This window comes from Sabethes cyaneus, chromosome 3 (genome assembly GCF_943734655.1).
Source record: "Sabethes cyaneus chromosome 3, idSabCyanKW18_F2, whole genome shotgun sequence".
In the NCBI taxonomy this organism is placed as follows: Eukaryota; Metazoa; Arthropoda; class Insecta; order Diptera; family Culicidae; genus Sabethes; species Sabethes cyaneus.
This window is the reverse complement of record NC_071355.1, coordinates 190,606,444-190,750,622: the sequence shown is the minus strand read 5'-3', so window position 1 is coordinate 190,750,622 and position 144,179 is coordinate 190,606,444. Positions and strand designations below refer to the sequence as shown.

The 144,179-nt window shown below is 39.4% G+C and overlaps 5 protein-coding genes across 5 annotated transcripts; 2 read left to right on the top strand and 3 right to left on the bottom strand.

The window, feature by feature from the left end:
- Positions 1 to 24,479: 24,479 nt before the first annotated feature.
- On the bottom strand, positions 24,480 to 55,439 carry LOC128740525 (uncharacterized). Its single transcript, XM_053836070.1, has 5 exons — positions 55,164 to 55,439; positions 55,018 to 55,103; positions 33,572 to 33,864; positions 24,806 to 24,921; positions 24,480 to 24,734 (listed from the first exon to the last, which is right to left on the bottom strand). The coding sequence occupies exons 1-5, from the start codon at positions 55,437 to 55,439 to the stop codon at positions 24,480 to 24,482; spliced, it is 1,026 nt and encodes a 341-aa protein (XP_053692045.1).
- A 12,183-nt stretch (positions 55,440 to 67,622) lies between these two features.
- On the top strand, positions 67,623 to 70,079 carry LOC128740524 (uncharacterized). Its single transcript, XM_053836069.1, has 5 exons — positions 67,623 to 67,648; positions 68,446 to 68,615; positions 68,743 to 68,844; positions 68,908 to 69,863; positions 69,924 to 70,079. Exons 1-5 carry the CDS (start codon positions 67,623 to 67,625, stop codon positions 70,077 to 70,079), a joined length of 1,410 nt encoding a protein of 469 aa, XP_053692044.1.
- Positions 70,080 to 77,189: 7,110 nt separating this feature from the next.
- LOC128743392 (zinc finger protein weckle-like) lies at positions 77,190 to 79,629 on the bottom strand. The gene is made up of 6 exons (XM_053839956.1): positions 79,491 to 79,629; positions 79,071 to 79,434; positions 78,536 to 79,013; positions 78,287 to 78,482; positions 77,879 to 78,231; positions 77,190 to 77,804 (listed from the first exon to the last, which is right to left on the bottom strand). Exons 1-6 carry the CDS (start codon positions 79,602 to 79,604, stop codon positions 77,447 to 77,449), a joined length of 1,863 nt encoding a protein of 620 aa, XP_053695931.1. The 5' UTR covers positions 79,605 to 79,629; the 3' UTR covers positions 77,190 to 77,446.
- Positions 79,630 to 82,007: 2,378 nt separating this feature from the next.
- On the top strand, positions 82,008 to 83,756 carry LOC128740523 (zinc finger protein weckle-like). Its single transcript, XM_053836068.1, has 5 exons — positions 82,008 to 82,162; positions 82,219 to 82,558; positions 82,621 to 83,065; positions 83,122 to 83,317; positions 83,382 to 83,756. The coding sequence occupies exons 1-5, from the start codon at positions 82,049 to 82,051 to the stop codon at positions 83,754 to 83,756; spliced, it is 1,470 nt and encodes a 489-aa protein (XP_053692043.1). The 5' UTR covers positions 82,008 to 82,048.
- A 4,954-nt stretch (positions 83,757 to 88,710) lies between these two features.
- LOC128742778 (uncharacterized) lies at positions 88,711 to 141,372 on the bottom strand. Its single transcript, XM_053839231.1, has 8 exons — positions 141,355 to 141,372; positions 123,144 to 123,291; positions 92,504 to 92,537; positions 92,072 to 92,307; positions 91,270 to 91,406; positions 90,661 to 91,196; positions 90,344 to 90,603; positions 88,711 to 90,282 (listed from the first exon to the last, which is right to left on the bottom strand). Exons 2-8 carry the CDS (start codon positions 123,222 to 123,224, stop codon positions 90,184 to 90,186), a joined length of 1,383 nt encoding a protein of 460 aa, XP_053695206.1. The 5' UTR covers positions 123,225 to 123,291; positions 141,355 to 141,372; the 3' UTR covers positions 88,711 to 90,183.
- Between the last annotated feature and the right edge of the window lie 2,807 nt (positions 141,373 to 144,179).

The window sequence follows — 144,179 nt, the reverse complement described above, 5'->3', positions numbered from 1 at the left end:
ATTCTGGGAAGATTGCTGCAAAAAGCCCATCGAATGGTCGACCGGAAGAAACCGGAAAATCCTTTTCACATCCTGCGGATCGATGTGCAAAAAAAACGGCAAAATAACCCGCTTACAAAAAATGGCCCAACGTTCGGGTCGTACAGCGAAGGTATTCTAGGGCAGTGTCTAGTTTGATGATGCTGCACACAGAATTTTTATGATGACGACCGTCGTCGTTGCCTGCGATGAATACCAACATACAGTGGCCAGGCGAGAAACCACGTGCAAAAAAGAACAGCAAAAACGACGTTGTGGAACTTGAATAATGTTGCAGTTTACTCTCAATAACAACCGCCACTAATAGTTGTTCGTTCCTCAAAAGAGTAATAAAAGAAGAGCGAGTATACAAGCCATCATCATAAATAGCATACATACTAGTCGATGCTTCCGAATCCTCCAGATTTTATCCGAGACTCGGCGGAGCAAACACATCCGCCGAACGAACCTCGCCTGACTGCTACCTGACGGTTGGTTGTTCGGGTCAACGAGCAATGGACGTGAGCTTTCATGGCGCGCATCCATGCCTAGGCACTGGATAGGCAGCCCGAGACTCTGGAAGTATCACTGCGATCCGGCCAACGTCAACATCATTATCGAGCATACCATCCGTCCATGATGCAGCTCCGCTGAGCACAAACGTGAAATCTATGTACTCGAGAGCGCGGCTGGTCAAACTCCTCATTCACGGCGTGTGTACTTTATGCTTCAATAGTGTATCACCATTTCCCACTGCACTGTATTCATAGAGTACAACCGTTGCGTTATATTACCCGGAATGTTGAACATTTGCTGAAAAAAACCATCCACAGAAAACAAGCAACATAGCAAGGAAGAGCCAGATTACGAAACTGGAAAGTGCAGTGAGAATCGGTAGCGAACTTTGCCCCGATAACTTTTTCCAGGCTATTCATGTTCATTCTCAATACAGCCAATTATAATAATTATAGTACTGTGTAATCTGTTAAGAACCAATTGGTGTATTTTGCATGGTGCCATCATGTACCTACAAGTGCAACCGTAAACACAAATTGTTTTATGACACTGCATACATATGCAAGTATGCTGCTGAAGGCAATCACCGAAGGTGCCCTGAAAGAAAGAACCTTCTTCACTTGGAATGGTGTGTGAAAAGAATAAAGGAATGCATGCTAGCTTGCTGTTATGATTGCGGGAATTTTTTATCATGCATACATATTTACCCTATATACCATGCTGAATAGGCAATGGAGAACTTTAGAGAACAATCATGAAACGAAAATAAACAACAAAAGCGAAAAGCGTTTACGAGCGAACCACGATTTACCGTTGCGTTTTCATGCTGTGGAAGTGCGCACATGCACACCTGCGCTATGCGGCTCGAATGCAATTAGAAAATGTATCATGATATTGGCCGAAGGCGTACCCGCAAGGCATTCGAAACAGAACAATGTAATTATTGTGTTACTTTAATTCAGATATGTTTTTTTTTGGTGCCGAGTGTATGTGCTCCTCGCGTCAAATTCGGCCCCGCTTGAAACGGATTCATTTATTGAAAACACGATGAATCTGTACAAACTCCGGAGGCCCAACCGGAGAGGCCGGATCGACGGGTTGCTCCGTTGAAATATACGGGTTTTTCAATTTCAAATGGATTGATCGATTACCCAAATTTACGAAATTTCCATGCAGTATACATTCAAGGGTGGCATTTTTGAAGATAAAATTGCAAATATTGATAAAAAAGATTATGTTGGCTTTGACATAGTTTAAGTAGCAATTAAAATAACGAGTTTAAGAAAATAGACACCAAGCCAAAGCTGGTTGGAATATAATCAAAGAGGACCAGCAAAGATATGTCAAGGGGACACAATTAGAAAAACAATAGGCAATAATTCCATAACCACTGACGGACTGGGACATGGCATATATAAGAGAATCCTTTTTACAGGATTCTCATACATATTTTACTTTCACACTAATACCCTCTGTTATTCGTATTGCCTATATTTTTAGGAATTTACATTCAACACTTCAAGCAACACATGGAATTAAAGCAAGAGTCTTGTCTGTTTGTCTGTGGCATACGTTTTACTTCTAGCAGTACTCCACTGTACTCGGCTACTCGTCGCCAATTCGTTGAGCATCTCAACATCCACAAGTCAGCTTTGATCAGCCGCTTTAGCTTATTCGGAAAACCGTTGTCGTGCATTATCTGCCACAGCTGTTCACATTCGACTGTATCGTATGCTGTCCTGAAGTCCACGAAAATATGACGCGTAGGCACGTCGTACTCCCGACGTTTTTGGAGAATTTCGGATAAAGAAAATTTAATCTATAGTACCATGGGCCCCCATATAGCCCGTCTGATACTACCCTACGAATTGTCTTGCTATTGACGATAGATGACGCAACAAATCTGAAAAAGCATCTTGAGGGCATTGTTAATCAACATAATGCCATGTTAATTACAGCAATCGAGTCAATTTGTAGATGCAACAAACCACGCCTTGTCCATCCACGCCTACGGAAATTTTTCATCATCCCAAATCATATCTGACTTTGATATCATAACCAGAAACTTTACGGCGGCAAATGCAATCGGCGCCAAACTGAAACCGGAGTCTAGCAGAATTGGGTTAAAAATAAATGCGTCGAAGTTCAGATAAATAAAGGGAAGAAGTTAAAAAAAGGCGTGTCTCCCACGGACGGTAACCGTTAACGGTGATGAACTAGAAGTGGTAGATGAATTCGTGTATTTGGAATCGCTGGTGACCGCGGACAATAACATTAGTAAGGAGATCCAGCAAGCGGGAAATCGGGCCTACTTTGCCCTTCGCAAAACACTACGATCAAGAAGCATACACCACCGTACGAAACTAACAATGTACAAAACCCTTATTAGACCGGTAGTTCTTTATGAACCTGAAGCTATGACACTGCTCACGGAGGACATACGCCCTTGCCGTGTTGAAGCGAAAGGTGCTGCGGACGATATTTTATAATAAGTCCATGTCCAGTCCGCTGTGGTTCAAAGGTTCACCAATATCTGCCAATTTCAGGCCGTGGGAGCAAAGTTGGCATCGATTCCGATTAAAATGGGCTCTTATTAAAGCTTGGCTCAATCCGCGGACCCCCAGCTTAGGCAAAGAGGAATGATCTACGAATCTAGTAAGCGTCGCTTCAACAACACTCCCTTATTTAATTTTTCACTCTTTTCTCTACACGTATTGTCCCAATGATAATAAAGCACAGGTTAGGCAGATCGTACAAGCGTATTGGCACCCAGCCTGTATCATACAGTAAAAGCAATCGAAGCGCTCGGGAACTACGTCATAACGTTCGTTTCGTTGTTATAGATTGCATTGAAATTTTTCAACCACGTGGTCTAGTTGCCATGAGAACATAGTTTGTTGTATTAGTTTTTCTTACTAATATAATCAAACACGTCTTTCCTCCTAACCTGTCTATTTATTATCATTGTTATTGTCCCACTCTGTTTATAGTTCTGTGTGTTACAGTTCTAGGAATCTCCCAGCTGTAAATTCCAGTATTTTGAGATTCATACCAGTGAACAATAAAAACAGCTGATGCAGCTTTGTTTAGTTTACGCTACCTACAACGACCGGCGTGACTGGGAAGGTTTGGTCAACACTTGTTTGAGCATATTTGGAAAATACAGAGTACATTCCTGACCTGCGCGTCGGCCGTTGATTTAAATAGGTTCTGAAGAACAATTTCTGAAAATACAGTCAGTCTTATGATCACTCTTAAAGTCGTTCATCACCCAAAGCGGCTACATGGCGACCGTGACAACGTGAGTGAGAAAAAAATGGGTTAGTTCGCTGCTAGTAAACATATAGTAAACAACCACATAAAGAGCTCACAAACTAAGATGCAAGTAATTCCCAGTACGGCCATATTGATTCCAATGTGAATATTATTATACGGCGCATTGTGCATGTATAACAAACTCACAAGGGCTAAGATTGAATGAATTACGCAAAAGGAAGTCGCACTGAACAATGTTCAAAGTGCTTGAACAAATTACAAGCTAAAACCAAGAACATAAGCTATAAAGTGAGAAAAAAAACTACATGAAATTACAAACGACGAAGCAGGAAATTCCTAAAACTTTTATAATAAGTGTATTTTACGAGGTTGTAAAACAGTTTAAAATACACTCTATCCTGACTTCCCCATAATCCTGACGAAAACAGATGGTTTCAAAGAATGAGACAAACAGCTGCCAGCAATGATAAATGCAAACAGCAAGGCCAACATCCAATTGGAAGCTAATGGATCAACGAGAAACTGGAAAGCAGACAACCAGGCAACCTCACTCCGTTGCACAATGTTAGAAACAAAGAGTTATAAAATAAGAAAATGATTTTTGTTTCATCAAAAATTGTGTCAAATCAAATAAATAAAAATTAGAGTTTTAAATTTACCAGGAGTCTCAGAAATTAATACCATGAGACCTTGCTTTCATTACTTTCTGCTACCGTTCTCGTCGTCTATTGGAGACTACTTATAGAAAAGCAGTTTGTCTTTTTGCTAGTTTGTTATAAAAACCAGGGGTGACATTGCGCATCTCGTTTCGAGTGAGTTTCGTTCGAGACGCCCATTTGTTTAACGTGGTCGAAACGAACCAAAATCACTCGAAACGAGATGCGCAATGTCACCCCAGTTTCTCATCACTTTTTCGTCATCTTTCTTTCGTCTTTTCACGGTCTTTTCTCCGTCTAATCGCCTTCTTTTTATCGTGCATTTGCTGTCTTTTCATTATTCTTATGTCGTCTTTTTGTCGTCTTATTTTTTCTTTTCGATGCTTTCACACCGTCTTTTGGGAACCTCTTTGGTTTCTTTTCTTCATATTCTTCGCCTTTTAGTCGTCTCTCTGTTGTATTTTTGTTATTTTTTCACTTTTTGACGTTTATTTATGACATTTTTTGACTAATTTTTGTCGTTTTTCGTCTTTCGCAGTTGTTTTGGTGTCTTCCCGTCGATATTTTTTGCCTTTTCTTCGTTTTTATCCCGGATTTGTTGAATAGTTCAAAATCATCGTTCTATCCATGTTTTTCTATCTTCCTTTTTTCCATATTTTGTCGCTTTCGGCGCAGGCGCATGAATCATGAAATATACCAAGTATACAAAGATGCGGAAATTGCAAAGCTACTAAATCTCGGTAGGCTACAATGGGCTGACCACGTAGCAAGGATGTCGGATGAGAGACCAGCGAAAACAATATTTTGCGGAGTACCCGGCAGAGGCCGATGACTTCGAGGCAGACCCCGTAACCGTTGGATGAGTGCAAGACCGCGAAATGTGGAGACGGCTCCAGAATTGGGCATGGATTCGATAAGCGGATTGTTGCCGAAAAAGTAAGAAAGTAAGTCGTCTCCTTAAGGGGGACCCTACTTTAGAAAGTCGGAAAACTCGAATTTTATATTTTTGCATTTTCGAGACGCTTATACCTTCAGAAATGTCAAGCCAAAAGGACTTTTTGATATCTGATCTCATTAAAAACTTACGGCAAATATTGTGGAGTCACCTCAAGGAAAGTCCAAAGCTGTAAGAAACTTTGAACGCGTTTTTCCCGAAACCATGTTTCTTTAGCTAGCGATACGTGTATCTCAGAATCTTGTGGACCGATTTGACTGAATTTTTTTTTCAGCATGTAAAAATGAATTATCTAAATTGTTACGTAGCCGTTTTTTGATATCACAATTTTTTAATTTTTTATGAGCTCTTCAAAAATTGAGATTTAAAAACGGCTACGTAGCTCTTTTTTAGAGATTATGGATGAAAAAAAACCTTTCTTTTGGAACAATTGCCATCATTTTGGTAATTTTTCGAATTTTCAAAAACTGCTACGTAACCATTTAGATATTGACCTAAAGCTTCAAAATCATGCTTGAAATCAGTTCTACGATACTTCGTTGGTTCCCAGCGCGCGCCCACCTGCCACCAGCATAATAACAACTATTCTGATATCCAAAAAATACAAAATATATCTTCAAATATAGCTTAATCAACAACCAAAATACCCCAAAACTTAACCATAATTCTGGCATCTAAAAAATTTACAAAAATCTATAATTTTTCGGTCTTCCAAAGTAGGGTCCCCCTTAACGCTTTTTAAACGTCTTTTTGTTGCTTATAGTAGCGTTTTAATTGATTTTTTTTTTGTTATTTTGTTGTCTTTCCGTCGTTAGTATCGTATATACATATTATTTCCGTCGAATTTTTGTCGTCTTTCGGTGCCGTTCGATATTTTTGTGTCAACTTTTCATCGTATTTTTATTATCTTTTTATTGCTTTTTCGTCATCTTTTCATAGTATTTTCTTCGTCTTTATGCCGTTTTTACGCTGTATTTCCTAAAAAGAACTCTACCTGAAAATAATATTTAAACAATCAAGTTATGCCGCCAGAAGGCTCCAGATATTTGTTATTTATATAATTTATATAAGGCAATTGCAAATCATTTTCAAAGTTTTTGTCACCCCCCTTGGAAATTGGCTTGAAAAATCGGGGGGCAAAAAAATAATTTGTAGGAGTTAAATTTTTTTTATAAAATCAATTGTCTGTGGGCTCTACAGCTTGAAAAACTTGAAAAATGAGTGTACTAGTTGAGTTAACGTATCTAGCACGAAATAGAAATAAAAGTTCAAACAGTAGAATTTCCGAAACACGGCCAAAAAATTTTCTTTCGTTTTTGTCTTTTTGTTCGTAGATTTTTGCATGAAAAATAACTACGTATTTATTAATACCAAGAATAGATTTGGTTTTCAGGTTTAAACTTTAAGTAAAAATGCCTAAAATCCATCTTTTTTTTGCTCGATTAAAAAATTCTCTTTGTTTTTTTTTCGCCCCCTCCCCCCCTTCAGTGGCCCAACATCGGAGGGACAAAAACTTTTTTAAATATTTGTAATGGCCTAACAACTTTTATATTAACAACTTATAATAACTAGCTGCACGACTTTTGTCGGATTTTCGGTCAGTCAAACTGAAACTGAAAGCGCACGCACACAAAATAAAATTTACCACCGTTGTCCGTAGAGGCGTACTAATCCTGTCCGTTTAAATAGTGTGCCCTTGATTTCTGTAATCCTCCGAAATTTTCCTATATGCAGGCGTGCCGCTGCTCTCGTCGCGTATCACGCTATATGAGAGGGCTTAAGCTGTGACTCGTTCAAATGTCTCTGAATGGTTTGAGTTGAATCTTTAATTCAGTTTTATGTAGACATTACAATCATTCAGTAAAGCTAAGTGATTAGCGTCCATACCGCCGTATAATTTTTTCACAACGCAAATCTAAGCTACATCAAAACCAATTTTAGTCGCATAGAACATGCAAAAGTGGCAGATCATTGGTTCGCATCGTTGGTCAATATATTTCACTAGAATGTAAGCAAATTGCAGGCGAATACCTATATGAACTGGCATTTACCGGCTAAAGTGCTCTCATCGGTGGAAATTTGCAAAGGCGATGAACGTAAACCACCCCGTGAGCAATTATTCGACTTTGTCTTTGTCTTTCGGTACGTGAGGCTGGAGGACCATCATTCGACCTCCCGTCGTCATCAGGACGAGTTCCACTCGTCGCTGTTTATCGAGCAATGTTGGCTAATTGGATCTGAGAGCATCATTACTGAACTTTGACATAGTCTGTTGTGTTTGCATGTTTGTAACTTCACATCATCATCGTTCAAGACCACAGTGCGTTCTAAATTTACTTACAGGCTAACGACCATAGTTTAACGTTCGACACCAAATCCATTAGAGCCGTGCTCCAACTCCAAGTGGCAGAAACACGTGTTTTCCATGAACTATGATGTTAGCTGACATACGGAGTATTCAACCGTACATTTGATGTGTTGCATTGAGGTGGTAAATTTGACCTATTTAGGTGGAAGTTTCCGCGAATAAAATCACCAGTTGGGCTCTCTCCCCAGGGAAGATCGACACGGAACCAAGCAGCAAAGTATGTGCGCGTCGCTCCCATTAATGAAAATCATATTAGCAGTTCAGATTACAGTGTGCCAGATTTTGCCATGCGAGAAATGAATGAAAATGAATTAAATTTTCGCTTCCTCAACGGCACATAGTCAGCCAACCAACCAACCGCCAGCCAAGTCAGCGAGCCCGCCGGAGCAGGCCGGAGACTGTACAAGTTTGAGTTGTCTCATGAAACCGCTTAATGCCGAATCATAAACCACCGTTTACCGATCAGCCGAGAATTAGGAACCGCCAGTCTGGGCTGGCCAGGTTGGAATTTTCGGCTCGACAGGAAGCGGCACACCGGAACCTGTTTGTTGATTTTTCAATTATGGTTAAATTGTAATTAAAAATGTTCAACTTGGGAAAGTTTTCGCCGTTCGCCGGTGGAGGAGATTGAAAATTGCCTCAGTTAGCACGTTAATTTCGTGCTTGAGTTGGTAATTGAATCAATTTTCGGTGCGCTCATCTTTGGCAAGCGGTTAATTGGTCTAGAAGTTGATGTTCCTAGTTCTATAAGGATTGAAAGAAAATTTGCAATTATGCAGGTGCTTAATTTGGTTTGACAGGAAATCGATCAGATGAATACGAATGCTAGCTTACAGATGAAAAATGTACAAAAGGTAATAAGGTACACATAATGCTAGTAATCACTATGCAAATCAACTGCGTTTTTATAACAAAACTTTATGCAGTTGTTTCTATTCCACCATGCATACCGCTCTTCAGTATGCCTGGTATAATTAACCTCATCAAGTGAGTCCCTCTGGCACAGAAAAGATGTTTCGTTTCCCTAACCGCAATGGGAAAAGCAGGAGGGAGAGGTCATCTGAAGCTGACGAAAGAATTGCTATTCTGCACACAGATTGTGCGCATACCACGGCATTGTTGATGATACTAATCAGGAGTACGTTCCTACTTTATCTAAAGATGTGGTAAAAAGTTCACTTCACTCCTTTCCTATGTTGCTATTTGCTGACGCGGTGATAATCACTATTCAGAGAGGGTCGAGCAGAAAAGTCCCACTCTACCCGGTGGTGGTGGTGCTGTCCGTTGCTAGCTTCGTTGGGTAATTTTTCCCATAAATCTTTCTGCACTTCATTGTGCCCCGATCGAAGCGTCGCAAACACCACTCCTTAGCGTGCTGTCAAGCAAAGCAAGCACTTCGGATTTTAAATTGGAACCTGGTAGTTGCGTTGCTGATCGCGACCGCTTATCATGATTAAAGTTGAACTGGATAATCTCTGGGTAAATAGGTTAGACTTTATATGCCTATAAAATTAAGAAGTAAGTAAAGAGATATTTAGCACAGTTCCCTACACGTTGGTATGATAAGATATAATTAAGAACAGCTATGTTCTCCGATTATAGTTATAGTTTTTTGCAACGATTTCAAGAGAGCATACGATACAGTAGAGCGCGAGCAGCTATAATGTAAATTTTTATTATTGTTTACAGTCTTCTACAGTCTTATATTAATCTACATTAATTATTGCATTTATAAACCTATTTTTGCTAATATTAAAATCTAATGGATGTTTAACTGCTATCGACGGCCCCTGTTAGTAAGTCAAAAATAAACAATCTTCGCGACAATACTGTTAGTATTGTGTACTGAGTCTTATTAACCGGCAACGATTTTCATAAGCAGGAAGGCGTAGCGGGTTCTGCCATGGCAAACGGGACAATGCAAACCGAATGAATGCACGTTGAACGGTTTCGATTTTATTGACGTAAGTAATATTATATGGTGACCACACCGGTGTGGCATATTCCAGAATACTGCGAGCAAGAGAGCAATATAGCGTTTTCAATGCACAAGTGTCTTCAAAATCAGCGGCATTCCGACGGATGAAACCAAGAATGGCGTACGCTTTGGACGAAATCGTGTTAATGTGCTCGTCAACTTTATCTTGTTGTCGATTGTAACCCCTAGATCCTCGATGGAGCTGCAGCGTGTTATGTCGTGTGCGTTTATGCAGTATGTAAATAGTTGTGGCGGCAGTAAGAAATAAAGTTGCATTTCGATACATTCACTTCCATACCATTTACGAGGCTCGAACGGAGCAGATTGTTTATGTCACTATGCACAGCATCGCAATCGACAGAGGAAATAATAGTTCGGAAGAATTTTGGGTCGTCAGTGAATAACAATTTCTCAAAATTGATCCATTCCCAAATATTATTTACAAAAATCACAAAGATTAATGGTCCTAGGATACTGCCTTGTGGCACTCTGGACGGAATAGAAAAGCAATATGATGTCTTAATTTCTTGAACATTCACGGAAGCCGTCCGGCCATACAAATAAGAGTACAACCAGTTACATATCCAATCCGATCCAATCCGAATTTTCTCAACAGCAAGCACGTGTGGAATCTTATTGAAAGCCTTAGCGTATTCAATGTACATTTTTGTATCTACCTGTTGGCATTTCTCTATGCGCTTCGGCGCGTTAGTTCCAAAGCACATGAGGTTAGAGACATTAGAGCGATGTTTTACACACCTGCGTGATATTCAATGATTACGTGGCGAACGGCTGCATATAGCGAGCGATGAACTATTTTCTCAAAGACTTTTGATATGCTCTTTAGGACTGAGATACCTCTGTAGTTTTCGATGTTATTCAAGTTGTCAGATTCATGAATTGAGGTAGGGTTTATTTCTAATTCCCGTCGTAGTAAGGAAAGCCACTCTAATTTTCATCATTTCTCAGGTGGATTGAATGAATACCACAAAAGTTCTTGCGCTGATTTGACTCAAACATATTTACCTTCCGATCCGTGCACTTTGAATTCACTAAAAAGCGATTAGTAAAGTATTTTATTGAAATTACGCAACTGACTTTATTTCTAAAATTCGTCGTACCGTTTTAAAATCCGTCCATCAAAATTTTTCATCGTCCGAACTAAAAGCACAATAATGTTTGCGAAACTTGCGCGCATATATTTGTATAGGACGGCATGACAGATGTTATTCTGCAACATGTGCAGAACATCAATCAAAGACTGTAACTTACTGAAGATCTTGCCGTATTTGAATGAAAGGTACTGCGGATTACTTTTTGCGGAGTACAAAAGGGAACCGGAGAGTAGCATAGGCATATGAACAAGCTTCCGACCACGTCGTAAGAATGCTGGACGACTATACAGTGATATCTATTCTCTTCGTGAACACCAGCGGCATCAGGAGTAGCGAGAGATAACGTGCTAGATGGTTCTATATTGTTGAAGCCTACTTGCAGGTGTCGACGCTCAACGAAATGGCGACGAGCAGGTCCAACAGAAGTACTTGAAGGAAAGGCAAAGGTACGACTTTATGATGCAGTTAGAATGCAAAAAGGTATTCATGCAGTAATAAAAGTGCAGTCACCTTGAAGAGTAGACGTGAACGGATAGAGAAATTGCTCGCCAATAACGCTCAAAAGCACGAAATTTGACAGTCGAAGCTATCTACTGTTGAACAGAAAGGTACCCACAATTTCTTCGATCATAGGAGATTTTTCCCAAACGATTTCGTTGATTCAGAATATGCTGTGTCCAGCTCCATTAATACTGGTTTTCGGTGGCAACATTACAGCATTTATGAAGTTTCACAAAATTATGTCCGTGATAATGGTTGGTAAATGGCTGAATGATGTGTACTGTCGATGCCTTGCACACGTCTAGATATAGTGTAAATCCCATAGTGGTACTCAGCCTCTTATCTAACAACTCCTATCCTATCCATCCGGGATACGAGCAACTTTAATGGAGATCGAGGAATTCAAGGAAGGAAGAATAATCTTCCTCATGTGAATTTGGAACGCTAAACAGTACTGTCACGATGGTCCTCCGACGACCCAGGGAGTGGGCACAGGCCTTACAAGCCAACCGTACAAAATTCTAGTACAGGAAGTAAATAATGTTAATACGGACCGAATAATTACCTTAGACTATTCTGACCACACGTCACGGATTTTGCTTTTGTGCCTCATGCTGTTTCAAGCAATCGTCTCCATTCAACTCGATCTTGGGCTCGTCCCCAATTTTGTAAGCATCTCAGACATCGCAAGTCGCCTTCGACCTGAAAGAGCCATCTTGCACATTGGGCTCCACTGAACCTGGTGCTGCACTATGGTCCAGAAAGCCAAATTAGGTGGAAAAAATTGTTTACTCAGTAGTCGTTGATTTTAGACTGTTTACGTCTTAGCAACAAAATCTTGATTTAGGATGCCGCTTTTTTTGGCATGAGCTATATTAGGGTGACCCTTAAATTAACCAAGATCCAGAAATTATCTTCAAAACGAAACAAGATAGAGCGATATTCACTTCAGAAATTTTATAGCTTGAAATATTTTGAGTAATATTGCAGAAGACGAAATTCTTCTATCTCGAACCGTTTCCATATTAGGGCGATTTTCCTGAGTCAAGTTAGGGTGACTCTGCTATTTTGCGATTTTTCTCCATAACTTTTTTATTTTGCATTTCTCGCAAAACACTTCTTCAGATGACTTTTGAGGTTCAGTAAGACGCAACTTTTGGTGAAAAAAGAAATTGGCTATCTACTTTACTTCTACACTTATATTAAATTTTATGATAAAAATAGACCGTTTTCAAACGTTAGTATCTCAGAAAGGTGCGAGCAGAATTAAAATCGGTTAATTGCGTTTGAAAAATCGTGATTTTTAGTGCATAATATCAAAAAATTGGAGAGCGGATTTTTGTCTATCTCAAATAAATCAACTTTGAATATGTGTGGTTTTAACATATTTAAGTATATAAAAGTAAACGAGTTGCGCCATAACTACGGAACGCCTTGACTGTTCTGCAGCAAACTTGGCATACATGTTTCTTGACATAAGTAAATCAGCACAGGGTGTTGACAAAAGCGGGGTGGTCGCTAAAAAGGGGAGTGGGAGGTACAAATAAGTAAAAGTGGCTGTAATTATCTTGCATTTAAATCGTTATAAGTTGTGTGAGTGGTCCAAATCTAAAAGAGAATGTATAAACTTAACCTCATATTTGTTGATTTAAACTTCATAATGAGGTTAGACATTAAAAACGGTAGACTATCCAATAAACAGAGGGAATGGTAGACAAAGTAATGAAATCATATGTGTTTCATAGTATCATGGAGTGGAACTACCGAATGAGAAGTTTAAATAGTTTTCTACCCGCGACGGGGATTTCCGTGATTCGCACCTCCCCTTTCATCAGAGGCTACCATTTTTTTGTCTTTCAGCCACTTGTACATCTGTTTTCGATAAGATTGTAAATCTCAGGCGAGCGAGTGTGAAAAGCATAGCATCCAAAGCTTACTCCACTGACGCAAGCCTACGCCAAACAACTGCTGGCACTGTGTGCATACATTCTGCTACCTACACACTCGCGAGTGTACGGCCTCATATCAACTTTCTACACATCCCGCCCGCGAATCCAAAGCTCACGAGCTGTCCATAGGTCGTTAGCACGAGCGGCACACTTGGATGTATGGATACGGATTTTACTTTTCTTCTTCATTTTACACCCTCGCTTACACACGCGGGTAAGTGTGCGGGCCGCGAGCGATGCTAGGTATCAACTGCTGGGTTACAATGACGAGCGTAAGCAACGAACGTGGCTGATAACTAAATAGCAAAGCATTGCAAAGCCACATTCCGTTATCGAAACTTGACCTTCTGTTTTTTTTATACGACAGACTTTGCAGCCAGCTGTTAGAGTACAGGACAATTGCAGGGCCAGTTGCTATGATCCTATTGACTCTAACAGCCTCTCCCAGCCGGGATTCGAACATATGACGACTGGCTTATTAGACCAGCATCATACCTCGAGGCCAACTGGGAGGTGATAACTATATACACTGTGGCAAAAACTTGTCGCAGTGTATGAGAATATCAGAAAAGAAATCCGAAAGAAATGCTCATGCATATGTGTTCGTTAGAAGAAAATGGCGAGACAAAATTGGACCACACGAATGCGGGCTTCACAACACTACGTTTCAGTTTGCAAATTCTCATAATACAAAAAACAAAGACCTCATTTAGACATATCTACTCCTCCCCTTGATTAACTCTCCTCGGTCAGCGGCCCTTTTGTCTACAGCACTTGTACGTCTCTCCGAAGATAATGAAAGAGACACAAAGCCTTCCTTATATTGTTCTACTTCCGTAGTTGTGACCCTCCCATCTTTTCACACGCTCTTCATCTTATCTCCCAGCCACTTGTACAACTTCTAACAGACCAAATGCAAGATATTATTATTATTATTATTATTCTATATTTGAGAGGTTTTCAGCCTGTGGCTGGTTCGCCCCTTAATGCAAGATGATCGCAGCCACTTTTACTTATTTGGACCCTTTTTAGCGACCACCCCCTTTTTGTCAACCTCCTGCGCTGATTCACTTGTATCAAGAAACATGTACGCCAAGTTTGCTGCAGAACAGTCAAGGCGTTCCGTAGTTATGGCGCAACTCGTTTACTTTTATATACTTAAATATGTTAAAACCACATATATTCAAAGTTGATTTATTTGAGACAGACAAAAATCCACTCTCCAATTTTTTGATATTATACACAAAAAATCACGATTTTTCAAACGCAATCAACCGATTTTAATTCTGCTTGCACCTTTCTGAGATACTAACGTTTGAAAACGGCCTATTTTTATCATAAAAGTTAATATAAGTGTAGAAGTAAAGTAGATAGTCAATTTCTTTTTTCACCAAAAGTTGCGTCTTATTGAGCCTCAAAAATCATCTGAAGAAGTGTTTTGCGAGAAAGGCAAAATAAAAAAGTTATGGAGAAAAATCGCAAAATAGCAGGGTCACCCTAACTTGACTCAGGAAAATCGCTCTAATATGGAAACGGTTCGAGATAGAAGGATTTCGTCTTCTGCAATATTACTCAAAATACTTCAAGCTATAAAATTGCTGAAGTGAATATCGCTCTATCTTGTTTCGTTTTGAAGATAATTTCTGGATCTTGGTTAATTTAAGGGTCACCCTAATATAACTCATGCCAAAAAAAGCGGCATCCTAAATTAAGATTTTGTTGCTAAGACGTAAATAGTCTAAAATCAACGACTACTGAGTAAACAATTTTTTCCACTTAATTTGGCTTTCTGGACCACAGTGCACAGTGGTTCCATTGCACTATGGTCCAGAAAGCGATTTTAGACGGACAAAAATGATTGCGCCTTAACGGGATATTCTAGCTCAATGAAGCCTTCGGCAACTTTTTGAATGAAAACATGACGCATCTTTTGAAAGGGTCGTCCAATGTTCAGATGATACCGTAACAACAATTCAAGTAATAATTTTTTAAATAAGTTTGTTTTCCATTTTTTAGTTTCAAAACATTAAAGATAGATTAATTTCACGTAACTTTTCTTAACATTCCAAATTTCTAACTCTTACGTATTGTCAGCAGTGGACCTTTGTTTATGGACGACCCGTAAAATCATATTTCCTCTTATAACTCATTTATCTCAACAGATAGCTCAATATGATGTTCTACAAAAATTTGTATACGTAAGAGAAGAATATTTTTGCAGAAGACTATTTTGCTTTATCTTTATGAATTAATAAGTTATAGCCGAATTCAGGTTAAAAACAGACCAATTTTACTAAAGCATAACTCAAAAAGCGGCAAACGGATCTTGATGAAACTTTGGCGATTTAATAAACTTTTGCATAAACTTTTTAGCAAAAAATGGTGAAGGTGTTATTTTTTTAAAAAAAGATAAAATTCTTTGAACTTTATGATTTACTGTAGCTAAAGTTCTCGTTTTATCCATCCCTAACTGCCCAAGCACAGTTTCTTGCTCAGTTTCAAAGCGTTAAAACACAATTTTGTGTAACTATTTTTTTAGAAAATGACTTTAAAACATAATAGCTTATTGCTTTACTATTTATTTTTTATCGAGACAAATACAAACGCTTATATTACGACAATAGCGGTCTTTTCAATCTGTTAGTGAAAAACATTCATGAAGTTTATTTGATACGTTTAGTATCAATGCCTACATGGAGAAAAAAAACTATGATATATACGCTGATCAATTACATGATTAAGAAATCTAAATACTATTTGCACTGTCGGAGGCAAAGGATACCAGCCATAGAGCTATACATATAAATTGTTCTGTGTATTACCGAAACTGTACATATTTAACCTTCTAAAGAGGCAACGATAGATAATGACTATTTTCCAAGAAAGTACACTCAAAAGAAAGTCAAGATTTGATATTCATGCACAAGTAATAATCTGGACTAACAACAGTTAAGGCATAAGTATAAAATCTTTATTTTGGGTTTCATATCCAATCCTTGTTTTTCCCAAATATTACAAAACTCAGTGCGTAGTTCATCACTGAATATTTTTGAGGTCGAACATTTTGTTCTAGATGTCCTATGCTTTAAAAAAGTAAAAATTAACAAAATTCGTGCAATTATTTTCGTCACAATTTTCCTGAATTTTTGATTTTAAAACCACCCCATCGGCAGGCAACCTTGTTTTCGCTGCCAACATCTCGTGTGTGCCAAAATGAGATAGCATGTCAGTACTGCGTTTCACTCAACTGCCAGCAGTCTGATTTGGGCCCGCTGTCAAATTTTGAGCCCAGGACATCCTATCGCTGACGTTCACTGCAGCTCGTTATAGAGATGTCGATGGGGTGTTTAAAACATAAGAACTCTTAAACGCATAGTCAGAATGTTGTAATGCTGATGCCAAAATGTCAATCTATTCTCAGCACAGATATTATGTTATCCAATTAGAATAAATTTCATATATGGCTCTGAGACTCTCAAAGCAAAAACTATCTACAGAAGTCGACCCGTTGAAGAGTTGGTTATATGTTTGCTAATAATTATTAGCATCACGTGCATTCGCTCAAATAAATCAACGTGGTGTCTAGTAATATTCGATAAATGTTGAAATAGACTGAAGTTTTTTGAGCGTTTCAGTGAAATACGAAGATTGAAAATAAAGAAAAAAAAATCCCGATTTATTTCCATTGTTAATTTTATAGTTTTAAATGGATTTAAAAATCAAAATAGAATTTTTCTTGAATTTCAATGGTAAATATAACAATTAGTGGAATTTCCTTCGTAAGTAGTTCGATTACGCGCAAATCATAAGTTTTCCGCAGCCCTGCTTCATCTTCGTCGTTTTTCACATCGCAGTTATTTTTAGTCTATAAAATATTTTCAAAAACATCTTCGTATTGCGAATATACTCGTATAACAGAAAAAGTCCGTGTTAGTATCTGAAGGGATCGTAAAAATCGTTTAATTCAAGATTATTATTAAACATTCTTTTAGCTTTTTCGCTTAAAAAACAAGATTGCGAATGTAACTCTTTGAATGCATTCACTATTTTAGTATCAACCATGGTCATTGCCAGTATATTTGTTGCGTATAGTATTGCATGGTCGCATACTTGATTACTTGAATGTGAATCTATGAAGAAAACGACAATTTTAGCTATAGTAAATCATAAAATTCAAAGAATTTTATCTTTTTTTAAAAAAATAACACCTTCACCATTTTTTGCTAAAAACTTTATGCATATGTGTATATTAAATCGCCAAAGTTTCATCAAGATCCGTTTGCCGCTTTTTGAGTTATGCTTTAGTAAAATTGGTCTGTTTTTAACCTGAATTCGGCTATAACTTATTAACTCATAAAGATAAAGCAAAATAGTCTTCTGCAAAAATATTCTTCTCTTACGTATACAAATTTTTGTAGAACATCATATTGAGCTATCTGTTGAGATAAATGAGTTATAAGAGGAAATATGATTTTACGGGTCGTCCATAAACAAAGGTCCACTGCTGACAATACGTAAGAGTTAGAAATTTGGAATGTTTAGAAAAGTTACGTGAAATTAATCTATCTTTAATGTTTTGAAACTAAAAAATGGAAAACAAACTTATTTAAAAAATTATTACTTGAATTGTTGTTACGGTATCATCTGAACATTGGACGACCCTTTCAAAAGATGCGTCATGTTTTCATTCAAAAAGTTGCCGAAGATTTCATTGAGCTAGAATATCCCGTTAAGGCGCAATCATTTTTGTCCGTCTAAAATCGCTTTCTGGACCATAGTGCATTGGTATCAGAACACGCGTTTTTTTAATTGCGCCGAAATGGTTGATTATACTGGTTAAGTATGTTCAGAGAAATTTCTCAGCGTTAAAAGCTCTTTCATATGGCATGAACGATTATTTGATTAATCCCCCTAAAAGTTAGATAAAAAATTTATTTTTCGAACAGTAAGAGATACAGCAAAACAAAGTTCTACAAAATTTTTGAAAAGATTATTATAAAGAACTTTGCCAAAGAAAGCAACCTTCTAGCTATTATAGTTTTAGAGATAAAGAACAATTTTTATGGAGACGTTACGAAAATCAATTTTTTGACCACAGTTCTTTCTACAGTATTTATACGCATTTGACATGTTTGGCAAAGATTTTCTAACAGTCAAATTACATACTTTTGTGGAATATAGTAACTTGCTATCGTCAATATTTGCGGAGAAAATTAAAGTTTTCGTTTAAAAATTAACCAATTTTCAACAGCAATAACTCCCAAACATGCAAATATATTCAAGCCATTTATTACCCATGTGAAAGTACAAGAAAAATACTACAAAATGCAAAACAAATTAGCTTGACCCTGGCTATCCCTCTACCAAAACACTCGCATTGAAAATTGTTACTCGGTTGAATTTAATATGGCGTAGTGTAAAAACCGTGCTATCCCGATCAAGTAAGTGTGCAAAATAAATAATGAAAATGTGTAATCCAAGTAGTATGGATTATTAAGATTTTCAAAATTCGTTTTCGGATGAAATTTAATTACTGCAATTCGAGGTGTACAAATTTCGAAGTGTATTTGAAGATACATCATCCTCACTATCGCTGTTACTGTGCATATCAGACCTCGTCCAGTATTATCAGCTCGAAAGCTGCATCACTAAACACGTTTTCTGGTGAAGAACTGAAAACAGTAACTTTTTTCGTAAAATACGGTTGCGATGGAAGATGGAACCGCAGATCTTAGCGAGTATTAGCAAACATTCGTTGATGATGATGGCACGAAGTCCAACTCAAGCCTTTGTGTCACATCAATTGTTCCCATGAAAGCAGTAACAAATGGAAAGAATATATTCCTAAATTCACATCCATCTTCGACCAGATATGTTTCTTTGAATTAGCCTAATTAGATCGTCTTCGACCAGGTATTGCCGGCCGTTGCATCTCCAGTTTGCAAAGGAAACGACTGCACTAACGCTGCAAGAAAAAATTAACATAGACCAGCAAATCGCAAAAATTCATCCTACATCCATTGAATGTGAAGGTAGAACGGTAGTGGTTACGAGCTGATGATGACAATGGTGGACAAGGACATACAACAGTTCCGAACTCATCACACAAGGAAGATCTCCAGAATGGCTACAAATATGGATCTTCTGCCGTCTGAATCTTCTGATCCGGTAATTTCTAGCATGAGGGAACTGCCAAATAACAAAAACGCCATGTCCTCTGAAGATGTACCTACTGCAACTGTTGGTCAGTACATATGATATGCACAATAATAGCGATAGTGAGGATGAAGAATCTTCAAATACATTTCGAAATTCGTACACCTCGAACTGCAGTAATCACATTTCATCCGAAAACGAATTTTGAAAATCTTTTTCTCTACAAATAATCCATACTACTTGGAATACACATTTTCATTATTTATTTTGCACACTTACTTGATCGGGATAGCACGGTTTTTACACTACGCCATATTAAATTCAACCGAGTAACAATTTTCAATGCGAGTGTTTTGGTAGAGGGATAACCAGGGTCAAGCTAATTTGTTTTGCATTTTGTAGTATTTTTCTTGTACTTTCACATGGGTAATAAATGGTTTGAATATATTTGCATGTTTGGGAGTTATTGCTGTTGAAAATTGGTTAATTTTTAAACGAAAACTTTAATTTTCTCCGCAAATATTGACGATAGCAAGCTACTATATTCTACAAAAGTATGTAATTTGACTGTTAAAAAATCTTTACCGAACATATCAAATGCGTATAAATACTGTAGAAAGAACTGTGGTCAAAAAATTGATTTTCGTAAAGTCTCCACAAAAATTGTTCTTTATCTCTAAAACTATAGTAGCTAGAAGGTTACTTTCTTTGGCAAAGTTCTTTATAATAATTTTTTCAAAAATTTTGTAGAACTTTGTTTTGCTGTATCTCTTACTGTTCAAAAAATAAATTTTTTATCTAACTTTTAGGGGGATTAATCAAATAATCGTTCATGCCATATGAAAGAGCTTTTAACGCTGAGAAATTTCTCTGAACATACTTAACCAGTATAATCAACCATTTCGGCGCAATTAAAAAAACGCGTGTTCTGATACCAATGGGACCACTGTGCAGTGTGCTGGTGGGATAGTTGTCCGGCGATCATAGCCTACCAACTTTCGCCAGATGTACAATGAGAATATCTTCAAGCAGTGCTGCAACTCATGATTCATAACGTCTTCGTTTGTACTCCGTCAAATATCGTCCGTAGCAACTTCCACTCGAACTCGAACTCAACACACCTTTAACCCTCTAACGGGTAAGACCGTCTGTAGACGGCCTTCGCTTTTGGAGCTCCAGAGCCACATACAACATTTGTTTTTAATTGGTAATATGCAAAATGTGTTCAGAACAGATTTCTTGACATTTTGATACTAATATCATAACATTCCGACCATGCACTCAAAAGTTATCATCTTTTAAAAGAAAAAATTTCGAAAAATTCCGAAAATAATTAGTGCGCGAATATTTCCTTTTTTACTTTTGAAGGAAAAGGATATCTAGAATAACATGACTGACCTAAAAAGTTTTTCTATGAGTAAATTTTATGCATTATTTTAATTTTGTAATATATTTGAATTGAAAAAATATCTGGGCAGAGCGTTAGACATGAAAAAAGAAAAAGAGAAATTGGACTTTTTCTTATCTGGCGCTCCTCCAGATAATTATTTTTGCATGAAAATCAGAATTTATGGTTTTTTTTGTGTGGACTTTCATGATAAAAAAGTTATTAGATTGCTCGCATCGTTTTTACGGTGTTGCCCGTTAGAGGGTTAAGTTCACAAAGAACTCCCGGTCTAATTAAAGTTTTGTACCTAGATTGTGAGCTACGTACGGTAGCGTATGCTTCCTACTCGTAGTGTTTTGGTAATGGTAAAATAGGCCCAATTTCTCGCTTAAATGCGCCGCTAGCTCTCCTTACTAGAATTGTTGTCTGCAGTCACCAGCGATCCCAAATACACGAAGTCATCTACCACTCATAGTTCTTTGTCGTCAACCGTCGTCCATAGGAGACGCGCGTTTGTTTCCTTTGAGTTTCTTCCGTTCATGTACTTGGTCTGGTTAACGGTTCAAGTCTATCGTATAACCTCCGCCGTCCAGCATTCATCTGGAAAAAATCTGGTCACTTTAGCACAGACCAAGTCAACGAAATAGGATTACGATTGAAAGTTAAGAACATGGAACTGTAAGTCTGTCAATTTTCTGGGATGTACCCGCATTCTCTCCGACTTATTGAAGGCCCACAAGTTTGGCATTGTAGCTCTATAAGAGGTATCAGGTATGCTGGACTGGAAGGGGCCTACGCTACGGTATATTCGTATAGAAATGTAGTAACGGCTGGTTTGACGAAGAATTCTAGACACAAGAGTCCCATCAAAACGTGGAAGGATACTGACAGAAACGAAGACGGCAAACCCAGTTTTTCTGGGATAAGAAGCGATTCTGTAAGGAAACGTGTAAATTTAACAAAAACAACTGAACGAATCCCGACTTTGTGCCACAAACCGAAACATGTCGGGATAAAGACGGGGGGATCTTGTCGAATGAACGTGAGGTGATCGAAAGCGTGGAAGCAGCACTTCAAAGTCCACCTGAATGGAGTGGAGACGAAATACCAAGATAGCAGGAGTAATGACCACATCAGTACGGCAAATGATGGTGATGTGGCGACACCCACAATAGGCGAAGTAGCTCAAGAACGAACCTTGAAGAGCTATGAAAATAGAGAACGAAGACGGCACTCCCAAGATTGATTAAGACCACGATGAACGGTGTATATTGCTATGTGAGGATATCGGGTGCGTTATCAAACCCGTTTGAAACATGCAAGGGATTTCAATAAGGTAATGGTATTTCCTGCATCCTATTCAACATCGCGCTAGGTGCTGTTATGAAACGTTCGGATTTTAATATGCGGGGCATGATCTGCAATAAATCCAGCCAAATCATCTGTTTCGCTGATGATGTGGACATTGTCGGAAGGACGCTCCAGGTAGTTACTGAGCACTATACCAAGCTAAAACGTGAAGCAGATGAGGCTGGATTAGTGGTGAATATGTCTAAAATCAATTACCTAATTACTTTACCCACTTATTCCTCACTGCCAGTACTATCCCATACTATAGCCGTCCGAGGCCTTATTCGTTCCTCTGACCAGTACTCTTAACTATAGGAGGGACTTTTGCACTGTCAAGAGTGGGTAAATTTAGAATTCAGCATGAAGGAAAAGGTAAAGAGGTGGGGGGGACCTGAGAATAAACTCATGCTAAAATCACTTGACATCGAATGGCTTGACTACTAAGATTCGAACCCACGACCCACCTAGAAAGTGTGGGATACTCGAGGAACTAAAGACGGGCCCCCATAGGCTGAGCATGTTGGTGGAACATTGCTGTGCAAGTGAATCCATAAGGGACGTCGCACCAGGATAAGTTGGTATGACCGTAATAACGATGCCCGGAAGCCCATCTCTCTGTGTTTCTACAATCTCAACGATTCCTGTGACAGCAGTGGCCACAGCTAATGAAAGTTTGGTTTCATCTGTAGTTACTACTCCAATTGTTTCTACGACGATTATAATTGTTCTTGCTGAAAACACCTGATAAACGTAGTTAAACGTTGCTCTCCAATTTCTTGAATGCCAGGTCTCGTCTTGCTCCTGCCGGGTTTGAAGTCTAGCATTCTTACAACATGCTCTTTGCATCGTATTCATCCAGCTTTAGCCACATTTTAAGAATGTTGCAGACGCTCCAACACTACATACTCCTCCTCCTCCTTCTCCAAACAAGACTTTCTCTCCAGGAAGATTTAGGTTCGCCGCATTTTTTCTGTCTGCATCATTGCATGGTCTAACGAGTAATACTACGGATCATAGATGGCCCGCCGGCCACGTACATGAGGATGTTCTCCGTTAAGCTGTTGATGGTTGTTTTGATGGTGTTGCAAAATGCTGACAGTCTGGATGGTGTTGCAACAGTTCTCGAGAAGGACTAGTCAACTAGTCCGAGTCAACGATGTCTAAGTGCCAGCAGTCAATCAAAACGAGGTAAATCTACGTTTGACTGATTTGATCAACAAATGTGCGCTGAACCGCATATCACCGGTTTGAATTGCTCCTCGCTGACCTGGGCTATGAACTATGAACTCCACCTATGAATTCCACCTGAACTACCCAAAGCTGAATGCTTTTCCGCATCTATAAGGACTACCATTGGCAAGCTACACCAACGCCAAACCAGGCATGATCGTCGGTCTACATCATGTCGTCACTTCCAACCTGGCCCAGCCGTCTTGTACGTTGAGCCTCTCTGTTCCTGGTGCCAGTGGGGTTGTTGAAAAGTATTGTTTTCGACGTGTCCGGCCCACCATAGCCTACTGACCTTCGTCAACCGTAACATGTTTAGGTATCTATTAACTAGTATTCAATGGTATAGAGTGGCCGTCACATCTGTAACGTGTTAATAACAGGGTAGTTTCTTTTGAAGAAGATCTAACAGTGCAATTTTTATCTGTCACTTTTTCATATCAGTTAAGTGTAGGTACGAAAACTATTTAGCTTAAACATTTATTGTTTCGTATTTTTAAACATAAATAAAACATGATTATTGTCGGTATTTCCATGATACTATTTCACTGATTCATTCTAGCGAACATGAGATGGCTAAAATTACGAATGTCGACAGAAAATTGTTTGAGAAAACATAAGCTTACTAAAGATGCCAGCAAAGAATTATCGCGATTAAGTCCAATTTTGCACATATCAGCATAAAAAGTTTAAATGAATTTTAGCCAATCTGAGAGTTCAATATTTGTATTGATAGATTTTCAAATATATCATTTGCGATTGATAATTAATTGAGTTTAAAATCAAACTCAATTTGTGATATTATTGTTTCCTATTGACTATTGGAATTTATTTGGACTCAATTGGGGGTTTAACGAACAGTTCAATTTCAAATCAATTGAATTGAAAATTAGCTCAAGCAGATTGCTATTATTCATACCAGTAAGAATTTAAATGAAACATTCGAAAAACACTTTCGCTATTTACCATCTTCAAACATGTATCAAATGTTTCATAAAAACTTCCATTTTTCTACGAACCAGCCTAATTATTGCGGTACCCGCTCGATTGCATCCATAATGAATCCGAAGGACCGAGTGACCACGTTGAACCACGGTTTATGGAGCAGCCGGTCCCAGGTATCAACTAGAGAGTCACTTCTCCCGCTTGCCGGTCTGCCTCCGGCAAAGGATCTACCGCCGTTCAGATAGTCTATATAGTCGTAATCCGACGTCAGCGGGCTTACCTTTGAGTAATAGATTGCGGCGAAGGTGGAATAAATGATGAGCACTGCTGTTATCACCTGAAAAAAAAGTTGTTTCAATTTTAATTCCACAGACGATGGAAACTGCTAGCAAAAAATCCTTTCTTTACCTGAAAAACCGCCCAAAATTTGTACGATCCCTCGGAGATTATAAAGTCGTAGTAACCGTTCAGAGGATCTCCCTTGATATATCTGCCTTCGACTGCTGCAAGGGCGGTTGAGTTTTCTGTTGGAATAAAAAGATTAACGGCTTTGATTAGAAAACGAGTTTTCTTTCACATCCCGCTCCACTACGTTCACCAGCAGGCAGTTGAGGATTTGTTTCTGATTCGAAGCGAACGAACACTGTAAAACAATTGAATCCCATCGAGCCGGCCAGCCGAGTCGAACCTTTAGCATTTGTTTACAAACGACGAAGTGGCCAATTCACCAAATCGTCTACACCAAAAACATAGAAAAGACACAATGTTTCATGATGACATGAATAATACATAACTTTCCTCTGGTAATTGTAACTTTGTCAATGGTTATAGAATGAAAGTTTTTCAGTTTTCCCGGGAATGACACATTGGTCAATGTTACGTTGATAGTGAGCATACTGTGGCTGTTTTCCATCGCGATCGAGAAAAAATAAGAGCAAATCCAACTTGTGCAGCGTAGTTCAGTCAGAAGTGAAAAACTTTTTCATTTGCCTAACCTCTAGCCGCTCGCTCTGTTCCGTTCGTGACCGGAGCTGACGAAGCCGGAAAGGCGAACTTTTTTGCGAAATCCTCAACTCGGATACTACATTTTCGGACGGTATATATTACAGTGCCAAAGTACCCCGTTGGAGAAACATTCGATGAGCGTGAAGGGAAATTACGAAAACAAAATTTAAATTCCAGTTTGCATCGCTTTTCACGTACTTTACCGGCCCACTCGGAAAGTTGCATGTACCGCCAAAAGGTTCAGCGGAGTGTTTTTTTTTCTATTTCGTTCATGTGTTAAAGTATGGTGGCAGTTGCCACTAAGAGCCGAATTGTGATTTGAAATTAAATCATTTGTTTTTTTTATCGCCAGTTGGAAAAATATTTCAGGTCAAAGTGAAAACTGTTAATGACCTTTCACATTTTTTAGAGTTGACTATTAATGGCTTGCTTTTGGATACGTTTGTAAATTGGTCCAAAGTGAAAAACTTGACCATAAGCGTCTCTAAATGGGAGGTGATGACGTTCCACCGAAGCAAATCGCCTATAGTTTTCGGCTACAAAATTGACGACAAAGTACTGAAAAGGGTGGAACATGTGAAGGATCTTTTTGTGATTCTCGATCCGAACTTACTTCCGATCGTCACCGTACAACGATAATCTCAAAAGTGACTTGCCGGTTGGGATTTATTGCAATTTCAAACGAATGATTACAAGTTCTAGTTTATTATAGCTTAGTTCATTAAGCTTAAGTCTTAATTTAAGACTGATAAGTCAGGTGAATTGTAAAATAAAGAAAAATAAATCAATAAAGCATAAACAAGCATATTTCTTTGCAAAAAAGGGTACTAAAATTCATTAATCGATCAAAGTTACAACGTTATCTGAGTCTCATATGATAATTATGAAGTTGTCAAAATATACTTGCGGCGTCAATCCGGTCGTAACCGGTAGCGTTAAGTGGAACAAGGATATACAAAATGGCTACAAGATCTAGTTTGAAAGTAAACCTGGTGTGATATTATGCATGCTTCAAGATTATTCTTAACTAGCTGTAACCCGCGTGCGTCGCCTCGTGTCTAGTTGAGAGCTTATCGGAGATACGCTATGTAACTTAGTGAGATGCAACTATATTACTTTTGCTTGCCTTGAATGCAATCTGGTATAATTGGTTTTTCCATCCCTAATTCTAAGTGATAAACTTGAAATCCTATAACGTACCTCATGAACCGCGCAAATGAACTGTTTCACAGGAAATAGCACGAAAGGTTCACGACAGTGAACCACAGTTCTTCGCAACTTCCTGAAAGTAACACGAAGTTTGGTTCGTGAATCGTACACTCTTAAATGAGTCTACCTCTGCATGGGTCAGATTTAGCTAAAACATGGTAAAATTGCCATTAAAGTGTACTAACTCAAATTATGAGTAGAAATATTAATCAGTTTTGGCTACTTGCTACCAATAATTGAATTATTCTCTGTGATAAATAACGCACTTTTTAGTTTTTACTGCCAATGTTTTGGTGGGAAAAATATTCAAAATCTGAGTTTGTACACTTTAAGAGCATTTGGAGTAGTTTTATCCAGTTTTAGCTAAAACTAAATAAATTTACTTTGAGTAAGGTTTACCACAATGTCAACGTTGCGAACAAACGAGCCGTAAACCATGAGCCACTCTTTTAAATCAATTTGCAGCAGCAAATGAAAGGTTCAAAGCCACCCGCAAAATAAGAGCCCAACTTTGTTAATTCGTCAAAAGTCAGCGCGATGATTTAAAAACCATACATGTTTGATTGCACCACTTGCGATCAATTCATGCATGAGAAAGCGTTTCACTCTCATAAAATAATTATCATTTAGAAAACAATTGCCAGGGAATTTGATATTTTGAAATAACCTTTAAGAGGGTTTGGAACTGAATCAGAACACTCAAGACTTTTTTTACACGGGGAATACGTGACGCGTGAAATAAAACTGTTAAAAAATCACGTTAAATCGAAAACTGTTGTTAAAAAATCCGCGTTAATTCGAAAAATGTTGTAAAAAACCGCATTGATTCAAAAATCGTCGTAAAAACCAAGTTAAATAAACAATAATCTAAAAAGCTATTTAAAATCTAAAAATTGCCGAAAAACCGTTCAAATTCAAAAATCGTTGAAAAGGCCACGTAATACAAAAAATCATATAAAACACCGCGTTGACTCGAAAATCATGTAAAACAACCGCAATAATAAATCGTATAACAACTTGTAAAAAGAGACTTGAGTGTACCGTAATCCATGAATAACAACACTGAATAGAAAATAGAAAATAGAAAATAGAAAATAGAAAATAGAAAATAGAAAATAGAAAATAGAAAATAGAAAATAGAAAATAGAAAATAGAAAATAGAAAATAGAAAATAGAAAATAGAAAATAGAAAATAGAAAATAGAAAATAGAAAATAGAAAATAGAAAATAGAAAATAGAAAATAGAAAATAGAAAATAGAAAATAGAAAATAGAAAATAGAAAATAGAAAATAGAAAATAGAAAATAGAAAATAGAAAATAGAAAATAGAAAATAGAAAATAGAAAATAGAAAATAGAAAATAGAAAATAGAAAATAGAAAATAGAAAATAGAAAATAGAAAATAGAAAATAGAAAATAGAAAATAGAAAATAGAAAATAGAAAATAGAAAATAGAAAATAGAAAATAGAAAATAGAAAATAGAAAATAGAAAATAGAAAATAGAAAATAGAAAATAGAAAATAGAAAATAGAAAATAGAAAATAGAAAATAGAAAATAGAAAAAAGAAAAAAGAAAATAGAAAGTAGGAAATAGGAAATAGAAAAAAGTAAATAGAAATTCATTTTTGATTATGTGGATGTACCAATAACCAAAAGTTCCATTTTTCTTCTTTAAAATAGTGGGGTCCAAAAAGTTACAGATAATGGTGACCGCTGATCTTTTCCTACTACAGGCATACCTCGATAGTACGTACCTAAAATTGTGATTCGGTAGCACGTACATTTCGGTAATACGTACGCTAAACGAAGCAAAGGTGCACGTACTATCGAGGTATACCTGTACAATTGCTTGTTTTTAATATGGAGGAGCTGGGTTTCAGCAATACGGTACAACATACCACATCGCTCATGGCTTGCCAAATTGTGTTCCTGTCTGTACATTCCTTATAGACTCGGAAACTACTGAGCCGAACACCGTGAAAATTTCTATGCAGGGGCTTTTGGGGCCGGGGAAGGTTCTTGTGTTGGTTTGAGATCCCTCCTCCTCTGGAAAAGAGGGCTCTCATACAAATGAAATTAAATTTGTCTATTGTGGATTGAGACCCCTTTCCCTTGTAAGAGGGAAGCAATCATACAAACGAAACATGAATCTCCTCATAACTCAAGAACTAACCGAACAAATGAAACTAAATTTGGCATGCAGCGATTGTTGGAGACAAGATTTTTTTCTATGGTGGTTTGAGACCCCTCCTCTCTCTAAGAGGAGTTGTTCCCATACAAATGAAAAACAAATTTCCTCAGAACTAATCAAGCAAATGAAACCAAATTTGACATGTGGCGGTTTTTGGAGTCAGGATTTTTTCCTATGGTAGTTTGGGACCCCTTCAGGTAGCGGGGCACCGACCTCCCAAGACATAGTTTTGACCTAAAAAAATCGAGTAATCATATAGTGGCGGATCTATTTTTCGGCAATTAAATTAGTTATCGCAAAGTGACGGCGGGTTAGGTTAAAGACTCAAAACTTCTGTCTGAGTCATATCATAGGAATTTTTTACATTAAATAATATTGAGAACTGAGGTTCGTACCACGACATGGGCTCATTAGCGAACTTTCAATAAGAATTGAAATTGGAGATAAAACTTTACTTTACACTACATTAGAATTGGGCTTGAATTTGAATTCGACATGAAGTTTAATTTGGAATTAGACTTAACATTAGACTTAAAATTTAACTAGAAATAAAACTTGAATTTAAACTTCAAAAAGTTAAAATTCTGAAAGCAAAATCAAAAGATAAAACGAACGTCAAAAACTAAAAGCCAAAATTAATAGTCAAATGTCGAAGGTAAAATTTAAGACAAAAATCAAACGTCAAAATTCTAAAGACAAAAATCAAAAGACAAGAAAACGAAGCCAATAGTCAACACTAAACATTAAAAAACAAACAAAATCTAGTTAAAACCCGGAAAGTAAACCTTAAAAGTCAAAACTCAAAAAGCAGAAGCAGGGTTTTTTCCTAATTCCCGTCGTAATAAGTAATAAGCCATTCTAATTTTCATCATTTGTTGGATGGATTTCATGAATACTCCAAAAGTTCTTGTGCTGATTTGACTAAAACACACTTACCTTCCGATCCGTGAACTTTGAAATCACTGAAAAGCGACTATTAAAGCATATTATTGAAATTACGCAACTGACTTTATTTCTAAAATTCGTCGTACCGTTTTAAAATCCGTCCATCAAAATTTTTCATCGTCCGAACTAAAAATCACAACAATGTTTACGAAGCTAACGCACATGTATTTGTGTAGGACGGCATGACAAATGTTATTCTGCAAAATTTCTGCTGGTCATGCAGGTTTTCCTGGCTGTAGAATAACGACAATGCCTTGCGTGAGTTATTTTCATTTATGAATGACGGAAATTAAAACGATTAGTCGACATTGTCTTCGTAGGAACGTAGGAAATTTGGCTGGTAGGACTTCTTTAATGATAAAAAGCATTTAAATAGATCTCAGCTCACTTTGATCGATCGTGCATGATAGATAACTAACTAAAATATTAGGGAATAACTAGTTTTGCATTGTGTGTCATAAAAATGCTGATATTTTTAATAATTTGTGTTGGATAGGACGGGAATAGGCAATTACCACGATGTAGCAACATACCCCATCTAATTAAAAATCAACAGCTGAAAATCAAACATCAAAATCAACTCGGAGTCTAAATTATAAAGAAACGAACGTGAAAAACACAAATGTCAAAAATCATAAAAAATTTAATCAAAGTCAAAAGTATAGAAAGTCAAAATTCAAATATAGAGTCAAAAGCTAAATGGTGAAAGTGGAAAGTCAAATGTTTAAAAGGTGGAAATCAAAAACTAAGAGTCAAATCTTTGATTTTACTCGAAAGTCAAAAATAAAAACTCAAAAGGTAAAAGTCTAAAGTCGAAAATTAAAAATTAAAAGTTAAAAATTCCGAGTCAACAACTAAAAGTCGAAAATTAAAAGTAAAACTTTCAAAACCAAAAGTCAAAATCAAAACGTCATGTCAAAGCCTCTGACTCAGAGGTCAAATTTCAAAGGGCAACAGTCAAAGTTGAAAAGCCAAAACTCCAAATCAGGGAGGTCCGAAGTTAATAGTTGATATACGAAGGTCAAAAGTAAAGTGTCAAAATTTGTAAGCAAAAAATTGAACTTCAGAATTAAAAAATCAAAACCTAAAATTATTCTAAACTAAACTTTCGATTTACCTTGAAATCGGTCATGAAATTGAACTTGAAATTGGTAGTTGAATTTGTAATTGGACTTGAATTTAGATTAATTTCAGTTAAAAATTTTACTTCAAGTGGAACTAGAAATTGGACTTTAAACCGAATTTCAATTTGAACTGGATCAAGGACTTGAGTTGGGCATAAAATTAATTACAACAGTAGGCTTGAAATTATACATGAAATCGGACTGAAAATAAAATATCAAATTTTATTTCAATCTGTACTTTAAGTTAAGATGTATCGAATGAATAGAGAATTTAATTTGCTTTCGAAAACATACCAATTTTCTGACCATCACTGTATACGTGATTAGCATCATAACGCCTCCGGTTATCTTTCCTATTGTGCTTTCTTTACACGTAGGGTTTTTAATGTCATGCAAATCTCGAAAGAACAGTTTAATGAATATGCCACTGCTGGTACTGCGTTCTCCTGATGGGTGTAAGTACAGAAGCAGGAACCACCTATGTTTAAACATCAAATTGTAAAATTTGTCTTCTACCATCGAGCTTGCAGCCGATCCTGTAGCCGAGCCTGAGTATATAATTTACTTGCATGTGTGTAGTATCCTTCAACACGGGGCGTACCACAAACGATCAGCACGAGCCCACAAGGTGAAACTGGCTGTACCTACGTGATCCTCAACGAGCTCCCAAATGTATGCACTCTTTAGTATTCATTTTCTAAATGAATAATTGAATTCCTAGGGACGTAAATTCAATTTGAATTTGTATGATGATACATTTACCTTTCTCTAAATATGAATAAACATTTCCGGACAGTCCGCCTTATTCTCGACTGGCAATCTATTGGTCTTTTTTTTTTTGAACGGTGCTGATGGGAGAAGAAAAAGAAGAAAAAACATTGGAGTATTCACAACTGCCGTGCAGGGCAAAGTTTCCAGTCGAGGTGCACACGGGTGAAGTCAGCTGAAAGTTTAAGCCAAATGTCAGCAGAGTGTGAAGCTTGCTAATGGGAGTGGCGATGGTACTTCTGGTAGCGGAAATTGAAAAGGAGTTGAAAAGCAATTATTCAAAATGAAGTTTTTTGTTTGCAATCATCATCGATTTCAGACGATGCGGCACTACTGCAGGAAATGCGTTCGAATTCTAGAGGCGAGTTTCTGTCGCAGCTGGAAACAATTATAAAAGCTTAACTTTTTCAGAATTTGAACACAAATAAATGCTTTTTATCAACACAAGAATAAATGCGCGTCACTCGAATCTGTGGCGAGCCATGGGCTAAAGCTTTTGTTGATTATTAATTGGTACATCACAATGACAACAAGCTCGGATTTGCTGCAGCGTTGCTTATTTATGGTAATTAACCTACTTTCCGAATCCTGGTATAATCTGTATTCCTGTTCGAAAATCCGTCGGTGTACACGACCTTTGTATATAGTGCACATTTATTAACTCCGACATAATTCAATTAATTATCTGCTGTAAATCCCTCTAACAATGTTGTGTTCTGCCGCCTCTAGGGCAGGTCTGAACGCAATCACATGGGTAATCGACTGTGCCAGACCAGACAAAAAGTTTTGCACGTCCCAACTAGATAAAAGAGTTAACCCAACATCACTAAAACAAACAACATTCAAATCTGTGGTTGCTCTGGACTTACACACACAGTTGGTGCAGTCGTTCCCAGAATTGGTCGATTCGATTTTTCCTAGAATTACACGGTGTATTTTCCGAACGAATTTCATGTATCGAAAACATACTTTCGAATACACCCACCGTACCGTACCGGTTACTTCTGGTTCAGGTGGCATTCCGTTGCTATACCATCCCTCTCGTTTTCGAAACACATATAATAAGCCTGACCAGATGCTACAACCAATTAGGCGCGGATTCACCCATCCACACCCCGTACAGGGTGAGATAATAAACTTATTCTGCCTTGCATTCGTAGAAAAATTCCAGCTATTATGAGAGTTTTTCTTCTCCTGCAGTCATGTTCATTGTGGACAAAGGGCTTACAGTACCGATTATAATTCGCAGAATGCATATAAGTGCAGAATGCAAATTGTAATATTCTGGATTCTGAATCTGTAAGTGGTATGAACAGATCAAATACTGAAGTGTAAAGCATATAATCATACGATGATTTAAACATATTTTGTTTTCTGCAGGTATTGGCTTCTGTTTTAGAAACCACTCGGTTGAATTAAACTAATAATGTAGAACATTTCTGCTGTACATATATAAAACATTTATTATCTAAAATAAACGACAAACTACAGCATTCGGCAGCATTATAGTTGTGAACCAAAACCGACGAAAAACCGGTGAAATACTAATACACAAAGCTGCATATGAGCCCGGGTTTGTGAAGGGTCGAACTCGCAGAAGAACCGACAAGCCACTGAGTGCGGTGCACCAAATGTCATAACGATATGTGATAGCACATCCGGACTGCTTTCCATTTCCCAAAGGAAATTGCCAACACAACGGACTCAGCACACAATAAAATAAATAAATAAAATCTGCTTGGAGTTGTAAAAGCTTTTTTCGAGATCAAGGGGAAGAAATTGACATTATTTTTAAAGCTAGTACGAACAAAAATGGAATCTGCAACGAAGCAGAACAAAAATCATGGCTCAGCCGAATGTACTCTGCCCAAATTTTCCAAAACTATCACTTTTAAGATAAATACAGACCAAATACATAAGATATTTCATACCTGCCCCGGCGCCCGAGTCGACGTTTTCGCCTGTTGACTCCTTTCCGCTACGGTTTCGCACGCTGTTTCCGACGACGCTTCCTGTGGTGCCCCAGCCGGCAAGCTGAAGAAGCGTTGCCGGATTCAACCCGGCAGCATTCGTCGACCTTCCGTACGATAAAGCACTGTTTATCACATTGAACATCGTCAAAAATGGCTGCACCATACTGTTGTACTGCTGCACGGTTTGCTGCTTCTTTTCCTGCTCGACTCGTGCTGCCGCTTCATCATAGTCCTCCAGACCTTGCTCGTATCTGTAAAAAAAAGAAAAACAAAGAAGCATGAGAAAAGTGATTTGAAACGCACCGGAAAAAGATCATGTACCGTGGTAATGTGGTGTTAAGGATCGGGTTAAATGTTAAATAGCTGCTAAAGACGAGATAGGACTAGAGTTTAAGCACGGGCATGCTTAGGATACGGTACACTGGGGCAAGTGTCTTACTTTTTGTTTAAAGTTTGAAGTCGTACATGATGATTTGCGAATAATATCCCATGATTCATTAGGTTGAGTTTATTTAACGGGAAATTAGCAGTCATTGATTTTTCGTTGGAGAGCCCAGTTTCGGAAGCAGTTATTGGGCCCAAAAACGGAGTTCTGTTTGTAAAAATGTAAATTCTGCATTCTTCTTGTCAATCTGAACACAGCGAATATATTTTCATGAGCAAAATTTTTGTTACAAACAAAAAACTGCCTTTGAAATTGGCAGAATCGATGACGACTAATTTCACCTTGAACTTAAAATATGCTTTTTCAAGCTCTATGAATTGAGAACACTATTATAATTGACGATTTCTAAAACAACATTATTTGCATTTTGCGACCGAAAGACGTAGAAATTAATTAAATTTTGTATATAGTTTGGTTTAGTTTATGAACTTATGAACAAAAAATATTATTTACGGGTATGAAATGTGGAAGGTAACTAGGAAGAAGCGCCCAACATAACTCTAACCATCCCAAGCCCCTACCTAGCGCCTCCACGTGGCCATACCTAGAAATACTTCAATTTATCAAATTGAGTAGCAAAGCTAGGAGGTGCGGGGTCGTGCGGTTTTCAGTTTCTAACCTTACAAATGTAGTTTTAGGCGACCATTAAACCTCACGACTTTATTTTCAAGTATTATATGATTATATATTATACTAATATTTTTGGCAAACTAATCTATTTTCAGAGTGCGTAGTAAGACGTCTAAATGCCATTAGTTCATCGCTGAGGGTCCGCATTATCACTTAACCTTTATTAACAAATCTCTCCCAACGACTAGAAACAAACCATTATCTATATATATGGGAAGCGTTTGGTACGGGAGGTTCACGCTTTCTTCCTTCACCTTGATTTCAAGGAGTTTATTGGAATTAGGTATTTTTTCTGGTTCCACTTGATTCCTTGGAATTCTCTCTGCGGTACATGCTGCGCTGTTGGCCTGGCCGTTGACAAGAAAAATGATTGATTCAAGTAATCGTCATTTTCCAGGATGCCTTCAAGAATTGGCTGCGTTAGTGTGAGATTAGATTAGATTAGATTAGATTATGAACAAAAAATATTATTTACTTGTAGACGTATTTGAAATACGTATTTGACAAAATAACGAGGAATGCCTAGGCACCACGTAATAGATACGAGTCTAAAATTTCTCGAAAAGGAACAAATGCATAAGGTTTGAATAAAATTGGACCTGGAGTTGGACAAATTGAACAACAGCAAAGGTCTTTGAAAAACAATTGATGAGACATCAAGATGAAACCGAAATACAACTCACGAATAAATAGTGCAATTAAAAAGAAAAGGTGCCTCAATTTTGGGACTCTACCAGGCTTGTGGAAGGAACATCGTGCAAATAATGAAACAAAATGACTCGGAGACAACATATAGAACTGATACAGGGGCAGCAAAACTGGCACTCAATGGCACGCAATAACAAGAAAAAACTATACAAACATGATACCAAAATGATACAGAAATTGTGCAAAAAATCATGGTACAAGAAGTAATACAAAAATACACAAGAACAAAGTAAAAAAATAACTAAAAAAATTTAAAGGACCCGAAAACGATATAAAACAAAGGTAAAAAGAAATATAACGAAACAAAATAAAACAAAAATGAGGACGAATTAATACAAATAACGCGATAACACTAAGAAATAATTTAGAAATTATGCAATAGTGGTACAAAACAAATTCAATTGATTTTTTGACTGTTTAGTTTGACTAATTGTTACAAATTTTATGTTTGTTTGAATAACCTCTTATTTAGAATAAATGATTGTAGTTTGATCATTAAAATTTTACAGAAAAATTAAGTGAAATGATGCACCAAAATTAAACAAAGAATAAGAGACAAATCATTAATAACACAAAAACGATACAAAATTAAACAAAAATGACACAAAAATAACTCAAAAAGTAATATAAATAATGATACAAAAATGACATAAAAATATGTGATACATAAAGGTGACTAACAAAATAAAAAAATTGATAGAAAAATGGCACGTTCAATATAAAAACGCTAGCTGACTGCTCGATCTTACTTGGGAACTTATCGTCTCTCAGTCACTTGTACATCTGTTATTGTGACGAAAATCCTCATAATCCAAGAAACAAACCCCTTTTTCTTCATTTAAATCTATCTACTTCCTTTGTCAGCTCCCCTGCTTCTGCTACTTTCGGTAATTCCTATAAATGGAGACGAAACTTTTTTTTACGTTTTTGAACCTCCACCTTGCCAATGGCCACCCTATTTCAGAGATCCCATCTTGTCATCCAGCTACTTTTTCAACTACTATCGTGCTAAATGCAAGAGAAACGCACCTTTTTCCCCATTTGAACCTTCCTCCCCCCTTGTAAGAGACCGCCACCACCCTTTTGTCAACTCCCTTGCGCTGATTCTTTAATGTTAAGGAACATGTTTGTCAAGTTTAGTGAAGAACCGTCCTGACGTTTCGGAGTCCTCATTGCGGAGCGGAATATGCATTCATACTCTCGTTCCTCATCCCCCTCTGTTAATTCCCTCCCAGTCAGCTCTCTCTTCTGTTACGTAGTCAATTATGCATCTATTTGCTTTCTAAAAATCCCTATAATGGAAAAGAAATGAAGCCAATTTCCATATATCCCTCCGCCGCGGATCCTCCCCTTTATTACCCCCCTCCACAACTCGCCCACCTTCTCGTCACCCTGCCACTTGCTCAAATGCAACCTCCCCCGCACTCTTGTTAGGGATCACCCGCCTTTAGCGGGAGGCACCTATTTCCCTTATGCTTCTTCTTCTTCTTCAGCAGCAGCATAGAGCCGGGGTGGCTCGTGCTGTTTCAAGCACTCGTCTCCATTCAACTCGGTCTTGGGCCACTCGTCGCCAATTTCCTAGTCGTCTCAGAAGTCGCAAATCGCTTTCGACCTGGTCGAGCCATAGTGCACGTTGGGCCCCCCTGTTCCTGATGCCGGTGGGGTTGTTGAAGAGGACTATTTTCGTCGCACTATCGTCCGGCATCCTTACGACGTGTCCGGCCCACCGTAACCTGCTAACTTTCGCTAGATGTGCGATGGGACTCTCCCCAAGCAGTGCCTGTAGCTCGTGATTGATACGCCTCCGCCACTCTCCGCTTTCAGTTTGTACTCCGCCAAATATCGTCCGCAGCACTTTCCGCTCGAACACGGCAAGGACGCGTATGTCCTCCGTGAGCAGCGTCACGGCTTCAAGTCCATAAAGAACTACCGGTCTAATAATTCCCTTATGCAGGCTTGTTATTTTCTCACTCATTGTGCACAAAGTGAAAATTCTATCTTCATCACAATGAGCGGAACTGCTGAAACAGTAGTGAAACCCTTCCATAATGATGAAAACTTAAAGAAAAATGTTTTCCTCATTCTCGAACTATGCACATTGAGCTCTTTAAATGAGAAACTTTTGACTTTGTTCTCGCCAAAATAGCTGCAGATTGCAGTTAGGGTAAAAATAAAACAAAAACAGCCGTGTCAAGAAACAAGACCACAGCAGCCGCATGTTGCCATATCCATCATTCGCTAGTGAGAAATGCATCGATGTATTCATATCATAGTATTGACACTTTGTTGCTCCTCAATGAGCAGATTGAACAAAGGGCAGGTTGCTCAAACAGCCGTCTGTAGGGTAATGTCGTTAACACCGGGCCACTGTTATGGTCGGGCCACCACGATTTTTTCAGTTTTAGTAACTCATGATATCTATGTACTGGCATTGTAAAATTTCTTACTGTGACAGCTAACTTTTCACAATATTATGAGTTTCAATCGTGTATTCAAAACAAGCGTACTGAATCCCGTGATAGATTCTTACAAAAAAAGTTATCCAGATGCAGTGAACTTTTCTTTAAGAATTTATTCTTGCATTACAATTATCGAGATAAATATTGAAAATGTATTAAGTGTGTTATGTTCCTTACGGAGACTATAGAAAAATCCTCTCCAGTAAGGTTTTAGGTAGAGAAGACGAAATACTGCAAAAGCACTTGTGTAGTCATGGTTGGGCCATCATTATTTTAAGCGCAGAAGTGCAATACACTCGAGTCGCTTTTAAAATCAAAACCGCATAAATTCCGAACATCGCGTAAAAAAACCGCGTAAATTCCGAAAACCGCGTAAATTCCAAAATTCGCGTAAAAAACCAAAATTTCGCATAAAAAAACTTTGTGGATTTCAACACTACGCGAAAAAAATAGACGTTTTGAGCACATCCGCGTAAATTCCGCAAATCGCGTAAAAAAACCGCATAAATTCCGAAAACCGCGTAAAAAAAACTGCGTAAATTCCGAAACCCGCGTAAAAAACCGCGTAAATTCCGAAAACCGTGTAAAAATAGACGCGTAAAAAAACCGCGTTAAAAGCGACTTCAGTGTATTCGCAAGAGAACATCAGTCACGTGAAATATGTTGCAAAAAAGCAATGAAGACCTGGATTGTAGCCGTATTTTTTTTTTTTTTTTTTTTTTTTTTTTCATTGTAGTAGTACACTTTGGGAAAGGTTATTGTAGTAATATTGATTTTACAAAATCACTAAAATTTCGCGTAAATGTTAATAAAAATAGGATATTTGTACTTGTACAGGCCGTTTTTCCATAAGGCCATTGCAAATCATTTTCAAAGCTTTTGTCACCCCCCCCCCCCCCCCCCTTGAAAATTGGCTTGGAAAATCGGGGGCAAAATAATAATTTGTGGGATATGAGTTAAATTTTTTTTATAAAATCAGTTGTCTGTGGACTCTACAAAACTCTAAAAATGAGTGTACGAGTTGAGTTAACGCTTCTAGCACGAAATAGAAATGGAAGTTCAAACAGTGGAATTTCCGAAACTCGGAAAAAAAAATTTCTTTCGTTTTTGTCTTTTTGTTCGTAGATTTTTGCATGAAAAAAAACAAGGTATTTATTAAAAGAAAGACTAGATTTGGTTTTCACGTTTAAACTTTAAGTAAAAATGCCTAAAATCCTTTTTTTTTTGCTCGATTAAAAAATTCTCTTTGTTTTTTTTCGCCCCCCCCCCCCCCCTTCAGTGGCCCAACGCCGGAGGGACAAAAACTTTTTTAAATATTTGTAATGGCCTAAATTGATTCTTTTCATGTCTCCACATAGAATTTCAAAACGTATCAGTTCAAGATTTTCCAGAAACATACCTTATTCTTAGACATTTGCAACCATGTATTTAGATACTCAAAACTCCTTTTAAAACGAAAGTGATGGGCGAACGCCAAAAGGGTGGCCCAACCACGACGACATTCCCCTAGTAAAAGTGAGCGAAGGCAAAACAAAACGGAGAACAACACATCAGTATTGGAAACTGAGCAAAAGGCGAATATTTCACTTCTCTTTTTTTTCTCTGTGGAGGAATCAGCCCTGCCTTTATGTCAAGATACCCTGTGTTCCAAGTTTGGTGAAGAACGGTCAAGGCGTTCTGGAGTTATGGTGAAAAATATATAAAACATACAAACATATAAACATGCCCACGTTCACTTTTTTCTATTTATTTTTTTCTATTTTTTATCATAAATAAAATACTAATATTCCAAAATGATACAAAGTTAAAAGTTTTATGCTAAACTAGCTGACCCGACAATCTTCGTATTGCCACAAATTAACATGTGTTGTGCATAAACCATGAATCTCGGATGATCTTTGTCACAATCTCGAGTTTTGCAAGTTTCTGTGGAGTTCAACGTTAGATGATTCATTTTGGCAGTTACGTAACTATGAAAGCATCCAAGGTAACCAATAAGCATCACCAATGCTATTCAAATGCAAGCCAATAAGCATTTAAGTCGCCTTAAATGCTACTTAAACGCTATTTTGGCAAAATATACAGCGACTTTACTGATAACCTTCTTATAGTGCTCATTGCATAGCCAGAAAGCGGATAATAATATTCGCCATGATTGTACATTTCGCCTAATATCATTTTGCGAAAAACCTTAAGCGGAATGTACCATTTCACGGAAAACTTTTTCGTGGAAAGCACCATTTCGCGATCCTCTCCTTACTCGCTATCGCTCGTTCCAGGAAACCCAGGAAAACAAATAAACCCAGACAGTAGTAATTTCTGCGGGAAGTTGGGCGGTGCTTCCGACGGCGGGTCTCCGGCAACACTCGCGGCCGTCTCGTCCTGAATGATCTAGTGTTACTATAGATAGTTTTTGTGGTCTTGTTATTGACTAATGTTTATGGAAGAGTCTCGAATTTCGAGTTCGATTAGTTTTTGAGTTTCACAAAAATTTCTGTTTTATTTGTGTGAGAGTCCATATCCCCCTACCACAGGGGTGAGAGGTCTCTAACTACCATAAAATAAATTCAAGACTCCAAAATCTACCACATGCCAAATTTGGTTCCATTTGCTTGATTAGTTCTCAAGTTATAAGGAAATTTGAATTTCATTTGTATGGGAGTCCCCCCTCCTAAACAGGCGTGGAGTATTAATTCATAGAAAAAATTTCTGCCTCCTAAAAGCGCCACATGCCAAATTTGGTTTAATTTGCTTGATTAGCACTCAAGTTATAAGGAAATTTGTATTTCATTTGTATGGGAGCCCCCCCTCTTAAAAGAGAGAGGGGTCGTAATTCACCATGGAAAAAATTTCTGCCAGCTAAAACTCCCACATGCCAAATTTGGTTCCATTTGCTTGATTAGTTCTCGAGATAAGAGGAAATTTGCATTTCATTTGTATGGAAGCCCACCCTCTTTAAAGGTAGATGGGACATAACTCGCTTTCTAAAGAGGATAGGGGTCTCAATTCATCATAGAAAAAAATCTTGAGTCCAAAACCATTTACATGTCAAATTTGGTTCGATTGGATTGATTAATTGTCGAGTTATGAGGAAATTTGTATTTCATTTGTATAGGAGCCCCACCTCCTAAAGTGGGAGGGGTCCTAATTCATCATAGGAAATATTCTTGCCTACAAAAACACCCACATGCTAAATTTGGTTCCATTTGCTTGATTAGTTCTAGAGTTATGAGGAAATTTGTATTTCGTTTGTATAGGAGCCCCCCTCTTAAAGTGGGGAAGGGTTCTAATTCACCCTAGAAAATATTCTTGCCCTCGAAAACTTTCACATGCCAAATTTTGTTCCATTTGCTTGATTAGTTCTCGAGTTACGAGGAAATTTGTATTTCATTTGTATAGGAGCCCCCCCCCCTCCTAAAGTGGGGAGGGGTCGTAATTCATCATAGAAAAAATTCTTGCCTCCAAAAACACCCACATGACAAATTTGGTTCAATTTGCTTGATTAGTTATCGAGTTATGAGGAAATTTGTATTTCATTTGTATGGAAGCCCCCCTCTTAAAGTGGAGAGGAGTCATAATTCCCCTTCTAAAGAGGGGAGGGGTCTCAATTTACCATAGAATAAATTCTTGTCACCAAAAACACCCACATGTCAAATTTTGTTCTATTTGCTTGATTAGTTCTCGAGTTATGCAGAAATTTGTCTGAAGTTTTTGGAGCGTCTTAGTAGAATACGAAACCTAAAAATAAAAAAAAAAGAAAACTTATCCAATTTAATTCTACTATGTGTATTTTATTCACGACAGATACGTATTTCGCCTACGACTTGCAGGCTTCCTCAGTGTCTGTTTTCGAACTCGAAAACAAAAATCCATTTCTATATATAAGATTAAGAGCAGTTTTGGTTGATATAAACTGAATAGAAGCAACTCAAACATTTAACATTAAGCATAAAATTAAGCATATTCAAATTAAATCCAAAATAAACATGTATCAACACAAACTTCCCAATCAGTCTCAAGGTGTGATGCTGGTCTAACAAGTCAGTAATCGTGTATTCGAATCTCGGGCGTTGCTGCTTAGAGTCAAAAGGATTATTATTGCACTAGCCCCGCAATTGTCCTGTACGCTAACAGCCGGCTGTGAAGTCTGTCGATAAAGAAGGGTCAAATCTTAACCGTTATGTGTTCGACAGGGTACCCGGGTACCTTTTCTGCTTTCAAAGTACGAAATTCTAAAGTTTTCTTTAATCAAGGATACTGAAACTCTGTGACATCTAAGAACTAGTTAAATTGCAACTTTTCATAAATTAAGTTTTCATGAAGCACTTAAGGGGGTAGAATGGGGGGGCTTCGAATTTTTTTACCCCTTAAGTGCTCGACAAGGGTACCCACAAATTTAAACGCTTATAACTTTGGAAATTTTTGACCGATTCGGACACTTTTACCACCAAAAGATTCAGGAACTTATCCACTTCCAGTGTGGTTATAACAGAGCCGGAAGTGGTTCATCTGGTTCCCGGAAAACCGGCACTCCGAGAATGTGTTCCGGAATTAAAGCACTTTTTATATTTTTGGATGTAATTATAGTAATATGGGTGTCCAAAGTTCTTCCAATTACTCCGAAAGGCCATTCTTCATTGTTTTAAAACAATACAATGATATATCCTCGGAATGGCCATTCTGCGATAAGTGCCCGTGGGACCTCCTGTGGCCATAAAACTGTTTGGTTTGCAACACTGGCAATATGGGTGTCTAAATTCATGAAATTACTCCAGAAGGTCATTTTTCATTATTTTGATTCTATCTGATGATTTTGCCACGGCATGGCCATTTCGGAACATATTCCCGTGGGCTTCACAGTTGTCCAAAACCAAAAATATGTGCGCATTAGAATTTTGAGTGGGAAAACTTGATTTTAGGTTGATGGAACCTTTGGGAGAGTTTCTTGAAAATAAAAGTTCTATCGTATGGTGAAATTTAAATTTTGAATAATCCCCCTAAAAGTGAAATAAAAAATTTATTTTTCTGCAGCTTCAATATAACACATTGATGAGTTCTGCAAAGTTTTAGACCATATTATTACAAGAAATTTTGCTGAAGACCGTAACCTTCTATCTCTTCAGCGAAGATAGAAAAATCCTGTTTCTTAGATGTGAATCGTCAAAATCAGTTTTTCTATTTTAGCTTTTTTTGTAGTTGTTGTATGACTTTTTCAGGTTGTATAAAGTGGTACAAATAGTAAAAATACACAACTTTGCCGAATGTAGTATACCTCTATCTTTGCTTGTTTAGGAGCTGTAAAACTTTTGTTATAATAAATACCCTAATTCTGACCCCGAATTACTTAACTATGCGCAAACAGATACAAATTACATTACATGAATCTGAAACTAAATAAAAAACTACAAAAAGTCAGGAAGTTTCATTTATATCCGTCTGCGTATAGTCGCGTAATTGGGGATCAAAATTAGGGTATTTTTTATATCAAAAGTTTTACAGTTCCTAAACAAACAAAGGTAGAGGTATACTACATTTGGCAAAGTTGTGTATCTTTGCTATTTGTACCACTTTATACAACCTGAAAAAGTCATACAACAACTACAAAAAAAGCTAAAATAGAAAAACTGATTTTGACGATTCACGTCTAAGAAACAGGATTTTTCTATCTTCGCTGAAGAGATAGAAGGTTACAGTCTTCAGCAAAATTTCTTGTAATAATATGCTCTAAAACTTTGCAGAACTCATCAATGTGTTATATTGAAGCTGCAGAAAAATAAATTTTTTATTTCACTTTTAGGGGAATTATTCAAAATTTTAATTTCACCATACGATAGAACTTTTAATTTCAAGAAACTCTTCCAAAGGTTCCATAAACCTAAAATTTAGTTTTCCCACTCAAAACTCTAATGCGCACATATTTTTGGTTTTGGACAACTGTGAAGCCCCACGGGAATATGTTCCGGAATGGCCATGCCGTGGCAAAATCATCAGATAGAATCAAAATAATGAAAAATTACCGTCTGGAGTAATTTCATGAATTTAGACACCCATATTGCCAGTGTTGCAAACCAAACAGTTTTATGGCCACAGGAGGTCCCACGGGCATTTGTCGCAGAATGGCCATTCCGAGGATATGTCATTGTATTGTTTTAAAACAATGAAGAATGGCCTTTCGGAGTAATTGGAAGAACTTTGAACACCCATATTACTATAATTACATCCAAAAATATAAAAAGTGCTTTAATTCCGGAACACATCCTCGGAGTGCCGGTTTTCCGGGAACCAGATGAACCACTTCTGGCTCTGTTATAACCACACTGGAAGTGGATAAGTTCCTGAATCTTTTGGTGGTAAAAGTGTCCGAATCGGTCAAAAATTGCCAAAGTTACAAGCGTTTCAATTTGTGGGTACCCGGGTACCCTTGTCGAGCACTTAAAGGTGTTTTTTTTTCTCGAACACATAACGGTTAAAGACGTTTAAGTCCACGGCTTTGCTTTGCTTTGCTTTTTGTATTTGTATTCGTATTCTACTAAGACGCTCCAAAAACTTCAGTCAACAAAATTAACCCAACAGGCCTACTGCATTTTACAAACGTTTGGTACCCCACTTTCTACCTAAGTCTGAACACGCCAGCGAGTCTAAGTCCATTGTGATGAAAGATTTACATACACGCACAAAGAATAAATGTGCAAACACTGCTACGAGCTGCAAGCTTTGGCATTTTCTTTTACTAGTACGTAGTGCTTAAATTGAAATCCATTTAGTCCGGAAACGGAAACGGCAAAGGATAAAATCTTATTAAAAGGATCACAATGTACATGCGATGCTACGGTAGGGATGCTGAGATAATACACAACTTCCATTCAAAGCCAGTTGATGCTTCCAAAACTATTTCCGGTAAGGATAACAAAAAACTGCCCTGTTCTTAAGCCGGTTACCTGCTAATCATGGCAATCTCAGTTGCCACAAAACGCTACGGATGGTTACGCAAATTAAATTAAGCCAACCAAAACAAACAACATAGCCGAATCAGTGCACAGTGTGCACATCACTTCCGCTGTTCCGCTGCCGGATTTGCGGCGCTCGACGAAGGCTATGCCTCTGGGACAAGACAAAATGAAAACGAAATTAAGCGCTAATAACAATAAATGAAATTTATTTCTGCACCGCCAATTGTTTTATTAGAAATAATGAATGGATGCTTGTGGTCAACACTCACACACACAATCCCTGACCCAAATCCTGGCCACGCTGTTTATGGCCTCGTATGGGGTGGCTATTTCTCTGTATGTTCTCTCTGCTACGAGATATCGCCATAGTCGTCGCTACAGCCGTTGAAAGTCAGAGGGGATGAAAGTGGGGTTCGTCTGATTCTGGCTATTTGAGTTTCAACTATTATACTAGGTACATAGATTTTTGATTTTTCAACACAATTCATTGGCAAAATTTATCCTTCTAATACTATGAAACCAACCCAAGTTTGGGATGGATTATTTTAAATACGACAAAATATGTTCTCAGTCATAATCTCTTCCAATTCCTATTAATGAACTCTTTTTGTCTTTTTACTTCTGTGAGCCAGAAAATAGATAAGCTCTTTCTAAGAAACCATATATTAATCCCAAGCTTCCTGCACTATTCAGCTTAGGATATAGCTTCGATATCTGACTGAAGCTCACACATCTGGATTTTCGATTCCATTCGAGTGCGCTTGCAGGAGTGATTACAGCAAAAATAAATAAAAGTGAAAAATATCGCACCATAACGTTACAAAAGTCAGTCAGCTTTCAGTAAATCGAAAAATCCATTTTCATTTCTTCCATATCGGTCGTGATAAGCTGCTATTCAATTCCGTTTGTAACTTATTACCAACCGAACAGCATGAGAGTTTCGCCGATGCAATATAGCAGGTGTCATTGAAAGAAGAGATTTGAGGAACTACGTATTGCAACCGTTTCTCAACGGGTGCAGTTATGAAAGGCGATTTCTCATCGAATGCATGATAGAACCAGCTGGAGTTGCGATATTAAAAATACTTTCAATGGCCTTTCAAGTTTTGCCTTTCTTTTAGAATAGTATATTGATCACGGTGAAAGTCTACTTCGTTTAGATTTTTCTGTTGACTAGCTGATTCAGTTTCTAGCTGTCCTTAATAAACATTACTCTGCTTAAATTTGAACTGGCGCTGACTTGTAAAATAAAAATACTTGCAGGCACCAAATATATATTTTTCCATCCTTACTAAAGGCCTATTTAGTTTGACTTTCAATTGAAACTCAAAGCATTTCCATCTAAAACAAAGTTAATTAGTTCATTACTAGCAAAAATTGCTGAAATGCAAACACCCCGCATTTATCATCATAGCATCCAACATAAAACGCAGCACTGGCAGGCAAATTCATTTATCATTTTATACCATTCATTGCATTGCCATTCAGACAGAGGCTGCCGCTGGAGTGTATCCAAAAAAACAAATAAACTGATGAATCTGACGTGCATACATGTTACTACTATTTGCCACCGGCAGCGGCGGTCACAGTAAATAAGAAGCTGCAACAACAAAAAAATCCTCTTTCATTTTCAGTATATCGCTTGGTTTTTAATTAATGTGTACCGTTTCCCAAAGCAAAATGAAGCAAAACGAGAAGGCAGAATGCATTTATTGACTTTAGTTTGCGGCACTCCCATAGTCGAGTGTTCAATATTTTTTGAATTCGATAAAAATGATTGGAAATTGAAATTATCCGTTTTTGTTAGCTTGTACCTACTGCTGTCGACAATTCCTCCCCTCGGCACATTTAAGTGGGATTTTATGTTTTTATATTTCAGCACACGTTTTTCGATATTTATGTTAAATAATTTTCGCTGATCAATTGAACCCCTTCAAAGGGGTAATAGCTTCTAAATGGGACAAAAACAACATCAAGTCAGTACAAACTTTATCTGTGCAAAAAACGACTTGTTTTAATTATTAAAAAAAAATACATAAAATTTCTAATTTGGTGGATAAGACTTGTTACTGTAACTGTGACATGATTGTTAGGAACGTGCTGCTCGCGCCAAATATGCTGATACTGTAATATAACTGCTTAAGAGCTGTGTGAAGATGAATTATGCTAGTGGAGCAAGTATTAATTTCCTCAATTGGCAATTAGTGCTTAAGAACCTATTAACGAGAATGAATTGCAAAATTCCTAGTAGAGTCGATATTTAGAAGGACATAATAAAATATATGAGCATATTAAAATATATAACGCCTGTAAGTATTTTTGAAATGCACTGGAGGAAATCTTTCGAAAAGATGAGAAGATACGAATGATTCGTTGCAGTATGGCCAATTTTACTAGAGCAGTGGAAACTCATGGAACCTCCAGTGAACTGGGAACGAGCTTTGTAGTTTTTTTTGGAAAGGGAGAAGGTGTCTGATGCGACGAATGATTAATTTAATGAACTGGAAAATTCCGATGTATACTAAAAATATATCAGGGCAATGGCAGGTAGGGCTCGCACCAACGCTCTTTCGATTGGTACCCGAATGTTTTACTAACTAAACTACTGCCGCCCGGTTTATTAGGTTAAATTTTGGTTAAATTAGATTAAATTAATTTTGTTTTATTCAACAAATTTTATCACTCTCCGTATACGCGTCACTCTCCGTATAGCCTCCCAGTTGGCTTCGAGGTATGATGCTGGCCTAATAAGCCAGCCGTTGTATGTTCGAATCTCGGCTGGGAGAGGCTGTTAGAGTCAATAGAATCGTAGCAACTGACCCTGCAATTGTCCTGCACTCTAACAGCTAACTGCGAAGTCTGTCGTATAAAAAAAACAGAATGTCAAGTTTCGATAACAGAATGTAGCACCTAGGCTTTGCTTTATATACGCGTCACACATTTCCCCATGCGACGATGTTATTTTTGTATGACTGCTCTTTTTTCTACTGACGAAAATAAAAAGTCCTTTATTTCAATATCTCCAAAATGCTGCTGGGCAACATTCTACTTTTGAATATCAAAAGATAGGTAAATTCCAATGGTGAGTTTTTTGCATACTGCTTGCTTCTGTTTCTAGTAGTTTTTGCCAAATGAAGGTGTTTCTCTCTATTTTTCTTGGAGTACAACTGTGATCAATAACTCTGGAATCTGCTGGGTTAAAACTAATTTTTTTACACCAAAAGAAAATTACTTTTATGTGGATTTCATTGGGGGGTAATTTTGTTAACATCACAAAATTAGGGTGTCATGATTTTTGTTCGGCCAAAACTACAAAAAACAAACAGACGAGACGGTGCAAAAAACGAATGTTACGATTATTGCCTGTAAATCAACGTGATTTTTAACGTAATAATAAATTTTCTTACATGTGTCCCAATTTTGCCTTCACTGAATAATTTTCTGGTCAAAATGATTAAGAAAGTTGATTTACAAAATAAGTTTACATCGAACGTTAGATGCAAATAATCATCCTCTATGGATTTCCTAGCATAAGCGAATAAAATTGGGTTTTTATAACACAAATTGCCGATAAATTCGTAAGTTCAATAATTAGACCAACGTACGACCCTCCTTCCAATTTTATTGTACACCTGTTTTTCTGCATCGCGCATTAGACAGTTCACTTCTCTGCGGTGTTGCTTTTCGTTTATCAACGCAAGCGGTGGGAGCCGTAGTTTTCCGTATCGCGATTTTTCCCAATTTTCACCGTTTATTGCGATGTTTTCAGATCCATAATGGATACTATGTGTATGTAATGTCGAATTTGTTTATTCAATCCGGAGTGGAACTGGATGAACTTTTTGTGTTCATTTGCTCCTATCTGACAGATAAAATTCATCCAGTTTCAACCCGGATTGAAAAACAAACTCGACATAAATGTCTTAAGTGTGTCACAAAAAAACAACTTGGCAATAATGCCAATGAGGAAAATTCAAAACAAAAGCTGTGCAACAATTGGTCGTGAGGTGTGCAATAATAAGATTTGAAGGTCATTTGAACGTGGTGCAGTAATTGGATGCAGAGTTGGTATGTAAAAACGTATTTTACAGGGCTTTTGTAAGGAATTTTAGACAGATAGCTATGGCAACCTATTATATATTAGTCTATCGGCACAGTAAGCGGTTTTGCTAGAAAAAATCGGCTTTCATTTGTTCAAAAGCATCAAGTTACTGTAGACTAGTGCTTAACTGTACAACAATTGGCAATTCACCCTAAGTATTGCCACGAGAGAGTCCAGTTGTCCATGATCCTGAGAAAGAAAAAGCGTAAGAAGGAAGGTAACGGAAGAATTACACCAAGTATTCCGAGCTAATGACAAGCACGAGAAGGTGAATTAATCCTGCAAGGGCTACTCACCGAAACTTGATTTATCGAAATACGCCAAGTCGACAGGTGGAAGCAGTTCTTTGATAAGAACATAAACGGTAACGGCAAAGGAGGCGGAACGATAGGCAACCTTGGAGTGTTCAACTGATAGCGGCACCCCAGGTTCCGATCTTGAGGATTTTCGGCAATGGATCGGACAACTGAAAGTTAATAGAGCCACCGACCAAACAAGCGACACCCGACCGAATTCGTCAAACATAGTAAGAAAGCATTACAAAAGGCTCTCCATGGGATAATTTTTACAATTTGCGAGGAGAAGAAATTGCCAGAGGAATGGATGGAATGCCGGTGCCTGGTTGATGATTGCTATAATTACCACGACATCCACCTACAGGGTGCTCTCCTAGAATTTATTCCCAATAGTAGAACAACTCGTTCACGTTATTGCGAGTCAAATTTTTACTCTCTAATAAATCTCTCAGAAATGTTGAGAGAATAATGACACACAAGTCATGTTTCTGCCGATTTCAAGGCAACATACGATACAGTCGATCGGGAACAGCTATGGCACACAATGCTCAGTACGGATTACCGCATAATACTAAGTCGTTGATTTAAGTTTTGTGACAGTGCAGAAAATCTACACTAGGCTAAAGACAGAGAATAGATGGATTGATCTAAGAATCAATGTGTCAAAAACAAAATATATGATAACAAAAGATACAAGAGGAGACACCGATCGCCTCCCATGGACAGTAACTATTGATGGTGACGATGAACTTGAAATGGAGGAGGTGTTTCCGTATATTTGAAATCTCCTGTCACCGTCGACAACAACACAAGCAAGGAGATTTAACGACGCATTTGAACTGAAAATAAAGCGTTCTATATCCTCCGTATGGCATTTTGATCAAGGAGCATATGCCGCCGCACGAAGCTAACAGTGTACAAAACACTAATTCAACCGGTAGTCTCTTGCGAATTTGAGACTATAACAATACTAATGCAAAACATACGCTAAATTACCGTATTCGAACGAACTATTTTCCGTCCATCATAAGCCTGGCAATAGTTGAGAAGTTTCGGTGGGCTATGTTGCGAGAGTGCCGAACGACGATGTTGCGAAATCGGTGCTCTCCAAGGAGCCCTCCAGCACCAGGAATAGAGAATCCTAACTTGGTAGATACCTGAACCATATCGATGATGAGTTGCGAGCGATACGTCCCTCAACGAATTTTCCCCCAGGCCCTGTGGATTGCAGATGTTGGGAAGCTTTGAACCACAGCGGATTGGATAAAAAGAAGACTCCACATCACCCTTATACACGGATAGAAATTTGATCTATAAAACGAGCAAAATGACTCATGATTCCAGGTTTCTAGCTTTTGATTTATGAAAATACACCATGAATACTAATCATGATATTACGAGCTTCTTGCAGTACAACGCAATGCAAAATCATGAACTATTTTTCATGATTTTGTACTGTCTGATATGGCAGTTCAGTCATGATTTGACAGGAATTCACTTTTCATGATTTCATGATTTCATTCATGGCATCGGAATTAAATTTCTTTCCGTGTAATAGGTTTGACTACAATTTGAGTCTAAAATCAATTCAACCTTCCGGTGCCAAAGTGCGTCGTAGGATTTATAAGGAAGTTGTGGAATCTTCTGATTATTCAGTCCATTTGGCACATGGCTTGGGAGAAAAAGATGAGTTTGAATCCGGTTTATAATTGGCTCCCATTATAGCTTGGTTCGATACGCGGATCTTGCAGCTTGGGTAAAAAGAAACGGTCCACATACTTAATAAGCTTTGCTTCAATAACCCTGTCTTTTTCGCTCTTTTCAATTCACGTCTTGTTTGGATATTATAAATAAATTGGATTGTTCCCAGTCAAAGATTCAGTTATGTTCCCTGTACACTTGAAAGGTGATAAGCGTAATGTTGAAAACTATCGAGGGATTACATCGTTACCCTCCAGTGCTAGAGATAATCGAGAACGATGCTTTGTTCGCTAGCTGTCAATACTACGTTTCTTCAGACCAGTATGTATTTTTTCCAAAACGTTCAGTCTTTACGAAACTTCGAATGTCGTTGATTTTGTCTCGTTCTGCTTGCGCAACATCAATGAAGGTGTGCAAAATGACAACTCCCTAGCCGAACAAGGAGAAACCGCCGCCGCCAATGGTGATATCCGTTTGTTGTACGATATTTCTCGCCGCCTTAGTGGTGCCAGGATGAATTCAAAGATGCCGCTAAAGGACAGAGCTGGTCAGCTATTGACTGACCGTACAGAACAGCTTAAGCGATGGACTGAACATTTTGAACACCTCTTCCGAGTTTCAAATGTCAGAGACCAACAAAACCAGCAGCGTATGACGCCTACAGTTTGTCGAATAAATCGTGTGAACTCGGAGGCGCCATCGCTGGATGAAATTGTAGCAGCCATCAAGAGTATGAAATTTAATAGAGCGCCAGGGATAGATCGTATTTCAGCCGAAATGCTCAAAGCTGACCCATCTTTGTCAGCCCAGATGATGCATCAGCTTTTCAGCAATATTTGGGAAACCGCAACTTTTCCGGTGGACTGGATGCAGGGCATATTGGTCAAAGTCCCTAAGAAAGGAGACCTAACGGAATGCGGTAACTGGCGTGGCATCACGTTGCTCTGTATTACTCTCAAAGTACTCTGTAAGGTAATCCTCAACCGGATCCAGGAGAAGAACGACGCTACTCTCCGGCGGCAGTAAGCTGGATTCCGTGCTGGCCGATCATGTGTAGACCATATCACAACGCTCCGCATTATATTGGAGCAGATCAACGAATTCCAGGACTCTCTACTGCTGGTGTTCGTTGACTTCGAAAAGGCGTTCGACCGACTCAACCGCGAAAATATCTGGGGTGCACTTAGACGTAAAGGAGTTCCAGATATGCTAGTCCATCTCATCGAGGCTCAATACGAGGCGTTCTCGTGCAAGGTTTTGCATGACGGCGTCTTGTCCGACCCCATAAGGGTTACTGCTGGCGTGAGACAGGGCTGCATTTTATCACCGCTTCTGTTTCTCATCGTTATGGATGAGATATTAGTTGGAGCAATTGACAGTAGACCAAATCGAAGATTGCCTTGGAATCCTCTAACGATAGAGCAGCTAAATGACCTCGACCTAGCCGACGACATTGTCTTGCTCGCACAACGCCGAAACGATATGCAGAGCAAGTTAGATGACCTCTCCGAGAGCTCCCAGGCAGCAGGTCTCACAGTCGATGTAGCGAAAACTAAGTCTATGCTGGTGAACACTGACAATTCCACCAACTCCACAGTAGCGGGACAACAAGTTGAGCAGGTAGACGCTTTTCAATACCTTGGTAGCCAAACAACGCCCGATGGTGGTACCAAGACTGATATAGCCACACAGATCAGGAAGGCCAGGGGTGCCTTTGCAGGTCTGTGAAACATTTGGCGCTCGAACCAGATCACTCTACGTACGAAAACCCGAATCTTTAATTCAAACGTTGAATCCGTACTGCTGTATGCCTGCGAAACGTGGTGCGTCTCAGCGGAGACAACGCAAAAACTGCAGGTATTCATTAACCGGTGCCTGCGATACATTTATTCGTGCCTGGTGGCCTGATAATTGGATATCCAATGAGGAACTCCATCGTCGGTGTCATCAACGGCCGATAGCCACAGAAATTCGTGAACGTAGGTGAAAGTGGATCGGACACACCTCGAGGAAAGGAGCGAACAAGGTTTGCAGAGCAGCACTCGACTGGATTCCACAAGGACAACGTAGAAGAGGCAGACCCAGAGGCTCATGGCGACGGAGCTTAGCCAACGACATCCGGGCTATAGACGAGAACCTGTCCTGGCGACAGGTAAAAGCCATGGCGGGTAACCGTCAGCAGTGGAGATCTCTGATTTCATCCCTTTGTTCTGCCGGACCGGCGGACATGGACACATAAGTAAATAAGTAAAGCAAAATGACGCAGTGTACACGGACCTGAAAGCAGCGTCTGATCGGGTCGATCATGGTATCCCCCTTGCAAGACTTAAAAAGCTGGGAGTTTCCGAACCGTTCTGCAAGTGGCTACAATCTTGCCTGACATACCGTAAGCTGTGTGTGAAAATCGGGTCCGAGTTTTCCGACTCGTTGGCCCACTGCTCTTTTCACTTTTTATAAAAAAGCCGATAGAGCTATCCTGCCATCTCGCTGTGGGTCATTTCATGCCGAACTGCCACGCCTAGTGGACAAATTTGAAGATTGGTGCTCGAGTAACATGTTTACCGTCAGGATCTCAAAGTGCTTCATCATCTCCTTTCACCATAAAAACAAACCTAAAGCTTTTAGCTACAGTATGAGAGGAAAAGTGTTACAACGCGCCTATCATATTCGTGACAGATGGCCAGATTTTTCCAACAAAAAACAGAGAATTATATGTGGCGTCCCTGACTATAACACGTACCCCGATCAAATGAAAATATCAAATTTTTAACAGGATGTCTTCTAAATAACAAGTATTTTGTAATAAAATCTTCTTTGTGTTTTGTTATAAATTCGGTCTCGTTAGTAGTTAAAATAACCAAAATTGTAACAAAAGCTGCTCTAAACATATCACAAATATATTAAATTATGATATAATTTAATCTAGTTTATTTCAAGATGAGTTACAAAAATCGGCATTCTGTCCTGTTGTATAACCAAATTGTAACAAAACGTGTTATAAGTAACAGAACGAGATAGAATCATTTTGTAAGTCGCAAGTTTTTCTATCACATTTACAACAAAGTTTGATAGAAATATCAACTTGAGCTACAATTCTGTAACATTTTTGTTAGAATCATCTGATCGGGACACTATAACGACATTATCGCAAAAAAAAGTGGAATTTAAAAAAAAATGAAGAAACGAACCCAACAGCAAACAAACAGAAACAAAGAAACTATGAAGCTCTGTAATATATTGGTACTTGGTTACATCAAGAGTCGTCTTAAAATCTTAAATACTCTCCTAGGTGAAACCGAATCAATAATTTACACTTCATTCTCATTCGCCAGCCAAAAATCGCAACAACAACTGACGTATGTGGCAAATCCGTGTCATTTGTATAGAAAAATGCAAAATGTCACAAATGACAAGAAAAAATGCCGTGACATTTTTCTCATTACGTCATACGACAATTGTTTGAACTATGAACTGTTTGTAGATTTCAAGGCAGCGTACGATGCAGTAAAGCGAAATGTGCTGTGCTAGATGCAGGAACATACTTTTCCAATACACGCTCAGCTTGTGTGCGACATAATTGGGGAACGATTAGTTAGGACTAACAAAACTAGAAAACAATAGTACGTTCGGTGCAGGATCGATAACGGATCATCACTATAAAAGTGAAGCAAGTGAAATTTCAATTCATTGCGAGCGACTTCTACATGTGTTTTCCTCCGTGTACTCCTAAAGCTTCCGGGTTTTCTATTCCCCAGAGCGGTAGATTCGCTGTATGTAATGCCTCAAATGTGTTGTAATATCAATGCAGTTAAAGTGCCATCTAACTGCTTACTAAAAGATTGACCTAAATAAAATCGTTATTACAATTCATAATTGATATTAATATAGACATGAAATTTGGAGACATAAAGATAAGCTCTATGATAAAAATACACATTTTCATAAAAAATACACTATAAGGGCAAATAACATGTGAAGCGCGTTTTGGATCAACTTAATTTAATTAAAAATTCCTTCGTAGGTACCAGTCATAAACCGGCTCATTTTCCTTTTACTCACAGAAAATAGCACGCCAAAGTGTATACTAAATTGATAATCTCTCGGCACTCTTACCTGCTCTGTATCTTCGGTGATTTAGCAATAATACTCGGTGTAGTCGCAACATAATTAACACCACTTGGAGTTGTCACTTGGGCGAGCTTCGATGGGCCAGCTGTGACCCTGTTTTCCTCGTTTTCGCCATCATCCTCATCATCAACATCATCAACATCATCCCCATCGAAATCGCCATGCTCATTATTATTATGATCAGCCTCATCGTCACCGTCCTCGTGCCCTGCCTGCTCTGGGTCCTCATTAGCAACGATGGCAGTTGTTGTCGCTTCATTCTTCATCTTCGCCCTACCGAATGTCATTGCTTTGTGATTGCGTTCCCGAGCATCGCTGCCAGCCACTAGAACGGAATCCAGCAGGACCATCGAAAGGAACACCACGAGCACTATTGAAGCGGTAAGTTTTTTGCTGGTGGCGAACATTTTCGCTACTCTCTGTCTGTCGTCCCACGCGGATAACGATTTCGTTCACGCTTGCCGTCTATCACAGACCCGTCGAAACCGCCCGAAGAACGAGAGGAGAGATTTTATTTCTTATTTTCCTGCCGGGCCGATGATTCTTTCAATACCTCTTGTGTTTTCCTTTTTACCTCTAGGTGGTTCTTTTCAGACGAAATTCGTTTCCTATAGTTGCTACAATCGTATCTACGTTTCGTAAATAAATTTGTTTTTCTTCTTTCTCTTTTTAAGGCGGAAAAAGTAACAATTTTCTCCTAATTTTAGTCCGAATTCACTTGTTACAGACGATGTGTTCTTGTAATATCCAATCAAACCAGCGGTCCTTTTTCAGCTATGGCAACTGCAGTACAATATTTTCATTCTTTCGCACACATTTTTTGCTCGTTTGGCAAACAAGCTCCGAAGAAAAGCACTCTTCCAACCTTCGAATCGAATAAAGAAAAACACGTTTCCGATTTTCTCGCCTCAAACAATTCACCTCCCGTCTGGTCTGATTGGAAGTTGCCAAACAGAAATAACTAACAAAAATTCAAACAATGTCCAACCGTTGGAAAAGCGAAAGAAACCTTCTGGATTTACTTCAACAGTCTTCGATAACGAATAAGACGGCCATATTCTCCTCTGAAACACCGCCGACGAATAACTCGATAAATGTCTATCTCTTATCACGGTTCACAAATGATTGAAATAGATTAGATTACCGGCGGTTGGGAAAAGTCACACAAGTAGACAGCTACTCACCGAATGCTGTGCGGTAGCAACACTGAAGACGAATGTTATCCTGGCTGACCACATGAGTGGTCTAGTTCTTCCAATTGACACGTTCTTGCGGGCGAAGGCAGAAAATCGGAAGTGCCTGGTGACGCAGAGGACGTTTCGCGATGCTTGGAAATGTGGTTTTCTGTCAATTCCATCAGGGTCCGATGGACCATGCAGAAGGTTTTCAATACTGCCGAGGAAACCTAATTTTTGACACCACGTTCCAGCAACCGCACACCGTCCGGGTGGCAGTTGCGGCACCGCTTCAGCTACTAACGGTTAGAAGCCAAAATGTGTGAATTAGCCAGGTCAATTATCACGTTGGAAAACTGTGCCCAATGATGAGTAGCACGACGGAAAACGCCGAGAAGTTATTATTTATTCTTGCACGTCTGCCACGGCTCGGCGAATATAGAGCGAGCGCCTGACTGAATACCTAATACTTTCTCCTGCCTGCGTAAATTCGTTGCTTTCATTTAGAAAAATATGTGTGAAAAAAAATACACAAGCTCGTGATGCCTCTGTTTCGAAATTTTATGACTTGAAATAATTCCACACTCCGATCCGATATTTTGCCCAGCCAAAATAATAATTGTTGTTTATAGTGCTATTTTTACGATTGATGATGATTGATTCATAAAAGAAGATAAATTTAGTTCAACTTAGTCATCAATTGTCGTTACGAAAAAAAACTATGCTATAAAAGATGTCAGAATAGCAACTCTGCTTTCAGCTTTCTTCTTTTATGAAAATTGAACTCTGAACTTATCGATTTCAAACAGTTCAACGAGTAAAACTTCGTCAGGATGTCGACTATTCTGCGAATAAGCACGGAGGACAAGCTGTCTCTATGTACTATGACCTCTCTACACTGTACTCAAATTGTTGGTCCGAAAAGTTCGATGCAATTCATGTAGAGCTACTGATTGACGGCAGCTCTCAGCTGGTGTGTAAACGTTATTGCGCTTTACGATAAAATATGCAATCCTGGGATATGAACCAGCGCAGCACGGTTTCGAGTTGCAATTTGCAGTCTGCCACGGAATGCTTTCCCACCTTCGCCGCCGTGCCATGGGCATCGGATCCTGTATCCGATAGATATTGCAAATTTCTATTTTGGACGGTGATGAGGTTAACTGGTTCTTAATTTGCAGATTATTATACGCCAGTACATACCAAACCAAGCCAAGCCGGTGCAGCAGTGCTGAAAGCATTAGTGAGAGCGAGAACAAAATGCACGCCGCGTGACACGGGTTCGGATGGAATCATTTAGTCGGAATGGGTTTCGGATTTAGCAATTTGTTCGGCCGGAAATTAACGTCTAGACAGGTTCGCTGCTGTCACACACCGACACGCTGGAAATGACTATTCGGATGGTGTTTTCCGGGAGCAATGAAGGATTAAAAATTGAATCAATCGATAGTGAAGGCTAATCATTTGTTTAAAAATTCAATGCGCTTTAGAATAAGACTATTTAAAGTAAATGTCTGCAGTACTACTGTAATGTTTTTATTTCATTTGAACGAAAAGAATTCCTGTCAATTTAAAATCAGGTCTACATGTTTCCTGTTTCAAACAAAGTGAATGCTAATATAAATATTATAATTTTCGTCTTGTATTTGAAATAACAAAATTTGCTGTTCTTTCTCGTATGAAAAGATAAAAGTAAATTCATACCTTGTAGATCCATTTGCGCAAATCTTAGATTAAGATCGAACGACGGTTTCGTTTTTATAATTCTTTTGGTTTTTGCCGGAATTCAGAGATTTTCAACGGTGGTACAAAGGCCATTTTCTGGTATGGTTCGTAATCACATGCAAAAAACAGCAAAACCATTTAACCCAAGGGTTGCTTTTTTGCGTGTGATTACGAAACGTAGAAAATACACGCCCTGGCCTTTGTATCACCGTTAAGCCTTAGCCCTTCTTTATCGACAGACTTCGCAGCACTATTCTACTGACTCTAGCAGCGCCGCGCAGCCGAGATTCAAACATACGACGACATCGTACCACGAAGCTAACTGAACACTCACACGCATTTTATACTTGTCAGCAAAGAACCAAATAGAATGCTGCGTCAACGCATCCGTCAGCGCCAATTTGACAGTTAAACTGTCAGAATAACGCTGACGGACGCATTGACGCAGCACCCAAGTAACCAGTAAGCACTAAACACTAGTCCTTTGACAACATTATATAAGCATACAGAACTATGATTAAAAGCATATTTTTCTTTATATACTTCTATAGAACTCACATAATGCTAAAAAGGCGAAATAGCGGGTTATTAAAATGCTACGCCACAAGCATTCAATAAACATTATTAGTGTTTGTTTGGGGCTTAATCGAAACGTCATTTTGTCTACATTATCGACGTATCGAAAAAGTATCGACGGCATATCGTTTGCTTGCTTGGAAAATAAAAATAGATTCGGTCGGGATTTGAAAAACTAAAAAAGCAAGCGATTTTTTTGCTGCATCACAAGGGGAGCAGGATAAACAGAACCATTTTTTGAAATACTGAATAATGTTACCACCTAGACAGGATTCGAACCGGGAGTTAGTCATGCAACCTCATTCGTTTCCTTGCACCTTTGCTATCTAAACCATAGCGGACGTGATTGAGTGAGTTAAAATTAGTCGTATTTAAATCTTGGTGATATTCCCTCTCATATCATAGCTACTTGTCCTGCATTTCCAATAGGGTAGAAAAAGACGGCATCCGTTAGATGGAAGAGGACACGAATAGTGGTCATAGAATAGCAAAATAAGAAGTCAAGTACAAGCCGTTTATCAACGCTTACGGCTCGTTTTAATGCAATTGACTAAATTCATTATATTGTTACGTTATATGCGCATATATTGCTTTCTTTAATGTTGATTTACGTTAATGTTTCTATGCATCAACAATGTTAATATACGTTTTATAAGCATTAAGATGGCTAATATACAAAAGTTTGGCACTAGAGATGCAGAATTATTTCCAATATACGGTTTTGGATTAATGCTTATGGTTACTTGGGCACTCTGTTTGCCCCTGAACGGTGTACCCTTCCAAAAACTTTGGTCCCTTGCTTGGAACCGAGCTGCAACGAACGCTCCACTATCTTGCGATTCGCTCCTTCCGTCATTGTGGGCTGTACGAATGATGAATAATTTAGCCAAATAGTATTAGCACAAGAAGTGGGATGATATAGTAGAGTAAGCTTTGAAGGAAGGGCAAACCAAAAATCACCCAAGCACACAAAAAAATCAAAAGCATATCTCTCACACAATAGCAATTAAAGCAAAAAGAAATGCAGTGCAGAATGCATCTTGGCGATATCAAAATAGATCTGAATACTGGTTATCGTGAAAAAAACAGCCCACCCAAAATTCTACAGTCATACAGCCCTTAATCCCATCCGTCGCACCCATGATAAGTCAGCTCAGCTTTCCTTTCACCTTTCTGTTATCCATAACTTTTGCCGATTTATTCTATCATACGCGGCTTTGGAATTGATGAACATGCGTGGGAATGCGGAGTTCATGATACTTCTAAGGAATCCAGAACATAGATTTCGTCCGTTGTAGACCGAGCTTGCCTGAGGCCAGTCTAATTTCCCACAAATTTGTTGGCTATTGTCATTCGGCAGTTCTTACAGGGTGCGCGAAGTTACGCATACGGACATTAGACAGTAAGTAGAATGGATGATGGGCATAATGGACGATAAGCATAATGGACAATAGGCATAACTTAAAATCGGTTCTAAACCATCGCTTTCGCTTTCCTATGAACACCCATTTCCTCATTCACCAAGCATCGCAACGTCATTATGCAATGAGAAGGGAACCACGCATATTGTGGCATGATTTGACAAGCAGACACTAAAGCAGAGAAGTACCACAGTGGTATCGAAACAACGGGGTGGCTTTCTTCGAAAAGGATCCAGCCAACTGCCCTCAATTCCACCCAATTTAGAAATATTGGGCAATTGTCAGACAGAAGTTGAAGAAAGGTGGAAAAGTGACTCGGAATGCGACCGAGATGAGGAAATGGTGGAACAAAACGGCCCCTCATATTAATCAACGTAGTGACCAAAATATAATGCATAGGATTGGAAGAAAAGTTCGAGTTTGCAATGAACACGGGGCCTCCTATTCAGTATAAAGTCATTTGGTATATTGCTGTTAGGCGTTATGTCATTTGGCATAAAAAATTGACATTATTATTATTATCATTGGGGGGGCGAAAAAAACAAAGATTTTTTTAATCGAGCAAAAAAAATTTATTTGAGGCATTTTTACTTAAAGTTTAAACGTGAAAACCAAATCTATTCTTGCTTTTAATATATACGTTATTATTTTCCATGCAAAAATCTACGAAAAAAGACAAAAACGAAAGAAAAATTTTTCAGCTGATTTTCGGAAATTCCGTTGTTCGAATTTTCATTTCTATTTCGTGCTAGAGGCATTAACTCAACATTTTTAGAGTTTTTCAGGCTGTAGAACCCACAGACAATTGATTTTATGAAAAAAAATTAACTCATATCCTACAAATTATTTTTTTGTCCCTCGATTTTTCAAGCTAATTTCCAAGGGGGGGGGGGGGTTGACAAAAACTTTTGAAATTATTTGCAATGGCCTTAATCAAATGGAACCAAATTTGGCATGTGGATATTTTTGGAGGCATGATTTTTTTCTATGATGAATTATGACTATGATCTATGATTTTTAGGAGGGGGGACTCCTATACAAATCAAATACAAATTTCCTCATAACTCTAGCACTAATTAATCAATTGGAACCATATTTGGTATGTGGGTGTTTTCGGAGGCAAGAATTTTTTCTATGATGAATTAGGACCCCTTACCTTTTTAAGAGGGGGCCCTATATAAATGAAATACAAATTTCCAGAGTTATGTCCAGAACTAATCAAGCAAATGGAACCAAATTTGGCATGTGGGGGGTTTTGGAGGCAGGAGTTTTTTTATGATGGTGATTCCGAGTTGAATCGTTGAACAGAGCGGATGCGTTTGCAAGTGACCGGCGCGAATAAGTTGCTACGTGATCGGTAGATAAGTGCAGCGATCGAGTTTTGTGAAAATTGCTGATAAAGCTCAGCTAAAGTGATTAAGGAAAAGGTAAAAAGTGCTGGGTAAAGTGCAGAAGCAGTGGTGATACGCTGTCGATTGCAGCGGGGAAGTGTAATTTGCCGATACGTGAAGCGTTTGGGAACGACATCAGGCTGATTAATCGCTGATAGCTGGTTGGTGTTGGGTATAGTGCGGTTGCGAAAGGGAGAATAAAGTGCGGGGATACAAAAGTTGTTTATTTAAATAAATCTGAGTGATAAAATAGAAAAGGGAGTGTAGAAGTGGCTTTGTACTGCATTTCTTTTATAGCGAAATCAATAAAAAGCGCGAAAAAAAAGCGTTGAAGGAAAAAAAGCAAAGCAAATGGTGAAAGTGTAAGTTAGTGGTAGTGAGAAGTAAGACCAAAAGAGCGCGAGAGAGGAAGTGTCTATCGTTTGGCGTCGCAACAGCGGAGCAACGAGCAGAAAGAAAACGGAGCGCGAGAGAACAGATTCCGCACGAGCAACTATACTGACTGGTCGCACATAGAACCCGAACTTGTGTACGGGTATAGGTGCTATGTGAAAAAATTTTCTATTGCAAGTACGTATGTAACGGACGAAAAGAGCGAAGCCAATTTATCTCATTCGCGGAGCGCTGCGGGCATTTTAAGTACGCACACACATGCGCGTGTAAACAATCTCACAGCGCACAGCACTAAATACATACTGCAGGCGACGGTAAGTACAGAATTCACTAGAACCAAGGGGTAATACACAATGATGGAATCGTCACGGGGATAGGAAGTCACCATCGCTGTGCCTTCTCCTGGTTTTCTGGTCTCTTTTGTTTTTCACTTTCTTTTTAGGATCAAGTATGAACAGGTTACAAGCACTCTGAGGAAGTCTACAACGCTAACAGGGCTCAATTGCAACAGAGTTCTTGGTACAAGAAACTAATATTGGATGTAGATGTTGTATCACATAATAAAACAAATGTGTAGGTACAGACTTAAAAAGGTAATGTTACTTATTTTCTTATCTACTTATATTATAAAATACAATTAAATATAATACCTGTATTAAATAAATAAACTAGAATCGGGAAGAGGGAGGGACCATCAGAGCACTTGTTTGAAGCGGTGTGCCTAGGGAGAGTGAAACAGTCAACTTCCTAGGGTTAATCTTGGCCCGATTAACAACACATAGTGGATAATGAGCGGGCTCTTCTCCCCACCTGCTGGAGTCATTCTGCATTAAGACGGCTTATTCAAAGATTGACTCAGGCGACTTAGCTCTTGGAAGGAGATTCTCTAAACCCCTGGTACGTGTAAGTGATGTTGCTTGCCGACCAATTCCCTTTTGGCCCTTCATACAAGAGTTGGGAAGCATGACCCATCGTTGAATATGTACAACTCTTTTTGACATGATAGGCTCATTGCTATGAACGGATGTTCTGCTAAGGAGGTGGTAGTACCATATATTCATATTCATATTCAGGAGTTTTTTTATGATGGTTTGAGACCCCTCACCCCTGGGACCCCTCTCATACAAATAAAACAGGAATTTTGCGTAACTCAAAAACTAATCGAACTCGAGAAATTTTTGACTCTTTCATAAAACATTAGTCAATAACAAGACCACCAAAAACTATCAATAGTAACATTAGGCTACAGGCCGGCGACCTGCCGTCCGAAGCGCCGGCCATTGCCAGGGGACAGCCCCCCACCTAGAGATCTCCTCTACCTAGGTTTATTTATTTTCCTAGATCTACTGACCTCTATTACTTGCCTTCAGTTTGGTCACCCCTGCAAAATGGTACTTTCTACGAAAAGATTTTCCGTGAAATGGTACATCCCGCGTAAGGATTTTCGCGAAATGGTATTCTGCGAAACTCTATATTCCGCGTTATGGTCAACCGAGAATTGATATTCCGCAAAATGGTATTCGGCGAAATGGTTTGTAATGATGGCGAATATTTAAATGCTTTCCGCTTTATTTTATCAGGCTAAGCAATGGGGGGAGTTGTTTTCTATTTTACTGTGAGGCAAATTTGTATATGAAAACACCCATGAACTCCTCAGAAACTAGCAAAACTCAAGATTGTGATAAAGGTCATCCGAGATTCAGGATTTATGTACAACACAGTTTAATTTGTGGCAATACGAAGTTTGTCGGGTCAGCTAGTGTCCATATAAAAAAAACACTGCTAGTTAAAATTATCGTTCAAACTCTTATGACTGAGGTTCTTTACAACAAATTTCTCTATGTGACCGACACAATTCAGCAGCAGATCTATTTAAACAAAAACAAAAACTAGAGCTGTACTTCAATCTCCACCGAAAACTTTGCCATTTTTTCTTTAACTAAAGAACCATGCTATAGTTTCTCTATTTTTCATTATGATTTCTCAATCAACTCAATATCAATCTTTTTTTTTTGTTATTTTGTGTGAGTTATTTCTGCTGAAATTTTTAATTAATGTTTGCTAAAAATGGAGCTAAAATATATCTCACATTTCACTTTTTACTTTTTCTTTCAAATTTGTGGTATTTTCAATTGATTTTATGTTTCAAAATTTTCTTAATTTTTCAGCTTTATTTTATTGTTTTATATTAACAATTCCATAATAAAACGTTCATATCGTTTTTCACACGAAAGATACGTTCCGAATAAAACCCGTATTTCAAAATTGGAAGCACCGGACTAATTCCGTAAATCGCGTAGTTTCGAAAATTTGCGTGAAAAACCGCGTTATTTCTACAATTTGCCTTACAATAGTCACATAAAAGGACCATGAAAAAGCTACTTCAGTGTACTATCGAATTCTAAAAGTACTCTAATTTTATTCAATTTTAAAGTACTAGTACCTTTTCAGAAAGTTTTAACTCCGATTTATATGTTTGGCGCCAGAAGAGGCCACATCTGAGTTATGGTGGAAAGAAAGTTTCTTGCGATGAAGAATATAGAATCTGATTCAGTTTCATTGACGTAAGTCTACTTGTAGTAGTAGTAGTAGTAGTAGTAGTAGTAGTAGTAGTAGTAGTAGTAGTAGTAGTAGTAGTAGTAGTAGTAGTAGTAGTAGTAGTAGTAGTAGTAGTAGTAGTAGTAGTAGTAGTAGTAGTAGTAGTAGTAGTAGTAGTAGTAGTAGTAGTAGTAGTAGTAGTAGTAGTAGTAGTAGTAGTAGTAGTAGTAGTAGTAGTAGTAGTAGTAGTAGTAGTAGTAGTAGTAGTAGTAGTAGTAGTAGTAGTAGTAGTAGTAGTAGTAGTAGTAGTAGTAGTAGTAGTAGTAGTAGTAGTAGTAGTAGTAGTAGTAGTAGTAGTAGTAGTAGTAGTAGTAGTAGTAGTAGTAGTAGTAGTAGTAGTAGTAGTAGTAGTAGTAGTAGTAGTAGTAGTAGTAGTAGTAGTAGTAGTAGTAGTAGTAGTAGTAGTAGTAGTAGTAGTAGTAGTAGTAGTAGTAGTAGTAGTAGTAGTAGTAGTAGTAGTAGTAGTAGTAGTAGTAGTAGTAGTAGTAGTAGTAGTAGTAGTAGTAGTAGTAGTAGTAGTAGTAGTAGTAGTAGTAGTAGTAGTAGTAGTAGTAGTAGTAGTAGTAGTAGTAGTAGTAGTAGTAGTAGTAGTAGTAGTAGTAGTAGTAGTAGTAGTAGTAGTAGTAGTAGTAGTAGTAGTAGTAGTAGTAGTAGTAGTAGTAGTAGTAGTAGTAGTAGTAGTAGTAGTAGTAGTAGTAGTAGTAGTAGTAGTAGTAGTAGTAGTAGTAGTAGTAGTAGTAGTAGTAGTAGTAGTAGTAGTAGTAGTAGTAGTAGTAGTAGTAGTAGTAGTAGTAGTAGTAGTAGTAGTAGTAGTAGTAGTAGTAGTAGTAGTAGTAGTAGTAGTAGTAGTAGTAGTAGTAGTAGTAGTAGTACAGGTATACCTCGATATAAGACAATTTATAATTTCTAAAAGTTGTCTTATATCGAAATTGTCTTATATCGAAACATGGTTTTTAAAAAAAAAAATTTCATTAGCGGTCGCCAGTTTTGCTCTGTTTTATGTGTTTACGGTTTTTGAACTATTTATTATTGTTTGAGCTATTAGTTTTTTACTATTTTTGGGGTTATTTTGAAATAATGAACATCTTCATGGCACCGATTTCAGAATGGAAAACCAGCTCTGGTATCGTTACCAGCTATGTCAAAGGGATTTGTTTCGATATAAGACAAAATTGTCTTATATCGAATTGTCTTATATCGAGGTTGTTTTATAACGAGGCTGTCTTATATCGAGGTATGCCTGTAGTAGTAGTAGTAGTAGTAGTAGTAGTAGTAGTAGTAGTAGTAGTAGTAGTAGTAGTAGTAGTAGTAGTAGTAGTAGTAGTAGTAGTAGTAGTAGTAGTAGTAGTAGTAGTAGTAGTAGTAGTAGTAGTAGTAGTGGTAGTAGTAGTAGTAGTAGTAGTAGTAGTAGTAGTAGTGGTAGTAGTAGTAGTAGAGTAGTAGTAGTAGTAGTAGTAGTAGTAGTAGTAGTAGTAGTAGTAGTAGTAGTAGTAGTAGTAGTAGTAGTAGTAGTAGTAGTAGTAGTAGTAGTAGTAGTAGTAGTAGTAGTAGTAGTAGTAGTAGTAGTAGTAGTAGTAGTAGTAGTAGTAGTAGTAGTAGTAGTAGATCCAAATTTGATTATGAAATGAATTTCACACTAATGCTGTTACAGAAGGGCCAAAAGGGATTGGGCGGTCCTACAAGCAGAGGCGGTTATGCGCATTCCGTGGTTATAAGAGTCGCCTTCCAGCATTAGGATCCTTCTATGTAATAATCAATTTAGCTGTACCAACTTTAACCCACGTGATGATTAATTTGTTTTGAATTGAGAAGTGCCATCAGACCTTAAGGATTCAGGTTGGCAATCCACTCCAGCATCCAGCCTTCCACATTTAGGATATCAGTAATAATACTATTAATAATATGATATTAAGATGAAATGTGGTAAAATAGAACAATCTCACCAGCAGTGCTTCGTATGGAATAGAGTAGCGTCCTTTGAGGTTCTATAAGTGCTTCTAATAATTAATTTAATTTTTCATTCTGGTATCCATGTGCAGTATTAAAACTCGTTTTGGCCAAAGTTTTAACTTTATAGCAGGAGATGCTTCATAACTAAAACGAAAAAAATAATTAAAATAATTTATTAGGCTTACCTATTAGCTAGGCCGTGTGGCTCCGCCGTCTGCCCAAAACCGCGGTTTTAAGACCAGGCAACCGGGAACCACCCAGCATCGCACCTCCTAGCTTGGCTACTCAATACACTCAAGTACTTTTTTTACACGGTTTGTTTTCTCGAATATTGAGAACGGGGCTATTTAGGGACCATTCATTTATTTCTCAATACGTTTGGGAGAGGCCCGACATACGTCACGTATTTTGTAAATGGTCCCTAAATTGCACCGCTCTTGAGTAATCGAAAAAAACAAACCGTGTAAAAAAAGACTCGAGTGTAGAGCATTACCAGGTATGGCCACGTGGAGGCGCCAGGCAGGGGCTTGGGATAGCTAGAGCTATATTGGACGCTCCTCATTTGCCTTCCCCATTTCATACCCTCATTGACATCAGCCTACTTGTAGGCGACAAATATTTCATCGCAGTCGGTACAGATTATGACAAACCTCATATCAGATCATGTTTATTGGTTGATTGCGTTGAAATATTTAAAAGATACAGACGATCGGTTGTATACAGCATCCGCCATCGTAGAAAATTTGAAAAAAAATCCAAATCATATTCTTCCTAATATTTGCTTACATTTTCATAAACAAAAGTTTATTCCACAATACTTGATTCAAGGATTATATTTTTTCAAAACCGAGAAAATCTAAAGTTTTCCCTAAAATATTTAGGAAAATAAGAAACTTCGATTTTTTTTCAAATGTTGTTTTCGTTGATAAGTCCATAAACTATAGGATAAACGCACCATTAGTGGTGGTAGTACCAGTTGTGGTGGAAACTCGAATTATTCCATTATTTTTGCAGATTTTGGTACAAGTTTGATATTTATCAAATAATACTGTTACTGGTGGTTCGATACTTATCAAACTTGTACCAAAATCTGTAAAAACAAAGGAATAATTCAAGTTTCCACCACTACTGGTACTACCACCACTAATGGTGCGTCTACCCTACTCGTGTACAAAATTTTAAAATTTTTTGATAGGTACTATTCGATCCAAATAATTTTATGCATATGTTGCGCGCGCTCTTGTCTTAAGATGACTTTTGATTGATAGTTAACCAGCCGTTATAGCTTGACACATAATTAAAAAAAATCAACGTCCATCACATACAACACCATCCAGATGATAATTGGTACCACAACTATAATGACTAACCACCAAAGGCCCATAAGGTGAGAAACGATATATTCCAATTATGATTGATTGATAAAAAATTTCCATCAACATGACGCCCTAAGGTTTAAAACATCTTGAATGGTTTAGATTAAGTATTAAGCAGCGCGTTGCCAAAAAGCAACCAACCGGGGTGGATTTCTAATTCCGTAAAAGAAAACTGTTCCGAAGCGCACTTTTGGCGAAAGTCAGCAGAAACCGAAATTCTACGATTCACCTCGAGCAATCAGCCTCGAACTGTGTGATACTTGGACAAACAAACATAACCAGCGGACAGCAGTTTACTCTAGCAGTAATAACCGACATGCTAAAGAGCCCTGCCTAAGGAAGCAAACGGTGACGGTCAGACAAGATGATCACGATTTTCTACTGGTGCATAGCACCCTCGGAAGAAGGTGAAATGAAATTTCTCCATTATCTGGATCACCCAGATTCCTCGTCTTTATCGCTGGTATTCTAGCACAAATGATCATTAAATTTGAAGGTGACAAACCACACGGACGTATTTCGGAACTCACAGTGCAACAATAGCGGCCACCGGAAGTGGACGATAACACGCAGCCTTTGTGGTCAGCTTTTCATTGAATATCTGATTCAGTAAAATGAAATCGAAAATAATTTGTGCGTTGCTACTAGGGTTGTGTTTAGTTACGGCTGGAGAAGTAATCGAAATCGAATCGTTTTCAAAAGTTTCAAATAGCAGTAATATTTCGTCCCAAAATGATACAAGGTTAAAAATAGTAACAAAATTAAGATCAAACGAATAAGTGAACTGATTTGGTGACACTCATTTTAGCTCTGCCAGTGTCGAAGAGGGACGAGCCTCCGGCGGAGGACGATATCAGCTTCCATTTAGTGACCTTCTAACGAAACCGGTCAGATATAAAAGTTCTAGTTATCAGGAAAGTTACAAGATGCCAAAATACATCGTATATCCCAGTAACAGCCAGTTAAACGATAATAATGGTCTATCAAACAAAAGTGAGTAGATAAGTAAAATAATTTATTTGATCGTGTCAAGCTCGCACAAAGAGAAAAATCTAATAACCGATTTGTGAAAAAAGTAAGCCATATTTTCATTATTTCATTTCAGATGTTGCAATGGACCGATTTGCACCTGGTGAAGCATATGGTGGGACAATCTACAAAATTTTAAAGCAAAAACAACAGGGATATCAATACAAAAAGCCGGATAGTAATTTAAACTACGTTTAAACACGCATCACGAATATATACTGAACGACTGCTCTAATTTCAGATCCTGCTTTAGACGACTCTTCCAGCCAAGCACCTCCGCCTCCTCCTCCACCTCCACCCACGATGGCTTCACCTCCGAAAGTAACTCCTCCGCCACCACCCATTATCGTAGCACCTACTCCCGTTTCAATGAGTGCCCCACCCAGTATGGGTTCAGCACCAGTTCCACCCTCAGATCTGAATAAATTTCCTCCGAACAGCGACGCCAACTATCCCTCATTCATGAGCAATCCACCAAGCTACGACAGCCCAATAACCAGCTACCTTCCACCGGACTCCAAACCCATGTCGAGCCCTTCATCGAACCAATACATTCCTCCACCGGATTTGTTCAACTTTCCCCCAAACATTAACTCAAACTATCTTCCGCCTCCATCGAACGGACCGCCAAAGTTCAACGGGATTTCCAGCTATTTGCCACCTCCAGCGGGCCAATTATCAGATTCGGGTTCACCACCGTCCGGTCCACCATCGAATGGTGACGACATGGTCGGAACCATCCCGGTTGGTGCCGATAGTCCTCAATATCTGCCACCGAAAGGGCCGTACCTACCGCCTAGCGATATGAGCATGGCAATGCCTCAAATGATGGGCATGCCTATGCCTGGTCCACCTCCCATGGTTCCTGGTCCTCCACCAGACCATTCCTATCCTTTCCACTTCAGTGACTACGATCACCACCACCACCATCCTCACCATCATGATCACTATCCGGAATACATTTACGATGATCATGATCATCATCACTTCCATCATGACGAAATCATGACGACAACTGCAGCGCCTCCACCACCACCACCCCCACCACCGCCGCCACCAGAGCCAGGCACTGCACGTGTTAAAAACTACAGTTACTACTATATCAGTCGAACGCTTTGGTATGTCCCGCTCTACTTTACTCTGTACTTCTGCTTCTATGTCCTGATTTTGATCCTGCGTTCCATCGCGCGACACAAGGTAACACGGTTTACAATACTAGCAATGATTAGTTCCTAAACAAGAGGTTCTTTTTTATAGGTCAATATTCCAAATCAATGGGTTGGAAGGTCTGGTTCAAGAACACTGGACGCCTTGCCACACATGACGAACGCACAGATGATAGAAAAAGTTGACACCTTAACAAACTTTGTCATGGGTCAGATTGACGATTTCAAGACAAAATACATTGGGTGAATCGATTTGGGGTTTCTTTATTAAAGCATTTTCACAGCAAACGAACGCATTACCGACGAGGTAACTACACTACACGATCAATGATTGTATGAGGTACTACATACGATCTAACAGAGCTACGATTACGATTCATATACTGCCAGCAATGTCATGACTGAAGCACACTTCGAGTCAGGTAAAAAAAGGCAACAACAGGAGTTTATCCGAAAACTTAAGTTACCAGTACAAGAAGCAAATGACATGTGGCAACAATTCTACTTCTGTCGACCATTACAATTATCGCAATATTGATGTGACAGTTGTGCACATGACAACACTACGTCTTATTGTATCAATAAAGAACGAAATAAAAGCGAAAACCGATTAATCTTATACTGTCTCAAGGGGCGTAGCCAGACAATATTTTTACTTTTAACTTCTTACTTCTACCAGCAGAAAGCCGGGGTGGATCTTGTCGTATCAAGAACTTCTCTTCACTGTACTCGGTCCTGGGCTACTTGTCGCTAGTTCGTTAAGCGTCTCGACCCATGCAAGTCGGTTTCAACCTGGTCGAGTCATCTAGCACATTGGGCCCCTCTATTCCGTTGCTTTGGCAAACGGCAGCCGAGACTGGGTGCGATGTTGCCATTATCGCGGATCCCAACCGAGTCTTCCGAGGCGACGCTAACGGGGTAACCGACATAGGGTCGGATGGCAGTAATTGCTGTCATGTGTAGATACCCCATCCAGGAAGTGGTTTCGGTCGACCAAGAGGGATTCGTGATTGCTGTGGTAGATGGCGTCTGCATCTGTAGCTGCTACGCTCCACCTAGGTGGCCGCCGGAGCAGTTCGACCGGATGTTAGACGTGCTCACCGACGAGTTCGCGGGTCGTAATCCGGTTGTCATTGGAGGGGACTTTGATTCCTGGGCTGTTGAATGGGGTAGTACGTACACTACCTTTAGGAGACAAAGCTTACTGGAAGCTGTCCAAGCTGGACGTAAGACTGGCAAATGTGGGATCCGTCAGTATCTTTCGTAGGGGGGTACAACCCAAGTAGCACATTTTTGTCACCTTTTGTTTCTGCAACTTATTTATGACTAAAATTGGTGATAAATGGGTTACAAAAACTTAATAAGGTAGCATGTGCTACTTGGGAATAATCGATCATCGATATCATCTTCTGCAACCCAACGCTGCCCATGTTGGGTTGAAGGGCACGCATAGCGACCACCAAGCTATACGGTACACGATTGAACGACGGATGCCACGGTCACGCGGGTTGAAGTCGACTGAGGTGGAAAGTGGAAGACCTTCGATAAAGACCTGTTCGTCGAAGCGCTCAGCGCAGAGAGCAACCGCTTGAACCTGAGGTCCCCCTGAGCTGACCAACGTCCTAATACGGGCATGTGATACCACTATGACCAGGACGGGGCAGCCAACGAACGGTCGTCGCTCGGTATACTGGTGGAGCGAGACCATTGCTCAGCTCCGCTCCAGATGTCACAGAGCGAGAAGGCAAGCGCAGAGGATCCATACCGATGCAGATGTTGAAGCTCGGGGGGTCAAACTTAGAGCGGCAGGCTGGCGCTCAACAAGGAGGTTAGGCGTAGCAAGAAATTCTGTTTTCAGGAGCTATGCCGCTATGCCCCTGGGGTGGTGCATACCAGGTGGTGATGATGACGGGTGCATCCGCTCCGCAGGAACCTGCCCCTAAAAGCTGAAAGTCATCGTGGAAGGGCTCTTCCCGCAACACGCTCCAGTTTGGTGGCCTCCGACCTAGTACGGCCAATCGAATGATGTCCTCATTCCAGTCACGAATGAGGAACTCATCGTAATTGCCAGGGGTTTAAAAACGAAGAAAGCGCCCGGTCCTGACGGGATTTCGAACGAGGCACTCAAAGTGGCGATCCAAGCATATCCCGATATGTTTAGAGAGACGCTTCAGAACTGCCTAAAGGTATGCGAATTCCTAGACAAATGGAAAGTCCAAAGATTGGTACTGCTTCCGAAACCGAGGAAACCACCTGGTGATCCCTCGTCGTACAGGCCAATTTGCCTATTGGACACGTTAGGCAAATTGCTAGAGCGGGTAATCCTAAACAGGCTAACACCCATTGTGAAAAATGATACCGGGTTGGTAAGCACGCAGTTTGGCTTCCGAAAGGGGAAGTCCCCAAGTAGCACACTTTAGATCCATTTAGTTAAAGCAACCGGATTACGACTGAAAATAGTCATATTTCGGTTACTACAACAACTTTATAACAACCGTGCTAGTAGGGTTCACTGTAGACGCTATAAAGTCCGTGGTAGAGAGGGCCGAGGAGCCTATGAGTCGAAAAAGACGAGGCGACAGGTATTGTGCCATAGTCACAATCGATGTTAAAAACGCCTTTAACAGCGCTAACTGGGGTACAATCGCGCTAGCGCAACATAGGATGAAGGTACCGGATCATCTATGCAGGTTGCTTAAAAGTTACTTCGAGAACCGGACGCTAGTGTACGACACGGCGGATGGGGCGAAGAAGTACAAAGTGACAGCGGGTGTTACACAGGTCTCGATTCTCCACAAGCAACAATGTGAGTTTCATTGTACTCTTATGGCGGTTTTCATGACCAATTTTGGTCTTAAATGCCATCGTAGGTGTGTAATAAACTCAAATTGTTACTTGAGTCGGCCCCACGCTCTGGAATGCCATGTACGATAGGGTGCTGAGGCTCGAACTACCCACTTGGGTCGATATCACTGGCTTCGCCGGTGATATCGTCCTTACAGTGGTAGGCGAGTTTCTAGAGGAGGTGGAAATGCTGGCATCGGACGCCATAAGCATAATAGAGGGTTGGATGGCGGGCCTCAATCTACAATTGGCCCATCATAAGACGGAAGCGGTGATGATTAGTAACCGCAAGTCGGCCTTAGAGACCAAAATCATCGTTGGAGGACAAGTGATTGTCTCCAAACGAAGTGTGAAGTACCTGGGTGACAACAGGCTGAACTTTATCAGCCATGTGGATTATGCTTGTGGTAAAGCGTCAACAGCGGTTACTGCGCTGTTCAAGATTATGCCGAACGGCTATGGACCTAGCAGCAATAAGAGACGCCTGATGGCCAGCGTTGCCACGTCGGTGCTACGGTATGGTGCATGGGCCCCGGCTTCGGATAGTAAGCGCTATCAGGCATGTCTGAACAAGGTGTTCAAGCTGTTGGTATTGCACGTTGCGTGATTCCCATATGCATACTTTTAGGTGAGGACATCGAGTGCCATAGACAGAGGAACGTCAGGGGCGCTAGAGATAGCTAGGCTGAACTCTATTAGGCGTTGGCAGACAGAATGGGATCACACTGATCCCGGTAAGTGGACCCATAGGCTGAACCAGAACATCTCGTCTTGGATCGGTAGAAGACATGGTAAGGTAAACATGTTCCTTACCCAGTTTCTGTCGGGACATGGATGCTTTAAGAAGTATCTACATACGCGTGAGCGGGTAGGCTCACCCTTTTGCCCCGTTAGCACGGTAGCCGAGGAAACGGTGGAGCATGTTATGTTTCACTGCCCGCGTTTCGTGGCTATTCAGCGGGTGATGCTTGCGGTCGTTGGAGAAGACACCTACGCCGACAACATCGCGCAGAGAATGTGCGCTGAATAGCGGTTTTCAATGTAAACTGACTGGAAAGTCGAAAATCCGCAATACAATATATGTACCTCAGTCGATCTTAACAGCGTAAAACCTAACGGTTCCGGGAGGGGTTCAGGAAATGGGGAGCAAGAGAGTTTTTAGTAAGAATGCGCATGTTGGCACCTTGCGAAACCTATTCGGCACCGTGAAGGTGCTGTATAGGTGCGGGATAAGGATAAGGTAATCCGTGACATCAAGATATCAAATTTTGTTTTCGATTTGCTCTATAACTTTGCTCGGGCCGGGTTTGACAACAAAAGTATATCAAAATTACTACATATTTTGCTGTTGATATCAACTAGAAATCATGTTTTGTTACCGAATCCAAATCGCACTTATGATGTATCAGATTTTGCTTTCATTTTTATTAACAACATACTGCACCCGAAAACAAAAAAAAAAGTTAATGAAAATGAAAGAAGTAATCAATCTGGATTATTGACAACGACCTTTAGCATGAAAACACGGACACAAATCGGAACATGGAATATATTGGCCCATTTTTTTTCCTTGTTGGGGATCTTGGACCACTGCGATATATTGGCCCATGCCCAGCAGGGCAAACTAGCTCAACTTGCAAGGGAAACTGGCTGTCTGAAGCTTGAAATCCTGGGGCTGAGCGAGGTCCGCTGGTCGGGTACTGGCGAACAATAGACATCATCCGGGCAAGTCTTGTTCTACTCTGGCAAACAAGGTGGAAATGCTGCTCGAGAAAGAGAAGTTGGATTCCTACTGAGTCCAGGGGCATATACGGGTGAAAAGTGGGAACCGATAAACGACTAAGATAGTCCATAGTGCAATCCTTTGTCTTACGTAAAAGAAGGTTTTGTGCCTTTGGGAGAAGAGGGTAAGTAGTTTTACTCCCAGGTATTTTCCTTCGCCTAGTGAATAAATAAAAAAAAACAGACTGTCCGGCAACGATACGCCGAACTGAAGAGAGCTGTTAAAAGAGCTTATTTGTGAGACAAAAGAGCCTGGACTAACTCCCTAGCCGAACAAGGAGAAACCGACATCGCCAATGGTGATATCCATTTGTTGTACGATACTTCATGCCGCTTTGTTGGTGCCAAGATTAATCCAAGGATGCCGCTAAAGGACAGAGCTGGTCAGCTTAAGCGATGGACTGAATATTTTGAACAGGCAGCAGTCAATGTAGCAAAACCTAAGTCTATGGTAGTGAACACTGACAATCACACCAACTTCACAGTAGCGGGACAACAAGTTGAGCAGGTAGACGCCTTTTGATATCTTGGTAACCAGACAACGCCCGATAGTGCCAGGGGTGCCTTTGCAGGTCTACGAAACATTTGGGGCTCAAACCAGATCACTCTACGTACAAAAACCCGAATCTGTAATTCAAACGTTAAATCCATACTGCTGTATGCCTACGAAACGTGGTGCGTCTCAGCGGAGACAACGCAAAAACTGCAGGTATTTATTAATCGGTGCCTGCGGTATATCATTCATGCCTGGTGGCCTGACAATTAGATATCCAATGAGGAGCTTCATCGTCGATGTCATCAACGGCCGATAGCAACAGAAATTCGAAAACGTTGGTGGAAGTGGATCGGTCACACCTTGAGAAAGGAGCAAACGAGATTTGCAGAAAAGCACTCGACTGGAATCCGCAAAGACAGCGTAGAAGAGGCATACTCAGAGGCTCATGGCGATGCAGCTGTACAACGACATCCGGGTTGTAGATGAGAACTTACCTGGAAACCTGGCGACAAGTAAAAGCCATGACGGGTAACCGTCACCAGTGGAGATCTCTGATTTCATCTCTTCGTTCTGCCGGACCGGCCGATATGCACACATAAGTAAGTAAAGTAAGATGGTTCACGGTCTCACAGAACTTGCGCGTCTCATTAGTTATGGAATAATTGTTCCAGCTCTTCACGATCTGTCCTCCTTCCTCCTCGTGGTAATGCTTAGAGAGTTTTTTCAAGCTCCTTTTTCCTCTCCAGCGCATGTTAGCATTACCCGTCCCCATTACCGTTGCAGCCTCGGTAACAGCCGAACTTTGAGGGTCGAACCATCTAGCTCTAAAGAGAAAGGTAGAGCTTCATCCAGTAAGCGCGCGTAGTTCTCGGCAATTCACGGGTTGTCCAATTGTCGAATTTTTGTCGCTTTGTCGCGAAGTATAAACCGTCGATAGTTTTGAACGCACATGTACTGCTACTAGGTATCGGTCCAAGTCGATATCCGCCCCGTAGGAAGCGTACCTTGGTGATGTTCGCGAAAAACCGACCATCGATGAGAATATGGTCGATTTGGTTCAAGATTCGCTGGTCAAGTAATTGTGGATATCTTCGCGGGGAAAACAAGTGCTTCTGATCACCAGGCCTCGGGAAGTTGCAAGTGATACATCGTAGGCCGTAATCGTACGTATTGGTGTGCAGGCGATGGGACTCGATCCTCCTTCTCGTCGTCGAGTCTACCTTCGTATGGACAATGCACCTTTGTTATGGTGTAGTTGAAGAAATTGCTTCAAAGAAAAAGGATAAAATTCAAAATGCACATCCTCTCGTTGATCACTTTCCAGTCCATTGCGCGATCCTCCATTCTGCCCGTCACTACGACGCCCGTTCCCAGCTCGTTGGTCGCTCCACCGCTTTGATAAAATTGGGTTTTGTCAGTATATGACCTTAGTTTCACCCGGGGTTGATACCCGGTCTCCTCTAAGCTTGCTCGTATTCCGGCTGATATCACGAGGAGGTAGGACCATTAGTGGGTCTGTATTATCCAGCCATTCACCAGCCTCCCTAGTATCATTTAACCTTAATTAGCAAACATACTACCAACGACTGCAAATATATAATACCTAAAGAAAGAATTTGGTACGGGAAGTCTACGATTGCTTCCTTCCCCTTGATTGCAAGGAGTTTAATGAAATAATAATGAATTTGTTTATTCAATCTGGGTTAGAACTGGCTGAATTTTTTGTGTTCATTTGCTCCTGACCTGACAGATAGAATTTACCTAGATCGAATAAACAAATTCGCTGTTAGTGATCATTTTTGATTCCACTTGATTCCTTTGAATTCTCTCTGCGGTACATGCTGCGGAGCTGGCCTCGCCGTTGACAAGAAAAATTATAGATTCTACCAATCGTCATTTTCCAGGATGCCTTCAAGAATTGGCTGCATTGGTATGAGATTAGATTAGATTAGATTAGATTAGATTAGATTAGTAATGTATTGCCAATCCATCGACTTTCAATAACTGAATTTAGACTATATAGGTAGTCTTCTATAAGCGAGATTTCAGTAAAGTTCGACAACTATGATAGGGATGTTACGAACGACTAGACAGTAGTTAGACGCATATAGTTTCAAAAGCTATTTTATTTCGTCTTAGCGTAATCATGGAATAAAAATTTAGCGTTATTGCATAAAAACAAGAAACTGCTACTGTGGTTAAACTAAATGTAAAAGGAAAAGATTTTGTGTGGGGAAAAGGAGCAAAAAAAATAAGTAGAAGTTTGTATAACGTTCCTCTTTATCAAGCTATAATAAGAGCCAATTACAACCGGATACAAACCCAGCTTTTTCCAATTTGAAACCATCATAATAGCTTACGTCACAAACGTTTTCTTTCAACATTCCCATCCAGCACATAATATCTTTAACTTAAACGTAAATAACCTAATTGAACTAATTCTTTGCACTAGCCTAGGCGATTGCATTGGTATGAACTCAACAGACACAAGTTCAAAGATTACTGGAAATCAACTGCAATGGAGGTATCGTAACTACATCGGAACCGGCTAGCTGCGGTTGGCCGATTACAGACTTCGAATTTACTCGCTTTGGGACAACCTTTTCCGCTTTCTGCGTTCCACCTTTCACATTGTTTGCTAAGATATTTAACGGAGGTGGTTCACTGTGAGAATGGAAGTAAGCGGTCACTAGCCGTACGTTACGCGTCAGAAGCAAATCCTCGGTGGACAAAGATTCACTAGCAGTTGGAGACTGTTGCTCGGCCACGACGCGAACTGGATTGGATGCAACAATTGTTGAAGCCTGCCGAGTCGCATCTGCTGCCACACTCGCTTGATCTTCTGGTGTCCTGTAAATTATGAATACAATGTATGAATATGAATATGAATTACTAAATCAAATTAAACTATATCAACTTCATACTTTGGTTGCAATTGTCTTAGCTTAGGAATATTAGTAGCCGGCGTTTGGCCTCCCGATGCTTCCAGAGCGGCTAGCTCTTTTGGGTGTGCCTTTTTCTTATGAGTTCTACAGTTAGAACCGTTGGCAAATGTCTTTTCACAGAAAGGACATTGATAGGGTCTCAAACCAGTGTGCAATATCAGGTGGCTTTTCAGTGCTTTCGATCGCTTGTACTCGTTACCACAGTACTGACACTTGAACCTTTTTTGATCCGAATGCACAACCATGTGCATTTTTAGCGTTCGCTTTGTGTTTAGCTGTAGTCCACAGTGGGGACAAACATATAGCGTGTCGTTATGTATATCTTCATGTGTCTGAAAGAAATGAATCATAAACTCGTTAACTCATATCATAAATCATAAATCTTACTTTTAGTCGAGGTAAATTTTTAAATTTTTTCGGACAATAAGAACATTGAAATGGTTTCTCATCGCTGTGAGTTATTTGGTGTTCCTTCAAAGCTCCCTTTGTTCCAAGCGCCTTGCCACATTCTTCACAAATATACGGACGCTCACCTATATGAACAGCTTTAATATGCGCTTGAACATTTACCAATTGACTAAACCTAAAACATAGAAACTATTAAAGCTGTTTGATTCGACTGAACAACTTACTCACTTCTTATCACAGAAATCACACGGGTGTAGCACCTTTTTGTCCTTCGGTAGATGCACATATTCATGCAGTTTGGCTTTTTTCTCCGAAGGAAACCGTTTAGGGCAAAGCGAGCAGCTGAAGGCAAGTTCCCTCGAGTCGGGATGTTTCGATTGCAGATGGTACACGTAGAGTGAACGCGTGCGGAAAGTTTTCTCACACGACTCGCACTGAATTCCAATTTCAGTATTATCTTCTAAATCCTGCCGTACAATTTCAATGCGTTTCGATTTCACTTTACGCTTGTTTTCCTTTTTCGATTCTTTAGGTTTTATTTCCTCGTCAGAATTGCAGCTGTCTTCACTTATTACCACATCTAAAACAGTTTCCTCATCATCATTTTGCGCTGCCGTTTCACTATCATGCTCTTCAATTTGGTCGTCTTCATCCAAGGGACAAACAGCAAATTCGGTTTTTATATCCAAACTTTCAAGCGATTGACCTAAAAAGATTTGATACTTTACAAGTGTCCAATGTCGAGCAAACCTTTAATACTCACTTTTCATCTCACTCGAAGCCGTTTGAACGATCTCTAGTCCGATTAACCCTTGCACCCCAAGATCGCTGGTGTGCAACCCTTGCTCAAGCAATTTAGAAGTTTCCAAATTGGGTTCGGATGTGTCGGTTTGAATGCCATCCTTATCGTCAGTTTCGTCATCAGGTACAACAACTATAGAATCACTAAGAAATCGAAACCGTAAGTCCTGAATATCGCCATCACGCAAGTCCTCGTCATTTGCCGCACACAGTTCCGTGAGTAGCTTACTAGTTTGTGAACATCGCTCCTTGAAGCGATCCAATTTGTTTACAAAATTGTAGCATTCCTCGCATATACTGTTACAAATATCAGCTATTTCTTGTAGCTGAAACGTTTATTGCAGATATTACAAAGCAAACGGTAAATAGCAATATGTTATACCGCAAAATTGAAATGTCTCAGGAGGATCTCGTTCAATTCATCCAGAGATTCCAAGGTGAAGACGGTACACTCATTGGCACACAAGCGGCACCAGCTCTTCCAATTTCCTAACATTCTCTAATTATCACTAAAATCCTTTTACTACTGAATCCGAAAGCAAAACGTGACGAAACGCAGAAATTTTAAAATCTTCGTAAACAGCTCAAGAACATAGTAAAACACTTAGCACTAGCTAATGCAAATAAGAAATTTAGCGTTGAAAATAAACAAAACTGCACGGGCTAAGCTCGACCAACTTCTGTGAATTTGCCGAATTCACCTTACCTACCAAAATGGAATATTTCGCCGTTTGAAATATTTCACAAACTAATTCATCCAGGGGTGTGAAACGAACGTCAAATGCATATGATTGCAGTGTAACCACCCCATCGGCAGGCAACACCCCGCTTAGGCGCGTCCGGCAGAAATCGAACTTTTTCTGCCAGGCATTCTGCCGGATTTCTGGCCGCCGTCACCCGTGAAAACTAGCAGAAATGCAACAACCGATTCTGGAAGAAATTTTGCCTAACGGTTTTGTCTGCCAGATTTCTGTTCGATTTCTGTCAGCCATGTCGAACAGAACCGATACCGAAACCGATTCAACCGGTTTGTGTTTTTTGCGTAACTTTTTGATTAAAGAAAGCTGTCATCATAAATAAATACAATACATACATTTGCGCATTTCACACTACTTTATTGTTCATTCTTACGTTCAGCTTATTTTTGTTAGTTTTCGGTGCATTTCAGAAGCTGAAACCAGATGAGCGGGACCTTTGGTCTGAAAACAAAAAGAATGCACGGAGCACGCACGTTATTGGAATCGACCATTTAAAATGTTTCGTGAGGCGTTAAAAACAGAAACTAAATCCCGCAGAAACATGTTGAATATTATTTTCTTACCTGTAATGCAGAACTGCAACATTAAGCGGGGTACGCTGCTGAAAAGAAAACAGCTCAAGAAAAAATCTTGCTATTTACCGAAGAAATTTTGACAACTCCAATGCAAGCAACAACCTGTCATTTTTTCTTGTGGTTATAATTGCGCCGGATATTATTCCGTACGGAAAAGTGACGTTTTAATTCACCTGCATGTAAAACTGCGCCATCTGAACGAGAAATAATATTTCTTATGAAGTGCGTACTGCTTAAGAAATCGTAAACGAAATCGATTTCTTGAGCATTTCTTGTCCTATCTTTTTACCCATTACTTTTCAGCAGCGTACCCCGCTTTAGGCAGCATTGTGTGAAACACGTATCTCCCGTTTTAAAATGTCATTTTAGACATACAGAAAAGCGAGCGAAAAACGAAGAAGACGAACCGGTTCTGAATGTCAAATTTTGCCGGCGCCATATTGATCCTGTTCGATTTCTGCCGGGCATCCGAATTTTTCCTAAGCGGGCATGTTTTCGCCGCCAACATCTCGTGTGTGCGAAAATGAGACAGCATGTAAGCACTACGTTTCACTGAACTGCCAGCAGTCTGATTTGGGCCCGCTGTCAAATTTTGAGCCCAGGACATGCTGTCGCTGACGTTCGCTGCAGCTCGATATAGAGATGTCGATGGGGTGAGTGTAACCGTCTCTTCTGACGTTTCGGTCCGAGTGACGGCTAACGGTTTATTCAATGGAAATTCTAATTTCTGGCGAACTAGTTGAAGGATTCTCTCTCACTCCTACATGAGAAAGAGATAGCATGATTACATCAAGGGTATGTGGTAGAGATGGTCGGGTATGAAAATTTGAATACCCGAACCCGACCCGTACCCGGTTGAGAAAAAAAATAAAAACCCGTGCCCGACCCGAACCCGCAAGTTTTTTTTTTTTTGATACCCGAACCCGACCGCAACCCGTCGGGCACGGGTACGGGTCCGGGTACCCGACAATTTTTAGTGTTAAATGAGGTCAATGGATACCCGACCCGACCCATACCCGGTTTCAAAACCAAAAATTAAAAACCCGTACCCGACCCGAACCCGCAAATTATTTTTTTTCAATACCCGAACCCGACCCGTATCCGGCGGGTACGGGTACCTGTGCGGGTTTCGGGTAAATTTTCCGCTACCCGACCATCTCTAGTATGTGGATAGTCTTAGTGCCAGTATTAAATACATTAACGGGCGGTACGAATTCTCTATTAGACGAAAGTGATCTTAATCGAAGATAACTGAAGGTTGTGGTAGCATTAGACGTGCGAAAGAGATAGCAACACACCATGCCCTTGGCTGCCAGGCACAATATTTTTATTGCGTGAAACATTTCGCATCAATGTGTCGATTTTTTTCGTGTACTGATAAGAAAAGTAGCTCGAAAAAAGTTGGCATCACTGCCTGAGCGAAGTTAGCTCTGTTTGGCGTTGTTATTATTTTTTTCATTGATTGGAATGTCAAACATCTCAAATGCAGTAAAAAAATATCTCAATAATGTACTGCAAATTTTAAAAATAGTGTTTAGTGTCTAATATATATTATATTAAATGTAGTTGCAAAATACTGTGAAATAAAATTATACAATTTATCGAAAATGGAAACTAGATGGATAAATTGGTGCCGATTGTGTGCCAACGAAGAAACTAGTTGGAACCTAGAATCTCTTGATGAGCTAAATAAGATCATAGTGAGACATTTAAACTTTTCGGTAAGTCTTCATATTAAAATGTTTTATAAATTTTAAGATTAACATTTTTGGAATAGTTACAGGAAATATCCAACGCCGCTAGCAACGTCTGCAATGAATGTTACAGTTTTGTTCATAAACTGGATAGTTTTAGGAAACGGTATCAGCAAACACATAGAATGCTACTAGAATTATACTCCATAAAAGAGAATGACTTTTCCGAGATTAAACTTGATGAAACCCGGTTTCGGTTTTTAGAAGATTCCGCAGAAATTTTGGTTAAAGAAGAAGACATTTTTCCCGAAACGGTTGCCTGGGCTGCGGACGCCTGTCTTAATTCGAATATTCCCGAAGACGATGCCGATTTTGTGCTTTCGGTGAAAGATGAAACAAAATTCGATTCTCGGAGGAAAAAAAGTAGAAGCAGAATCATTTTTGAAATATTTTATTTTTTAATGTCAAACCCTTTATATTTCAAGGAAAATTGAGTAGAGTTTCATGTGATTCTAAGAACGATGATTTATCCGATAGCGTATCATCAGAAGAACGGCATTCACCTGCCGTTTCAGCGAATGAAAACTCAGCGGATGAGACGTCAGATTTCAATCCTGACTTTGAGATCGAAGATGAAAAACCTCCGAAAGCTACAAAGCGAAAACCCCGCGCCAAGTCAAAAAACTCACCGGAGAAAAAAAGGGTTCTCAAGCCGCGACCACGGTGTGAAGCCTGCGACAGTGAATTCCGCCATAGATCCGCCTATTTACAGCATCTCGAGACAAAACATTCGCAATCGGAAGAGCTGCTGTTTCCCTGTGCTTCTTGTCCGAAACGATTCGCTTCGGCTAGACGCCAGAAAGAGCACGCCGAAACGCATTTACCACCCGAGCTGAAAATGATACATCCATGTCGTTTTTGTGATAAAAAGTAACAAAATTGTTACCAAATTTATCTACTTTCTTGACTCATGTTTCCTATTCTAGGTTTAGTAAGATGACAAGTGTCGTAACACACATCAAAGCAATTCATGCCGGCGAACGACCGTACATTTGTGAGGAGTGTGGTAAAGATTTTTCAACTAAAGGATGGTTGAAAGAACATCAGACGTCTCATAGCGATGAACGACATTTTCTCTGTCCACAATGTCCGAAAGCGTTCAAGAATATGCCGGCTTTGAAGGTTAGTTGCACTTTTTCAATACCAGTCGGGTAAGGATTTATTGAAAACATACATTTTCTCAAAGATACACATAGATACTCACTCTGACACGCAATACGTCTGCCCGCAATGTGGACTTCGTTTGAATACGAAACGTACCCTCAGGCGGCACATGGTTGTGCATTCGGATCAGAAGAGATTCAAATGCCAATACTGTGGTAACGAATTTAAACGCTCGAAGACGTTGAAGAACCACTTGATGCTTCACACTGGCTATCGGCCATATAAATGTCCATTTTGTGAAAAATCCTTCGCCAGTGGACCCAACTGTCGTCAGCACAAAAAGAGTGCCCATCCGGAGGAACTGGCTGCGCTAGAAGCATCCGGGCATGAAATTTGGGCTGCAGATGTACCGAAGCTGGAACAGCTGCAGCCGAAAAATCCCCCTGTTATTGAGTAACAGACATTGAATACAATATAAAAAAAAGTATTAGCTCTGAAAAGGTGCTTAAATTGTTCCGAATGTTCCACTATCAATTTCGAATTGATGCATTTGTTGTCCAGTGAATTTTATGTTGACTCTTCGTTCCATGGTAGTGTAGGGAACGAGCCGAGTTAGATTAATCAGCGTAAAACAAATCTAATGAAACTGAATTATTTACTTGAGTGTAACTGAAACCCTCGCTGAAACCCCTTGCATACGAAGAATACCGTCATACGAAAGATAAGAGACAAGGAGAGAAATGAATCGTTCAATATGAGACTTACGCATACTGTGGCATGATATAGCATGCTCTAAAAGTCTAAACAAGATCCAGTTTTTGGACGAACGCAGACTTTGACGGATGTTGTTCCGTGTTCCGGAGAACTCGGTTGAAAATAACCGACGGACACGACAGGTAGGACATGTGATCCACAGTTTTTAGTTATGCTTGGAAGTTTGCAGAGTAAATGCATCTTGGTGTGAAACTCGTATCAGAACCCGAATGGGAGCACGGATCAAGTCTTCTCAATCTGCAGGAAAAAGAGTGTTTGAATTGCCAGTTGAACAGTGTGGTGCAGAAAATCTCAAGTTCAGAAATAGGGACATTTAAATCCACTTGGACGACTTCAACGAGACGATTGACTAAAACAACGTAGCCCTCGAAGGCGTCCAAGGAACAGATAAACAAAAAAGAAGAGGTGTTTATAGAGTTCTATAGTGTGTGCAATTTAAAATTGATATTTTTCGGTGAATATCAATTTTAAATTGCACACATAATTGACCGGTGACTCAAAAATTCAAATAATAGAGTTCTATAGTAATAACAACATGATGATTGGTGGATCGCCCTTTTGCCATCTACTAGCAAATAGGATTACAAGGATTTCCCACGACGTTCCAACAAAAAATCAAAATGACCATATTGGCATTAATCGAAAATGTGAAAGCAGCTTTCTTGAAGCAGAATGCGAGGATATTGCATCCAATCATCACTTGGTCAGTATTAGTTACCTAAAATTAAATAAAAAGAAGAAAACTTATCCAATTTAATTCTACTATGTATATTTTATTCACGACAGATACGTATTTCGCCTACGACTTGCAGGCTGCCTTAGTGTCTGTTTTCGAACTAAATTAACCAAAGCAATTTTACAATACGGTTGCGTATCGCACGTTTCATTACGACATCCGAAGACTGATGAGCTCTTGAGGCCAAAAGAGATCTCGTAGAACAAGTTGAATTATCTTGAAATTGTCACTCGGTGGAACCGTCTAAGAGCACTGGGTCGGAGTCAAGAACGCTTTTATGACGACTACTGATAAAATCTGGAGGATGATCGGCAAGCGAAGAAAGGCGTAAGCCAAAACATTGAGCCAACGTGAAGTAGAACGCTTAAGACAAGTCGTCAATGATAGACTGAACTGAAAACGGTAGTTAAACAATCTTGTGGGAAGGGTAGGGTCGAAGAAGGTAGAGTCCGCCTATTGTAAAACCAACTTCTCAGACTAAATTATCAGACACTAGCATAACGTGTAGCTCTTTACTTAAAGCAGGACTCAAGAGCCAGGGATAGATTGCATATCAACCGTCAGGCTCAAAGCCTGTGTTAAAAGTTGTTAGAATCTGGAGGCATATCAAAAAGCGTTTGACCTACTAAATCTCGAAAACATTAGCGCAAGTTGGTATAAAGGAGTTTCATATGAAAGCTGGTCCATTTCATTGAGGCTAAGTGTGAGACGGCTGGTAAACGTGTGTACCGTTGGTGCCATTCGCTCTGGGCATAAAATAGAGCCTACAATGGTTCATAGCTACCTATTCAACAAATGTTATTTCTATTTCTGCGTGGTACCAGCTGGGATACAAGCTACCTTATTACATGTTTGGTAATAAATCCTGGTGAAAACCATGGTCGAATACTGACAGGGAAGGAGGGCTCTTTCAAGCTACGTTGGTCATCCGTCGATACAGTGAGGTTGGTTGCGGGCCTTGCATGCCCGCATCCATAAAAAACGTACCAACGAACGATATTAGTAGTAACTCAGATGGAACAATCAGCAAAGAACATTCGAAACATGGAACTGCCGGTCTCTAAATTTCCTCGTAAGTACTCATGTGCTTTATGAAGAAGTAAAGAACCGCAAGATCGACATCGCAATGCTGCAGGAGGTATGCTTTTTTATATTTTTATGTAGGTTCGAAAAAATCTTCGAAAGACAACATCTTCACGGTGTCGTGTAGGATTCGCAAGATGCCAACTTGCGCCTACCTACCAAAAACTCTCCTGCTCCGTTTCCTGAACCCCTTCCGGAACTACCATTAGGTTTTACTTCATGAGGGAGGACGTGTATAAGCACTCCATCGTAGCCGTTGTTGATGTTGGTTCAAACAGCACTCCTTGTCACGTCACACCGCCGCACCCATCACCTAGGGCCTGGTCTGCTCACTCAGCCCTTTATCTGACCCTAACTAACCTAGGTCAGGCCCTGTCATTGCAAACGTTCTAGCCGTTGCAACTGCGTCATCACATCCATCACCGAGTCCCGAGCGCCCCTGACATTCCTCTGTCTATGCCAATCGATATCCTCACCTAGAAGTATGCATATGGGAATCATGGCTGCAATAGCCCCGTTCGCATCCAGCGATATGGTACGATACCCGCACGCTACGCGCAACGCTTACGCTGGTTACGCTTTCTACCCAAAGCTGGGGCCCATGCCGGTGCGCCATATGTTAGGACTGACGCTGGCCATCAAACGTCTCTTACTGCTGCTAGGTCCATAGCCGTTTAGCATAATCTTGGATTGCATAGTAACCGCTGTTGACGCTTTATTAGTATAATCCACCTCGCTGATGAAGTTTAGCCTAAAGTCTGCCACCCACCTACTGCACACTACGCTTGGAGACAATCACTTAATTCTCTTCGATAATTTTGGCCTCTGAAGCCGCCTTGCGTAGATCGTAGATTGACCCCAGCTATCCATTCCTCTATTATGCTTATGGCGTCCGACGCCAGCGTCCGGTTCTCGAAGTAACTTTTAAATAGCCTGCATTGATGTCCCGGTACCCCCATCCTAAGCAGCGCTAACACGATCGCAACCCAGCTAGCGTTGTTAAAGGTATTTTTGACATCGTTCCTGACTATGACACAATACCTGTCGCCCCGCCACCTCTGTCTCATAGGTTTCTCGGCCCGACGGACTTGATGTCATCGACGGTGGACTTCCCCTTACGGAATCCAAACTGTGTCCTTGCCAACCCGGTATCACTTTCCACAACAGCCGTAAGCCTGCTTTGGATAATCCGCTCTAGTAACTTACCTAAAGTGTCAAGTAGGCAAATCGGCCAGTACAATGAGGGATCTCCTGGTAGTTTACCCGGTTTCAGTAGCAGCACCAATTTCTTCCATTTGTCTAGAAATTCGCATACTTCTGGGCAATTCTGAAGCGGCTCTCTAAACATATCAGGGTATGCTTAGATCGCCGATTTTGGTACCTCATTCGCTTTCCCGTCAGGGCCAGGCGCTTTTTTCGTTTTTAGACTCCTGGCAACCGCAATGAGCTCCTCATTTATGACCGAAACGAAGATGTCATTGGATTGACCGTACGGGAAAAGCCCTTCCACGATGATTTTCAGCTTATATGGTCAGGTTTCCGGCGGAGTAGATGCATCCGTCATCTTTTTCATCGCCACCTGGTAAGCACCACTCCAGGGGTTTGAGTCCGCACCACGGTATACCTTCCGAAAACAGGATTTCTTGCTACGCCTAACCTCTTTGTTGAGCGTGAATCTGGCCGCACTAAGCTCGACCCTACGCGCTTAGACATCTGCCTCGGTTCGGGTCCTCTGTACTTGCCTTCTAGCTCTGTGGCATATGAAATGGAGGAGACCGATGGTGTCGTTCCACCAGTATAAATCTGAATCTTCAAATGATAAAAGTTAAGTCTGTTTTGCTGTACACCTGCAAAACGCGGAGAAAACGTCAAAACTGCCAGTATTTAATAATCGCTGCCCGGCTGTCCCGCTGTCTTGCGAGGAACTCCATCGTTGGGAGGCTACAGTAGGCCGACTATTTCGCGACGAGAAATTCTTGATATGGGCCGAGCCAGCTTTAGCTTGAAAATACAAGCCTGCCAAAATACCTATCAAGGTATTATAGATATGGGATGAACAGATCTTATTAGATTATGTGATCCTAGAAAGCCACGTACGTCAAATTATGCTTAAAATTTTGCTTTATACTTTTGCATTCTTTAGCAGCATGGAGCCAGGGTGGTTCGTGCTGTATCAAAAGTTTGTCTCCATTGTACTGAATCCTGGACTACTCGTCGCCAATTCGTTGACCGTCTCGATACTCGCTAGTGAGATTAATATGATCAAGTCATCTAGCACGTTAAGCCCCTCTATCCCTGGTGTAGATGGGGTTCTTGAAGAGAACAGATTTCACTCGCAGGCCGGCATCTTGTGGCGTGGCTGATCCACCGTAGCCTCCTGACTGTCACCCAGTCACCAAGGAATGTCTTCAAGTAGTGCCTGTAGCTCGTAGTTTACGGTGTTTCGTTGAGTGTTCGCTCAAATACTGCAAGTCCACATATATCTTGCGTAAGCAAACCTACAATCTCAAGTCCGTAAGGGACTACCGGTCTGAACATCCGATATCCGAGAATTTACACAACTGTTATACCATTAAAGCAGTAAACAATTTGCAATTCTTCCAACGGCATACATTCGGCTAGGGTTATTTTATGTTTGGAAGTGTTCGTATCTTCAATTTTTACTAAACCTATTTAGTAATACTTTAGAGTTCAGAATAGAAATTTTGATTAGTAATGATAGCTTCTACTGGTTCACGATATGAAATTACGTCAGCCTAGTTTGGATAGTGATATTTAATTATTTAAAGGACAATTAACAACGAACCCTGTACTATTTACTAACGTAACTATTTATTTCGTCCATAAAATCACTGTACACTGTACTGTACATGCATCCGATACAGTTCGTTTAGTTAAAATATTCTTACAATCTGTGGCTGGAAAATAAATAAATTTAACTTTAAATGCTTTCTAAAATTATCTGCAGCCGTTTGGCTGTACATATTCACTTTCATGCGTTTTTCGCTTGTATACACTAATGAAAATGCAGTCTGAATCATGTTAGTGCTCTATAAGTGCTTTTCCTACAATACTGAATGCCAGCAGCGGCTTGTAACGTTTACCGGTAAGCCCAGTTTTTAAATGCTTAGACTTAAAAACCGGGCTTAGTTCTCAATATGCTAGTTATACTGACTAAGCTAGTAACCTTACGTTCTAAATATTTGTTTGACCTAGCTTCTTAAATATACAGTTTCTGAAGCTCTTGATCCTGTAAACTTTTTGAATCTTGAGCTCTACATCCAAACTTCAATGTAGGGGAAGGGCGGTAAAGACGGACACCTTAAGGTAAAGACTCAATATCTACTCAAATATAACTGTATTGATCCCAATTTTCGTATAAACTGAACCTTTAAGTCTCTGTCTAATAAAGTTACAACGTGTGCTGCAAAATTTCTTCCAAAATTTATGCATTTTTTAATATTATAAACATCATGTATAAATCAGAGTTTCTGCGCATGGGCGGGAAAGACGGACACTTGATATGGGAAAGACGGACACTCGCAAAAAGGTGTCACGCGTCGTCGAATTATCAGTATTAAGAAAGATTAACATATTTCATAATGTATTTAGGAAAGAATTGGTTTGGGAAACCCCCTTCCCGATCCCCCCTTTGAGCGAGAAAATAGAATGGTTCCCTTCAATATTTTAATTGGTGACGAATTAATCGTTTCTAAAAGTTGGCTCATTCCAACTGTTATATGACTTCTGGTTACTTTTACATATATAATATGGAAGTATTTGCAATGTTAAATCGTTGTTGGGCGTTGTTGTGAACCCATTTTGTTCAAAATCTGTGTGTCCGTCTTTCCCTACCGTTGGGTGTCCGTCTTTCCCGACTTGGATACCATTTTTTCAAACTTCAATAACTTTTTACTGAATATTCAAAAATTCACTAGGTTTCCAATGGATATTCAGTGAAAGATCAAACTAACGCAATGTCATCGGTTTAGCATGAACATGTTGTTTTTAGACGATTTACCAGCTATTTTCTTCACGCACAAAATTACATCGGTTAGCGTATATACGCATTTTTTCTTTGTTTTGCTTAATAATTTGTCAGTTACGCTGCTAAAAATCGGTAGTTTATTTCAAAAGTGTTAATTCAATCTATAGAAACATTTCCCATCATTGATTTGCTTCAAAAAATTATTGTTTATGAAATATGACAAGTGTCCGTCTTTCCCGCAGTGTCCGTCTTTACCGCCCTTCCCCTAATACCGATTCGAACACAAAATTTTTCAGCCTTCATTTATTGGACGATTGCTCGGCCGGAGTACCCTTTCACGTTGAGTTCGTCGATTGACGATTTTTTACCGTTGCCCTGCATCTTGGAAGCTAGGCCACAAGTCTGAAATTAAACAAATTTTTATAGATGGAAGACAGCTACTGGACGTAGTGAATGTACTTACAATGATCGTGGATAACGCTAGCAATCCCGCAAGTAATCCCGATATCATGACGAAATTCTTGCACTGATCCGGTACTTCTTGGTACCTTGTGTCATCAAACTGACCTGGCATCAGTACGGTGTATTCGATGTTTTCGTTAAACTTCGTGTACTCCGTTGTGTTGAGATTTCCGGAGGCTCTCCGGAATCGATCATGACCAACCATAGACAACAAATTACCGTACGCGACCTCTCCCGTAGAACGACGACGCCTTCCTAGACCTAAAATGACGGTCGTATTAGATCTCACCACCTAACAGTAGCTTGAGAATATCTTACCCTTACGCTTTGTTGGCTCGTAGAGATCTAGACAGAAATCAGGCTGGCAGTCCATTGCGTCCATGCAGGCCTTAATCTGGGAGTGGATCCACAGCGTACTGCGTTCCTTCATGGAGCTTAATAAAAATGCCTCAAAATCCAGGAAAACTTCATTAGGCTTGTCCCGATAGCGTGCTGGTTGATGTGGAATGATCGAAGCAAAGTCCCGATTGCGGCAGCCATCTCGGACCAACGAAACCGACCCCGCAGCGCGGGGATCGTCCGGATCTGGTGAAACGGTTACCTCGAGCAGTTTGACATATTTCCACACACTTTGTGCGCTGATTCGAGCTCGCAGCTGCAGCTTGGTTCCGATCGGAACGGCCTGATCGACCGGTACTTCGTTGTTTGTCATCGCCGCCAGCTGGTTCGGTGCCGAATGATTCTTCATTCCGGCAATCCTAGCGATTGGTGGGGCCTCCTTGTACAGGGCGACTTCGTACTCGAGCCGGCCGGGTGTTTCTTCCACCACACCGGAAACACGTGCTCCGTGCGGGCTGCGGTGGAGAAGTTTCGGGGTTAGATAGAATTTGCTTGTTGGGAAAAAATGTAATTTATAATTAAACTCACAAACTTCCGGCGAACCCCGCCGCCTTATTTTGGATAACTGTTGGCTCCGGTGGTTTGCACATTATGATCAGTTCCTGATCGGATTGCATTACTACCGATGGGAACTGAGGGAACCAAATGCGGACGTGAACGAAACCCTAGAAAGTGTAAATTGATGAATTTTAATTCAACAAGCGTTTTGCCTTTTTATTTCGTTCGCTTGATTATTTGCTCGCTGTGAATAATTCCTTTTTATTGATCAAGGATCGTTCGAAAGATAAAATTAGAATGCTAAAATGTGTTGAGGGATATTTTAAATGTTTAAATTTTTTATCGCTCCGCTTAGCCCCCCATCAAAAAGTTTTATTTGCTCCACAATGAGTAATTATTTACCAAAAAAATCTGCAGCATTCCCTTTATATTTCATTACATTCTTTTTATTTAAAGAATTTATAAATTTTTATTTATTTTTTGATGATATTTTTCATTCCAACCATCGAGGTAATAGAAATTCCGAATTATAAGTTGCGCTTTTATCTTTCCGGTGATATTCATTACCTTAAACGGAAAGGGTCAGAGTACTGATCTGCAACGAATCGCTCCACAAATTGCGGAGAAAAATTCTTATTTCAAGCTTCATTGAAATTATTGCTCGAAGTCATTCTAATCTTTTTCATGCTTTCTGAGTTCACCCGTATCTAGGGCGTAAGCATTAAACTACATATTGTCCGCCGCGGAACCTGTTTTATCTAATGACCGACCGTTCTTTCAAAAATAGCCCACAACTGCTGCTGCACAACTGTTACAGTGACCAGGTTCTTACATTTCTCTTCAGCACACCACAGCGTGTGAAATCGGTAATCTTGAGGTCGTAGCTCAGTTCACTAGGGTCTTTCCGGTCCTGCTTGATGGAGCATGCGAAGTCGGCCTCCGGGTTGACGGCACGGTCGTCCGCGAACAGCGGTGCTCCTTTGAAACCGATCGGTTTCTTCAGCTTGGCCGTTATGATGTCACCCAGGTTGGAGCCTTGCGATGCAAACGAGCACTGAATGTCAGTCACTGGAACGGGGCAGCGCAAGAGAAGAAAAAGATTAAAAAATGCATTTTCACTGCTCTGCTAGGAAGCCATAACTATAAACCTTACGGCTAGAAAGCCATTATATAATCTGCAAAAACAGGTTGTAAATTTCACGCGTTATTTTCTTGGGTTATTATAATGCTAAATGCTCAATTATAAACTTCCTATGCGGCTTACCGTCGTAGTCTTGCGCTCTGGTCGATGGAAGTAGCTGCGAAAAGAAAATAAAGTAAACGATCAAACAATGAATAATATTAAGATGAGGTAGAGAGAGAGAGAGAGAACCTAAATTAATTTGTTTATTTAATAACATAATGTTGAAAATTATGGAAAAAAATTGCTCGTCAAAATTGAGCCTGCAAACTGGGTGGTCCACTAGTCCACTTAGTTATGTGAAATTATTACGGGTGGGTTCTTAACCTGTGCCAAATAAGTTGGAAATGAGATCAATATCAAATTACTGTTGCCTTTGTTAGCGATACGCATTTGATTTCCTTTTTCGAATGTGTTATTCGGATGATTCTATTCGCATTCCATAAAATGTTGCGCATATAGAATCGGGATAATTTAGAAAAGCGTTATTGATAGTTTCTAAGTTTATGTCCTGGCAGGTCACTTATTGGTAGGATTATTCGAGGTGACATTGCAAGTATGATCACGGCTAATTTTAATTGAATATAAGCAAATAGTTACGAAAAACAAAGAAGGCAGTCAACAAATATTTCTTTATCAGAATTAAATATTCTGTACTTCGATCGATAGGAATTTCGAACGAAGGTGGACGGGACGAAGTGAAAACGGGGTACGGGAGGTTATTTTCAGCCCATTATGCGGAAACCTAAACAATATTCAAGAATTACGTTTAAACTATATTCATTCGAGACAAAATTTTTATACCAGTTGATAGAATAATATTTACTGAACATCGGCGTTTATTTTGGTCTTAATGAAACGCCACTGAATTTGAGTTATTGTCGCGAGAAATGATTAAGCCTCTGCGGCTAAATTGGGCTCATTTTCTATAGTGGTGTCTGTGTTTTTTAAATCCGACCGGCCGAAATAGCCTACACAGGGATTAAATGCTTTTCAAAAACAGATCAAAAGAGAGACCGATGGATAACGTGTCGGTATTGCCTAGATACCGGTTCATTGAAGATAACTAAAAAAAATTAGTTTTGCAGTGATAACAGCTTGCTGCTGGCGCTAGTGTATCATTGAATCGTACATATACATTAGCACCAGAAGCAAGTGGTTGTCACTCAAATACTAACTATGTCAACATGATAGAAGAGTTTCAGGCGCAAATGCATCACATCTTGATAGTAGTATAAATAAAGCACCATATGCTGAAATTAAAAGCAAAATGCTGCAGATTGCTACTGAATGAAAATTAATTTATATTTTCATATCAGAGGGGAATTTTTGTATTCTTCCGTGATGAAAAGAAGTAGAATAGTTCTGTGACATCATATTCACAGCAGTTTAGTTGCTAGAATAAGTAAACGTGATCATAATTGTGTGTTTTCCAAACCATCATCAAGAGCGGATACGCGTAAGCGATTGCTGCTGGTTTTTTCGGCCTGATTACGTGCCAGTGGAAAAACAGTGGTTTTGATGTTTATTGAATAAAATTTTGCAAATTACTTACATTTTTATGAAAATACGAATACGAAAAATATGAAAAATCAAGGTAAATGAGGTAAATTGAAAGATAAAATTGAGAAAAACACCAAGCAAATTAAAGTAATTTATGCATTAAGCCAAATTTTGTAAGTCGACTCTCGCAAAATTTCGCATTCTAGAAGTCGAATAGGTTTTCTTCACTGTCTTCACTGTCGGCTCAACTGATTGTAAGTTACTCAAAATAATCGTGTCCAGCTCGTCGACTTCTGTGATAATTAAATTGAATCATTCGAGCTAGGTGATACTCAACTCACTGCAACAGGAATACGAAAGTTGTTCCATTAGTGGAGTTACATTTTTGAGTCTCAGACTTATTCAATAAAAAGCCATTGTTATTATGTGTTATAGAAATATTGAAATTAACCAAATATTGAGGTATTTCTAGAGAGTAATTATAAAATATTTGATACTAGCGTAAGTGCGCTCAATTCTACGCACCCCACATTTCAGTCAATACATCCAAGTCCCTGCAAATTTATAACTTAATTAACACATGGAAAATATGGAGGAGGAAAATATGTGTACATGTAGGGTAAAGAACCGGTTTTAAGCAGTCTAAGCGAGTCACTGATTGTTTTACCCTATTACAAGCGATGGGTTGACTAAGTGGGGGATATCAGCATACCAATCTTCTTGATACCTTTAGTTCTTCAAGCTGTTACCATTGGAAGACACTATTGTTGAGCTAAACTTTTGATTTTTCGCTTTAAAAGTTGAAGCAATGGAACTAATTTTGATCACACCGAACATATTTTCACTCTCAAGGTGCTTTTTTAAACAGTCCTGAAATCTGAATTTTTTTACGCCCCCATAAAAAATCCCTTGAAGTTTTCCCCCTATTCAGTAAGTTCGCGTACTGCGACCTACTAATCGGCATCAGCATTAATAGATTTGATATTTTTGATCGGTAGATGCGTAAAATGCCATCTGTCTAAATTGTTTATCGGGGCATACACACACGTTCGGCAAACGATATTCGTCGTCTCTTTTATTCTCTAGTGTTCTTATGGGAAACTGCGAGTTTGATGTCTCACTCGCTGTTCATAAGGACGGTGGGAGAACAAAAGAGGCAAACATAGCAGTGCACACGGTCTGACTACAAAACAGTGTTGTCCAATCAAATAACATTGAAACATATCGTTGCTTCATTAAATCACTGAGAAAATCTTCGAAAATTATTGAAAAAGTTGTCTTTTCTGTTGTTTTTAATAAAGAAAAATTAATTATCAACATACATTTCTCTTGAAGTATTGAACCACGTTTTCACCATTGCATTGGAGGTTTTTGTTAATTTCAAACCTATCATTCTTATTTCCAGATCCGAAACAGTGTCCTGGTAACACGATATTTTATGCGTTACGCTGCAGCTGCTACTACTGCTGAACAGGTTCTGTCAATTCAGAATTTATTTTCAGTTTTGTTATAAAATAATAAAACTTTCGGCTAGTAACAAAGCCTTAGATAATAGAAAAAGGGTAGTGAATAATATGGTATGTGACAATTGAGTGCTTGACTTCTAGAGTGGTTGTAATCAGTGCTGAAAAATGTGATGGATTGGTTAGTAGCGAGGTGGCGATTGCCTTCAGCAGCTGAAAAATGTACGTTTTTGGACAACAATTTTTAATTCATCATATTTCTTGTCAGACACCCAGTAAATTGTGTTTGTGTGAATAAAATCTATGGTTAAGTGATTTGTGAAGATGTTTCTATCAAAAGATTTTGAAAATATGAAGAAAAAAGTGCATTTTCGGCTCATTTATTTTCAACTGATTAAATTAGGTGACACTACTTAACTCGTTCCTTACCCTAACATTTAATTATCAATACGAGAATATTACAATCTTTCATTAAATTATGCGGTGCACAGAATTAGGCGCGCTTACAGTAGTAAATAATTCCAAAATAACCAAAAATAATGACTGTTGAGGGGTTAAGATCTTTTAGCACGAAATTAACATTATTTGCTTTATACCACTCCAGCACGTCCTTTGCGTAATGGCATTATGCCAAATCCGGTTAGAAGACCCGAGGACAATTGTGAGACTTCAAAAGAGGAAGAAGCTTTTGGAGATACTCTTTCAAATATACTTGACCATTCATGATATCTATTGTCACGAAAGGTGCACTCCGCTTTCCGCATGACCATATTACTTGTCAAATCAAGAATTTCTTGGTCAACTTCGACATCTTCTAGTTTTGGAGGTACTCTGGAACATCAAATTTAACCTGGGCAGTGAAATACTGGTTTCCCGGAATCTGGGCTGAAATCCATTTTTACGTAGGTTTCGTCGTTCATAAACAGAAGGGTGGATTTGTCTGCTTTTGATCGTAAGAAGCGTCTTCGGGATAATGTAGAACTCAACATGAAGGAAGGGTGATGAGGGGCCTGAGAATAAACCAATGCTAAAGTCACTTTGACATCGAATGGCCTGATTCTACTAAGATTCGAACCCACGACCATTCGCTTGTCAAAGCAGACTCGGTAACCTTGCGGCTATAGAGCCCCCCCTGGGGTAGCTTTCCTCCGCCGTTGCAAAGTTCCTGGCTATGATCCTGCCTATATCCAAAGTAATCTGCAAAGCCTAGGGGTTGCCTACCCTTGGTAAACATCATGCCTCTTGTTTCGATGCCCGATCCTCAGATCACCCGCTCAAGATCGATGTTGAACAGCATGCAGGATAAGACGTCACCTTACCTTAACCTTCGCTGCGTCTCGAAGGGACTTGAGAGTGTCCCCGAGATGCCCAAGAAACCCATCACTCAATCCAATGTAGCTCTGATCAGTTTATCCGGAAACCGTGATCGTGCATTATCTGCCATAGCTGGTCTCAATCGACTATATTGTATGCTGCTTTAAATTCAATTAAGATGTGATGCATGCAGGGATGGTTCGATCACTTTGACTCAATTTTGATTCATTTGACAGTAGCGTCCTAACCGAGCAAAATTTGACAAATTGATGTATGGGACATTTGTAGATAATAATTAGATCTACAATTTTGCTGAATAAAGTGTTGCTGTATCTTTTATAGTTACGGTGCTACAATGCTAGTACATCATTAGTAACTAAATGAACGTTCATTTAGTTACTAAAAAGGTACTAGCATTGTAGCGCGGTAACTACAAAAGTTACAGCAACATTTCATTTAGCAAAATTGTAGATCTAGTGATTATCTACAAATGTCCCATACATTAATTTGTCAAATTTTGCTCGGCTGAGACGGTAGTGTCAAATGAATCAAAATTGAGTCAAAGTGATCGAACCATCCCTGGATGCATGGGTATGTTTTACTCCCGATATTTCCACAAGATCTGTCGGATGGTAACAATTTGGTCCGTAGTTGCGTGAGCCCCCGTGATGCCCGCCTGGTAATTCCCTACGAAAAACTCCCTACGTAACAGGATAGCAAAGAGTAGGAACAGGATTTCTGTAGATGGGAAACACTCCTCCCAACCATTTCTCCGGTAGCTTCTCCTACTATCAAATCGTGGAAATAACCCAGTGTAGAGCCGTTGCGATCTTGGCCATTTTTATAAATTTCTGCCGGTAGACGGCCCTTACCAGCGGTTTTGTTCGTCTTTAGCAACCCGATTTCTCGTTTGAATTCTTGGTGATCATGTGCTGGGACATTACTATCTTCCATGGGTACTCCTAGGTTAATTTCCGTTCTGCCTCCTTCGCCAAATTCGCCATTGAGGTGTTCCTCGAAGAACGGCTTCCACCTGTCGACCACCTTGCGTTCGTTCGTTTGTAATTTCCACCCTCGTCCCTACACATGTCAGATTTCGTTGTGCGGCCTATGAGTTAGGCACACCTTTTCGTAAAACTTGCGCGTGTCATTAGCTCGAAATAGCTATTCTAGTCCTTCTCGATCTCTGTCCTCTTTTTCGGTTTTTTACTCCTCAGGATGGTAGTCAACTGGTTCCTTGCTCATAAGTATTTGGCCAGGTTTTTCTTAGTGGCAATGCTCAGATAATTTTTTCCAGGCAATTTTTTCTCTCTCCATTGCTTATTGGAGTTCCCCATCAAACCAATCATTTTGTATATTTCGGGGCTTTTTTGCTAGTGCCGCGGCAGCGTCCTCTCAGATAACCGAGCATATTCTGCCCAACCGTCTTCGAGTTTTGAAGCACATAATTCCTCGAAAGAGCGCAGTACCTCATCCAGTATTCGCGCGTAGTTCTCGGCGTGAACGGAGATAGATTTTAATGTCATCAGTGTACACGATTCTGGAAGAAGCATCATACACACATCGCTGTAATACAGCGAAAATAGCAAGGGTCCGACATTGCTGCCCTGAAGTACTTCGGAAGTCGCAAGAATCAGTGTTCCCCAGTTTCCCAGAAAGATAACGGTTTTCAGGGAAGGATTTCAACCACCGGACAAAAGCAGCAGAGGTAAGAATGATGCTTAATTTTGGCTAGCAGTGTAGTGTGGTCAATACGATCGAATGCAGCTTTGATCTCGGTATACACCGTGTTAACTATGTTGTTTATTAATGAGCTGAGCTCCACCAGATTTGTGCTAATCGAGCGACCAAGAAAAAGGCATGCTGATCAGTTGAAATGTATCGCGCAAAACTTCTGTGCAACGAACCAAAAAACCTTATGTAACTCTTTTAAAACATTTATTTTAAATCAACTTTTCAAAAGGGCTTAACTGCAAAATATAAACAAACCGAGTGAGTTTTTTTTTCTGCTGGACTAGCATAGCGTAAGAATCCCTCAGAAGAAGGGCCCTCTGAAAAGTTGGTGCCGAGTTGTTTTATTTTACTTGTGTGTAGCCGCGATGGCCGACCTTAAGGCGATCGCGAAAAATATTAAAATTTTCCTAAAATCCGAAATTTGGAAGCGACCAATACAATGGCATGATATGGAGCACCTACATGCAATAAATATACAGCCTTCCAAGGAAAGTCTGTAATCTACATGATCGTAGCTTTCCGCATCGTTCCGTACGTAGATAATTACGAGGTGGTTCATAATTGAAAATTTTGCACCATTTCTAAATAGCACCAAAATGAGTTTTTGGTCTGCCCTCATACTGCACGCTTGTCTTGTCGGTCGATGGTGCGTGAAACAATTCGCAGCAGCTCTCCCAGCTACGCACACCGGCTTTCTGAAGGCTAAATCTCTTTCGTTTGTTGCGTAGCTGGGCGAAAGTGTGTCAATCGGCAGCGCAGCCTCGGTGCACCGCTTCCTGCTCCGGAAAATAGGAGCAATGTTTTTTTTTCACCTTAATGCAACAACAATCCCTTTCTTCGACCCACTCGCAGCACTTGGCTCGGCCTAACGGGGCGAAGCATACAGCACCTTCCTATCTAGTATAAAAAATCTTGACAAACAATTGAAAAAAAATTACGTCAAGTGGTACACGATGCGAAAGGTGCGAAGCAATCAAAACAAAACGTTCCGATTGGGAGGTTTTTCCCATATGGCCGATGATAGATTTGTAGTCCAAGAAGAAAAGCAGGGGATTCCTCGGGAGTGAAGCCGTTTTTACGTGAAAACTGACCGGGTGTCTGGCGCGTGTAGAAAAAGCACTCGCCAGTCGCCACCGTTGGATGCATACAGAACTTTTGCTTCTTGTTGAAGTAGACTATGTTTTAAATAATGTTACAGTACATTTTTATTCATTTTCATGTTCATAATAACTGATACAAACATGGAGATTTTAACATAAAACAGAATAATGTGACATTCATTCACACACTTCAATTAACGTCTGAAACGGGTTCATCTTTTGGCTAAAGCACCATCACTCGGTATCAGTAAATCTTCGCACTCCATCCGTTCCACACGGTGTTAGTTAATACCCGGCTGGCTAGCGGCCAAACAATGTGTTTCTCTCGCTCATTATCGGTTGTTCCCGATTATGCAATTATAGTCTTACCGATTATTCCGGCGTCGATGGATGGCACGCCAAGTGTATGCATTGTAAGCGAGGTTCGCTTCCGCTAGTTGGGCTTGTTGTCCGGTCTGTTTGACCTTGATCTCCAAGAAGAAGAGGTTACCTACTGCCGGCCGAAAGAAAACACCGATGTTGTGATATGAATCGACAAGCCACCGCACACCGTGCCGTGTGGTGCCGTGCGCCGATAGGCGCGAAAATAGTTTGTTTTGCGTCTGGCCTTTTTTTAGCTGGCCAGACCTGTCTACCTATTTTCAATTTAGTGCAATTGACTAGAAAGGTAGCTTTCGGTACTTCAAAATTAAATTGAAACGCTCTTTAATTTCCAGGTTCAGTATGAGTTGTTCAAAATATTCAGTATATAAACAATAAATCGAAAGCGTGTGAAATTTGAATTCCTGTTGTTGAATCAGACCTTGAATTAACAGCAAGAAAAAACATACATATGTTGTTTAATGTAAAATGTCTTAGCTTAGTCTTCGCCATTTTCGGCTGATGCATATGTGGTCGATTTGGTGAGTTTATGTACTGATCTATGAGGGAAGAGCGATCCACCAATGACCATGTTGTGATTACCGCTGAGTTCTGTAAACAGCTCCCCGTTTTCGTTCAGCTCTCCTAGGCCATGGCGTCCCATGACGCGTTCAAGGTCCGCGTTGTTCGGGCCAATATTCGCATTGAAGTCGCCCAAGTGGATTTGGATTTTCTCAACCCCGCTGTTCAGCTGGCTGTAAAAACTCTCTTTCTCTTGCAGATCAGCAGCATCTGTAGGCGCAAAGCAGTGGATTGCTGTAAGGTTCCTAACCCGTGTTCTGAATCTTGCAACGATTATTCGCTCATTTATCGGTTCCCACTTCATCAGGACCGCATGTGCCCCTAGGCTCAGTAGGAATCCAACTCAACTTTCTCGAGTAGCATTTACACCTCGCATGCCAGAGTAGAGCAAGACTTGCCCGGATGATGTCCTGTGTTCGCCAGTACCCGGCCAGCTGACCTCGCTTATGCCCAGGATTTTAAGCTTCAGGCGGTCAACTTCCCTTGCAAGTTGAGCCAGCTTGCCCTGTTGGGTTAGGGTCAGTATATTCCATGTTCCGATTAGTGTCCGTGTTATCATGCTAAAGGTCGTTGCCAACAATCCAGAGAGATTTCTTCTTTCGTTTTCATTAACTTTTTGTGTTCCGGTACAATAAGCTGATTATTATTATTATTATTATTACGGCAAGATCTTACGTCTTACGGCAAGGTTTGGGATAGGGTGTCATTCCAAACAATCGAAAAATGCGAATGTCAAGAAAAATGAAAGATTTTAAGAGCTAATAGCTTAGCGGTTTCCAAATCGATTTTAAATATTTTTATGCCAATCGATCGGTAAATCTTCTACGCATCCACACTAATAATGAAACCTATTGATTTCAAAGTATGTACTATTGAAAAATTGAAAATAATGAACATTATCCAACTGGAAATCCTTGCTTCGTGATTGGTTGGAAGATTCTTAACGATGATCTAAACCTATACTAATTTGAGATCTGTGCTTGGGAAGCAAGCCAAAACAAGTGACAAAGTTTCTTCATCTCAACAAGATTTCTTGACACCACGTTTAAACTTATACCATTCTCCTGTCCTTGCTTGAGAAGTACGCCAGAAAGTAACAAAGCCCCCTCGTGCCAACAAATTTCTTTCGAATGGTCTTTTGGCCGCACCTGACCTTGCCTTATTATGCCAAATGATAACTGGAGAAGGTGGGCCGGCTGAAGATAAACGTTGTACCGAAGACCGCCAACATTCCGAATGTTTCCCAGCTATGACTGTTAAATAGTTGTAGGGTCAACCACAAACGGAGGACCTATTCCAATAATGACCAAACCAACCTGACCAAAAGGGAGAAGCGGCTGATCGTCAAGGTTACGAAAAAGCTGAAGAACAGTCCACCAAATTTCTGCTTTTTTAGACCCCCCCTCCTCACCCCTCTGTCCGATTGTGTCACAAAACTCAACCTCCCATCTCCCCCCCCCCCTTTGGTCGTCACACAAACCCAAAATAAATAAGAAAAGCGTGTTGAAAACAAAAACCGGTTCATAAAAATAACTTAACCTTTTAAGAGTTAGACTATGATTAAAAAGCCCGATTTAATCCACCTATTGGTGAAAGGAACCTTTGTTATACCATATCATTTGTCATTTGAGATAGAATTCGACACGCCTTCGGAACATAATTAAACTTTATGATAACACTCACTATGGTAGTTATCATCAATACATATGCACGTGTATGCAGTGTTACCAGGTCGATTGCCCATTTTCCCGCTGCCCAGAGCTTGATTTCCCGCTGAAATCCCGCTGGCCAGGATCAATTTCCCGCTAGAAATCCCGCTGAATCAAAAGTCATATTATTCTTTCGTTTCTGGTGCAATATTTCAGTAAGGCTTGCATTTGAAATTAGGATGATCTGCTGAAATTGAGAGGTTGCAATTGAATGAACATTATGCAAATTTACTGCATTCATGTTGACGAAGTTTTGGGATTCAGGAAACAGAAAACGAAATATTCTGTTATCCCTTATATAATGACAGTTTACTGCGAAATTTCACAAGAATTATAAGATTAAGGAGTCTAAGAACACAGGCGAAAATTTCGAAAGAAGCTTTTAGCACAAATTCTTTTTCTGTGTCTAGCTATGATAAAAATCATGCAAAATTTCAGCAACGCTGACAAATGGTTATGGTTTTTGGTGACAAAAGAAGATATGTTTCAATCTTTAGAAGCACCCAAAAATCAAAAATATCTGTAAAGCGCATCGGCTCTTTGTTCTCGCCTTTATTTTGTTTTAGCACCGATTTGTTTTGGTTTTGTTATCATACAAACCAAATTATGGGCCCTATTCTGTAAGTCACGTCGAGTGTCACTTTGCTCCGACTATTCGACTTTTGCTATTATGTAAGTCACACGCGACCCAATTTTGTCGAGTAACACGACTAAGTCCATCGCCAAAAAGCTAGTGACTAAACGGTTAGCAAATGACGCCAGAGTTAGCTTTGTTTTGATCGTGCATTGAGCCGCTATGTTACCCGTTCTTCTTGCACTCGACACACGACAGTGACTGAGTCGAGCCGAGTTGCTCGACGTGACTTACAGAATAGGGCCCTATGATGTATATAGATACATAAGTGTTGTTTTGTTTCCAATTCATGAATCAGTTGGATTTTGCCATCCATTGGCAACGAATTAGTGCAAAACGGATTTGTTTGGTGGTCTTCTTTTTCAGTAAGTTCTAATGAGTATTTGTCAGAACTATCCCATTCTAGGTAAAAACCACGGAATTTTATAATCAACAGAATATACTGAACCATCTGCCAATGCATGAGCAGACATTAGAATGTCACTAAACGAAGTGTTTTGCTGTCAACCTCTCTTTCAGCACTCTTTTTGCCTATCAAATATCGCTAAATCGAGATAAAATCCCGCTAAAATCCCGCTGAGTTATTTAAGAAAACCGCTAGATTCCCGCTAGCCGCTGTTTGGTTATTAAGTCCCGCTGTCCGACTTGAAATCCCGCTAAATCTAGCGGGAAAACCGCTGATCTGGCAACGCTGCGTGTATGTACTGTGTACTGTATGTGTACTGATAAATTTTCATAATATTTGAAAGCAATCAAAAAATGTCTCCCTTTTATTTGTAATTTGTTATTTTGAGATAATAGCGGGGTCGCATTCTGGGGTTTGGTTTAAGTTGGAAATTGGCCGTTTTTCTTGCACATTTTTTACGACTACCAATGGTCTAGTTGTGCAATTTCGAGTACTTGGAGGTGTCGCATGACGGGTTTATTAATTCAAGGTGCTTCTATGTTCAAGTTTCATATATTCCGGAACTTGTTCCGGACATATCTTCGGAACCGTACATCCAATCCAAATTCTGTTCAATAGAATTCTTCTAGGCCACAAAACTTTGCGTTTGGTAGTTATTCAGTCAAATCGGTCAAGGCATTTCCTAAAAGCAGCTGTTTATTATTATATTTTCACTACTGAGACTGTTATGCCGTTTTTTGTAACTTGTGACTGTTAACTGACATAGTTTGATATTTTTTTCAAAATTTTGGGAGCAAATTTAACATTACTGTTTGAAATATTGAAAGCATGAACAATTTAAAGATGATTCCTAGGCTTATCTCAAAAGTGGTGAAATTCACATGGGACTGTTATGCATTTATGGGCAGTAATGGTAGTTATCATCAACACATATGCATGTGTATGTAATATACTGATAAATTTGTAGAATATTTTTTTCTTGGGCAAAATTGATATTTAAGGGGGACCCTTTTATCTTCAGAAATATTGAGCCCAGAGTATTTTTCGGTACGTGGTCTCGTTGAGAATTTACAGTAACACTGAGGGATCGCTTGAAGGGAAGTGCAATGCTGTACCTACAATACTTTAAACGCTCTCCTCGAAACCATATGTTTTCAGCGACGGTGCGTGTATCTCAGTATCTAGAGGACCGATTTGGCTGATTTTTGTTTTGACGTGTAAAAAATAATGATCTAAATTGTGACGTAGCCGCTTTTCGATATCTCAATTTTTCAATTTTCGCAGCATTTTTAAAAAAAATCGTTACTCTTCGCAACCAGTAAGAGGTAGATAGTTACCATGTACAGCAAAGTTGTTTATTTTATTGTGTTCTACAACTTTTGTGGAGACACTGTACTTTTTTGGACGCATTTAAAACACAAAAATTTGTAACACCCTAATAGCTAGATTTACGGTCACCCTAATAGTATAGAAAGTTACGCCATATTTTTTAAATAAACTCTTTCAAAGACACACTACCTGTAAAATTAAGCATTCTCTAGAGCACATGATCACGTGTTTTTCTATTTGGTTGATATCAGTAAAGTTTGCTTAAATAATTTCATCAATGTTTTTCAAATAACTTTTGATTGGTAAAGCCAAGTCTAATAAAATTTGGCAGATATGTTCACAGCGTTAAGGCCTCTCGTTTGATACTAAGATAATTGAAATCTGATTAATTATCTGGTTAAAATCGTTATGAATAATTGTAATTTTTTTTATGCTGTACACGACTGCTCATAACTTTCAAATTAAACGTCCAATCAAAAAACAAATCAATTGTGATCTATGAGGCTATATTACCTACCAAATGAGACTAATGGCGCATAAATCGGTTTGGCCATCTCTGAGAAACGTTCGACTAATTGACACCTTGAAAAAGCACATTTTTAAGCATAACTTTTAAACCGCTTGATTGTTTTCGATAAAACTCTCCCAAAAAATTTGCAGTAGCAAGAGCCTTCATTTGATACTAAAATTGTTGAAATCGGTTGAGCGGTTCCGAAGAAAATCATGTCACGTAATTTTAACATTTTTGCTTATAACTTTTAAACAAAATGTCGGACCGCAAAACCATTCAATAGTGATCTACAAGGTTATAATACCTTTCAAATAAGCGTAATAGCAAACGAATCGGTGCAGCCATCTCCGAGAAACAGACGACTAAAGTCACGCGTGACATGCACACACACACACACACACACACACACACACACACACACACACACACACACACACACACACACACACACACACACACACACACACACACACACACACACACACACACACACACACACACACACACACACACACACACACACACACACACACACACACACACACACACACACACACACACACACACACACACACACACACACACACACACACACACACACACACACACACACACACACACACACACACACACACACACACACACACACACACACACACACACACACACACACACACACACACACACACACACACACACACACACACACACACACACACACACACACACACACACACACACACACACACACACACACACACACACACACACACACACACACACACACACACACACACACACACACACACACACACACACACACACACACACACACACACACACACACACACACACACACACACACACACACACACACACACACACACACACACACACACACAGACATTGCTCAAATCGTCGAACCCTATCGATTGGTATATGTGACACGGTCCTCCGGGCCCCGGATCAACTTTGTGTTTTTCGACCAATTTTTAAACCTTTGTTATAGTATAACAAAGGTAAAAACATGTATGCAGTACCTTTGTTAGCATTCCGTGGTACAGATTGTTCTAAATATACATTCTAACGTTATATGCATATTCATATTTGATTACATGGAGATAATATCATTAAAGCTCAAGTACAAAAATGTTGTCTGTTACTTCAGAAGCTCTTAAAAAGAAATTAAAAGTTATTTAAAATAGAATGCTGAACATTTAGATGCTATAGGACAGCTCAAAATTGCTTACAACAATAAGCATCAAACATTTTTTTTTTACTGTACCAGTTTAATGCTGAATGTCTTTTCCGAATTCCACTTAACATTTGCATTTCTTCTGAACAGCCATAAGATGCATTGATATTAAGGCATTTAGATTAGAGGAATGGATCATAATTTAGACTTGCCCAGTTCTGAAAAATACTCTCCTTGGTAAATTTTAAGAATTCCGTTCATTCACTTACCTATCAGAGAAATATCTAAAAAAATATGAGTTTCTATTTTTAACATTTTTAATTTTTAAAACGTTACGTTACGTGGTTTTAATACGCCAAAAAACAATCAAACTCCTCAAAGAGTGCTTTTTCAAAAAGATCTTTTATTGTCTTGTCAGTATGACTTACTCATTATATGCTTGCTGCTTAATATTTAGGCGGGTTTGTTTGAATTATTAACATTTTTAAAATAGTTAAAAAAGTATTTGTAAAAGTTTTTCAAACCTGATAATAGTTTTTTGAATAATAAAATAAGTTCAATTATAACAAAAGAAATAAACAGATATTTAAATTTAAAATAAAGCGAAAAACCGTTAATTTTTTGGTTGACAAATCTCCATTAAGAACGTATCCTTGAAATCTCTCTATATTGTTGTTTTTGTTGTAAAGAAATAACAACAAATTTGAACGTGTTTTGATGCAAATCATATTTTAATGCACCTAGAATCTCATGATTATCACTGCTTGTATATAAATCTAAAACGATGTCATATAAGATATTTTGCAAAACATAATCCGATGAAAACTGTAATTAAATATGATTACATCTTCATGATAGCCATTGTTGGTAACTAAATCTAAGAAATCGTCATATGCGATGTTCGCTAAGCATAACCCGATTATCTTTCGACGTATTTAAGATTTTTACTATTAATTCGTATATCAATCATCGTGTGCATTACATACGATGAAATTTACACAATGTGCTTACAACATGTGTACATTTATACGAGTCCGATGTGATATCCATTTATATAAGATTAAATCTCGACATGAATATACGATATCTGGTTTGCTGGGTTAAATTTCGAGATTTTTCCGGATAAACTGATCTTAGAGTTATCTTTTTAACGAAGTTACAAAAAGATTCCACGTTTGTTTTGTTAACTTTCTCTACCCGGCGAGTAGACTTTTGCTGCTTTTTTACAGATTTTTTTATCGAATTGCTGACTTGCTTGTATGTAATTTTGTAATTGTAATTGCGCCGTCAGTTGGAACAATTACCAGTTTCAATTGAAAGATTCTGTTCAACCAAGTCGCTTCTTGAGTGAAGCAAAGGTAGGAGAGAATCAGTTTCATTTATTTGTTTCGACGATGTCTGAAGATAAATCGCTTTAGTGATGAATGACTGAAAACAAATTTTTGTAACCTTTTGATGAAAAAAAAAATTTTCTTCGGCGGATGTCACATTAGCCTAGACCCCTCCCCCCGTTTGTTACACCCTGTCACAAAATTGCCACCCCCTCCCCCATAAGCAATGGACGTCATTATTGAATGGTCCCTTACCTAAGTTGCCAGGTAACTGCCGCAAGGCCAGCCGCCCGGGTGTCGAAGTAGTTTGTAGAAGGCTAATAAACGTAGAATTATTCCATTGAATACTATTTTATAGTTTTTTCATTGCGGTGATGGCAGGAGGGGTTCACAGCCACGATCTTTCGGTTGGTACCCGACTGTTTTATTATCAATTTCCCACCCTTTCGTACGCGATGAATTATAACCGTCGCGGGGGAAACCGTCGCCAGAATCATCGCGGTGGCAAATATCATTTATTTTGTCAAGTAAATCAATAGCTTGCGTGCTAGACAAGCATAATATATACTTATAACTTACATGCAGTCAAGCAGATTCTTTCTGCGACGATTTCAAGCTATCAAAAAAGTGAGCAGCGCGTTTTGTTACCAAAGAAACGGGCAATACTAACTAAACTACCGCCGCCCGCTCTATCAGGTAGTCTAATACCTAATTTTGTTTTATTTTTCCAATTCTGTCACTCCCCGTATCACACACTTTGTTATGCGATGATATTATTTGAATGACTGCTCTTTGCTCGGTGTAGAAAAAAGTGGGCGGTTGTAGTTTAGTTAGTAAAACAGTCGGGTACCAACCAAAAGATCGTGGATGCGAACTCCACCTGCCATCACCCCGATATATTTTTGGTCTATATCGAAAGTTTCCAGTTCACCCAATTAATTATTCCTCACATCAGACACTTCCTCACATTCCAAAATAGTTTACGTCATGACCAAGTATGGTATACAAGTATACAAATAAATAAGAAAGAAAAAACTCTCAAAGTACTTTGCAACGTACTCAATCGGATCAAGGAGAAAATCGACTCTCCAGCAAGCTGCATTTCGTACCGGCTTATCATGTGTGGGTTATGTCACAACACTCCATATCATGATAGAGCAGATCAGTGAATTTCAGTGCTCACTTCTGCTGTGCTTCACCTCCTTTGGAACTTTGACTTTGACCGACTTAACCACGAAAATTTCTGGTGCCCACTTAGGTTCAATATGAAACGTTCTAGTGCAAAGTGTTGCACGATGCTGTCTTGGCCGATCCTACAAGGCACAAATTTTCAGCCTTCCGACCCCTGACGGGCTGCTGTTGGTTTGAAACAGGGTTATTATCACTGTTCCTGTTGAAGTTTTTGACAGCACACCCAATCGACGATTGGCCTGGAGTCCTTTAAGGTGAAACGGCACTGAATCCCAACATGGCCGGATCTATGGCGGCCATATCCTCACATGGACGGCATTTTCTCGGCCATGTTGGGATTCAGTATCGTTTCTCCTAAACGATAGAGCAGTTTAATGACATTACATCCTGATAAATTCAAGAAATTTGTTCAAATCTTTCTGCAGAGACTTTCGTATACGGAAATCCTATTCCTATCCTATTCTCTTTAATTAAGAAAATTGTTTAACTCCATTGGTCGTTTCTGTTGATTCTCGCCAATTCATAATTAGAGCATTGTTCTTTGTGACGTGCTTAACTGCCTGTTCCAAAGTAGTTGCTAATTGGATGAAATGATTTACATCGATTTTACCCCGAAGAATAGTTTTCCGTAACAAGCTAAAGTGCCATTCTTGGTACTTCTGCTGACTAACCGATGCTAAGTGCACATAACCTACATATGGACGGATGATCTCCCCCGACATAATCAGCCTTTTAGCAAACTAAATGATGTCACCTGCGATTATGTTTCATCTCTCCATGGGTGGTTATATGTAGGACTGTTCCTTCCTTTGTTACCCTCTTTTGCGCATGCGACCGTGATGGTACACCTAATGACAGCCTTTCAGCACCACGTTGCTTTCTGTATTATTTCCGTTAAGTAAATTGGCAGTGTTTGACAGTCGCACTCTAAGCAAGCAAGCAAGCAACCAACCAACCAACCGACCGACCGACCGACGGCAGTACCAAGAATGTGCATCACGTGCAGTTGCATTCGTATCCGACAGATTTGTCGAGCGGAAATCCGTCGTACATTGCAGAAATTGCCTGCTACTTTCGGGTTGGTTGATCGATTTCAAGACATTCGAAGGGCTTGCGTAACAGTACAGTCATCTAATATATTGCAACATTAGTGGCATTAGCGTGCTCCAGTAGCCAACATTGTATTAAATAAGAGCATTTAGCCTAGTTAGTGAATAAATCACATATCTCTTTCAACTCAACTTATGAAAATTTATTCCCATCAAAGGTTTCCCTGCTTATTCAAATGATCACTGCAATCATGCTATTAAGCGGTAAACATCTAATATCATGGGTAAAAACTACACTAATTAACGGAAACTTCAATGCCATGGTCGTAGCTGGTACAATGAATAGAATGCAACTCCTTATCCAAATGCTTCACCTCACCAGCTGGATGAAACTGATCCATAGGCACGCAAGATAAATAGCACAGAAAATTCACTCTCACTAGTGTTTGGCATGTAGGTGCTATCAGCTTCCATCGTTTCCACCTTTTGGATCTGTTTTTATTTGGCCTCCTTCAGCAGGCCATTTTTCCTTGTGGCTCCAGAGCGCCCACTTGATCCATCGATAAATTTTCATTGCATCCAAAGCGTGTGGTCGAGCAAAGAAAAAAAACTCGAACTTCTCCTGATTTCGAACGAACAGAAGAAGTGTGTTCTCAGCTGAAAATCATACATAATTACAGCTCCTCGAAACGGTTCGGCTGCGAAGCGGGCAAATGAAGTTAAATTTTCTCGAAATTGCCGGAGTGATGCCGTCGATTAATAGTACCCGGCCGGTATTCGATACCACCTGAATGCGATGCGATAGGAACGATACGTACAGCCAGCGCGCGGTTGCATGTTTTATTAGGTCGAATGCTTCGTTCTCCTTTGCCAGCAGAACCGACAAGCTGCGGCTAATTTTTAATTAATGTTTATCTTCGATTGTGAGCTACGGCTCAGAGCTACGGAACACAGAAGCAGATAGCTGGGTACAGCTAGCCGGAGTTTCTTCTCCCGTAACAGCATTCGGAACTGTAACGAGCGCCCGGTGAAAAGAATAACAACGGCGGAAAGCGCGGAAAGTGCGAACAGCATGTGCTTTGCTGCTCGGAAAATTTAGTATTCCAGTACCTAGGCAGTTTCAGTTCACAACTTGCGTGATACTCGTTAATTTTGTCCAATTTGCAGTTACATTATTCAGTAAACATTTGCCTATAATTAACTTTACTTTTATAGCCCTATTTGTAATGCAATATTTGTATTTCTGCTGTGCATACAGAATAAAACACATAACCAGAAAACTAAAGGAGAAGATTGTATAAGGCCCAACAAGGTCAATAAATTCTTAACTTTTTAACTTAAGCGAAGGACACATGTTTTGCAAAAAACGTGGCAGTTTCAAAATTCGTTAATAAAAACAACGCAAATATTCAAAATTCGTATTAAAACCGCGCAAATTTAAAAAATGAGTAAAATTAAACCACGTAGAATTTTGAAACTTCGTTTGTTATCTTTGAGTCATAAGAAATTGAAGCGGGTGCCATGCACCGGTCTGCTGCACGGATCGTCAGTAACGATCCTGGATGGAGTCGCGTCCACCTGAAACCAAAATTTCTAATCATCGGATAAATTGTGATATACTCTCATACATCCCACGGAGATATAAACCTTAAAAAATTTCAACTATTACAGCATAAAAAACTAATAGGAAAATAGCACTATTACCTTTCGCTAGCCTAGATCCAGCTAACGAAAACGAACGGTAAGTTTTTAATTGGATTTGAATCATAAAGTTCAATAAGATCAGTTGCAAAAGTCCTATGCTTCCTACACGTTTTTAAGATAAAAACCTTTTCTTTTCATTCAATGCACATTTATATAACCATAATTTTTATGTAAATTTCACCCAAGTTCTGACAAAAGGCTTAATTTATAATCGCTTCCATTAATTTTCCACGTGAACAAATCGTCATGGACTAATAACAGAAATGCCCTACATCGGAACTAGTCAGTTAAACTGACCATAAATTGTTCCATTGCATAAAACCGGCCAGGTATAAGGTACGGTAGAAGTACATGCAAGTGTCACTAACTGAACATCTTTATTACCGTAGTGCGATTGCGATGAGTTTTAGTTCTTTCAGTTTGCTCTTCCTGATTGTGTAGCTGCCAGTCCAGCTGCTATTCCGGGGCCGTTTCATCGCTGTCATAATTTCTCTTTCATTTTCTCCGCCACATTTGTTTGGTATCATGTTTGGCACAATTATGCTCGGCGACTGGACCTGTTTGCATACAACAATGAATGTTTAAAACGGTTGTTTCATTTATTTTCATTTGCTTAATACGTTTGTGTATCTTTGGACCGGAGGTAAAATATACGATCCGGCGAAGCACAAGAACGATATGAACTTTTTTGCATATCGGTAAATACAGTAGTTTTATTACCAATGCTATACGGAATTGCATTTGAATATCGCAAAGCAAACCAAAGATCGTATAATGAAGTATAACAGCCACTGAATTACGCGTTTGAAACGGTTTTCTGCTATTCGAAATGGTAATTTGAACACGCGCTGAAGGGCAAATTAATAAACAAAACTAATCAACATTATATGCACGGAACATGCAAAACAGCTTAAGATGTCATTTTTTTTCAAAGGAAATTATATTGATTTCAATAAAATTTGCTGTTTAGAAAATAACAAAACAACTCGCGCTGCTTTGCATGTTTCGTTTGGGAAAAAATTCCGCCAAACTGTAGATATGACCTTTACTTTAGAGTTTACCAATCAATAACGTAAACTTTGGAATGTTAATAAACAAATTTATTGGTTGCAAACCTTTCTACCTGCTGGCTCTGGTAGTCGGCAAATTGTTTAATTGTATTACCAACTTCATTGTGATTCAAATATGAGATAAAGCGAATGTAAACGTGAGGAATTTAAGGAATGTAAAGTTTACATCGATGGCACTGTGGTTGTTTGTGCATATTGTGACATTAGCAAGGAATTTTTCTGTGGTCCGCCCTTTGCTTTTGTTTGGTTATGCATGTTTATGAGTCGGTATTTTCACTCCCTTTTTCCTGCATGTTACTTTAGTAATACGTTTTTCATTTCTAACGATGCCATGGTAATTTTTAGGACAATGGAAACCATAACAAGTCTATTTTATAGATTCGTAATGTTTTAGCATTCCTAACCAGTGTTTACTTTCGACCTAAAGATTTCAGATAGATACAGATACTGCGGTTACGGCTATGCCGCGGCGATTCTCGTAAAAGAAGCTTCAGTTACAGTAAACTAGGCTGGCACTTGTAACTTACTTCCTCCTGAGCGAAGTATGGTGAGGACCGCTCAACCGTGATTTAAGCATTAATACGACTGTTTTGTTAGACCAGCAACGTACCTCGAAGCTAACTGGGAACATATTGGTGAAGTTTTAGATCATTAAACGCCATCCTGAATCAGCAATAGCGACTGGACCGAATTTTATTTTTCGCAGTTTACTCCGATTAATCTTTACTTAAAGGTTTCCAAGAATGTACTACGTGCAATAACTATATTTTCTTTCCTGTGCTGCGACGCGTCACGGAATTGAATCTGAATCACAGCTTTGGATCTCAACCACAAACTTGCATCTGAACGACGGATTTTTTTTTCTTTGTTAGATTATAGTCACTTTAACACTTTTAAGACATTCAGTTTAGGACTTCTGCGGGGTTAGGATTTGAACACGGGTCCTCGGCATGAGAGTCGTGAATGCTAACCAATACACCGGGACTGACCCCGACGACGGATTTAAATCTGAAGCGCAGACTTTGATCTGAGATATGGACTTCAATCTGAACAACAGACTTGGTTCTGAACAACAGACTTGGATCTAAACCACAGATTTGGATCAGATACAATGACTTAGATCTGAAACACAGACTTGAATATGAACCACTGACCCGCATTTGAACCACAAACTTGCATATGAATCTCGGATTTAAATCTGAACCATTGACATGGATCTAGAATACGGACTTGGATCTGTGCCACGGGCTAATATTTGAGCGACGGACTTGGATCTGTGCTCCAAATTTGAACTTAAACTACGGATCTGAACCACAGATTTGGATCTGAGCCATGGGCTTGCATCTGAACTACGGATTTAGATTTAAACCACGCTAACAACGAGCTTGGATCTGGACCACGGAATTTGATTTAAAACACTAGGTGGGTTCTGAACTACGCATTTTGACTGCGGATTTGGATCTGAGCCACGGACTTGGATTTGAGCCATGGATTTGGAACTGAACCATGAACTTGGATTTAAGCCACGATCCTGGTCCTGAACCATGGACTTGGATTTAAACCAAGAACTTGGATTTGAACGACGGCTTTGGATCATAGCTACGGTCTTGGATTTGAACCACGGACATGGATCTGAACCACGAACTTGGATCTAGGCTACGGAATTCGATTTAAACGGCGTTGCATTTGAACTACGGATTGTGATTTGAACGGCGGATTTGAATTTGAAGCACGGGCTTGCATCTGAAACACAGACTTGAATCTGAACCAAGGACTCGCATGTAAACCATGGACTTGGATCTGAGCCACAGACTCAAATCTGAACCACGGATTTTGATTTTAACTGCGAATTTGGAACTGAACGACGGACTTGGATCTGTTGTTGTTGGGTTTATTATAGAGTGCATTTGCAACGCAGATCTGAGCCAAGTACTTGGTTTTGAGCCATACCCGATCAGATGATTCTAACAAAAGTCTCACAGAATTGTTGCTCAAGTTGATATTTCTAAAAACTTTGTTATAAATGTGATAGAAAACCTTACGATACACAAAATTTTCTACCAAGATTTTATCTCGTTCTGTTACTTATAACACGCTTTGTTACAATTTGTTTATACAGTAAGACAGAATATGATTTTTGTTACTCATCGTGATTTTTGTTTACAATTTTTGTTATTTTAACTACTAACGAGATCAAGTTTATAACAAAACGCAAAGGAGATTTTGTTATAAAATAGTTGTTATTTAGAACTCATCCTGATATAAATTTGATATTTTCATTTGATCGGGTAGACATGGATCTGACCAACGGGCTTGGACCTGAACCATGGACTTGGATCAGAGCTACAGACTTGGATTTCAACCACGGATATGGATCTGAACTGCGAGCTTGGATCTGATTTGAACCACGGAGTTGCATCTGAACTCACAACCGCCCGGTTAGCTTCGAGCTACGATGCTGGTCTAATAAGCCAGTCGTCGTATGTTCGAATCTCGGCTAGGCAGTGCTTGCTAGATAGAATCAGTAGAATCGTTACACTGGCTCCGTAGTTTTCCTGTACTCGAAACAGCCGGATGCGAAATCTGTCGATAAATGAGGGTAATCTCCCCAAGTAACATTTTGGGTTTTATTGCACTCTTATGATGGCATTCAAGACCAAAATTAGTCTTGAAGACCGCCATAAGAGTACAATAAAACTCACATTGTTACTTGGGTCTAATGACGGCTAAGCCCGCGACTTTTACACCTGAACTACGCATTTTGATTTGAACGGTGGATTTGAATCTGAACCTTGCATCTTGCTTGCATCTGAACCACAGACTTGAATCTAAATCACGGGCTTGCATGTAAATCACAGACTTGGATCTGAGCCACGGACTTAAATCTGAACTACGGATTTTGATTTCAATTGCGAATTTAGATCTGACTACGGACATGGATTTAAACCACGGATTTTGATTTGAAACGCCGATTTGGATTAAGCCAGGGACTTACACAAGAGCCACATATTTGGATTTGAAGCACGGCCTTGTATTTGTAGCACGGACTTGCATCTAAACCGTGGACTTGAATCTGCGCTACGAACTTGGATTTGCGCCATGGAGCTGGAGCTGAGCCGTGGACTTGGAGCTGAACCATGCACTTAGATCTAAGCCACGGGTTTAGACCTAAACCACTGACTTGAATCTGAGTCGCAGATTTGGTCCTGAGACACGGACTTGGATTTGAACCATGAATTTGGATTTAAACCACCGACACTGACCTGAACCATGAGTTTAGATCTGAGTCACGGAATTTGATTTGAACCACCGAGTTCGTGGTTTTGATTTGTACCGGAGATTTGAATCTGAAGCACGGACTTGGATTTGAACCACAGACATGGATCTGAACCATGGATTTAGATTTGAACCACGGATTTGGATCTAAACCACGAGCTTGAATCTAGGCTTGGTAATCCAGCAATAGTGTGGTCGAAAAGAACAAAAAGTGTAACTCATTTCCTAGCGCCCTTTGCTTTCTTTTTAGGAATAGTACTTGATGAAGTACTTGTTCGTATTATTGCTATTCATAATCTGAAAGAGTTAAAAGTTATTCAGTGGTTACTATGATAAAAATGAAAAAAAAATCTATTTTGTGTTAGCAGGAGATAGAGCCATGATTTCTTCAGAAGAATTGTAGACAATATAAACAAACTTTTTGGGGGAAATGAAATTTCTCCCTCTGGTGCAGAGCATATTCATTAAAAGTTCCTTTAAAATAAGGTTTAAAGGAAATATATACTTAACTTTTGTCAATTGCATGCTTCACCTAGAAGCTTAGGTCAAGTAATACAAACTTGTGTAGCTGCCACTTGCCCTCACCTATCTATAAGTCCGCAAATTTAACGACAAATGAAACTGGAATATGAGATAACTTGACAAGGAAATGTTTTAGAGACCTTTGGTCTTCCGCATAATCGTGCATTGCTTCAATAACTGCTTAAAACAATATTTTCTTGTAAAATGCAACTAACAAAAGTTTAGCATGAAAAATAATTTATAAGTTTTCAAAGAAAATACTCTGTAGCTCTACGCCCAATGGATATAAAAATTCCATTTCTTAAACAAAGTTGCTGGCTTTCACATTTTCTGCAACTTTGCCGTAGAAACCACCTCTCTTTTTCCTACCACAAAAAGTAAAAGGTTGCATCAGAGACCCTACCGCCTGTTGACGTAGGACTACGCAAAGCGGTTATTTATGAATATAATTTTACTTCGTTCTTGGGGTGCATACGAAAAATAAATGATTGCTTAACGAAAAGTGGACACGTTTTATACGCTCATAACTCAACAAGGTTCTAAAAGACCTTAGTAATTAAATCAATCATTGGTGAGCGGCTTAGTGATATGTTTTCACCTTATATGCTGATTTTTACCTTTTTTATACATATGAAAATGCTAGCTGGGTAATTTTATTGAAAAGAAAATTAGTTCGAGGTCATTACCAAACCAAATATACATGAAACATGCACCCAAGGTCATGACTAGAGATGAGAGCTTGTACAAGTTTTCTGGATGTAGTAGATTTCCAGAGGTTTGACCCTCGGGAGGGATAATTGTAGAGCGCTTGTTGTAGTAAGTCAAACTGGAAGTCTCTGTAGAAATTCGTTCGCAGATACTCATTTCGTTTGAAAAATTACCAGTGTAAGAGTGGATCTGCTTCAGGACCTTATATATGTACATTGCGTCTTCTTGCACCGATTTTGCTTATCACCCTTGTTGATGTTTTACGAGCCTTGCGCGCCTTTCATCATTGATTTTCAGAGCTAACCGACAAAATTCACATTTGAACGCTTCGCGGAAGCTAATTTTGTGATCATGTAATCTCTGTTTCATTAGAATTGGGATTGGGATTTTTCAAGTTCTTTCATTCCACTATCTACGTAATTAAAGGGCGTAGCTGGCCGATACACTAATAGCAAACCACGAAACTGTTACCATTTTGGATACACGTAGCAACGAAAACTGATGATTGTTTTATGTTGCATGCGAAAGGAAAAATCGAGGAATTGTGAGCTGAAATATGCAATATTAAATAAAATGGCAGAAATAGGACTGAAAGGTTATAAAAACGATGGTTTTCATTCCCACATCTACCTGATAAATGAAATAGAAGTAACAAATTCATACCCAAAAATACTCAAATGTGATTGGCTAGAAGGTTGTGTAATTTTACTAAAATTGTTCGTAAAAATTCCGGCAGTTAGCTTTAAAGATCCACCTTTTTGTGAAAACCACAGAATAGGCACACATTTTGTGAATCGATTGGTATGTAATACAGCAAAATCCGTTCAGAATTGACTGAGCGATTGCCGTTCAAAATCTATCACTTTTTCGTGTCACGATCATTTTTGTTTTAGTAGCATGCCACCCTATTAAAGTAAGACGTAGTCCTACGTCAAAAAGTTTATTTATTGATTTTTATAATGGTAAGCTATGACTAACTCTTCAAACTTTCAGATTACGGGTGGCACAATATTGCTAAAATGGAAGCGAACGACGCTATTTTGGACTACAGCGTACTGGTGTAGTCCGATTTAGATCGGAGAGGAACAACTAATGATAAGATGATTCTCCCAAAGATCACGTTTTCATACGATTGTTGTCCCGTGTCAACCTTTTCTGCGATCATGATAGAAGACCTAACTTGAAGTTGGGAGATCGTGTGGAAAATGTATGGAGAATCTACACCTTGTTACTTGATACCAAGCCCGTGAAGCTAAACCAAAGATCATTCAAGACTCTTTCAAGGAACTGCTATGGAACGAGTATGTTGGCGTGTAACATTTTTAAGCAGGTCAAATTCTAACGGACATCGTACCAGAACAAGTTAGTCACTTTCAGCCTATTAAACGAATGCTTCTATTTCTTCAGCCTAATTAGGTTCTGGTTGAAGAATAGGTGGTATTGGCCTGCCACACCGCCAGGTTTGAAATTTCGGCACATGGTTACTTCGGCAGACTCATAGGAAGTCCAATGTTCGTGTACTTTTTGCAGCAATCAAGGCCGTATATTAATGATAACGCGGCGGAAATTGCCTTTCAAAGCATCAATATATGCGGTTTAACGGTGTAAACCAGGGATTTCGCTTGACAAAAGACAGCCAAACGGCGTTAAATCACGTGATTTTAGTAGAGGGAAGCTTCCGGGTCTACCATGCGAGATTTTTCAGTCACCGTACGTTTTAATAAACCAGTTTTTGCATACGCGATGTCGCAGGCTACGCCGTCTTATTGAAACTACAGTTAGTCCACATTATTGGCACTCAATTGTGGTACAAAAAAGTCGGTGATCATGGCATAACTGTAGCCATCATTATTAACTGTTACTGGCAAGAAACTTTTTGTCGTATAGTAGCTTATCAAGGCTTGTTCTACCGGGTAATGTAAAGTTCACCAAACAGTGACATTTTCAGATTGTAATAGTGATTCTCATCTCTCCGATATTTTCGGTTTTCTGAGTATATATAAATATACTTAAATGGTAGAAAGGCAAAAAGCCGTTTATAGGACTATGTCTTTATTTGTTTTCAAGCTCATTGTGGTATATTCAAATTAGAGTGCGATTTATTATTATTTAATTGATTAATTTTCTTCTTCGAAAAGTCACCAGTACATATTGAATACTTGGCTCTGTAAGAATGGTGCCACGATAAACAAACTAGCAAAACGTTTCGGTATCCATTTGTGCAATCCATCATCAACAACCGAGGACGTTTTGTTTTGACGATCGACCACCCGAAAAGGGAGGAGAACACAAACATCTCACGTATCTATGATGATGATGATTTTTTTAACATCAAGATTGACATGTACTGTTTGATTCAATTGTATACTGTTGACTGTATCGCATCAAGCACTCATGATTTTAATAAGTTATGTATGAGTCACACATTGAGTGTGCTATAATCCACTTTTTTTCTTAGATTAGAGTCACTTTAACAGCTTGAGTCATTAGTGACTTCTGCGAGGTTGGGACAAGCCGCTTATTTGGTTTCGAGGTACGATACTGGTCTAACAAGCCAGTCGTCGTATGTTCGAATCTCGGCTAGGCGGTGCAGTTAGATAGAGTTAGTAGAATCGTTGCACTAGCCCCGTAACTGTCCTGTACTCTAATAGCCGGCTGCGAAGATAGTCGAATAAGGGTCAAGTTCTTAACAGGACGTTTATACCCATGGCTTGCTTTTAACCCGGGCCGTCGCGTCGGCGTGAGAGGCGTAAATGCTAACTACTACACCGGGATTGACCCCAATCCACAATATAGTTGAAATAAGTATTGATCTACCTTTAATACTTACTGTATTACAGTGGTTGCCATGTGTGTCATGTCAGTTCGTCAGTGTTGTAACCAGGGTTTGAAAAGGGATCGCAAGTTGAATGTGACTGCCGCGAATGCGAACTTTCCGCATTCAAACTCCGCTTTTTGAACGATCATTTGACTGTTTTTTGAATCCAGTCAATCTGCCGCTTGCGCTGCTGCCGTCTTACAATTCATGCAGCATCTCAGCAAAATCAAACAGTCGATTTCCCGTTTTGCTTTGCGCTTTGAGAATAGGGCTTTTGCTACACACACATGCAAGACATCTGTTGGGCACACATTGCATATTTTCCTATTCGATGCAGCAAAAACGTGCTGGATAAAATTATCATTTTTTCTAAAATTATTAATCATTTTAAAGCAATTAATAGTTAAAGTAACCGACAAATGTTCCCTGAAATATATGCTGACTTTTGGTAACTTGAGTTTCGGTGAATTCGCGTTAAATCGGTGTTCCAAATATACTGTTTTTTGAAGCAGTATACGGCATAGGCCAAGTTGAAAGTAACGGAATATAACATTGGTTTTAGCATAATAAATTGCTTTTTTAGCCGAAAGCAACTATCTGCTTTTGATATTTGTTTAGTTTTATCCCGCTAACATAGGTCATAATTACATTTTTGATCATTGCTACCGCGTCTTAGCTTATTTGTTGAAAATATTTTTTTTATTTAGTAAACAGATATATTGCCTTGCCATATGTATGAAGCAATTTGTTATTTCTGTTTTAAATGAAGAAAATAAATCATTTAAAAATTTTTGCTCTTCCCAGCCCGTGTGTTTTATATGGAGCTGTCACTTTTGCCTGCCCAACAGATCGCCAGTACATATGTACTCTGCAAACACCCTATATAAACTGAGTGCAAACTGACTGGAAGCATACGGTGACGTATTTTTTCGTTTCTCTTTTTGTCTCCAAATCGGCTGCTCACAGTAATAGTTTGTCGCCCGGACGTCGGTCCGACGCAAACAAAATATTCGTTTGTATTGGACGGAGTCCGACCGACTTCTTACATGCACATGTAGTGGTTATTTTTGTAGTATTGAATCATACGATTGTGCGGTTGCTTTTCGTTAGCGTGGTGACTGCCAGTCATTTGACTGTTTTGCAGTCATTCGCTGCTCCAAACGGTAAAGGCAACTTGATCGAAACGAAAATGTTAAAAAGCTTTAGAACGCGTTCGTTCTACTGCGTGCAATCGGCGTTTGACTGAGCAAACTGCCAGTTGTGTTATGTATAGCGTTCGTATTCCACCACTAAACGGACGGTGTGAACTTGAATGCGCGTTGATGTGACTACGGTAGAAAAAAAGGATCGGCCGAAGCCCTGGTTGTAACTAACTCTACAACTGCCCAATGCACAACTTTTAAAAATTCTGTTTGGCTGAGGCGACACAGTCAGAAGAGCAAATTCTGTTTAGCAAAGTCCCAGATATTCAACCTGACCTAACCATCTTTAAAACCATTAAATTCACCTTGATAATCAGGCATTTTTATTTACATTGATGAATTTTTAGAAGCATTCCATTATCACAATAATCTTCATATTTAAATTAAGAAAATATCAAAGCTGTTCTGCCATCGACTGATTAGAACCTGAAGATTTTCCCCCTTATGAATATTCTTGTAACTTTGTGTAATAACAACGGCTGAATGCAGTTTGAAAGATCAGATTTCAAAATTTTATACAGAATTGGTGGTCCAGAATCGAACCTCGAGGCACATCAACTTTTACCGGAAATCTTTCATCATTGCATTAAGGGTAAACGGGGTAACAACGGCCGCCGGGGTAAAGCCGCCCACCATGATTTTACATGGCCTTGCTCAAATTGGTGTTAAATGTTGATGACAGTCATATTACTGAATGCGTACGCAATATTTTACAATACCTTGCACAATATCGTATAAACTATCGGAGAAATAAATAAAAACAGATTTTTCGTTTCGTTTTTTATAACTTTGTTCCCACAGAACTTAGGGTTTATTTTATTCAAAACGTTAAAACTTTTAGTAAATCCAACCCATATCGCACCTCTGATCCTGTCTTCATCCAACAGTACCTAAATTAGGTAACTGTTCATGCAGTTTTGTTGAAATAAATAGTGAAATGTGTAAATCGGTCATTTGAGGGTAAAACCGCCCACAACGAACAGCGCAAGACCGTCGTTCATAATGCTAGTGCGATAAGGAGATTTTTAAAATAATTGCATAGTTTGGACCAAAGAATCTCAGATTTACATAAAATAATGTAAATGTGCTTAACTTGTAGCTGGTAGACTGTTTGAAAAAATCTAATTCGCCAATTTTCCCTGCGGGCGCTATGGACATTTCTTTGTTTTCTCGGATATAGCTTTTTTCAATAATTCCTCCCTCTTGGAACAAATATCATGGAATAAACATTTTTTTAATGAAAATATGGCAAATTTTCGTAGCAATGCAAAAATAATATGTATCTGGTTTATCAATCAGAACAATTTGAAATGTCAAAAAATGACTTACCGGATCAATTGCAGGAACTTTAATACCCATATTGTTATATTTTATCATAGATCCTCTCTAGTCCTTAAAGATTGACTCCAGGATACCTAACTCGATCCATCTTGTTGTCTAAGGAAACTACACGGTATCAATTTCAAAACTGTTGGTACCAATATTACTGATATTCTTCCAATACGAGTGGTTGCCGGACACTCTTTCGAAATTGCGAATCTCGGGGAACCATGTATTGTTGGATGTCAAACTGATTTAATTTGTTTAAATTAGATAAATTCACGAATCCAATGCCATCAGTTTCGTTCAAATCGGTTGAATATTGTTAAAGTTATACGCTATGGCGGTTTTACCCCGTTAGTGGGCGTGTTTCACCCCACATGGAAAAAATACTCTTTTTTGGACGTGTTTTCAAATCGCAATAAAAAATAGAAAATCATTACAGATATTTATGTTTTTATTTTTTACATGTAGGTAACAGATCAATTGTTCATTTAAAGCAGATAAATTAGAAATTGAGCTACAACTTTTTTTTACACAGGTGGTTTTGCTTAAGTGGACGGTCTTGCCCCGCTTACCCTTACTCCGGTTTCCTACTTCTACAGCATTAAAGTCTCCCAATCTGTCCCCGATAAACAAAGTGAAACTCCACCCCCCTCAACAACAAGAACAATGCAATAACTTTTCACTTACCATTACGGCTGCCACCGCCACCGTCGCCATCAGTTGGGTGGTCCATCTCCGCTCTGCTAGCCTGTTCCGGGACAGTTTCATTTTCAGTTTCACTATCAGCGCTATTCACGCCGGAATTGATGCTGCTCTCCTGTCACTTGTTCATCAACTGAAATATAAAGGATGATTTGCTCGCTGTCGCTCTTCGTGTTTCAGCTGTTCAAACACAACACAATGCCCGTAGAAAGATGTGGACGAAAGAGAAACACAAATGCTTATTAGCAGATAAAAAAATTGTCTGGTTTTCCACTGCAGCCCGATGAAAACACTGCTGTTGCTTCTCTGTTTTGGTTCTGCGGTGAGGAGTTCGCGAACATCGCATCGGGGCAATCCACGCAGAAACCAATTCACCGCAAAAATACAAAAGTTCTTTCATTACAAGCTCCAGTTGTTGTGATAATTGCGTGCATAAAGCCGGTCTTTCGGATTCGGATTGGTTCACTGTCGGATCGGAGCTCTACTGTGGCATTTTCTTGTAGATGCAGGAAACGATTTTGGGTGGCTGACAGCCTGTAGCGTCATTTGATACGCCGTTGCCAACCAGGCAGGCAGCCAGCCAGCGAGACTGTGGTAAATGATCGATTTGTAAGCAATGGGGGTGATTATTCGGGGGAACATTATCGATTTAAAACCACGATGCAATTGAGCAGCGTGTAGTATTTTTTCAATAGTGTTTGTTATGTAGCGAATATGGAAACGTTATAATTATTGCTTGTCCGAAGGCCAACGAATTCCCGATCGACGGAACAGAACGTTCGATTACCTCTTTTCCTACCAAAAAAACTGGGTCGTGCGTAATCGTATTTTGCCGGCTGTCGGTCGGAGTCCGGATTACGAAAATTAAACTTCATACGCTATTCGCAAATTGCCCCATTCGGAGTGTAGATGGCCTCTCATTGCTCCACCGTGCAGCCGCTTCAATCGAAAGGGGTTGCTAATTGCATAATGACTTATGGTACCCTCCCCGTTGAGCAAACTTCTCGATGGTTGTTGAGGAAAATAATCAATCAACTGGATCGCTGGTTACCAACTGCGTTTTCTGACCCGGCGCAAGAGAAGTGGAGAACAGACATAATTTCTCGACAGAATCGGACAGACGTAAGCAATACTTCAACAGTAGCAACAGGGCAGTGATACCTCAATATAAGACAACTTCGACATAAAACAACTCGGTATAAAACAAATTCCTTTGACATAGTTGTCAACGACACCGGAGCTAAACTCTATTCCAAACGCGACGGCATGAAGAAATTCATTATCTCAAGATAATTCTAAAAATTTTGAAAAACTAATAACTGAAACAATAATACACAGTTCAAAAAACGTATGGCAATAGCTAGCCATAAAGTCGTAACAAAAATGATAATAAAGCCAATTTATTATGGTTGCTTATATTATCATCATAAAACTAGTTGGCTGTGCCGCACCCATCATAAACTAATTATATGTACAACATGACGTACAGTGATACAAATCCGTATTCGTACGGCACCTTGCACCTTGAATTAACAGTTTTGTTTTTGCAGATATGGCTTAATTTCAAAGATTAGCATTTAGTATGGCATCCCTTGGTCATTGCAACTGCTTTTAGTCGTTTTGGAATGCTGTCTACCAGTTTTTTCGTGTATTCGGTGGGAATTTGGTGCCATTCGTCCATGAAGTGCTTTCTAAGATGGTTTTTGTTAGAAATTTGATGGTTTCTAACTGTTTTGTCGAAAATTTCCAAAAGGTTTTTAATGGGATGGTGTTTGGAGATATTGTGGTAGAGTATCAATAAGTTTTGAGTAGTTGTAAAGTAACCGTATGGCTTTCTTTAGTGCTTTGTGCTATGGGTCATTGTCTCGGTAAAACTTGAACCTCTGATTAAATCCCATTTTGTTGGCACTTGGCTTCAAATTTTGCTTCAAAATGTCTAAACAGACATTTTGAACCATTATGCCATCGATAAAGACTAAATTGCCAACACCTTTAGCATTAGCCGTAATCCACCCGCTTACCACCACTCCACCCCAGCCGTGTTTAACCATTGCTTTCAGATTTTTTACATTTAGTTCATCGTTTTGCTTTTCCCATACAAAACGACGACCATCTGAGCCAAAGATGATAAATTTCATCCCAGTGAGATATTATTTTTGCAGATGAGTTCAATTTTAACATCTTTGGTTCAGATGGTCTTCTGTTGAACTTTCGAATGTAGAAAAACGAAATCTGCAAGGTGCCGTACGAATACGGATTTGTATCACTGTACCAACACAAGATTGATCTTAACGGTGTTTATGTCTCAGAAAGCAACTAAATGGTTTTGTTAGAAATTAAGATAATTGAATATATTTATTTTGTTTAAATAACTGGTTTTCAAAAATTGCAAAATTTCGATGGTGCGTTGATTCGAATATGAACAATAAAATTTAATGCGCATATGCTGCACAACTGCGGAAACTGCAAAAAATTATTATTTATTTTATAGGATACTAGCTGACCCAACAAACTTCGTATTGCTACAAATTAAACTATGTTGTACATAAATCGTGAATCTCGGATGAACTTTGTCACAATCTCGAGTTTCGCAAGTTTCTGGGGAGTTCATAGGTGTTTTAATATACAAATTTTCCTCACAGCAAAGTAGAAAACAACTCCCCCCATTGCTTAGCCTGATAAAATAAAGCGGACACATTTAAATATTCGGCATCATTACAAACCGAATACCATTTCGCGGAACACCAATTCTCGGTTGACCATAACGCGGAATATAGAATTTCGCAGAATACCATTTCGCGAAAAACCTTACGCGGGATGTACCATTTCACGAAAAATCTTTTCGTAGAAAGTACCATTTTGCGGTGGTGACCCAACTGAAGGAAAGTAATAGAGGTCAGTAGATCTAGGAAAATAAATACACCTAGATAGAGGTGATCTCTACGGGGCGCTGGGGTCTCAAACCATCATAAAAAAATCCTGCCTCGAAACTCCCCCATATGCCAAATTTGGTTCCATTTGCTTGATTAGTTCTCTAGTTATGAGGATATTTGTATTTCATTTGTATAGGAGCCCCACCCCCACTATTGAAGGGAGAGGGGATATAATTCCCCTCCTAAAGAAGGAAGGGGTCTCAATTCACCATAGAAATAAAATTGCCTGTAAAAACACCCATATGCTACATTTAATTCCATTTGCTTATTTAGTTCTGGAGTTAGGGGAAATTTGTATTTCATTTGTATGAGAATCCCCCTTCTAAAAAAGTAAGGGGTCCTAATTCATCATAGAAAAAAATGATGCCTCCAAAAAAACCCACATGCTAAATTTGGTTCCTTTTGCTTGATTAGTTCTTGAGTTATGAGGAAATTTGTATGAGAGCCTCCCCTCCTAAAGAGGGGAAAGGCCTCAATTCACCATAGAAAAAAATCTTGCCTTCTTCTTCGTTTTCACAAAGTGCTACCCAGTCCCAGTATAGTAAATAAAGACGTAGTCCTACATCAAAAAAATATCCAAAAATCGATTCAGTGCAAACGAAGTCAAATGAAGTTCAAATGTAAACGTCATATCAAAATCGGTTTGGTATTGAGATATTCTATTACCAGAATGGTCAAAGAGTCTACACGAGAAGGTTTTGTTACGGTGAATTTACTCAACCGGTTGAAGATGTCTACAGTATGTTGCAAAGGCTAGGTTCTGTCCTCAGTGTCTGGACACACCAATGATATCTATTAAAACTTTGCAATGCTCTGATTTTGAGTTTTCTCTATATTTCTTTTGTTTCTTAACAACTTTAATTTCCTATTTCTGTTTTCTTGCGATCTACTTGCTATTTATAAGGCATAAAAGCTGTTTATAAGTGCAATCTTTTTAACTTTGCGATATAATTTAAAAGCATCTCGCATTTCCCAAGGAACAATTTGAGTTTTACTACAAACTCATGATAGTTTTTATGAATAAATTGGTCATAAAAACTGCGATAAAAGTGCACTAAAACTTACATTGTTACTTGGATATGCACTCTTTTATAAGGCCTTGCGTCGCGCGTCGGGTCTTCTAGCACAAAAATAAAAAAAAGTCCATCGAAGATGAAAATCGAGTTTCTCTTGTCAGTTCCGTTCAGCGCTGGCAATCAATTATAAATCTATTAGCGTTAAATAGAACGGCGAAAATTTCGTTTGTCACCTTCCATCATCAAAACTGGTGAATTTGGTTTTCGCTTTTATCCATTCAAACCTGATGGCGATCACTCGATCACCTCTTTATTGGTGTAGCTCACCGTCATCATCAACGTCATCAGTAGCGATATGCCACACCACCCTATCGGATCTAATTGCTACGACCATAATGCAAATAATGTGCGCAACGTCGAGAAAGTTATTTTGTATGCTCCGAGTACCTAGCTAGTTTGTCACGACCCCCGCTGCTGCGGCTCAGCATCGCCTCAAGACAGACGACCGGGGAAAAGCTGACGACAGGTGCTTTCGCAGTAAAACAAAAAGCAATCCCCATGCCCGTGCGCTGCAGCCTCACTTGGAGTGGAAATATATATATTGGCTATCTTTCTGGGGTACCTAGACGGAGCCGTATGCGTACGCGTGCATCTGTTCTCCGCAAACGTGGACGAATGTACCGGTTGTTTGAACTGCATTTCCATTGCTGGTTCTGGCAGGGGTCTCGCTGCTGTACGGCAATTTTTTCTTTCGCATTTTATAGGTAGGTACCCGTAGCTGGTGGCGGCGTTACGAATCCGGACTGGTCGCAAGCGCGCGCGAATGCTCGTTACATTTCGCGCGGAGAAAGGTGTAGAGATATAGGTACGTACGGTTGCGGGTTTAACCTCAATTACAATAGTTGTAGGCCGATTGCAGGCGGTGCGGGAGTCAGCACTGGAGCACAAGACATACCTACTTTCAATTTCTTCCGAGAATGCCCCACTACGAAGTTGTACCAACGGAAATCGAAGGTGTTTTGCAGGAATGAGGTTTACGAGATAAATGAAATTTATACTGAAGTGTTGTTGGAAAGAGAAATTTTAGTTCGAAATTAATCCTGATCGTACGAACATACATTCCCTGGTTCGCACTTAAGGGTTTATTTACCCATTTGAGTGCCCCTATAAAAAAAATTTCTCCGATCAATGATTCTCCAATATTACATTGTACTCTTGTAAGATAAGATTCACACAAAGTCAACAAACCGTGAGTTCACGCGGAGTTGTGCAAAACTATACCCTGCAGCTTTTAAAAATTCATATTTCTCATGCTCACGATAATAAACAAAACATATCGTAGGTTGATTTGAATATTTAATGAACGAGCAATGCTCGAACATTGATAAACACCCTTTATATGTGTTTCTCGCATTCAATTACAGTATCTAAAGAAAAAGCCGAACGGCAGCACCAGCTACAATAGTTAAAATTAGTGACAAGAAGATGGCCATTTGATGGGAATCATTCATTATGACCACTTCAAGGAAGATTTTCAATGATGTGATGGGAAAAACGTTTCGTACGTAAATCCAACTACACGCATGTATTAATGACGGCCTACCTAAAAACAAACAATCAAACTGCACTCAAAACAATTATATTTCTGTACAAGCGCACATGTACTTTCCCTTCCGATTGGCTCTGAAGAGAAAAATTTCATATTTCACCGCACAAGGTAACGCATTAAACGCGCACCGACCTTCAAAGATTGATCTTGCTTTGGGGAAGCATGAACTGTTGATCACTACATGCGGAGACAGTATTTATTTCCGACTTTAGCGTAAGCGCACTTTCTAAACAAACCACCGATTCGAGTTTCTTGATAAGAAAACGAACAAAAATAAAAGACACACCAAAGCGAGTCAATCCGTTTATCTAAAATGCCCATCATCCGGAGCGCACGACCTTTAGCGCGAATTAGTGAAAACAGTCATATCCCTGAGGCAATCCATTCAGCGTGCGTCCCACTCGCCGCTGAAAGGTAGTCACAGATTGGCACATTTTTCCGCCCAGCGTGATAACTGGTTTTCCACACAGCCAGTTCGAGTCCGAGTCCGAGTCCGCCCTGAAAGCAAGAGGGCACTCGGCAATCGGGAGGTTGCTCTCGATTTTCCGCACCCGGGTTTGGCTCATAATGATAGAAGTGGCAGATAGATGGCAAATCTTGTTGGCCGCCTGCTTTCCGGTTTCGCGCTGTTTTGTTGTTAGATCTTTTCGCGAAAATCACAGTACCATCGGGCGGGCGATTAAGCGTCGTAAACTCGCTCTATGGCAGGGAAATTCCGCGATCAATTCAGGTTAGTGATCGCGTGCCAGTTTTAATTTTTTTGTCTGCCTCTAATGGAAAGCATAAACCTAGTTCCGATTCATTGGATCAATCGTCAGTCATCGCGTCCTAAAAGGTTGGATATTAAAATAAATAGGCTGCATGCTGGTAAATTGGTAAAGAGTTTTAAATTAGAAACGTGACATCTTAAGCCGGGTGGACGTAATGTGGGGGAAATGAAATATCGGTCAGAACAAAAAACCTATTTTTTCTTCGAGTAAAGTTCGGAGTACACTTTTTGAATATTTATAATTTTTGACATTTGCTATGAATCTCCATTCTAGATCATAGTTGGTGAACGGTTGGATAATGCACAATTTTGATGCTTGCGCACTCGTAAATACGCGAGTGTAACGACTAATAGCCTGGTCAACCTTGAGCGTCTGTTCCTATGTCAGAGGCGGCTCTTCGTGGCTAAATGATTCCTCAACCAAGTCCGCGGTTATACTCCAGGTTAGGAGCGGCTCACGACAGCGTCTGATCCAGAAGGGTCTGCCCAAATAAGAAATGTGTTGTCTCGGCACTACAGCTAAGATGGTAGCCCCATCACGAGACTCGGTAGCATGGCCCTAGTAAGGCAACCTACCGTATTACGAAGAATCAAGAAAATTCGGTTCGGACAAAGACTACGAAATAAGGGCATAGAATGGAAGCTTGGAACCTGGAACTGCGAACGTGCATTGTCCATACGAAGGTAGCCTTGACGACGCGAAGGAAGTGTTCTATGCGCTGCTGGAGGCAAAGTATGATAGCTGTTCGCCACGGGATATGAACGTGCAGATCGGCTGGAAAGTGATACACAGATCAGTGATGGGTCCCCATAACCTGCAGACCGACACGAATAATAACGGTCAGCTTCCTACGGGGTGCGGATTTTCACTTGGATCATTACCAAGTAGCAGTACATGTGCGCTCAAAACTATCGACAGTATGTATCGACAGTATCGACTCGGTTGTTTTATTCGGCAATTAAACAACCCGCGAGTTGTCCAGAACTACACGCGCCTACTGAATGCAGCTCCCTAGTAGCACACCTTTGTTATTTCTGGTTGCTGCAACCTATTTATGACTGAAATTAGTCATTAATCGGTTACCTGCGATGGAGCTTGGAAAAACTACCTAAGTATTACCACGGGGAGAATTTGGTCAAGTATCGACAAACGCGGAACAAGTTGACCACGATTCTGTGGACCAGAAGGGGGACAGAGGTCGTGAAGGAGCCTGATATGCATAGGAACGAGGAGGAAAACCTGGGTACAATTAAGCATGTAATGGTCGGCGGGTAAAAGCGATATAATAGAAGAAGACGGAACGGAAGTTAACCTAGGACCTAGGAGTGCCAACAAACAATAATGGAGTGCCGGGCACTGCCGACTCCTAATCTCCAAGAAGCTGAAGAATAATAGTGGTGTTGGAAACGAACGACTACTGGCAGAACTACAAAAACTACAAAAATGTCCATGAACCATTAGCAACGGCACTTCACTGGATAATTACAAGAATTTGGGAGAAAGAGAAACTACCGAAGGAAGATAGTTGTGGTTTATCCCATCTATAGAAAGACTATGTAACTACCGCGGCATCACGGTCAGTGCTCTCCCAAATATTGTTACGTTGTCTATCCCCAATTGCAAAACGATTCGTATGGTGGTATCAGGTAAACTTTATGGATGCCTGTGCTACTACGGATCAAATTTTCATACTCCGACAAATTCTGTAGAACTGTCGGGAGTACAACATGCCTACGTATCATATTTTCGAGGATTTTAGGGCTCTATTCAGTCCCTTCGAATCTCGCAGAGGGTTGCGGCAGGGAGGTGGACTGTCCTGTAAGTTATTCAACTTCGATATAGGAGGAGTGATTCGGTGAGCGGGGATCGAAACGGGAGGAACGATCTGCGACCAAAGTAGCCAACTCCTAGCCCTGGTAGGCGACCTCGACTTCATTACTAGAAACCGTGGGACAGCAGGGGCGTTCTACACCAGACTAAAAATAAAGGCTAGGAGGACTGGATTACAAATCAATGCATCAAAAACTAAATATACGTTAGGAAGAGGCTCCAGAGAAAACAATGTTCATCTGCCATGGCCAGTGACTTTTGACGGCGAAGAACTGGAAGTGGTTAATGTGTTCATATATTTGAGATCTCTGGTCACCGCCGATAACAACACGAGTAGAGAGATGCAATAACGCATTAAGCAAGAAGTCGAGCCTGCTTTTGCCCTCCGCAAAACGCTTCGATCAAGGAGTCTGCTTTGTTCGGCGGTCCGGTCCGATCCGGTCCGGTGCTAATCACACCGGTAGTCCTTTACGGATTTGAGACAGTAACTTTGCTTACAATACGACATACATGCACTTGGCGTATTTGAACGAAAGGCGTTGCGAACTAGTTTTGGTGGAGTACAAATGGATAGCGAAGAGTGGCGTAGGTGTATGAACCACGAGTTGCAGACACTACTTGGAGAGTTTCCCATCGTACACCTGGTGAAAGTTGGGAGACTACGGCGTGCACGTCGCAATGATGCCGGGCGACTGTGCAGTGAAATCCGTTATTTTCAAGAACCTCACCTCACCATGTGGTAGATGACTCGACCAGGTTAAAACCGACTTGCGTGTGTGTGAAGACGCTCAATGAATTGGCGACGAATAGCCGAATAGAGGAATTCTTAGAATAGCATACACCGGCTCTATAGTGGTAGAAGGAAGGAATAAGTACGTAATCGAACTTATCGCATTTCCACCTAATTTTGGAAGATTGTTTTTCTAGGCTTTAAAGTGAAAATTCCAAAAATGTTGCCGATCGGATTTCCGCTCAATGAATTGAACTTTTTTTAAAAGCAAGAAACCTCATTTTTATTAAATACTCTTTTGCAAATATTTTTAGGAAGAAACTTTTTTTATACGTTTAAAGAAAATTGCCCAAGTAACTCTAAAACATTTTTTTGATTAACGGGTGGCAACTAAAATTTTGGCAGACCCAGAGGCTCATGGCGACGAAAACCTGTCCTGGCGACAGGTAAAAGCCATGGCGGGTAACCGTCAGCAGTGGAGATCTCTGATTTCATCCCTTTGTTCTGCCGGACCGGCGGACATGGACACATAAGTAAGCAAGTAACTAAAATTTTGGAACTGAAAATCCCGAAAAATCTTCGATTGGGCGCACTGAGACAGATTTTTCTGGTCGTGGTTTTTGGGTAACAATAGGATCAATTGGGTATTCAGGAACGATTGTGTTTTTTGGCGTAATCCGATGATGCTCTATCCGGCCAAAACACGTATTGTCCATCTGCATGATGTTTTTGTAGAATCGGGATCAAAAATTTTGTCAAACATTCAACTGGTGCATCTTAATTGATAGCCAAACCAGAGGGCTTGTAGTTGAAGAAACGAGAAAGAGAACGATGTTCTTCTGCGTCCATAATTTTGGCTGCTCTTCCACTACCTTGCTTGCGAATATTGGGCATATTAGGATATTAATATTTTTTGAAACGATGGTTCTACAATTGATGAAGGGACGGTAGGGGAAAGAAATGAAAATTTTTTAGGTGAAAGAGGGGAAGAGCGAAAGGGAAGGGGGGGGGGGGTATTGGTAGCTATGCTTGACAAGTAGTCATTTTGACTCCTACCTTTTGTCCAATGCTGGAAGGTGCATGAGTCGAACCAAGCTGTAGCTGTAGCATAGCTACCAATACCCCCCCCCCCCCTTCCTTTCCGCTCTTCCCCTCCTTCACCAAAAAAATTTTCATTTCTTTCCCCTACCATCCCTTCATCAATTGTAAAACCATCGTTTCAAAAAATATTAATATATATGTATGACCGCATTTCAAGGTCAAGACTAAAAACTTGAGATTAGTCTATATTAGGATATGATAAACAGTCGAAGGCGCAACATATTTGCTTTTTAAATGGAAATGGGGAAGGCAACTAGGAAAAAGCGCTCAACATAACTCTGGCCATCCAGAGCCCCTACCTAGCGCCTCCACGTGGCCATACCTGGAAATACTTCAATTTGTATAATTGAGTTGCCAAGCTAGGAGGTGCGAAGTCGTGTGGTCTACAGTTTTTAACCTTACAACTGTAGTTTTAGACAACCATTGAAGCACACGACTATATTTTCCCCTGTTATATTGCTTGAACTAATATTTTTGGTAGCCTAATCTATTTTCAGAGAGCGAAATAAGACGCTATATTCTTGGTCAATTGCAGCCTGCCTTCTGGACTAAATCGCATTAGTTTATCCCTGAGGGTCCTTAACTTAACCTTTATTAGCAAAGATATTCCCAACGACTGTAAATAAATTATTATCCTAATGGGAAACGTTTGGTACTGGAGGTCCACGCTTTCTTCCTATCCCTTGTTTAAAAGAGTTTAATGGAATTAGACATTATTTCTGGTTCCACTTGATTCCCTGGAATTCTCTATGCGGTACGTGCTGCGCAGTTGGCCTGGCCGTTGACAAGAAAAATGATTGATTTCTTCATCTTCATTCTTCGTAATCTTCATTTTCCAGGATGCTATCAAGAATTGGCTGTGTTAGTATGAGATTAGATTAGGACAAAATTGTATTTTCTTGAAACACTGTCTCCATACAATGCATGTAAAAGCACTTGGCGCTATTATGAAAGCATGTAATCACTATATGGGAAAGTTTACTATAACAATAATGCCAATTTTTCAGTTTATTAATAATTTGTTAATTACAGAATTACCACTCTTACATTAAACACCAATCTTTTGTTTTCTCTTATCACAATCTAGAGAGAGAAAGAAAAATCGATTAGTGTCACTTGACCATTACAACATTCACTAGGTATACATTATTTTTTATCACTTTCGATTATTTTGATGTCAATATTCTACGCAGTAGGTGCGTGCTTTCTAATTGCAAAAAAAAACCAAAGTGCTGTAAACTACTATTAAATGTGTTTTTGCTAGTTTCACGAGCACTCAATAGTCAATTACGCTCCGTTAGAGCAATAAGGTGTCATTTTATGAAGGTTGTTTGTATTCATTTTCAATGAAATGAAATCTGCCAGAAGCAAACCTAGATGGTCATAATAACCGAAGATGTACAATTAGGAACTTTCTCTCTCGAAATTCTCCTTGAGCAAAGATTTGAATATAACCCCACCAACCGCTACATTAATTGTCCCAATTAAGCAGAGTAGGTACATGACAACAGTTTACGATGCAACTGCATCAAGCATAAAGAAAAATGAATGACCACACAATTAGTTGTAACACAAGGTTACCATCGTAAAACGTGATAAAACCCATAAAAATAATCACTAACTAACTCCACTTCATACACCCTTTAGTGTATTGTGTATTGCCAACATTCTAAAGCAACACTGGCGGTACAGTCTATGGTTGAAATTGGCATTTGTTATTGTTTATACTGCTTGATTATCTTTCACTTCTCGAAGAAAGTAGTAAATGTGGATCTGAAATATAAGGTGCAGTAAAAATAAATCCATTATTTGTGCATGAAATTGAGAGTTTTATGGAGGATAGTTAGACTGATCCAGGTTAGGTTGGATATGTACCCCGTTTTTTTTTTAGATATTTGTTACTGTGTAAGTAAACCATTGTCCATACTAGAAAAACAAACTGGAACATTTGAGTTTCTCTTCAGGCGAATTTTTCACCGACTAACAGATGATGATTACTTGGTGCCAGATCCGAATGTGTAAGACCCTCCCATCCATGCTCTTAGGTCGTTCTGATGAAACACAATTCTTCTCCTATTGGCGAAAACTGCTCGCGTGTGGGCGATGGTTTCCTTTACATCAGAACATTACTGACGGACGAAAAGGCTGCTGCAATATAAAAACGAGACAAACAAGCCCAACAAATAAAAGCCTGTCGTCTTATGCATTGGAAATCTATGAGCAAAACGACGTATAAAGTGATGAATAAAATAGAGTTTCGAGTTTACTAGTTTTGGCCAACCTTTTTACCCAAAATTTTTTCGAGCGGTAGTTGATCTGAGGACGGATTTTTGTGACCGCACATATCAACTTAAAAATCTGCAAAAGTTTTTTATTTTGCATTTCTGTCGCAGCATGGAAAAGGATCATAAGATTCAAATGAATTTAATAGCTGCCTTCTTTAGGTATTTTCTCTTGAAAATTGGGCTAGACTCTGAGCATCGAAAGGAAAGAGAAATGCAGTCAGAAGGGGTACAACTCTATTTTCGTTTTCACAAAGTGCTACCCGGTATAGTAAACAAAAACGTAGTCCTACGTCAAAATTGTGTGCAAAGTTATTGAGCAGAATTGATTTTTAATATTTATTTAAAAAAATTATTTTATTTCGCAACTAGCTACAGATAAATAGTTACTATATTTAGTAAAGCGTGTCCACGGTAAAATTGGAACACATCCAAAATGCACTAACTTTAGAACTGTTGGGTATAATCAATTGAAATTCTTCAGTTCATAGGGCATTGTTTACACTCAGTGAGTGCACAAAGTCCTGAAAAATGGAGTCGAAAGAATGGCGCGTTCGCGAACAAATTCTACACAACTATATGCAAAATAATTATCTATCATATTGTACCATCAGTAAAAGTTGGGAATCCCAAATTCTACAGTTACTCGTGTCATAAAACGATCCGAAGAACGTCTAACTGTCGATTCGTAACCAAGATGCGGAGAAAAAAGTCATCTGAATACTGTTAAGGATCACACCCACGTAGTTGGGACCTTCGACGGGACACCAAACTATACCGTTCGAGGTATTGAAAAAAAAACTGAATCTGAGCAAAAGTTTCGTACAGAAGGACGAGCTGGACCACGTATATTCAAGGTTCAGAAGGCCCCAACAAAAGATGGTCGCGGAAAGCCTTGCCCGGAAGTAATTCGATCAAAAGCTAACGAAACCGCGCCGCGCCGCTGCGTTATGAATGACGAGATCTACGTGAAAGCGGCCTTCAACCCGATTCCGGTCAACCAACATTTCACTGCAAAGCATAACCTTTAAAAACGGAATATGACGAAGTTTGCCAAGAAATTCCTGATTTAACAAGCAATTTGTTAATGCGGAAAGTGAAGTCACCTTTCGTTACCACAGATACCATAAATGGACGGGTGTATTTGAAAGAGTGTCTCCGAAAGCGACTTCTTCTTCTTCTGAAGTCTCACAACTGCCCTACGGCCGCATTTGGCTTCATGGTATTACGCAAAGGACGTGCTGAAGTCGTATAAGGCAAGTAATGTCGATTTTATGCCGAAAGATCTTAACCCCTCAAATACAACGGAGCTACGGCCAGTCGAGAAAAACCGGATCATTTTGAAGTAATAGCTTCTGAAACGTCCTAAAGTAATCAAAACAGTTGAAGAAATGAAGAAAGCAAGGGTAAATATGCAAAAACATGTCGATTTTGTGGTGCAAAATATCATTGGCCGGGTTAAGGTCAACGTACGTGCATTTGAATTCGGAGGCGAAATTAAATAAAATAAAGACGCCAAAACTAAGTTTGATTGTTTAATACCCTGAAAATTTGATGACAGTCGGATAAAAACTCGAATTTGGCGAATTAATTCTGTGTGCAATTTTACCGTGGACACCCTTTAAAGTTACTTATTTTAGTGTGTTCAATATTTTTTCTGAAAAATAAATTTGGACGTTTTTATAAGTTGGTCGATTGTAACCAGTGCAAAAAAAAGCAAAGCCATGGGTTTATACCGTCTTTAGACATTACCCTTCTTTATCGACAGACTTCGCAGCCGGCTGTTAGCGTACAGGAAAATTACGGGGCCAGTGCAACAATCCTACTGACTCTAACTAGCAAGCACCGCCTAGCCGAGATTCGAACATACGACGACTGACTTGTTAGACCAGCGTCGTACCTCGAAGCTAACTGGGCGGTATGTAACCAGTGCACAGTAGTCCAAAATCGCAAAAAAGCGGACAATTGCAATTTTTCAAGGGTAGTGTCTTGGGAGAAGTTTATTAATAAAATATACCGCATCTTTCTGTTCTATTAGGGTAACCGTGAATGTCCATAAATATCCACAAAAATTATCAAAAAATGGCCGTTTTCACCATGACCCCCTTATTGGAAAGCTGAGATAAAAAAATGCTATAAGAAACATTCATAAAATTAGGTGTGCAATGGCATTAACTGAATAAAAGAACCAGTTATTTGTACCGTGAACGTACCATATTCTGCGCAGTTAAGACATTTTTATGATTCCTCCGCTATTATAAGTATTCTAGAGTTAAATTAATAACGTTGATAGCAGCAACATGTAGTGCTACGGTCTATAATATCTGGTAAAAATCATGGGAATTAAAAGTCGACCAACAATTGAGTATATCTTTCGTTTTGTAAACTTATTCACGGTGCCTAATTCTGCGCACTTTCTTGCCCATGTTCCTAATTCTGCGCATGTTTGTTCCTAATTCTGCGCACCTAAAAAGTAACAACAAACACTCATACCATGTTGTTTATGTCTTTATACGCTGAAAGCACATCAAAAATCCGACATTAGCCATTACCATGATTAAATCCATGATCTGGCCTTCTTGTGCTGTCCAGGTGGCACAGAAACATTATTATCATTTGAGTTGGCTTATTTAAAATATTTTATTGTCGATAACGTGAAGGGCGAGTTCATTCGGGTTTTCTGTATACTGAACATTACACTTTAGACTAATACTAACAATTGTGTTTTCATATAGAAACCACTTCCCCACTCCCTGACAGCTCAATGAAGTTCGACAGTCAAAAAAAATCAGAAGACATGGTTCCATGAATTGGCGTTCGTAGGTTCGGACCCCGAACCGTAACACGGGATTCCAATCAATGCAAATTAAAGGTTCTACTTGAATTTCTATGCCTCTATACCTCAGCCATTTGGGAGAAGTTGCGTATTTTTTTGCGATTTCTTCATAGGATACATTACTGCGCAGAATTTGGAACATAAATAAAAAATCTGTGCCTAAATCTGCGCACTACTGCAACGCATTTTTCCAACGAAAACAAGGCATGCAATCACTTCTTTTGTCTAAAACATGACTAAAACTAATTATTCTTTCTGTTTATGCTGGGTAATTTGATCATTGCAAAGAATTTCGATGATAAATTTGTTAATTTTCTAGAAGGACAGTTTTAACGTTGGCGCTAACGACGTTGTTTTCTGACATATAAAATACTTTCAGTTTCACTTTAATTTATTTCGCTGTCAAATATGATGGCCCTTTTGTGAATTATGGCGTATTATTCAACAGAGATTTATAAAAAAATAACACAATGGCCATAGTTATGCACAATGTTGAAAAATACATATATAAAGAAAAATGCGCAGAATTAGGAGCTGCGCAGAATTAGGAGCGGTCACGGTACCAAGGTTCACAATTTTCATATAATTATTTTGATATTTTCAAAATTTGCCATAAAACAAACTACAAACGACACGGTTTTGTAAAGAGGAGAGATAGGGTTTATAAACGAAGTGAAAAAAAATCGGCGGCCATGTTGGATTTGTCCGCCATGTTGGATTTTATCAATAAATCGCCGTTTTCGTCATGATCCCCTCAATTGATTGTAGTTTTAAGACCACCATTGGAAAGCTGAGAAAAAATTCTATGAGAAACCATTTATCAGAACCCTTGGCGAACGAGGGCTCCACTATTTCGAGGTATCAAAAGTGTAATTCTTATTTTTTAACCATTTTCAACCAATTAAGCGCAAAAGCTCCAATATTTGAAGACCTCGTGTCAGTAGTGGCCCCGTTTCAGCGAGAATTACTCACTTACCAAAAAAAGCAACTTTGTTTAATGTAATAACTATCTATCCCAAGTAACAATTTGGGTTTTATTACACTCTTATGATGGCATTTAAGGCCAAAATTGATCATTAAAAGCGCCGTAAGAGTATAATAAAACTCACATTGTTGCTGGTTGCCAAATATAATGATTGATTTAAAAAAAAACACTTGAAAATCAATTGTTCTCAACAACTTTGTACACGATTTTTTCATTGATTTAAATGTCGTACAAAATTATTAATAATTATGTTGTGATTATTTGCATCATAGTGAAAACCAGTCTTCACAGAAAACGTGTATTTAGTCTTCTGTGAAGACTGGTTTTCACTGTGATGCAAATTTAATGAGTTATAAAATAGTTCATCAAAAAGTAACACACATTTCAATCAATTTTTTCCAAGGTTGCTTCGGAGATCTCTTGACAGAAGTTTGATTTTTTTGTAAACAAACCACAGTAATTGTTGAAAGTTGATTGATTTGCCTGAAGTTGACTGAATTTGAAATTTCTTTTCGAATAGTGCAAATTTTTTCTTGAATATTTCATAACGCATTAAATATGCGTTCTAGCGACAAACAGTCTTTAGAGAAAATGTATATTTCAACATGCTGAATAACTTTGAAGGACATTTGAAAATAATGAAAAAATCGTGTGCAAAGTTATTGAATATATTTGATTTTTAAATCAATCTTTTTAAACAAATCAATATATTGTAGATTTTCGGCTTTACAGTCAGTTTTATATCGAAAACGTTTTTTTTTTATACTGCCTGACGTTTCGGCCTTCGGTTTTGGCCTTTTTCAAAGCAAATATAGTTACGTTTTCTTGTCTAGTCGGTGATTACCAACAGACGGAAGTTCAAATTTTACCGCTATTGTTCCCTTAATTGATTTTGGTGTTTCTTTAATTGTGTTATTCCGTATACGTTGCTAGGTTGCTAAGTGAAAAAACAGTGTAGCGCAACTATAGAAATGAGTGTCTTCCGGCTGCGCCTATAGTTGTGATAGATTTTAGAAAATTGGTATTTTAGTCAATAATGCTTTAATTTGAAATGGTGTAGTCTAACTACCAATGCTCCACAGAAATTGCTTTATATAATAAACGTAATTGTTCTATTTAAAATGCTACGGTGACAAAAATATACATTAATAATAAATAGCGCAACTATTGGTGCTACCACAACTATTGGATCAACTACCCTAGTAGAATTTGATTTGGAAAAAAATTTCTTCTTTTCTTTAATTTCAGGTTTCGCATTATACTAAGACGCTCCAAAAACTTTAGTCAATTCGAAGCTGACTATTATCTACATAAGAATGGATTTGGCGCCATTTCGATTATGTGATGATAGTGTCGTTCAAGAACATAAAAACATTTTTATACGTGGAAAAGCATAGTTTAACAGAGAAAAGTCTAGTTTAACTGGCAAAATTGCATTACCACAGCAATGTGATCCTTTCTGCAAAAACAGTTCCATTTCCAGAGAAAGCGGTAAAATTACCGTGCCTGCAATGATTGCACCAGACACCTACTTTATCTATTATTCGACTCGTTTTCCTATCGATTTAGAGCAACGTGTACCGGTAGGCAGGTTTACTTTCTACGAGCAACCTGTTCGACAATCGGCGTCAGCATCGATGACGTTTTCCCAGCAGCTTCCCGCTGTTGAGATGACAGGTGGCAATAATGGCACATGAGCTCCGCTCAATCTCGTCATTTCTTAATCGATCAACTGATCCCGCACTGAATTAAACTCACACACCGAGCGAGCTGTGCTAACTATCCAACATTCCGACAGCGACCTTACTCCGAAAGACCGAAATAATGCTTGACTGATTCATGTCACTTTTAAGTGTCTCGCGGAACAAAACAAAACTAAGATTATTTTTCCGTTTTTACGCAGAACACCACTGTCACAGAGCACCTTTTTTCCACTCTTGGGTATTGTTTTAATCCGGTAAAACTCCGGTTGAGCTGCAAGCAACAGTCTGTCCCAGATGCAGTACAGTTTCAACACTTAAGCCTAATGCGTCTCTGGGCTGCCAACCAGCTGATCACTAGCGACACTGAGTAACACTTTTGGGGGGAACATCGAATTACCGACCTAACGAAGCTTCTCGTAGGTAAATCGTACGAAATCCGTTGGGGAATACCTAGTTGAACACGACGCTGACTGCCTTTGCTGGTGCGATACGCGACCGTCTCGAGCGAGTTCCAAACATGGAATGAACTTGAAACCTGCGCTCGCAGCCACGGGATGTCTGTGCATTGCACCCCAAAAGAAGGCAGTGGAGTGTACGCGGGCTTCGCAAATAACTGCAGAGAAAGAAGGCGTGCGAAGAACCAAGCCATTTACCACTATGCATCGTGTCTGCCCTGCACTGCGCCAGTCAGCAACGCCCGGCCGGTGCGGATGAGACTCGCTCCACTATGAAGAAGATCAGCTCTTATGGGGTTGATCCGGGCTTTTCGCACAGTCTGGATGGCAGGTATTCATTGAAGAATGTATGAATTGGTTGAAAGCGAATTCAATTATGTAGCAACTTTGATTTTGTCTAGTAAGACTAAATGAACCCAATTAGAGCGAAGCGGGAAAAATTCAAATGCTTTATAGTTACGACAAACATAAAATTTATTTAACAGTTAAATAATAGCTGAAACAAAAACTAAAACACTCCAACCATATCCAATCGATTGAATTTGTCCTGTAATCAGTGCGTCATAGATCATAGCGCACCCGTTCAGCAGAAAAAAAAACGAAGGAAAAAAATGTAAATTATTTCACACTCAGTCTTTCTTCCCGGCCACGCGCCGGCCGAAAAACGTTTATTTGCTTTAGGCCCATATTGTATTTCACAGTCCGTTGGCCATGTTCGTCGCAAATTTGATCGAACCGTGGTAAATCCGTGGGCAGTCATCCCGGTATGCTACGGGGTGGAAAACAGCAAATAGCAACATAGCAGTTCATTAACTTTGTTGTGGAAATGCTGCTCTTGCTGCCGTGTTGCTGCTGTGGCTGTGTGGTTATGTTTTGGGCCGGGGCTTCTCGGTTTTGGTCCATGCCAGAACACAACCCAGCCCGTTCACTGGCGGCGTGTAATTTTACTGTTGCACAATAAGCTGGCCAATCGGTTGGAAAAATATGGAACGGTTCGGTCTTTCCGTCTTTTCCCATGTAGAACGACGCGGTCCGTCGAGATTGTGAAAACCATTTTCTTTCGGATATTAAAAAAAACTGAATCAAGAGACATTACGGTGACACTATCATGGATGTTTAACACTCCTAGAATTGTAAAATGGTTGCTATCGTATGATAGTATAAAAAACACCTTATCAAAAGACAGCGAATGTCCGACTCAGCAACTTTGGTGAAGAGGCGAACTCGCAGCTGCATTTCTTTACTTCAATCAGAAACTAATCTTATTATTTCGAATGATAGTATTTATCTTGACAATGTATGCCATCAGAAGCGTATTAGATACACAGAGCCACTGCGACAGTTTCAATTATGGTTATTTGTTGCAGGCCCCAATTATGCAGTTTACGGATTGCTTGTACTTATTTGAGCAAGATGGTTGTAAACTTGTGCCCCAATTAGGTACTGCCGTGGTTAATAACACTAATGACATATTTGAATTAAGTTTTTGTTGTGAATGGAATTTACTGGTAATTTCCGATGAAACAGAACCTGGACAACACCCCACATGCCGAGCAAATACGCTGAACTTTCTTGTCCAGAGCTACAACAGCAGCCAGACTTGGCTGAAATTCTTTAAATGAAAAGGTACGGTAAGAAATCTCGAGATAGTGCGCAATTTACGAGGACGAGTATTTTTAGTGGACTATCGTAGGATGTGGACGAATAAATGTCTAGAAACTTTGGAGAGTAAGTTATCGAAAAACGTTAAGTTGTGTTAGGTCAGGGAGTAGCAAGTACCAGGATAACGGATGAAGAACTTAATCCTACAGATCCGTCAGTTGGGTAGTACTTCGCTTGAACGTAGTTGTGAACCCGAAATATCAGGTAAAATACATATGGTGTAGGTTTCTGAAGCGTCAGTTAACGGAGTGACTCTCATCGGTAAGTTTTTTTTTGACGTAGGACTACGTCTTTGTTTACTATACTGGGACTGGGTAGCACTTTGTAAAAACTAAAAATAGAAGTGTAACGTTTGAATGAAATATTTCAAACGCTAATAGCTACTATACTACTGAACGAAACATAACAGTTAATATGTCGTTGGATAGATAAAATGTCCAGCAATTTTATAGCAACATATTATAGTAATTTTTTATACGCTAAATAGTAAAAATGTGTGTAAAGTTTTAAGGCCGAATTTTCCCATACATTTCCCTTGTGATCGCCTAGCTTCACAGGCACGGACGACAATTAGATACACCAAAGGATTTGGATCCAAATGAGACCACTTTGTAAGCCACACCCCTTTTCCAATCCAATTGGCAACATCGATGGCTATTGACGGCAACACCGACCCCGAAGACAAGCGGAATCAGCGGGCAATGGCCAACGTGAATCCCACACGATGCACTTTACGTTACATTTTGCATTATCCCCATCGCAGACATGCGAAATTGTTCGATGCTTGCTCAATCAGTGTCGGACAATCATTTAAGCAGCAGCAGCCGATATGGTTTCCTCCACCACCTACACTAGCTTACAAGTAGCAGCAGCCAGTGACTATAAAATGGTACACTTGGTTCGCCGCCTGCTCATTTATCGCACTATCGCACTGACGGACGGTCAGTATTTTATTTATCATCGACGGCTATCGGACACTGAAGGCAAATGGAAACGGATCGACTGACGGGCAGCAAATTCAGCAGCAGGCCGTTGTGGTCGTAAACAGTTCTTATAAGAACTATAGTAATTGAAGAATGGAAAGATTTTTCTACATTTTCTAAAATGGT

What these genes read in the sequence shown, in the direction of transcription:
- LOC128740525 (XM_053836070.1), bottom strand. Translation starts at nt 55,439, where the DNA reads ATGTTCGCCACCAGCAAAAAACTTACCGCTTCAATAGTGCTCGTGGTG. An exon ending in ATGGGGATGATGTTGATGAT is followed by an intron (nt 55,104 to 55,163) that starts GTTGATGATGAG and finishes GGCCCATCGAAG; the next exon opens with CTCGCCCAAGTGACAACTCC. An exon ending in TCACCGAAGATACAGAGCAG is followed by an intron (nt 33,865 to 55,017) that starts GTAAGAGTGCCG and finishes TTTTTTTTACAG; the next exon opens with ATACGAGCAAGGTCTGGAGG.
- LOC128742778 (XM_053839231.1), bottom strand. Translation starts at nt 123,224, where the DNA reads ATGAAACTGTCCCGGAACAGGCTAGCAGAGCGGAGATGGACCACCCAA. An exon ending in GTGGTGTGCTGAAGAGAAAT is followed by an intron (nt 91,407 to 92,071) that starts GTAAGAACCTGG and finishes TACACTTTCTAG; the next exon opens with GGTTTCGTTCACGTCCGCAT. An exon ending in TAGCGTTATCCACGATCATT is followed by an intron (nt 90,283 to 90,343) that starts GTAAGTACATTC and finishes GTTTAATTTCAG; the next exon opens with ACTTGTGGCCTAGCTTCCAA.
- LOC128740524 (XM_053836069.1), top strand. Translation starts at nt 67,623, where the DNA reads ATGACTAACCACCAAAGGCCCATAAG. An exon ending in AACCACCAAAGGCCCATAAG is followed by an intron (nt 67,649 to 68,445) that starts GTGAGAAACGAT and finishes CACTCATTTTAG; the next exon opens with CTCTGCCAGTGTCGAAGAGG. An exon ending in CCAGTTAAACGATAATAATG is followed by an intron (nt 68,616 to 68,742) that starts GTCTATCAAACA and finishes ATTTCATTTCAG; the next exon opens with ATGTTGCAATGGACCGATTT.
- LOC128743392 (XM_053839956.1), bottom strand. Translation starts at nt 79,604, where the DNA reads ATGTTAGGAAATTGGAAGAGCTGGTGCCGCTTGTGTGCCAATGAGTGT. An exon ending in TGAGACATTTCAATTTTGCG is followed by an intron (nt 79,435 to 79,490) that starts GTATAACATATT and finishes TAAACGTTTCAG; the next exon opens with CTACAAGAAATAGCTGATAT. An exon ending in TGTGATTTCTGTGATAAGAA is followed by an intron (nt 78,483 to 78,535) that starts GTGAGTAAGTTG and finishes TCTATGTTTTAG; the next exon opens with GTTTAGTCAATTGGTAAATG.
- LOC128740523 (XM_053836068.1), top strand. Translation starts at nt 82,049, where the DNA reads ATGGAAACTAGATGGATAAATTGGTGCCGATTGTGTGCCAACGAAGAA. An exon ending in CGATTCTCGGAGGAAAAAAA is followed by an intron (nt 82,559 to 82,620) that starts GTAGAAGCAGAA and finishes TTATATTTCAAG; the next exon opens with GAAAATTGAGTAGAGTTTCA. An exon ending in TGTCGTTTTTGTGATAAAAA is followed by an intron (nt 83,066 to 83,121) that starts GTAACAAAATTG and finishes TTCCTATTCTAG; the next exon opens with GTTTAGTAAGATGACAAGTG.